General features: G+C 42.4%; 1 protein-coding gene and 1 long non-coding RNA gene across 2 annotated transcripts; both read left to right on the forward strand.

The window, feature by feature from the left end:
- The first annotated feature begins 23118 nt into the window (after nucleotides 1-23118).
- Nucleotides 23119-92356, forward strand: NAT8L (N-acetyltransferase 8 like). Its single transcript, XM_030192577.1, has 3 exons — nucleotides 23119-23484; nucleotides 45339-45503; nucleotides 91834-92356. Exons 1-3 carry the CDS (start codon nucleotides 23160-23162, stop codon nucleotides 92199-92201), a joined length of 858 nt encoding a protein of 285 aa, XP_030048437.1. The 5' UTR covers nucleotides 23119-23159; the 3' UTR covers nucleotides 92202-92356.
- Nucleotides 92357-105362: 13006 nt separating this feature from the next.
- LOC115461360 lies at nucleotides 105363-107659 on the forward strand. Its single transcript, XR_003940698.1, has 2 exons — nucleotides 105363-105561; nucleotides 105642-107659. It is a non-coding gene; the product is annotated as an uncharacterized LOC115461360 (long non-coding RNA).
- The last annotated feature ends 35865 nt before the right edge of the window (nucleotides 107660-143524 follow it).

Below are 143524 nucleotides of genomic sequence, written 5' to 3' on the forward strand. Positions count from 1 at the left end.
CAGTGCAACTAACTGCTCCTCTTACAGCACAACCAAGCGCCTCCATGTCCAGAGGGAAAGGCAGAAAGCTGAACATGTGGAAAAAAACTCCCCCACCTCCACAAATAGACATGGGAGCAGCTCTCTAAAATAGCTGCTCCCTCTGCAAGGGGCATGATTCCAGCATCGGTGCTCTCCAGAGGTGGCCCCCATCATATGCAGGTTTCTCCAAACACCCCTCCCTGATGGCACACCCGAAAGCACAATGACCCCACACACATTCACCAACAAAGGTCTCAGTGTCCATTTTGAGACCCAGTGACAATGAGGCAGGAGCGATTGGGCATCACTCCCACCCACCTAGACACCAGGGATCCCCTGTAAGGCTGGGGACTGTATCAGGGGTGGGGAAAGTGGGTCATTGGGTACTGGGGGCACCATCGGACACTGCAATGTGTAGGGCACATGCTACATGTGGAGGCTTTTCAGGGGCCAATCAGGTGATGTGGGATGGGATTATTGTGCCTGTTGGAGAGGGTTGGTGATATGTGTGTGTGGGGGGGGTCATTGTGCAGTTGGGTGATGACAGGTCATTGTGCTGTCACTAGGTTGTCAGATGTGGGTCATTGTGCTGTTGGGAATGGGAGGTTTGGAAGACTTCCAATGGAGTGAGAATGTGTTTTAGGAGAGGGTGGCCTCACAGGGACTGGTACATCCCTAAGCAGGCACTTAGATGTGCTTCAGAGCAGGTCTAAATCTGAAAGCCCAGGTTTCTCCACGTAGACTCAATGAAGTTACATGGAAATACTTTCAACACAAGTAGGAGGAAATATTTTTCACTCAACAAATAGTTAAGCTCTGGCCTTCATTGCTGGAGGGTGTAGTAACTGCAGTTAGCGATCTGGGTTTAAAAAGGTTTTGGACAAATTCCTGGAGGAAAAATCCATATTGAGACAGACATGGAGAAGCCACTGCTTACCCTGGGATTGGTAAACATGGAATGTTGCTACTTAGGCTTCTGCCAGGCACTTGTGACCTGGATTGGCCACTGTTGGAAGCAGGATACCGGGCTAGATGGACCACTGACCTCACCCCAGTATGGCTATTCTTATGTTCTTAAATAGGGAATGCACGTCTGTATTGTACCATCCAGGCCTCTCCCTTTCCCTGCCCTCCACATGTTCCCTTTCCATTTGAGCTTTTCCAATGTCTGAAATGCGCCTGTTCTGAAATAATATTTAAATGTCTGGACCTCTCCAATATTTAAATGCTGACCTTTAGACTTTGAGTGTCACAGGTCGAGTCCAAAACTGGGAAGAGAGCCTTTGGACCGTCGAGGGGCGTTCAACCTGGAGATCAGAGTTCCCAGATGACAGCAGAAGAGTCAAGCTGGCAGGAACACAGCAGCACAGGAAGAATAGACTAGAACTTCAGGAATAGCTGAGGAGTGGAGCACAGGAGCGGCTGAAGATCGGAACTCAGGAACAGATTGACCTAAAGCAAAGGCGTCCAGGAAGTGCAGAGGGGTTTCCTTACATACCGCAGGGCAGGAAGTCACGCCCCCCCCCCCCCCCCCCCCCCCCCCCCCCAGCAGGAGTTCCTCAGTGTGTTGCTGCCAGGATAAACAATGGTTCTTCAGCGCGTTTGCGCCTAGAAGGAACCCTGGAAGTGTGGATGCTGCCAAAGCAAGAGGGATACACCCATGGCCACCAATCGCCAGCCTGGCACCAAGGGCCCATCAGACCGGGTAAGGGTTATGGTGAAGCCGTGACACATAGTAATTTAGTTACAAATGGCAGATAAAGACCAGCATGGTTCATCTAGCCTGCCCAGCAAGGTGGCTAGAGTTGTACCAGCTGTTCTGTGTAGAACATACAGGTTACTTCCCCTATGCCTTTCTTTGGTAGGATTGTACCTACCTCTCAAAGTAAGTTAAACCCCTCTATGTCATTTGTTTTGCTTTGATTCCATCCTCTTGCTAGATAGGAATCCTATGTTTTATCCCACACCTTTTTGAATTCGGTCACTGTTTCTGTCCCAACCACCTCCAGGTGGAGAGCATTCCAGGCATCCACCATCCTTTTGGTGAAAAAAAATATTTCCCGATGTTGATCTTAAGCGTACCTTCTTGCATTTTCATTTTATGTCCTCTAGTTCTATAGCTTCCCCATCTTTGAAAAAGATTTGTTTGCTCATTAATACCTTTCAAGTATTTAAACATCTGTATTATTTCACCCCCGTCTCTTCTCTCCTCTAGGGTATTCATATTGAGGTCTTCCTCCTATGTCTGCTGGTGCAAACCCCCATGCGCACCTTCCTCCAAATCACTTGAAGTCTTATATCCATAGCAAAAATGCAGCAGCCAAAATTGGTGCAGTACTCCAAGTGAGGCCTCGCCAATAACTTGTACAGGGGCATTATCACTTCCTCCCTTCTACTGGCTATATCCCTCTCTATGCAGCAAGCATCCTTTCGGCTTTGGCCACTGGCATGTCACTTTGTTTTGCCACCTTGAGATCCTCAGACTCTGACCCCAAGGTCCCTCTCCTGGTCAATGCACATCAGCCTCTCTCCTCCCATCATATATAGCACCTTTGGATTTCTACACTCTAAATATATCACTCTGCATTTCTTTACATTAAAGCTTAACTGTCGAGCTTTAGCCCATGCTTCTAATTTTTGTAGGTCACTTCTCATTTTGTCTACTCCCAGGCATGCCAAGTTACACACATTCAGCGTGTGTCACACACAACCAGACCTCTTCTCCAGCTCACATATTTAAGGGTTCTTATTTCACATATTGGTTTCTTCCACCTGCAATCCAGTACCCCTCGTCTTCTCAAGCTCTTCTTGAAGCGAATTGTGCAGTGCTGGCACCGTCAGCAATAGCAGGCAATCCCTGGAACCTTCAGTCAGCTGCGTCCTGGCCTTGTGAAGGGATTGGCTGAAGCAGCCTGCTTTTGCTGACACTGCCAGCACTGCACAGATTGTGGCAAGAAGAACTTAAGAGGAGAGGTACCAACTGCGGGTGGTGGGGGGAGACAAATAATTAAAAAATATTTTTTAAAGTTTTTTTTAGGGTGGGAGGGGGTTAGTGACCACTGGGGGAGTAAGACGAGGTCATCACTGATTCCCTCCTGTGGTCATCTGGTCAGTTCGGGCACCTTTTTGAGGCTTGGTCGTAAGAAAAAAATGGACCAAGTAAAGTCGCCCAAGTGCTCATCAGCGACGCCCTTTTTTTCCATTATTGGTCGAGGACACCCATGTGTTAGGAACACCCCAGTCCCACCTTCGCTTTCGATTATGCCGATTTGGGTGACCCTGTGAGAAAGACGCCCATCTTCCGATTTGTGTCGAAAGATGGGCGCCCTTCTCTTTCAAAAATAAGGCTGTTGGTGCCCACCCACTTCTTGTCTAGGCCCACCCAAAATCTGCTGTCTGGCTACGCCCCTGTTGGAAGCCTGGTGTTATAAAAAAAAAAAGGAATACACTGAATTAAAATTAAACTCTCCTTTCATTGGGGCACATGGAATCACATCTTCACCTCATCTCTTTTGTACAATGGATTATCCTGTTTTGAGCATGTTTCAGGGACAAGTGGTTTTCATAAGTCAAATAATAAATGTTTTTCATGCAGCGCTCTCATTTGTTTAAACATAACTAAATAGGTTATAAAATGCAGTCCATTGGTTTCTTATATTTTTCTTCTTGTGAAGAGTATTAATAGAACTGAAAAATGAACTTGTAGAGCTACTGTTAGTAATATGCAATCTATCCCTAAAATCGAGTGTGGTACCGGAAGACTGGAGGGTAGCCAATGTTACGCCGATTTTTAAAAAAGGTTCCAGAGGAGATCCGGGAAATTATAGACCGGTGAGTCTGACGTCAGTACCGGGCAAAATGGTAGAGGCTGTGATCAAGAATAAAATTACAGAGCACGTACAAAAACATGGGCTGATGAGACAAAGTCTGCACAGATTTAGTGAAGGGAAGTCTTGCCTCACCAATCTACTGCATTTTTTTGAGGGCGTGAACAAACATGTGGACAATGGGGAGCCGGTGGATATTGTGTATATGGATTTTCAAAAGGCGTTTGACAAAGTGCCTCATGAAAGACTCCTGAGGAAACTGGAGAGTCATGGGATTGGCGGTAGGGTATTACTATGGATTAAGAGCTGGTTGAAAGATAGGAAGCAAAGAGTAGGGTTGAATGGTCAGTATTCTCAGTGCAGAAGGGTAGTTAGTGGGGTCCTGCAGGGGTCTGTGTTGGGACCGCTGCTTTTTAACATATTTATAAATGACCTAGAGATGGGAGTAACTAGTGAGGTAATTAAATTCACAGATGACACAAATTATTCAGGGTCGTCAAGTTGCAGGAGGAGTGTGAAAGATTACAGGAGGACCTCGCGAGACTGGGGGATTGGGCATCCAAGTGGCAGATGAAGTTCAATGTTGACAAGTGCAAAGTGATGCACGTGGATAAGAGGAACCAGAATTACAGCTATGTCATGCAAGGTTCCGCGTTAGGAGTTACAGACCTAGAAAGGCATCTGGGAGTCATCGTTGATAAGACGTTAAAAACGTCTGCCCAGTGTGCTGCCGCGGCTAAGAAAGCACACAGTATGTTGAGTATTAGGAAAGGGATGGAAAACAAACATGACGATGTTATAATGCCGTTGTATCGCTCCATGGTGCGACCGCACCTCGAGTATTGTGTCCAATTCTGGTCGCTGCATCTCAAAAAAGATATAAAGGAATTAGAAAAGGTGCAGAGAAGGGCGACGATAATGATAAAGGGAATGGAACGACTTCCCTATGAGGAAAGGCTGAGAAGGTTAGGGCTCTTCAGCTTGGAGAAAAGGCGGCCGAGGGGTGATATGATAGAAGTCTACAAGATAATGAGCGGAGTAAAACGGACAGATGTGAAGTGTTTGTTTACACTTTCAAAACAACACAAAACCAGGGACCAAGATGAAGCTAGAATATGGTAGATTTAAAACAAATAGGAGAAAGTTTCTTTACTCAGCGTGTAGTTAGACTCTGGAACTCGTTGCCAGAGAATGTAGTGACAGCAGTTGGCCTTACGGAATTTAAAGGGGGTTTGGACAGATTCCTGAGGGAAAAGTCCATTGAACATTATTAAATTTTTTTTTTGGGGGGGGGGGGGGGGTTTGCCGGGTTCTTGAAGCCTGGATTGGCCGCTGGAGACAGGATGCTGGGCTTGATGGACCCTTGGTCTTTTCCCAGTATGGCGGTGCTTATGTACTTATGCTTATGACTTATTCTGTCTCACTGCATTTCCAGTTTTGGCACAGTGTAATAGATTTGTTATTCCTTGGTTAATTTTTAAACTAAAAAAAAAAATTAATTCCCCCACCCCCAATGCCTTTTACAACCAGACTTGAAGAAAAAATAAATATGTATCACAGAACTGGAAAATGTTGGCACATTTAGACAGACTCTGGACTTCTGCATGAAGGTATATCTGCCTTCATTATTCAATATCTCTCTTTTCAATAGTATTAACAAACAATATTAAGTGCAATTTTACAATATACCACTGCATTCCACAAAATAAAAAGGTGCAGGTTCCCACAAACCATTTTTCTTTTGATCTAGGCACAGGAAAAAAAAAGATTTTAAATGCTCCTATGTTTCAAACTAATTCATGTTTAATGCGAGATATACAGTATCATAAATAAGTAAATAGATAGCAACTCTGAATGTTGAGTACCTGATTCTCATAATATGATCTGTTTTAGTGGCCCTTTACCAGGAGAAAAAAAATCTCTGCATGAATACAACACGTGCTAGGCTGTCCCTATAACTAGCCCCTTCAAATGACACACTGATTACTATTTATAACAAATTACTACTCTACCTATGAAAAGTTATTCTGTTATTATACTTCCTCTGTGTACATCCATATGCTGCACAAGCTGGCATGTTTGAAAATATAAGTGAGATTAAATAAAAATGCTACCAACATCAATACATGCCATCTCCTGTTCTTAATCTTTCCTTCTTAATTGGCCCCATCTTTCTCGCTCTCTCTCTTTCCAACCCCTCCTGGTCACTCACTGACAGGTCCGCGGAGGCACGGAAGAACTGCAAGCGTAGCTTCGCTTCCCTGTCCCTCACTCACTGGTTCACCCTGCTGCCTTACCGGTGCCTTAGCTGAGAACAAAATGAAGCCATACGCGAGGTAATCATAGCTCTATGTGCGCCGCCCGTTGCTGGTTCCCTTCCTCCTCCGCCATTTCATGATGTAAGTTCCTGTTTCACAGAGGGCAGAGGAGGAGGGAAACGGCAGTGGGCGGCACACATAGAGCTATGATGTCCCCGCGAGCAGCTTCATTTTGTTCTCAGCCAAGGCACCGGGCAGGCAGCAGGGTGAACCAGTCAGTGAGGGACAGGGAAGGGAAGCTAAGTTTGCAGTTCCTTGAGAGGCTGGGAAAGACTAAGCTATGGTGCATACGTGCCATTTTTAACAAAAAAATCTGTTTGGGGGGCGATTGCTCCCCCTGTACCTCTCCTAGCTACGCCTCTGGCAGAGCTACTTTATAACCAGTTAGCAGTGAAATTTTGTTCACTAACCAGCTAAGTGCATAGAGTTAGGACAGCGTAACAATTGTCATAACTTTGGGGCCCTTTTACCAAATGGCAGTAAAAGGTGGCCCGCAGTGGCATGGGTGCATGGGTTTGCCGCATGCTGAGGCAACCTTTTATTGCTGTTGGTAAAAGGGCCCCGAATGGCCATCCTGTAAGCAAAATATTGCCATTCAGCCATTTACAGCTGAAGTCCTTACTGCCTCCTATTTAGGAGGCAATAAGGTCTCCAGCAGATTACCGCTTGACAAACCCCCCAGCGCTACAAAATGAAAATTTTATTTTCTATTGCCGGAAGTGGCTTGCGGCAAAGGTGGGACTACTGCTCAGCTCCTGGGCAAGCTTGGTGGTAGATCCGATTTGCCACACGCCAAGTCCATGCTACCCCTTTTGCCCTTTAATAAAAGGGCCCCTAAATGCACCAAGTTAACCAGGCACTGATCTCAGTATCAGCCTATGACCAGCTAATTTCTGGGTCAGTACACATAACTGGATATTCAATACTGAGAGCCAGGCATGCCCCGGCATTGAATATCCAGGGTTAGTTCAACCCATGGCTGTAAGCGGCTTACAATCTGTGAACCACATCGAACTGAATAGTACCCCCATAACTTTTACGTTTCTATATTAAGATAATTTTCACCTGAATACTTAGGCTTCTAAATCTGACAGAATATAGGGCACAGGAGGTCAGGTATTTTTTTTAATATCAGGCCCAATGATGCTTGACAAAGGAGAACTAGCATATTAAATTGAAAATAACAGTGTTCTCTGATAAAGGCTTTGTATTCAGTATGAGAAGAAAGTACTTTGGTTTTGTAGTACTCCTTTTGGAAAATATGATTGAGCTATTTCAAAAGTGTTTCAGTTTCAATGCATGGAAACATCCTTTCTATTCTAAAGAGCGTGAACACTCATCGGCATGTGGAAGCATGCTGGTATCTTGAAAGTAGGAATTGCTGGCAATAAAACTGTTGACAGTATCAATATGGAATTAATCATAATGGAAAGAAATTACTGGAAAGCTGTTAGGCAGAACAGAATCTGGGTTTGGCAAAACAATCTGGGAACTACAGAAAAGTGATAGGATCCTAACAATAGAAATTTCCTTGGTGAGGTTGAACCGTTAGCAACATTTGACCCTGTAGTGAACACCTGAGATGAATTTTAAAAAGAGAGAATACTGATTAGCTTAGCAGAGATATCTAAAATAAATTGATTATACACTGTAATAAAACTTATACTAAGCTTGATGTCTGCGTAACTGTCAAAACTTGATCAATTTCAAATGAAATTTGGGATATATCATTGAGAATAAATTTACAATATGCCTACACTCATGTCAGCCACCTCACTTAAATGATGTCCCCACCACCTAGCAATTATCATGATATGTATAGATACCATTTTTCTTTAAACCTAAACGATTACCATGGTTTTTAATCAGAAAATCTGATTCTTATTAAAAATTTGTATCTGGAGAAAGGTTACAGGTTCTCATAGACTGGTACAAGAGTTTCCAGAAAAGAGCTCAATAGAAATAAAACAAAATAAAACATGGAAAAGAAAATAAGATGATACCTTTTTTTATTGGACATAACTTAATACATTTCTTGATTAGCTTTCGAAGGTTGCCCTTCTTCGTCAGGTCGGAAATAAGTAAATGTTGGTAGATGACAGTATATATCAGAAAAGAGATGGAAGAGTAAGCGTAGAATGTTTTGAAGAAATTGTAAGAAACGGGCTCAACTGATCACCAGTCAGGAAGTGGCATGGCCCGATCAGTTCACACTGAAGAAAACATCGCAACAATTGAAGAACCAGGTAGTGAAATTACATCATTTAGGTGAGGTGGCCAGCATGAGTGTAGATTTATTGCAAATTTGTTCAGAATTATGTATCTCAAATTTTAATGAAACTGGTCAAGTTTTGACAGAGTTATGCAGAAAACAAGCTTTGTAAAGTTTGTTTGTTTTTTAAGTGAAACGGTGTGTTAGTCTATTTTTAACAATGGATGTAGAATCACTATACAGCAACATTCCCCAAACAAATGGCATAGCTGCATGTGATACATTCCTAAAAACATCCACACTGGACCACCAATATACACCGGAAACCATTACAAAATTAATCAAATTATTCTAACAACTGTTTCTGTTTCAATAATGATATCTATCTGCAAATCTCATGGGAATTACTGTAGGCACCAGGATTGTATCACAAAATGGAAACCTTTTCATGACAGAACTAGAGGAGACATTTTGGACTACATATCAGACTAAACCCCTAAAATACTACAGGTATATTGATGACATTTTAGGATTTGGAATGAGGAAGAAGAGACTCTCCAACAATTTTAATTAATCCTATGTAGTTTAGCTGGGATCCATATAATCCCTCAAATTCTATAAATTTTGCTCAAAACTACACATGCAAATTTGGGCGCATGTGCAATTTGATAGAAAAATAAGCCAATTAGTGCCAGTAATCAGCCACTAACAATCAATTGCTGCCGCTAATTGGCAACAATTTGCATATACACACACATCTCCCTAGTTGGTATTCTATAAAGAAGTGTGCATAAATTTTTAGATGTTGCCATAGGAGGGGCAATTTGTGTTATAGAATATGACAGATCCGTGCTAATTTAGGCACCAGGATTTACACTAGGTTTCAGTTGATGTAAATCCTCATGCCCAAAACTGGGTGCAGATCCTGGCTCTAAGTTGTTCTACTAATGGTGCTCAATTCAGAGCACTGTTTATAGAATAGCACTTCACGCTCATTTTTTTCAGCATCCAAATTTGGGTGCCATTTATTGAATTTAGCCCTATACAACAAGCTAAGAAGAGTGATTTCATTTTTATATGTTATATTGATATATGTTTAAGTATAATTGTAGAGGTTCAGTGGGGCCAGTATGGGTGGGCTGTTAAGTTGATAGGTTTGTATTTTTCTATAGGTAATATTAGGTCAATATTAAGGGGCCATGTAAGTGGTTTTGGGGTTTGTTTGCTTTTTGTAACGCCAGCTGTGGCATTCAAAAAAATATTCAGATATTCAGCACTACTGTCTGGATAGTGGCCAGCACCAAATAACTGGATAAAGCGGTCAGTGCTGCAGCTTATCTAGATAATGGTAATATTCAGGCTGCAAGCCAGATAACTTAGGACAGCAGACTCGATATTGCAATTATCTAGGTAAGTTCTGGCACTGATTGCCTTATCCAGATATTTGGCACCAGCCATTATTGGCTAAGTCCTGGGACCACATAGTGCAGTGGTGCTCTCTACACTTCAACAACGTCCAACTCAGTGTGGGTCAGAAACCAAACCAAAACAAACCATGTCCCGATCAAACAGTTTTCCTTCAAAATCTTTGCTCACAAAAATTTGTAAGAATATTCTTATATGTCCAGGGTGTGGCATCTCAACAGAATCTGCCCTCCTGCCCTCGAGCTACATCTACCAGCAGGCAGAGTTTCAAGACTTTGAAGGATAAGTGTCACCAAAAACAATAGTAGCAGTTCAGTATCTTCTTTCTTCCTCAGCTTCTGGTCCAGCACTCTACCTCTCAGCTTTCCCACAGGAAGACAGAACTCTGTCTCAAGCAGGGTTGCCAGGTGGAAAATTTTTTTCCCACCCAAACGAGCCCAAATCCAGCCCAAAACCCACCCAAAGTCAAACCCCGCCCCTGACAACCCCACCCCCGCGTCATCACCCCGCCCCCGTTGTCATCAACCCCGCCCCTGCCGTCATCAGCCCCGCCCAGAATGTCACTAACCCCGCCCAAAACGTCACTAACCCCGCCCCCTGTGGCCGAAAAAACTGCTTAAAAAACCGCCCAAAAGACCCAAAACAAGCCCAAAAAACCGCAACCCGCCGCGGGCAAAAATTTCCCGTGGCGGGTCGTGGAAAACCGCCCAATTGGGCGGTAAAACCGCCCACCTGGCAACACTGGTCTCAAGTTACTTTCAGTCTCTTATAGTCTAGTAGACTCCTCCTCCAAGCTTCAAGGATTGGGCATAAATTCTAGGCCCCTATTCTGATTGGAGGAACTAAGGGGCTGGCCTTCTGTGTGCAGGTGGTTTCCCTTTTACTGCTCTTACTCCCAGGGGTTGATCTTGTGGTTCACCAGGACCTTATTTTACATCACTTCCTACAGGGGCTGAAGCTAATTCTAGATTTCCAGTCCCCGTTTTCACCTTTTTCCCTGTCCCCGGGATATTCCGCGGTGATGGCACATAGACCCTATCATACCTGCCCAGCAGCATTTAATATTATCTAGATAAGGGTCTTTGTATATTGTTTTTATGTACATCTCTGCAAACAACTGCAGTTGCTTAACAAGTGCAAACAAATTGGTTTCTTACTTTATTTCCTTTCTCATATGTGTCAAAATGGTTTACAGAAAAGCAAGTTAAAGCAAATGAAGGAAAATAAAGGCACCAATAAAGAAGTCCTCCCAGAAACAATGTCATTAATTACTCTCCATAACAAATTCTGTTTCATATTTCCAGTCCCTTTTCCAGCCCCCTGCAATGAGAAAACATGTTTATGTCTCAAAACCTAGGAAAACCTGATACAGCATAGCCAATAGCACTAAATTTAACACACGATTCTGTAATTGCAGATGTGCCTGCAAGGTTAGCAAAATCAGTATTCCAAGTATAGAAGTGTTTTAACAAAGCCACTAAAACCAAAGAAAGTGAATAATAACCATAAGCTCTCAAGTTAATGAAAGACATAAGAAGGAAATTCTATGACTTTGTGCCGATATATAAGTGCCTAGAGGGTGCCTAAGAGGATATTCTATAAAGGAAAGTGGTACCTATTTTCCTATATCGAGCATTAGCATAACTAGGTATATAGACACATATGCAGTTAGGCACTGGCTCTTACACTACCATAGAGCTGGGGTAAGTGCTTGAGCCTAATTGTTGGAGATCTGAGCATAACTCATATTATTATATGTAAGTGAGAATCTCACCCAGACTCTGCCTATGGGTATGCCTACCAGTAAAATATGTATGCGTTTACAGAATAGTGCTTAGCAATAGTGCAGCTACAAGTGGGCATGGGTAGGCATAGGCCCATCCATTCTTGGCTCAGGCCCTCCCTGTCTGGCCCTCAAAACAGTTCAGCGGCAGGCATCTCACTCCCTTCTATCCCTCTCTTCCATCCCTAGGTCTGGTATTTGCACCCACCTCCATCCCCCAAACTCCACCCCTCCCCTGTCTACCTCAATATTTTTGTAGGTGGTAGCAGTAATGCTGGCCCCGCAGGTTTCCTCTGTCATGTCCTGCCCTTACTAACATCAATTTCTTCTCTGGCGGGACATGGAAGAGGGAAGCCTGCGAGGCTGGCTCAGGCAGTGGACATGCTTTGCTGCTGCTGCTTGCAAAGTTGCTGAGGTAGACTGGGTTGGGGGGAGTTGTCGGGCCACAGGCTTATGGAATGGCTAGGTAAAGCCTATATGGTACCCTCCTAAATCCTACCTACTGAATGGGCTGCAATGTCAGAAATGTCAGATTACCTGCCTGCACCATGGGCTGTCCTGTGTACTGGGCACATTTTCTTGCTAAGAAACACCTTGGACCGACAGGTGGCAGAGGGTGGTGGTATTGGATCAGAGGAATGGAAGGTGAGTAGTGGAGTACCTCAGGGGTCAGTGCTGGGGCCAGTTCTGTTTAATATATTTGTGAGAGACATTGCTGAAGGGTTAGAAGGAAAATTTGCCTTTTTACAGATGACACAAAGATAGCCAATAGAGTGGATACTCTGGAGGGAGTAGAAACCATGAGAAGGGATCTCCAAACGTTAAAAGAATGGTCGAGGCCCAGGGTCTGGCAGTTAAAATGCAGTGGAGTTGTGAAACTGGGAATAGGCTGAACAAGAACATTTATTGACACATTGGGATTGCAAGTATATGATTTTTTGTTTTTGGATCCTTCTCCCATGAGCACAGAGTGACAGCAGTTTAGAAGCACCTGTCCTGCAGATATGTCGCCGTGACGTCATCAAGTATGGACGGTTAGAGTTTACTCTCCCGCCGGCTTTTTCTCTAACACCGCAATATAGCAGCTAAATATCTTACTTTACTGTGCAGGGTTCTGCTGTCAACTTATATGAATAAGATGTCTTCTAAATCCAACCAGAACGAAGGTTTACACTCTTTTCATTCACCCACTAAACGTAATAAAATGAACCTCTCTACGACTGACAAGGCCCTGCAGTCACCGTTACCATTATCACATGACAATGCTGAATCTCTTGTGGATGATATAAAGGCTCTACATATCTTAATGCAGCAGAATCTCAGCACTACTTCTGAAATAAAATCAGAATTAGTTGCAATCTCTACACAACTTACTCAATTCAATGCCAGCTCATGATGCACTTCACTTGGAAATGGAATGGAAGCTGACTAAATTTGAATCCATGCAGCTTGACATTGAGGACCTATCTAATAGATTAAGAATAAATAATATGCGCATACTGGGAGTACCTGAGCAAATTGAGGGTACGGATATGTTTCAGTTCTTAAAATTGTTTTTCATAAAGATCACCGACCTGCCTGCTGGCACTCTCATAGATATAGAACGTGCTTACTGTATTGTGCTACGGCCTACTCTGGGGAAAAATTATCCGCGTCCTATAATTGTTAAATTCCTCCGGCATGACCAGCTTATGCTGATACTTAATGCTACTCGTTCAAAATTTCTAATGTATGCCGGAGTTAGAGTTCTTTTGGTACCAGAGTTTTCTAAATCCACTGCAAAAAAAAAGGAAGTTATTTTTAGAAATGCACCCTAAGCTAAAAGCCATAGGTGCTCAATATGGCCTCTTATATCCTGCAACCATGAAGATAACTTTTCAGAATAATACTAAATATTATACTGATCCTGCTGAGCTTCAAAACTTTCTTGATAAAGATTCTCTGACTAGTATGTGATATTTGGATCACTTTAATGTGCTGATGTTCCAATGGATATATACATATTTATTGCTATATACGGTATCATATTTTCGTATGCTGGCTTAAACTTTTTTTTTTGTCTATACTGGGCGCATGTGCCCCATAAGCGATTTTTGTCTCTTTTTCATATGGAGCTTATGTTTTATTCTTGTTAAGATTGTTATTTTCTTCTTGCTCCATTCATTGCCTTTATTTTTTTAGGTTTTTATACCTAATAAATATCTAAAATCTCTCTTCATGTATGTACGTGTTATTTTGATCAACTGGATGCAAATCTTTAATATTGTCAATGACGAAGCTATGAATATTATCCCTTAACATTAAAGGGATCTCTAATCCCATTAAATGGAAAAAAAACTCCTACTTTATCTGAAAAAGAAAAATTCGGATATATGCTTTCTTCAAGAAACTCATTTAAATGCAAAGAAGGTCTCAAACTTCTAAACAATTGGTTTGATCTAAACAATTGTTTGATCAAACAATGGTTTGATCTAAACAATTGGTTTGATCATAAGCCCAACAAATGGTCGAAAAAATTGTGTTATTACTCTCATTAGAAAGTCTTTGCCTTTTCAACTAATGTCCCATATCCATGATAATGAAGGCAGATGGTCTCGGCTACAAGGTTCCTTAGAAGGCAAGCCTCTGACATTAATGAATGTTTATGATCCGAATATAGATGACCCTCATTTCTTTCATAAAATCAACATATCCGGGTCAACTGCTCTCAATCATCACACTATAATTGGAGGAGACTTTAACTTCCCCATTGATCCTTATTTAGATCGTTCTTCAAATTGCAGGCCTGCCAAACTCAAAGCTCGTAACTCACTAGATGTCCTTATGCAGTCCAATGGGTGGTCTGATTTGTGAAGGCTCCTTTATCCTACAGCCAGAGATTACTCTTTTTTTCTGCTCCTCATCAAACTTATTCAAGAATTTACTATTTTTTGGGCACTAATGACCTCATTGCTATGTTGTCTGCTGCACAGATACATGAAATATCAGCTTCTGATCATGCAGCAATTTCCTGTGATTTTAATTGGTCGTCTAATACAATGAAATCTTCTACTTGGAGACTTAATACCTCTCTGCTTTCAGACTCAACATTCGCAACCTGGTACAATCAATGGTACTGAGTCACCTACATTACTGTAATGCACTCTATGTCGGCTGTAAAGAACAAATCATCACGAAACTTCAAACAGCCCAGAACACTGCAGCTAGACTCATATTTGGAAAAACAAAATACAAAAGCGCTAAACCCCTAAGAGAAAAGCTTCACTGGCTTCCACTTAAAGAACGTATTGCGTTCAAGATCTGCACTCTAGTTTATAAAATCATCCACGGAGATGCCCCGGCCTACATGTTAGACCTTATTGACTTGCCACCCAGAAATGCTAAAAGATCAGCCTGCACATTCCTTAATCTACACTTCCCAGCTGCAAAGGACTAAAATACAGACTAACACACGCATCCAGCTTTTCCTACATGAGCACGCAGTTGTGGAATGCATTGCCACGTAACTTAAAAACAATTTACGAACTAATCAACTTTCGTAAATCCCTGAAGACCTATCTCTTCAACAAGACATACCACAATGATCAATAATTGTAATTGTAACACATCACTACTTACCCTACATCTTGACTGGTTCTTTCTATGCCGGTTTACTTAATTCTATTATGTCATCCTATTCTCTATGTAACACCAACTATATCTTTACTCTGGAATGGCAAATGCCATAATGGAACATTGTAAGCCACATTGAGCCTGCAAATAGGTGGGAAAATGTGGGACACAAATCAACAAATAAAATATCTCCCAGAAATCTGCTGAATTTTTTGCTAACAACAAAGACTCTGTGCCATCATATATAACAGTATGGGAAGCGTTCAAGTCTTGATTGAGAGGTGAAATAATTAGTTATGTATCTCATCTTCGCAAAGCTAATAATGCTAAACTTGTTAAACTTGAGAAAGAAATATGCCTGCTTGATATGACTTTATACACATCATCATCTAAGTCTACACTTCAGAATCTCAGATCTCTCAGAATGCAATATAATTCGCTTTTATCAAGCATCTCTAATGTTATCACTTTTAAGCAAAGTGCTACACATTACACGGAATCTAACAAAGCTGGTAAACTACTCGCATCTTATCTCAAAGGTAAAAGAATAAAGCAACGTATAACTGTTATAAAATCACCATCAGGAGCTTCTTTGACTTCTTCGCCTCAAATACTTGAAGCTTTTGAAGCATTTTATACGTCAATGTACTCTTCAGAATGCATCGCTCATGATACTGAAATATCTAACTTTCTTACATCTTTAAATTTTCCTCGCCTCTCTGAACACCAACTACGTCAGCTTAATCAACCCATTTCCCAGGATGAGATAGTCTCTGCAATCAAAAAGCTATCTTCTGCAAAAGCACCAGGTCCGGATGGTCTTCCAGTGGAATTTTATAAATCATTCTCCACCTCAATTTCAACTCACTTGCTGACCTATTATCAAACTTTATTGGGCTCCTCATCTTCAGATCATTTTTTGGATGCAAATATTGTAGTACTGCCAAAACCTAATAGAAACAGTACTCTTGTACAAAATTACAGACCAATCTCATTACTAAATACTGATTATAAAATCTATACAAAGTTATTATGTTGTAGAATGGAAAACATTATTCAAATCACATACACAGAGATCAAGCTGGTTTTGTAAAGCTCAGATATGGTGCTGATAACACTAGATTATTTTGTCATATCATCCACTTTGATCGGTCTAAAGATTGTCCTATATTATCTGTCTCCTTAGATGCTGAAAAAGCCTTTGACCGGGTGGAGTGGAAGTATATGTTTAATGTACTTAGACATTTTGGTTTTCCTGACTATTTCATATATATGCTGCATTTACTGTATTCACTACCATCCGCTCAAATTGCAGCTAATGTTGAACTCTCTGCTCCATTCTTATTGCTTAAAGGAAACAGAAAAGGTTGCCCTATATCTCCTATACTGTTTAATCTGGCTTTAGAACCTCTTTTGGCTGCTATTCGAAGCTCAAATGATATTACTGGAGTCCATATGGGTCAGGATGAGGTTAAGCTTTCAGCATATGCAGATGATATAATGTTATACCCAGTGGCGTTCCTGGGGGGGCTGGCACCCGGGGCAGATCGCCGATGTGCCCCGCCCCCCGGGTGCAGTGCCCCCCCCCGATGCAGCGCGGACCCCCCCGGCGAAAGGACACCCCCGCGAAGGAACCCCCCGCCGGGTGCACGCCGCCGGGGGGGGGGGGTGCCGTGCGCACCTGTCCTCCATTGTTCCATGCTTCTTCTCTGCCCCGGAACAGGAAGTAACCTGTTCCGGGGCAGAGAAGCATGGAACAACAGAGGACAGGCGCGCGCAGCACCCCCCCGGCGGTGTGCACCCGGGGTGGACCGCACCCACCGCCCCCCCCTAGGAACGCCACTGGTTATACCTCACTAAACCGCAGGCATCTATGGAGGCTCTTATTCAGCTAATCTCCCAAATTTCAAGGCTGTCAGGATATAAAATCAACTGGGATAAAACTGAGCTAATGCCTCTAAATGATGCCTATACTCCTTTTATCATTTCTGGTTACCCCCTTAAGTGGGTAGTCTCCTCTATCAAATATCTAGGCATTCTTTTTGATAGAGACCTCCCTACCACTATTAAACTCAACTCTGATAAGATTATAGTTAAAGTTGAAAGTTCCCTCTCTTCAGTTTATCATGGTGGGCTAGGCTTGACACTATTAAGATGATGATAGTACCTAAAATTACATATATTTTAAGCATGATTCCTCTCATCTTTCCTAGCTCTTTTTATAAAAAGCTAGAAAAACTGCTCTCTAATTGCTTATGGGATCTTAGGACACCCAGAATCTCCTTAGGTAAGCTAAAGCTTCCTAAATTGCAGGGTGGGGTAAGGTTTCCTGATCTCTTAACATATCATAAAGCCTTCATTATTCATCAGGGCTTTGAGTGGATTTCTCCTTCCACTACTACCTCTTTACCTAGGTGGTTAATTTTTGAACAATTTATTATAGATCCGCTGGTACACTCTCATTTAATTGGCATGCAGCTTCCCAAAAGCATTGCCTTGAATCCCATCATTAACACTACTGATAAATTAATATCCTCTTTTGATAAGCAGATGGTTGTATCCTGGGACAGCACCACATGTACTACCTATATGGAATAATCCCAAATTTGTAATTAATAAAAAGCAAATCTCTTGGTCACAATGGCAACGCATAGGCAGTGCCGTAGCGAGGGCGGCTGACACCTGGGGCAGGTCGCCACTGCACCCCCCCCCCGGTTGCAGCACGGCACACCCCCCTTCGGCTAGCACCCCCCGCCAGAGCGCATTCGTACTTGCATAGGGAAGCGGCGAGGGGCGATTCGCCCCGAGTGCACGTCGCTGGGAGCTGTGTCGGCTCCGCTGGTTCCCTGCTCTCTCTGTGCTGGAACAGGAAGTAACCTGTTCCGGGGCAGAGGGAGCAGGGAACCAGCGAACCCGAAATCCCCCCAATGGCGTGCACCCGGGGCGGACTGCCCCACCCTTCCTACGCTACTGCGCATAGGTATATGAGATCTCAATGATTTCATTGATGTAAATAATCGCACCTGGAAATCATTCTCAGTTATAAAAGCTGAATTCTCTTTGTTAGATACTCACTTTTATCAATGGTTACAGCTTAACACAATGTTGAGGAAGAGTAAATTACAAATACAAAAGTTGTCCCATACGCCTGAGATTATTAATATTTCCAAGCAATTTCAATTCTCTGGACATGTTGCATCCCATATATACAAATTCATCTTAAACAACTTTCCTACTAAATGTGTGAGCTTAGGCAAATGCTGGGAAGAGGATGTTCAGCAATCTAGCACTGACAAATCTTGGGAGCAGGTATGGAGTTCTTTATTTAAATGCTCCAGATCCTCCTCAATAACACAATCTCTATATTTCTTCACGCATAGATCCTTATGGACACCTCTCAAGTCACATATGATTAACTCTTCTATTGCCAACTTATGTTGGTCTTGTCAATCCCAACAAGGTACTCTTAAGCATATTACATTCAATTGTACATGTACTCAAAAGTTTTGGAAGGACATATGATCCGATTTAGTAGATATATTCCATCTTTCTGGTCCAATAGTATATAAATCTGTGATACTTAAAGATCAATGTTTTAGACCCATTTTAAAGACTAATGAATGTTTGCTTGTTAATACCATGTTGAATCTAGCTTTGAAAGTAGTCTTTACACACTGGAAAGCTTTACAACAAGCTACTTATCAAGAATGGTGGAATTTATTGTTTCAAACCTATAAATATGAAACATATTTTGCTAAAAAAAACATCTCAACATGCTTTGTATAAAGAAAAATGGGCTCCATTGATATCCTATTTTGAAGATGTGAAGTGAGAGGTGTATATTGTACTTTTTCTTTCATGTATATTATTACCAGCTGTGTCACATGCATGAACTTTATACTGCTTACATACTTTAAGGTGTATTTTTTTATTATTTAATTTTATTCAAACTCAATTTAAATATATTGTAGTACAATTGTTGTTATTAATGTTCTCTATTTATTTCAAAATCAATAAAAATATTAAGACTATAAAAAGTTATTTGACAACTTGATATTTGCGAACCTTTCTGAATCAATAGTTAAGTGATTTCAACAATTAGGCAGGCAGGGCGGGACTCAGTGTGATGATGGTTGGAGAAGTGTATTATAGAGGAGATGGATCCTACAGTACATAATGCACTTGGTCTGAGCAATATATATATATATATATACAATAGTTTACTACTTAATGTCATAATGTAAGAGGTTTCTTGATACAAGAAGTGCAGATTGATACACTTAGGGTGCAGAAATACAAAAGAGATGTACTACATAGGAGGGGAGAGAGAGGTAAACTCGGCTTAGGAGAGGGACCTTGGGGTGATGGTGTCTGAAGATCTCAAGGTGATGAAACAGTGCGACAAGACGGTGCCCACAGCCAGAAGGATGATAGGCTGTATAGAGAGGGGTATAACCAGCAGAAGAAAGGAGGTGTTGATGCCCCTGTACAAGTCATTGGTGAGGCCCCACTTGGAGTATTGTGTTCAGTTTTAGAGACCTTATCTCACTGGTAAAAAGCGGTTCAGAGAAAAGTGACTAATCTCCTGAGTTATCGGCATACCCCCCACCCCCCCCCCCCCCGTTATGGTGGTCTAAGATAAGATGCTTTCTCTCTTAATTTTATGTAAGAAATTTTCTTTATAAGTTAATTAATCTGTTTTTCTTGCTCAAGTATAAAAGCTTGTAAAATGTTTAAAAGGATAAATAAAGATTTAAAAAAAAAAGAGAAAAGTGACTAAAATGGTAGAGGTTTTACGTAGCAAGACATACATGGAGAGACTTACTGACCTAAATATGTATATCCTGGAGGAAAGGAGAAAAGGGGATGACATGATGCAGTTGTTCAAATATTTGAAAGGTATTAATCTGCAAACAAACCTTTTCCAGAGACAGGAAGGTGGTAGAACCAGAGGGCATGAATAGAGGTTGAAAGGTGGCTGACTCAGGAATAATGTCAGGAAGTATTTGTTCACTGAGAGGGTGGTAGCTACCTGGAATGTCCTCCCGCGGGAGATGGTACAGATGAAAACAGTAACGGAATTCGAAAATGTGTGGAACAAACACAAAGGAATCCTGTTTAGAAAGATTGGATCCAAAGAAGCTTAGCGGAGATTAAGTAGGAAAGCTGGTGCTGGGCAGACTTCTATGGTCTATGCCCTGATCAAGGCTGAATAGATTTGGATGGGCTGGAGTGGAGCTATTCAGGGGCTTTGACAACAACTTCAGAAATGTTAGAACAAGGCCATTTTTAGGTCTATGCCATAAAAATGGCATGGATAAATCAAGATCAGGTATACATATGATGAATCACTTAATACCATATAGTTTATCTTATTGGGCAGACTGGATGGACTATACAGGTCTTTATCTGCCATCATTTACTATGTTACTCTGTTCCACATTAGGAGTCACCAACCAGGAAGGGATCTAGGTGTCATCGTTGAAGATACTTGGAAACCCTGTGCTCAGTGTGTGGCAGCAGCTAAGAAAACAAATAGAATGTTAGGTATTATTAGGAAAGGAATGGAAAACAAAAATGAAGTCGTTATAATGCCTTTGTATTGCTCCATGGTGTGATCACACCTCAAATACTGTGTGCAATTCTGGTCACTGCATCTCAATAAAGATATAGAGGAATTAGAAAAGCTACAGAGAAGAGCAATGAAAATGATAAAGGGGATAGGATGACTTCCCTATGAGAAAATGCTAAAGTGGCTAGGTCTCTGCAGCTTGGAGATATGAAAGAGGTCTATAAAATAATGAGTAGTGGAACAGGTAGACGTGAATTGCTTGTTTACTCTTTCCAAAAATACTAGGACTAGGGGGCACCTAATGAAGCTACAAAGTAGTAAATTTAAAACAAATCAGAGAAAATATTTCTTCACTGAACATGTAATTAAACGCTGGAATTCGTTGCCTGAGAATGTGGTAAAAGCAGTTAGCTTAGTGAGGTTTAAAAAAGGTTTGGATATCTTCTTGAAAGAAAAGTCCATAAGCCACTATTAAGATGGACTTGGTGAAAATCCACTGCTTATTTAGCAGCATAAAATGCATTGTACTGTTTTGGGATCTTGTCAGGTAGTTGCAACCTGGATTGGAGAAATAGGATGCTGGGCTTGATGGACCTTCGGTCTGTCACAGCATGGCATGATGGCAACACTTATATAGTCATGTAACCTCTATGTTTACCACCTGATGAAGTACAAGCTACCAATTACTCCCTCCCCCCCCCCCCCCCCGATTTGTTGGATAGACTTATTGCCATTAAAAAGTAGAGAAAGACCGAAAGCCGGCTCGGCTGTCATTTGTCTGCTCTCGCTGCAATATGTGTGCAGAGGTAGTAGCTGCACCGAGGCTGCAATGCGCCTGCGCACCAGGACAGGAGCCGACTGCCTCACGCCGCTGGTTTGAACCGGGACGAGCAGGAAGATTTTTTTTTTCAATACTCCATGTTCGGTCGTTTTTTTCCCTTGCAGATGCAAATCTTTTTGTCCCTGGCTGGCACTTTAGCTCCCGGTACGCCAAGTTCCCGCGGCACCAGTTTCTGATCACGCGTTGCAGAATGTCTCGTTCTCCAGGTCAAGGAGCGATCGTTAGATTAAATGTAATATGTTGTCGTGGTGTCGCCCCCCTCGACAACTTTAGTTGCTGATTGATTTGTGCAACATTTGCTTTAAGCAGCATCAATTATTGCCTTACCCTAAACGTATACCAGATGTTTGCACTTTTCCGTAGATGGGGATGGAGAAAGAAAAGTGGACAAATTCGGTCCATCGCTAATGAATGGTCAGAACGAAACCTTCCCTCTTTTGAAGGTCCCGGTGTAATATAAGTCGCGCAAATGAGTTTCAGATATTAAACTTATATATGCATCACAGCGTAGTCCAAAAGAGGACAATTTGCGCAGCGCTTTCCCTCCCTCGTTAAGTCTGAGTAGTCTTCTAACAGACGAGCAGGCAAATAGATAGGTAGAAACGTAGAATCAGTCTCACTGAAACAGTGGAAATGCAACTTCACATAATAACATACTCATCATAAAAGCACTAATTAGCCGGGAATCAGAAAACTGAGGTGGGGCGAAGAAGCATTTCGTATATATTTATAAACGGGAATATGTGTGCGTGCAGACTCGGAGCCATATTTCTCCAACGGTTAATGCCCGCTGCTATACATATATATACACACTATGTCCTATGCAGATTCTCAAGTTAAAAAACGCGGACAAATCTAAATCGAGCATTTATTTGCAAAATAAAAGCCCAATTGTATGCAGATCCGAAGGTAGATGTTTTCAGGAACAGCCCTCTTCCCTCCCCCCCCCCCCAAATGAGTTGATGTTTAAAAATCCCCTTTAAATTAAAGTAGTATTTATATTTGGCACATAGACATCACACACTTTAATTCATAAATGATAATAATTGTTTATGATGTTTTTAAAATTACTAGATAGTTACGCGTTTATTTAGTTCATGCTACATTAAACGCTGGCGGAGCTTTGTTAATTGTTCAGCGTTTTCCCCAATTCATAGTGGAACCCACCTAAAACAATAATTCTTTTTAACAGCTTTGGCCATTGACAGTCCACGGAGCATTTCATAGAGCTCAGCGGGTCCAGATAGTCAAAGCTACACAAAAGAAAAAAAGGAAATGCTGTAGTAATTTGCAATAAAAATGGGCAAGGAGGTGTTTGTCGCACACCTCCTACGATCACATGGTGACCCTTTCTATCCAATCGGGTAGGCGCTAAGGCCCCCAGAGACCCCTGAATCAGAATTGCACCGGCTCTGCTGCCATATAAATGCGTCTCCAAAATGCAGCTCACCTTCTCTCTCATTTTCTAGCCTGTTCTGCTCGTCTTTGGATCCTAATTAATCAAAGCAAAAGTCTCGTTTACTTATTTTCTTTCTTTTCGCCAGTTGCATGCATTATTTGTCTCCCAAAATGGTTTGCGAGGCTAAAATCGTTGCGGATGATCACGAGGCGATTCAAGGAACTAAGAAAGACACGAGGATGATTTCGTCTTCCCAGATGTGGCCCCACTTGTCCAGCGCCGCCTCCTTGTCGCTCCTCAGTACCATGGAAGAGGCTGCAAAGGAGCACGTTTATATCCGAGAATTTCATCCGTCTAACCAAGAGATTGCCTGCCGTATTTTCTATGAAGGTATACTGGAAAGGATTCCTAGCACAGCCTTCAGAGGATTAAAATATCAGCCGCCAATTCAGTTGCTATATATGCTGTTAACAAGTAAGTGCGCGACTATTTTTCATATCGCTTTCATGCTTTCTAAGAAAATATATTCTTTAACTGTAGTGAGAAAGCAAGCCAAAGTAGTTCACTAGTGATTGTTTTCCCACCTTCTTTTACTGCCAGTAGGCTTGTCAATCTCTTGGCTTTTTCCCTTTGCAGAAGAGAGAAAAAAAAGTAGATCATGATCCAAACCCTATATATATATATTTTAATTGGATGTAGCATGCAAAATAACTCCTTGGAGATGAGTGTGAGCTGAATGCGTGGAAGCCGGCTACTTTGTAGTCAGGCTGAAGGATGGTATAAAAGTGAAAGCTTCATATTTTGCATCAGTTAGAAAGGGGGGGAGGGATTATTTCTCGCTAAATCGCATTTTTAGTGACTGATCATAACAAGTTCACTTTTTCTTTAGTGCATGCGTCCGTGGCGCATGTTTCAGCTCGTGGCTTGCTGTTGCATGATTTGCGAATACTCATCGATTGCCGGCCCACGGAACTGGCCCTTCTCACTTTGCGGAGGAGGAGGAGGAAAAGCTTGAATGAAATCGCGCAGCAGCTCGCCGCCAACCGGTCTCCTCCTTTATTACGTGCCCTTCTGGTCTGCCGACAATGCGTGTCTGTGTGTGTGCGCGCGCGGTATCAAATCCAGGCTGCCCATTGCTTGGCCCGCGCGCCGCCCTGGGGTTCGGCGGCCAGTGGGGCCCCGGCGCGTTTGTGGTAAGCGCGCGTGCACAGCTCTACCCGGGACCGAATGATGAGGGGAGCGCGTGGCTCGTTTGGCGCCAGGGCCGTCGCAGCCTATGGACCAGGTGATGAGTCACTGCTGAGGGCACCACTGATAAAGGGCGCCAGAAGCTTTGGTCCACCGTCTAGCATCTCTTCTTTTTCCTCTTTTTTTTTTTTCTGTCCCTCTTCTTGCCTGCAGTTCGGGATCCCCAGGATAGGGGGAAGAGAGATGCCTGCCAAAATGGGAGGAGTGGCCTAGTGGTTAGGGTGGTGGACTTTGGTCCTGAGGAACTGAGTTCAATTCCCACTTCAGGCCAGGGGCGTATCTGAGGTTCGGCGGTAGGGGGGGCAGAGGCTATAGTGAGGGGGCACACTATAGCCCCCCCCCGGCCGCAGCCGCCCCCCCTACCGCCGTCAACCTTCCCTCCCCCGCCTACCGCCGTCACCTACCCCCCAGGTCCGCTTCCTCCTGCTGGCTTTTTAAAATATTGCTTCAGCTGGCGGGGGACCCCAATCCCCCGCCAGCCCAGCCGCGGTCTTCTTTAACTTCTTCATCCTCATCATGCTGAAAGCTGCATGCATCCTTAGTTGGACGGAGTCTGACGTCAACGTACTGCGACGTCAGACTCCGTCCAACTGGAACTAAGGATGCATACAGCTTTCAGCACAACGAGGATGAAGAAGTTAAAGAAGACCGCAGCTGGGCTGGCGGGGGGTTGGGGTCCCCCGCCAGCTGAAGCAATATTTTAAAAAGCTGGCAGGAGGAGGCGGACCTCAGGGGTAGGTGACGGCGGTAGGGGGGTCCGGGGCGAAATCTGCAGGGGCCCAGGCCCCTGTGGCCCCATGCAGATACGCCCCTGCTTCAGGCACAGGCAGCTCCTTGTGACTCTGGCCAAGTCACTTAACCCTCCGTTGCCCCATGTAAGCTGCATTGAGCCTGCCATGAGTGGGAAGGCGCAGGGTACAAATGTAACAAAAAATTAAAAAACAATACATTCTGGCGACCTTATGATATGTGTGTGAGGCAAATTACTCCTCAAACTGGTTCCTGTGGCTGTAGTTGGACCGTTGGTTATTGTGGTGAAAAGATGCTGTGAAATGTAATCTTGATTAAAAGTAGCTGCTTGGCTGTCTCCTGGAGGACAGGTACCCAGTCAGCTTGTTTTCAGGATTACATGCAGGATGTAAAGTTTATTTTCAGTATTGGAGCCAGTTTAACCTGTGGACCAGGTGAGGCTCTGGCCCAGGATGCCAGGGATAAAAGGCTCCAAATGGGTGAGCCCATGATATTGCTGGCCCTATAAGTTAAGCTGGCCCAGAACTTACCTGGCAATGTTGTATGGGCAGAGGAAAAAAAAAAAGAGCCTGCAAATCCCATCCTCTGTCTGCCTCAGGCCACTTTGCCCTGCTCACCTTTTAAAGGGAGTTTCCCCTCCCAAACTCAGTGTTAATCCTTTAGTGTCCAGTGTTGCCGTAATAAGCCGTATGGGAACAGATTGGAGGAGCAGTAGCCTCGTGGTTAGTGCAGTGGACTTTGATCCTGGGGAACTGAGTTCAATTCCCACTGCAGCTCCTTGTGACTCTTGGCAAGTCACTTAACCCTCCATTGCCCCTGATACAAAAAAAAAAAAAAATAAGTACCTGAATATATGTAAACAGCTTTGAATGTAGAATGTAGTTGCAAAAACCTCAGAAAGGCGGTATATCAAGTCCCATTTCCCTTTCCCAATTATGGGAGCATTGGACACTAAAGGGTTAACCTAATCCTACCCGCATCAGCCCCAGCGTCTTCCTTCTGCGGTGCCTGGCCCTCCTTTGACATAACTTCCTGTCTTCACAGGGGTGGGACAGAGGGAACATGCAGGGGCTGATGCGGGCGGGTAGCATTAGGTGAAACACTGTTGGTATTCTGGAGGCAAAAACTGACTTTAAAGGTAGGCCAGGAGGCATGCCTGCAGGGGTGCACAAAACCAAAAGTTGGATCAGGGTGCCACAGTCCCTTGAGCCAGCCTTGTTCAGTATACACTTGTCTTTCTCATGCATATATCCACTGAGGTAAATCTGACTAGGTGTGTCTCCAGGAAGGAGCTGAGAAGCACTGCTATCTGCGCTGCAGCAAACACATGAGCCATGGCATATTTTAAGAGCCCTGTGGCATGGTAAGGAAAGTTAGGACTCCATGCCCTGACAAGGGGAGAAGGTGAGATAGTGGTTCCCAAAATGTGGCCAAGGGGCACCGTGAACCTAGAAGTTTGAGATACTGCTTTAGAAGATGTCTGGAAAGGAAGAGCGATTTTGACTCTTACTAACTAAATGACTCCCTCTCGCTTATTTTATCCATAGGAACAAATGGTTAGCTGGTAACAGGTGTATTAAGTAGAATAAAAATATTCTCTTGAATTTGTTTTACAACTTATTTGTGAAACATGTTCCTGGATGTGTTCAAAGGTCTGTATAGTTGAATTAAAAAAAAAATGATCAAGTTTCTGGATTAGTCCAATATCTATTAACTGAGGAGACTTGAGGATCACTGCCTGTTGCAGAAATGAGTAACGGGGAAGGACCTTACTCCCATTTTCTGCAGTGGCCAGCGGATCTGAATAACTTAAAGGATACCTGTAAATTCACAAACATGCCCGTTCTATAAATGGATAACCACGAGCTGTGTCAACAAACACTTCACAAGCTCTACTAGTGTAACAACTTCCTAATAAACAGAAGAACCTTGCATCTAAGGTGCTTATTCAAAAAATCTTTTTGTGTTTATGGACCTCAGCAGGGCTTTCAGACGGGCCCGCTATTTCCTGGCCACTCTGAACAAAAAATCCCGATCTCATCACTGGTCCAAATGTAACTTTTTTTTTGTTGTTATTTTTTAGATTATGTACAGACTTGTTGCAGTTCCTATATGCATCACTCCAAACGTCTTCGTCTTTAAATACTTTAAATGCCTGTATAGTGCATATACCGTATTTTTCGGACTATAAGACGCACTTTTTCCCCCAAAATTTGGGAGGAAAATGGGGGGTGCGTCTTATAGTCCGAAGGTAGATTTGGCTGGCTGGCTGGCAGGCCGCCCGCCCTCCGAGTTCGGGATCGCCCTCCCCCCGGCCCTGTCACCACTTTTCCCTACTCGCGTCACGCGATCTTCCCTGGTGGTCTAGTGACGTCGGGGCAGGAAAGAGCCCCCTCTTTCCTGCCCAGCACGCTGCTGTCCATCCTCCTGTATGCAGCCTGACGGTCTCGGCGAGATTAAAAATGGCCGCCGAGACTTCAATTCTCGACGGCCATTTTGAATCTTGCCGAGACCGTCAGGCTGCATACAGGAGGATGGAGAGCAGCGCGCTGGGCAGGAAAGAGGGGGCTCTTTCCTGCCCCGATGTCACTAGACCACCAGGGAAGATCGCGTGACGTGAGTAGGGAGAAGTGGTGATAGGGCCGGGGGGAGGGCGATCCCGAACTCGGAGGGAGGGATTCGGACAAGACGCACCGGAGCACCTAGGTTTTAGAGGAGGGAAAAAGAAAAATTTTTTTTTTTCCTATTTCCCTCCTCTAAAACCTAGGTGCGTCTTATGGTCTGGTGCGTCTTATAGTCCGAAAAATACGGTGTGTATATATCAAGCAATACTTAGCTTAAAAGATGTTGGCAATGGAGGGCTATTTAGTCTGACATGAGTCATGTTTCGCTGTCAGGCAACTGTATCAAGGATCAACCCCCCTACAAAACAAAAGAAACATTTTGAAACATGAAAAAGGGTTTTCTTCAAAATATCTGAAGTATAATATTTCTTACCAATTCTAGGGCCAAACCAAACATGCTGACTGTTCTTATTGTCAAGATGGCGGTGGTGTGTTTGTAGCTGTCTTTAATCAGCTGATCTGGAGTGCCACCAATCAGGATCCCTGGTTCAAATTAAAGTAAACCACTCAAGCTCCACATTTAATCCTTTTGAGATGCGGTCAGTAAAGTGTAGATCCCAAACTGTTCTTTGTAATTCAAAAATTTTTCAACATGTCTTCCCTCCTGCCTTACTTTGACATTTTCTGTTATACGCTATCATAAATCTTGCCATAGATGATGAAACTTCTGCCAATGTACAACCAAAGTTGCTTGTAGATTTTTTTAGTCATAATCCGAGATTTGTGTTCATTGAGTCGTAGTTTCATATGGTGACTAGTGCATTCCATGTAAATCAGTTGAAAGGACATTCAATTAGGTAGACAACATGCATACTGTTACAAGAGGTATCATTTTTGGACTTAATCCTAAATTCTGTGATTGGGTTTATCCAGACTGGACCCGGTATGGGTAAATGAGCATCACTGGCATCTTCCACAAGCCTGATGTATTTCACTAATGACAACATTAGCTTGCCTAGATTTACTTAAGGGAGAGAGCATTGCACCGATCGTTCTACCCCCTAAGAACATAAGAGTAGCCATACTGGGTCAGACCAATGGTCCATCTAGCCCAGTATCCTGTTTTCCAAACAGTGGCCAAGCCAGGTCACAAGCACCTGGCAGAAACCCAAATCGTGGCAACATTCCATGTAGAGAGAAAAAATATCCGCCAGAGGGCGGAGAACTCTAGACGCCCCACGGACAACAACAAGAAATGAAATAAAAGTGGGAGGGCGACCAAGGATTCCAAAGACTGAAAGGATATATAATAATAAAGATGTTTATTGAGGTATAAAGACTCGACACAACGTCGTGTTTCGGCCGTTAGGCCTGCATCAGGAGTCTTAATGCCGAATGCTTTTGAGAACTATTTGATGAAGGCAAATCCTCAACAAAGGGAGGTCTTTAGAAAGACCGTTGTGAAGGTGAGCGTGCTTCGTTGTCTCCTCTGACACAACGCTTATATAGAATGCTTATTGCAGCATTCTATATAAGCGTTGTGTCAGAGGAGACAACGAAGCACGCTCACCTTCACAACGGTCTTTCTAAAGACCTCCCTTTGTTGAGGATTTGCCTTCATCAAATAGTTCTCAAAAGCATTCGGCATTAAGACTCCTGATGCAGGCCTAACGGCCGAAACACGACGTTGTGTCGAGTCTTTATACCTCAATAAACATCTTTATTATTATATATCCTTGGTCGCCCTCCCACTTTTATTTCATTTCTAACATTCCATATAGTACAAGATTCTGGAATCCTAAAGTTTGACAAGATTCCATGCAGAATCAGCATTCCATGTAGAACCCCAAAGTAGCAAGACCTATACTTTCCTTTCACTGGAGATTTTAGACACCAGTGTCTTCTCAACACAGACAACATGCCATGCTTAATTTCACATTTGCAGCAATCTAGTAACAACTGCTTGTTTCTGAGGTAGCATAAGAACATAAGAGTAGCCATACTGGGTCAGACCGATGGTCCATCTAGCCCAGTATCCTGTTTTCCAAACAGTGGCCAAGCCAGGTCACAAGTACCTGGCAGAAACCCAAATCGTGAGTGAGTGTGTGTGTGTATGTATGCATGCAAGTTTATATATATATATATGTGTGTGTGTGTGTGTATGTAAGTTTATATCTGTGTGTGTACAAGCTATAACGTATAAGCTATAATGAGAAATTCCTCAAATCCTGGATATAACTGTAATAGATGCCAGTGCGTTCTTAAAGATTCTACTATGTTAACTGCAGTTGAAAATGGTAAACACAAGTTAACCACTCTTGTACTACTGGTCTTTAAGAAAGCGCTGGCACCTATTACAGTTATATCCAGGATTTGAGGAATTTCTCATTATAGCTTATACAAGGGGTAGAATGATCAGTGAAATGCTCTCTCCCTTAAGTAAATCTAGACAATCTAATGTTGTCATTAGTGGAACACATCAGGCTTGTGGAAGATGCTCATTTACCTATACCGGGACCAGTCTGGATAAACCCAATCACAGAATTTAGGATTAAGTCCAAAAATGATACCTCTTGTAACAGTATGCAAGTTATCTACCTAATTGAATGTCCTTTTAAATTGATTTACGTGGAACGCATAGTCGCCCTAAGTAACTACAACTCAATGAACACAAATCTTGGATTTTGACTGAAAATTCTACAAGAATTGTACAAAACATAGTAAAAGGGCCCCAGCTTGCCTATTGGACCTCCTTTTTTTTTTTTTTTTTAATAAACCAGCTCCTAGAATAATAGTAGTGCCCAAATCTTAAAACCTAATCTAAGGCAGGTATAAATCTGTGTCTGTGTTCTATTCGTGTATGTGTACCTTGTAACTCCAACCAAACTGTTCCCAACACTTTCTACAATGCAGATAGTGTAAAACACATGTTCTTGTTGGCATATCTTGTATTCACGTATATGCCTGCACAATCTTACAGTAGCTATTCCCATGTGTGACGTATGCCTTACAACCAGAAAGCACTTTATTAAATTGCTCTCATTTTATTAAAAAGACCATGATAGCAGGCTCAAATGAGACAGACCCTGGAGGAACATAAATATCTTCATAGGTAGGGTGGTGGACATATGGAGAAGTTGTTAATCGAAATCTAGGATAAGCAAAGGATCTTTAGTTGCAAGAAAAAGCATGTGTGGGTATAGTCTGAGACTGGGTTGTTTCTCTGAAGCTGTTGTATCAAAAATGATCAGACAAGATGGGAGACCTTGTCCTTGCCTATTTTTGTAGGTTTAGAAGATTCTAGAAAACATGGACACCAATTCTTGAGCTTCCCTATCCTACTATATTCAAGTACAATATGTATTTCCCTGTCCCTGAAGGGATTTATAGTCTAATTTTTGTATCTGAGGTAATGGACAGTTAAGTAACTTGCCCAAGATCACAAGGAGCAGGATTTGAACCAGTCTTCCCTAGTTGGCAGCCCAGGGCTCTAGCCACTAAGCTACTACACTGGACACATGAGCTGGAGGCTGCCTCTTGCTGGTTAATCGTAAATGAAGCGTGACCCTTCAACTCTTCCATCCCCCTCATTACTACAATTTATGTATATTTAAAAATGCAGATTTAAAAATACACAATAAAAAGCTTTGCAGTACAAAATACTACAATGGATTGGATTAGGGTATAGATACTCTACAGCAGTGGTCTTCACTAATTTTTAAGCTAGGGCCATTTTAGGTCCAAAAGCACTGAATGAGAGCAGATAAATATCTTCCTACTTAGGGCCATGACACCAACTAATGCTTCTCAACTTCATCCCCACAAGAACACCCGGCCTCCGTCACACATTCTTCTGGACTACAAACAAAACCCTAAGATGTCAGACTGCATGCAGTATAACACCAGAGAAATACAAAATATAAAGTCAACAGATGTAAATTCTCAAAACTGACATTTTTTCACATCAGCAGCAGATGAATCTAGGAACTAGTGGGTTGTGTCCATTTACCAGCAGGTGGAGATAGAGATCACTGACTTGAATCCAGTGTCATAGGATGGGTAGCTCCACAGACAGTCAGTATACCTCTATCTTCAGCAGGCGTATGGACGGAATTCTTCTAGCTCCTGGATTCCTCTGTTTGGGGTGCTCCTGGTCTAGACTGCCTAGTCAGTAGTGTAGGGGATGCTGTGGCTGTGGTGCCAGCTTTAGGGGCGTACCTAGTTGCCCTGGGTTTCCCCCTGCCACTGTCCTTAGTATCCTCTGTGTCCTGCCTTACTGCCGCCTTCCATTGAAAAAAAAAAACAGGAGACAGCATTTTTTTTTCTTTTGAGGCAGCTCTTGAGGAACAAGACCCCCCCACCCCCCACAAACTGGTCAGGACTACTACTACTACTACTTATACAGAGGCTGTTGGCCAGTGGAGCTGCTTCTCGAGAGTAGGAGAGATTTCAGGCAGCTGCGGAGCACAGCGCAGTAGCGTTCTCTGCTGTCACGGTACTTTTATTCCCTAGAGTGAAGGCAGCAGAGACCCTGAAATGTTGCTCCTGTAGCAGGCAGCGTCCGGTCTCTGTATTGGGGAGGGGGGGGGGGTGCTGACTTCAACATAGAATCGGCAGTTCAGACAGATTGCCTTACAGTTTCCCGCATGGGAGATTCCTATGTGCGCTGACCCTTCAGACAGGCCAACAAGACCTCTCTCACGGCCATATCGGCACTGCATGGGCTGGTTTCGCAGCAGACTTCGGTGATCTGTTAGATCTTGTTGAGCATGGACCCTCATAATCAGCTAATATGGAGCAGGATTCTCAGGGGCTTCAGGGGAAGAACATTTCTCCCCCAACATTGTCATGCTGCTTCATCAGAATTATCTGATGAAGAGGGCACAGCAGCAGGGTAGTTTTTCTCTGCAGGGCCCTTTTGGAGTGGACACTGTGCAATCCTTGGGCCATGAGCCCCTGGAGAAACAGCGGCACATGGGTGCTGCCTCTGAGGTGGGGTCATTGCCCCCCAGCATCCCCTCCCTTGTTGGAGCCAGTGCTGACCAGCATGTCAGGTCAGTCTCCTCTGGAGCAAGACTTGGAGGAAGGGGAGCTGCAGCCATGGAGCCAGATGACCGCACAGCCGTGCACATCTCTCTATATAAAAAGCAACACCAACGTTCTATGAAGCCTCCAGCCGGAAGTGTGAAGGGGGCGAGATATCCGGTTTCCCTATGAGTGTCTGCCCCGCCCTCTCTGTAACACAGTCCGTGAAGGAAAACAGCAGAGCACGAAATCAAATCGCTGGCTCTGTAACAGTGAAGGACTCAGAGGGGGGAGGGGAGAGAGGGCAGGGACACACACACTCCCACATGCACACAAAAGAAAACATTGCTAGCCCCCGTTTGATTTGCATCAGAAACGGGGCTTTTTTACTAGTTTTTTATAAGGAGGAGTTGCCCTCCTTGATTGTTAAGGCGCTTAACATTTCAGTGGATAAGTCCCTGTCCCCTGCTGCAGCTAACCCCAAAAAATGGATAGCATTAGGAAACCCTCCCGGTCCATGCAGTGATTGAAGAACTGATTTTGGCTCAGTTTGCCACTCCAGAGGCTGGACTAAGACGAGGTCTCACCTGTACCCAGTACCGCAGGATTACTTAGATGATAAGTTTTAAGCTCCCTAAGGTGGACTTGGTGGTGGTAGAGGTCACCAAGAAAACTACCCTGCCGGTTGAGGGGAGTAGAAGCGTTGAATGATGTACAGGACAGGAAGCTGGAGGCTTCTTTGAAACAGGTCTTTGAGGTTTTGGCTCTTTCCCTCCAGACTTCTATTTGCAGTTCTTACATGGCAAGAGCATTCCTTTCTTGGATACAGCAGGTAGCAGAGGGGACATTGGAGATGTCGTTCAACCCTCGGTGGATTTTGCCTTGATGAAATCCAGTTTGACTTATTTGGCAGACTCACTAGCTAGCTCATTTTCGAAAGTGATCGCCGGTGATCTTCCGACACAAATTGGGAGATTGCTGGCGATCTCCTGATCCCGGCCAAATCGGTATTGTTGGAAGCCGATTTTGGCCGGCCCCAACTCTTTTTTTGTTGCGGCGCCGGCCAAACTTCAAGGGGGCGTGTTAGTAGGGTAGTGAAAGCGGGCGGGGGGGGGGAGGGGCGTGGGTACGAGATGGCCGGCTTCGCCTTATAATGGAAAAAAAGTGGCCGGTTCGAACAAGCATTTTGCCGGCTGGACTTGGTCCATTTATTTTTAGGACCAAGTCTCAAGTGCCCCAATTGACCAGATGACCACCGGAGGGAAGCGGGGATCATCTCCCCTTACTCCCCCAGTGGTCACCAATCCCCTCCCACCCCAAAAAAAAACATTTATTTGCCAGCCTGCATGCCAGCCTGAAATGCCATACTCAGCTCCTTGACAGCAGTATGCAGGTCCCTGGAGCAGTACTTAGTGGGTGCAGTGCACTTCAGGCAGGTGGACCCAGGCCCATCCCCCCCCCCCCCCCACCTGTTACAGTTGTGGTGATAAATATTGAGCCCTCCAAAAAACCCCAAAACCCACTGTACCCACATCTAGGTGCCCCCCTTCACCCCTTAGGGCTATGGTAATGGTGTAGAGTTGTGGCAAGTGGGTTTTGGGGGGGAATTGGGGGGCTCAGCACACAAGGTAAGGGAGCTATACTCCTGGCACCTATTTTTTTTTTAATATTTAGAAATGCCCCCTAGGGTGCCCAGTTGGTGTCCTGGCATATCAGGGGGACCAGTGCACTAGAAATGCTGGCTCCTCCCGCTACCAAATGGCTTGCATTTCGCCGGGTTTGAGATGGCTGGGCCCGGTTTCCATTATGGCTGGAAAACGAAGCCGGCCGTCTCATGTAAACCCGGCGATCTTGCTCTAAACCAGGCGATCGATTTAGCCGGCCCCAACCGTATTTCGAAAATATGGTTTGCGCCCCTTTGCGGAGCTGGCCCCGAAGATGGGCGGCCATGGATTTCGCCGGCGCCGTTCGATTATGCCTTTCTGTATGACCTTGTTCACTCTTCCAATAAGCAGATGGTGTTGGCTGTCACGGCCTGCCGGCTGTTGTGACTTCACGATTGGGCAGCGGACGTGATCTCTAATCAGCGCCTTACCTGACTCCCCTTCTGGGATAGACTGCTGTTTGGTGAGGATCTCAAAGTTGTTAAAGATGTGGGGGTCTCCAAGATGCAGCGCTTGCCTTGAGGATAGGCAGAAGCCACTGTTTAGAGCAGTCTCAATGTGTCCTTGGTTTTGAGAGTCCTGGAAATATTGCCTGGGATGGGATCCGACTTTGGTAGCCTTTGAGAGACCCCAATTACAGATGCGGTCGTCCTTTCAGGGTGACAAGTGCACTCCAGGACCCAAGGCCCAGGCTGTGCCTACAGCACAGACTGCCCAATAATGGGGTGCTGGTCTGCTTCTCGGCTCTGTGTATAGGGGGTTGGCTGGCTCTGAGCAGTGGGCCAAAATTTACATCAGACCAGTGGGTTCTTGATATTATTAGAGGTTACAAATTAGAATTTTCCTCTCCCATAGGAGATTTTTTCTTGGACTCCCCATGCAGAATGGTTCCAAGCGCGGGGCAGTTCTTGCCACTGTGCACAATTTATGGGATATCAGCACAGTGGTGCTGGTACCGAGTGTGAAGAAGGGCCAGGGCTTCTATTCAATCTACTTCCTGGTTCCGAACAAAGGGGTTCCTACCGGCCAGTTTTGGACCTCAAGCACGTGAACCGGTTTCTCAAGGTTCAGCATTTCCGCATGGAAATGGTACAGTTCCTCCTAGTGGCGGTACAGCTGGGCGAGGTTTTGATTGCTCTGAATATAAGGAGGCATATTTGCGTATTCCCATTTGGCCTCTGTACCAGCGTTATCTGTTTTGCAGTGTTGGGTCACCCAATTTCAGGCTCAGCCCTTTGGACTGGCCACGGCTTCCCACACATTTTCCAAAGTGATGGTGGTCATGGCAGCCTTCCTTTGTAAGGAGGGATTTGGATGAACCCGTATCTGAATGACTGGTTGATGAAGGTGGCATCGGAGCGAGAGAGCCGGGAGGCCACCAACAGGTCAGTGATTCTTGCAATCTCTCAGCTGGGTGGTCAATCTTCCAAAGAGTCATCTGGTAACTTCTCAGACGCTGGAGTACCTCCACTTCGACACAAGGCAGGGCCAGATCTTCCTACCAGATCAGCAGAGGGGCAAACTGATGGAGTAGATTCGGAGTCTCCTTGGTGCTCAATGCCCGCCAATGTGGGACTACGTGCAGGTTCTGGGATCCATGACGGCGACCATGAATGAAGTTCCCTGGGCCCAGACACATATTCACCTGCTCTAGCACTTGTTCCTGAGTTGCTGGTCCCCAGTGTCACAGGATTATCAAGTGTGACTCCGCTGGACATTGCAGGTCCAGAACAGTATGCGTTGGTGGCTACAGGACATCAGTCTACAGAGGAGGATGCCTTTGGCATCCCCTGCTGTGCATTTTGGTGGGCACTGATGCTAGTTTGGCAGGATGGGGCGCCCACTGCCTGCAGTGCAGTGCACAAGGCTGCTGGACCTTAGCGGAGGCACAGTAGTTTATCAATTGCTTGGAGCTTGGAGCAGTTCTCAGGACTCTGGAGGCATTCAGTGCCCTGATGGAGGGCAAACCAGTGAGGGTGCTCTCAGACAACACAACATTGGTAGCATACATCAACCACCAGGGAAACGCACACAGTGTTGCATGGTGGCAGAGGCTGAAAGTCTCAGCGAGTGGATGGAGGCCTATCTGCAAATACTATCCGCAGCTCACACGTGGAATGTCTCAATGTGCAGGCAGATTTTCTCAGCAGAACCACCGGTGAATCCAGCAAAATAGGAACTGGGTTAAGTCTCTGTGAGTGGGCAGAGGCCCATCTGCAACTACTATCTGCAGCTCACATCGTGCAACGTCTCAATGTACATACAGTTTTTCTCAGTAGAACAGCCATTGGATCCAGCAGAGTGGGAACTGTCTGGGACGGTTTTCCAGCTCATCACGGCATGTTGTGACACGCCAACAATGGACCTGATGGTGACTTGCTCCAATGCCATAGTAATGAGTCTGTGAATAAAGTGGTACTTTGTACAACAGTACCACTTCCCACTTCCCCCTATCCAATGCCATAGTGGCACAGTTTTTTTCAGTTGTAGAAGGGAGCCGGATTCGAGCTGTTGCACATCTTTCCCCCGTGGCCGTTGATAGGGAGGGTCCTGCATCATATCTGTCTACATCTGGGGGTGGTGATTCTGGTGGCTCCCAGATTTGGCTTAGACAGCCATGGTATGCAGATCTGGTTTGGTTGTTGGTGGCAGACCCATTCCTGCTGCTACTCACCTTAGTCCTCCTCCGTCGGGGTTCCATGCTCATGGAGGATCCCTCCTGCTTTGGTCTTACAGCCTGGCTCTTGAGAGGGCAAAATTGAGACGGAAAGGTTATTCGGAGAGGGTTATCATTCTGTTTCAGGCCCGCAAACATTCAAGGTGTGGTTCTCAGCTCAAGGAGCATCGCCTATGGCGGATTCTGGCATTTTTGTAGGAGGGGCTGGAGAAGGGCCTGCCATTCAACTCCCTTTGGGTTCAGGTGGCAGCTCTTGTTTGTTACAGGGGGCGAGTGATGTTCCCGGTGGTGATGGCCTTGGCAAGGAGGGTGTCGAACTGCAAGCATTGTCTTGCTGGGTTCCGTTCCTCCACTTTTTGGAGCCCAGAGTGACCATTCAGACAGTTCCTTCCTTCTTGCTGAAGTTGGTTTCTGCATTTCATCTGAATCCTCAAAAATTTACATCAGGCGTGGATGCTGTTTAAAAATAACCATCCTGGAAGCCCAGGCCAAATATATTCCGTGTATTAAAAAAGTATGGAGGAAGACCAAATGACAGCCAGCATGGTTAAAAAGTGAGGTGAAGGAAGCTATTAGAGCTAAAAAAAAATCTTTCAGTAAATAAACAGTAAGAAGCGGCATAAGGAATGTCAAGTCAAATGGAAACCGCTGATAAGGAAGGCAAAGAGGGACTTTGAAAAAAAGATTGCGTTGGAGGCAAAAACACATAGTAAATTTTTTTAAAGGTATATTAAAAACAAGAAGCAGGCAAAAGAATTGGTTGGAACGCTAGATGACAGAGGGGTAAAAGGGGCAATTGGGGAAGACAAAGCCTTATTGGAGAGATTAAATGAATTCTTTGCTTTGGTCTTCAGCAAGGAAGATTTGGGAGAGATACCTATGCCAGAAATGGTATTCAAAGCTGACGAGTCAGAGAAACTGAATGAAATCTCTATAAACCTAGAGGATGCAATGGGACAATTTGACAAATTGAAGAGTAGCAAATCTCCTGGACCAGATGGTGTTCATTCCAGAGTACTGATAGAATTGAAAAATGAACTTGTGGAACTGTTGTTAGTAATATGTAATTCATCTTTAAAATCAAGTGTGGTGCCAGAAGATTGGAGGGTAGCCCATGTAACGCCAATATTTAAAAAATGTTCCAGAGGGGATCTGGGAAATTATAGACTGGTGAGCCTGACGTCTGTGCTGGGCAAAATGGTAGAGACTATTATAAAGAACAAAATTACAGAGCATATTCAAAAGCATGGATTAATGAGACAAAGCTTTTTAACATATTTATAAATGATCTAGAGATGGGAGTAACTAGTGAGGTAATTAAATTTGCTGACGACACAAAGTTATTCAAAGTTGTTAAATCGCGAGAGGATTGTGAAAAATTGCAGGAGGACCTTACGAGACTGGGAGACTGGGCGTCTAAATGGCAGATGACGTTTAATGTGAGCAAGTGCAAAGTGATGCATGTGGGAAAGAGGAACCTGAACTATAGCTATGTAATGCAAGGTTCCATGGTAGGAGACACCGACTAGGAAATGGATCTCGGCGTTGTTGTTGATGATACATTGAAACCCACTAGTGCTGCTGCAGCTAAAAAAGCAAATAGAATGTTAGGTATTAGGAAAGGAATGGAAAACAAAAGTGAGGACATTATAATGCTTTTGTATTGGTCCATGGTATGACCGCACCTTGAATATTGTGTTCAATTCTGGTCGCTGCATCTCAAAAAAGATATAGTGGAATTAGAAAAGGTACAGAGAAGGGCAACAAAAATGATAATGGGGATGGGACGACTTCCCTATGAGGAAAGGCTGAAGCATCTCGGGCTCTTCAGCTTGGAGTCTATAAAATAATGAATGGAGTGGAACAGGTAGCCGTGAATTGTTTGTTTACTCTTTCCAAAAATACTAGGACCAGGGAGCAGACGATGAAGCTACAAAGTAGTACATTTAAAACGAATCAGAAAAAAAATTTCTTTACTCAACGTGTAATTAAACTCTGGAATTGGTTGCCAGAGAATGTGGTAAAGGTGGTTAGCTTAGCAGGGTTTAAAAAAGGTCTGGACGGCTTCCTAAAGGAAAAGTCCATAGATGATTATTAAATTGACTTTTGGAAGATCCATTGCTCTTTCTGGGATAAGCAGCATAAAATGTATGAACTTTTTCGGGAACTTGCTAGGTATTTGTGACCTGAATTGGCCACTGTTGGAAACAGGATGCTGGGCTTGATGGACCTTTGGTCTGTTCCATTGTGGCAATACTTATGTACTTAGGTTGCCCAGATCTGGGTCCCAACTTAGTTCTTGTTAAGCTCATGAACGTCCCTCACATTAAACTGACAAGATGCTTGGTCCCAGGTGAGCGTATTCTAAAACACAAGTTAATATTTGAAATAATTTGTTTTGAATTCATTTATTCAGCACATCACTGCATGGGAATTTTTGTTTGCAGATTCACTGTTTCCCTTCAGGTAGCAATTTCCTCCTATTACTTAGTGAAACGTCAAGAAGAAAACACTTAAATAGACATTTGTTTCACTCAAGTTGCAGAACAGAGTGAGGGTAAAAAACTGAATACTGTAGATAAGATACATTACATCTTCAAATGGGAGTCATTGAACCACGTCTCCATGATAGCAACAATTTCTAAATCTGCCACTAACTTCAAAGAGCTTGCAAATCATGAACTTTGTTGCTTAGACTGTGAGCATTTCCAGCTATTTTTCAGTGGTAGTCTCATCTTTTGTGTAGTCTCACCTTCTACTGTGTTGCTAAGAAATGAATTACTAAGATTGTTTACATTGCTTTCTTTACTACTGCGGAAGCAGAAGTCAGAAGTCGGCCTCTAATGGGAGGGAGGGAAGAGCAGTGCTGGCATTCTGCTGACAGAATGGTTGGTGGGTCTTGGTTTAGTATGCTTTTATCGCCCTGTAAATAAAATTGTAAAACAGCCATAGTAAAGTGGATCTTTACATGAACTGTAGTAGACTCTGGAAGCGGAACCCCAAAACACATAGGAGCCAGTGTCTGGAGATCTTGCTGAAGATCTTCCTTCCCCACCCCTGTAAAGATGGGGTGGGTTTGACAGCTCTTGATCCCTGGTTCCTTATATTTTGAACTGGCTTTTAGATCCAAAGGTTACCTCTCACAATCCTCTCCCTCCTCCCCAGAGCTCCCCAGTACTGTTCTAAACTAGAGAGTTGCACGGGGACAGAAATGTTACCCATCCCCGCAAGTAATCTCCTTCCCAGCCTGTCTCCTGTACTAAAATAACCTAATTTAACAGTAGGCCATGTTGGTAACTTCCCCTCTCAGTGCGTATTGGGATTTCAATGCTATCAACCATATCCATTAATTTTTAGTGCTATTAAAATTACTAAGCTAGCTTAGAAACACAAGGAAAGGATAGGTAGGCTGGCTGCTTGGCACTACACTTCTGTGGAATTCCCAAGGATCTGGAGGGAGTCCCGTGTACATGGAGGGGATCTCTACAAGATTCCCACTAACCCTGTTCCTGTGCAGCTCTCTATTATAAACCCCTTAATCATCCAGTTGCCCCTCCCCCATGATCATTCTTTTCACAAACCCAACCTAATGTCCTTCTCTTGAAACTGATCATTCTCACAGCTATAGTGACTGAGCCAAAGTTTTTGTAGTCAGAGAATAATTCCTGCTCTTAAGTCAGTATTTGAGTTCTTCTGGGGCTGAAGAATATAACACTTGCTCACTTATCAAGGGACATGTTCTGGCCTAGTTAAATCTTGTGCAGTGTTGGTGACTGGTCTCAATTCATCTATACTTCAAAAATGCTGCTGAAGGCTTTACTTAAGTTGCTGTTCTCTCTGAGGGGAAGAAGGCAGCTGTCTTCACTGTACTGAAAGTGACATCAAAAGCCTGTGGTTAGTTGTTACATTTGTACCCCACATTTTCCCACCTATTTGCAGGCTCAATGTGGCTTACATCCTTTGAGGAGAGAACCTTCCTTTCAAGGAGGTAGTGGGTTCAATGTCATGAGCTGTGTTGGGAGGACAACTGGTTATCTTCATCCCTCATGATGTTGGGCTTCAAAAGCCTGACATAAGGGGAAAGCAGATGATATGTTATAATACAGTAAATGATGGTAGGTACAGATCCGCACAGTCCATTCAATATGCCTGACAAGGTGGTCAGAGCCATACCTGCTGCTCTGTGTGGGCCCCAGTCATCCATGCTTAAAACATTGGTTGTCAAGTCTTCACCATACCAGCCATAAAGGCATCCAAACATGGAGCCTTGGTTATAACTCAACTTGAGGAGTTATGATTTATTGCACTTTACCCAGCTGGGGTTTAGAAGATGTAGTACAGAAACTTTAACCCATTAGTGCCCAGTGTGCCCAACAAATCAATTTGTTCCCATATGGCTTATTATGGGAACATTGGGCACTAATGGGTTAAAGGGGATCCTAATAAGGGAGATAAAGAAATATGAGTATTGGTCAACAGATTATTATATTAGTTTAATATATCAAGCATGTTTGACGTTGTAGATCATCAGGTCTTACTATTTTGAGTTTTATTGGTATTGAGGGAAATGTGTATGACTGGCTGAGGGAATTTCTTGTGAATAGATCTTATAGTGTGAGGATGAAGGAGAAGTTGTAATATATTTGGCCGGCAGTTAGTAGGATTCTTCAGGGGTCACCCCCTTTCGCCAATACTATTTAATGTGTTGATGTCTACATTGTTGTTGTTGTTGTTTTTTTGCCTGGAGGTAGAGGGCATTAACTGCTTTTCATATGATGATATCACAATTTACTCTCCTCTTGATAAGACCAAAGGTGATGTCAGCTTGTTCATTAGTAGTAGTAGTATTGCATTGGTGGAGAGTTGGGTGACCTGTTTACATTTGAAATGAAATGGGGACAAAACAAAGCTTTTAGTTGTAATTGTACCTTACATTGATAGTTCTGGTTTACAATTGAGACTTGATGGCATCCATTTGAAGTTAGAATCGGAATTGAAGGTTCTTGGCATTGTGGTTGACAGGCATTTGTCTCTTGGAAAACTGCTCACAAGCAGTGATTTAAAGTGTAATTGGTGTTTTAAAGACGTTAAGACAAATTCGTCATTGTTTTATTGGGGATAATTTTAGATTGTTGGTGCAATCCTTGGTTTTATCATGGATAGATTACGGTAATGCTTGAATGTTTTCACTTATATACACTGTCAGCTAGCACATTTGCTTATTTCCGATCTGACGAAGAAGGGCAACCTTCGAAAGCTAATCAAGAAATGTATTATGTCCAATAAAAAAGGTATCATCTTATTTTCTTTTCCATGTTTTATTTTGTTTGATTTCTATTGATAACCTTAAGAGTGGATTAACACGGCTACCACACTCCTCTACTTAACACTATTGTACGAAAGACTTCAAATTGTTCAGAATGTAGCAGTCAGGTTGACTTTTTTCCAAACCCAAGTGTGAGAGAGTAATTCCTTCACTTTATGTAGAGTTACACTGATTTCCTGTTGAGGTAAGGGGAATTTATAAATTGTGTACCCTAGTTTTTTTGATATTGTACACGGACTACTTGACTAGACGGATTTTGTTTTCTAATTTTAGGAAGCAAAAGTTGGGGGAAAGTTATTTGAATTTGACATTTTCCTCTCCTAGAAGGTTAGATATAAGGCAATGCATGCAGCTACCTTGCCTTAATTGACAGTGAAATGGTGGAATATAATTCCATTTCAGATATGAAATATTTCTTGTTATAAGATGTTTTGTAAAGCTTTAAAAACATACTTGTTTGAAAGCTATGTATTGGGTAAAATCTGAGGTAGTTATGTATATATTTGTTTGTAATTCCTATTATGTCAAGTACTCTTGTGTGTGAATCGCACTGAACTCTTCTGGATATGTTGCAATTCATATGAAATAAAGTAAAATAAACCATACATCATCCCCAAGATTGCTGACAGTATTCAATTTTCCAGTCAAGGGGTCTTCCCTTCCCCCCAGATTTGCATAGCATCCTCACTCACTGCACATGGCAATAGTGATCTACAACATTGGAAATGCTGAAGCTTCACCTGTCTCTTGCATTTGCGGGACACAGATCATAGCAGTCTGTCCGGCATCGGCCTCAGTTACTCCATTCTGGATTTGACAAATCTTCTTTTACTGTGGTTGACTGCACGTGTGCACCTTACAGGAAACATAGTTCAGTACATGTACCCTTTTATTTGCCAATGTTGTCAGTGACCTACATTACTCATTTAGCTTAATATATAGTGAAATGAATACAGGCAAATTCATGGAAGAGCAGTTATTGTGTTATTTACTACTGCTTCTGTTAGTTATAGTGGGCTCTTTACTGTGGTAATGTATATTTTATAAATAAGCCAGAAAACATGTTTGTATGAGAAATTTTTCAAGTTGGATATAACGTGCCAAAGTGTTTGTATACTATAGATATATACAGTTGTGTGCAAAGGTTATAGGCACCCCTGGTCAGATTGTTATAACGATTCCCTAATGGGCCAATGATCAGAAGCAGGCGCTAGAGGCTGTTAATGCCATACTAGCCCCATGATCAGAGCCCCTGAGTGTGTGAAACAACGCGCTTGCAAGCTCTGAACACAGCTAACATGCAAGTGCATGCAAAACAGGGCTCTTAGCGCAAGTAGCAAAACGTATTCTTTCCCAATGATCAGCGAGCAGCACATCAAACATTGGTGCACTGTCCACAACAAAACCTGTGCCAGCTTGGCGCTGGCTTGAGGGTTTGCAGACCATTGGGGAAGAATGGTGAGCCCTGTCTAGCATGCTAGCAAGCCCCCCATTCCCCCCAGTGCAGCCCCCCCCACAGGACAGGAACTTCAACCCAGACCCCCCTCCAGTGACATGGGGGCTGGAGGTCTGGTGGACCTCCAGTCCCCCTGACACAAGTTCAGGGGGGGCGGGCGATCTGGTGGGTCTCCAGCCCCCCTACCCCCCCCTCAAATGGCCTTGTGGCCCAGTGGACTGCGAGTCAACCCCCCCCCCCTGACTTAGTGGTCTAGCGGTCCTCTTTCCCACCCCCCTACATTCGTTGGAGGAGGGAGGTGTCCGCCTTCCTCTTCCATTGGTGGAAAGAATTAAAAAGCAAGAATAGGCTCTTAAGTAGCTTCATGAAACTGCCAAAGGAGATGCTAAATATTGACTAGAAAGGTGCATTAACTTAAGCACCTTCAGTGTTCACTGTTTTCTTGTTTTGAATCTGCAAAAAAATTGCAAGTCTTATGCATTAAAACTGCAGAAAGATAGAGGTGATGTTGACTTCTGTTTACTGAGGGATTCATTGGATCATAAAATTTGATCAGGGTTTTTTAACTTCTGCATACAACTGAGAGCCATCTTTCAATATTGCATTAATCAGTATAAGGGATCTATGTGCTAAAAAGCCTTTTTCCTCATTAAGGGCCACATGTGCAAAGCATGTTCCCATAGATACAAGCAGGCCGATATTCAAACGAGTTAACTGGGCAGAAACGGCTGCCGACCAGTTAACTCGCTTGGTTGTGGCTATCCTGTCACTTTCAGCGGCACTTAACAAGTCATCCTCGTAGAATGACCAGTTAGCACCAAACTTGAAGTCAGCAATATTGGGGGTGTTCTGGGGACGGAGTCCAGTTAGATCCCGATATTCAGACCTAACCGGGTAGATTTAGTTCAAAAATAGGACCGCATATATAGCTGTCCTATCTATATGCTCTAACCCTTGGCTGGTTAAGTCTGAATATTAACTTTAACAGGCGTAAGCCGGCTTTAAAAAAAAAAAAAAAAAAAAAAAGAAAGAAAGAAAAATAAATTCAGTGCCGAAGCCTGCACAGGGCTCGCATTGAATTTCTGGTTTTAGTGCTGACAGCGGACAAAACAACGCTGTCCACTGCTGACTGAATATTGGCTGGAAAATTATTAGATATTTCTTACTTGTCTTATACACTTTTAGACAAGTAATAATCCAACATGAGTAAAGCTTCTTGTGTTGGGGAGAGGGAGAGATAAGCTAACTACTGAGCTACTACTGAAAAAAAGGTGTGAGCAAAAAAAAATCTAAATAAATATACCTTTAATTAGGTAACTTCGTGTGAAAAGTAAGCCAGCTGTGGTTTTCTCCGTTTCCATAGTTTCATTATAAAACCAAAAAGTGCTAACTGTAACCAGTATTGCATAATCACTTAGTATTACAGGAGATTGGAGTGTATCCTGGTATGTTCTGTATTTGAAAATAATTTGATATTTTTTAAATATTTCAGCTTAACGTAATTTTTTCAACTGAATGTGTTTGTTTTTTCTGTCTGTTTGGGCTTTTGTATTCCGAAATCAACACTAAATTCTCTTTTCTGACAGGTATCGTTTATTTCTCTTCCTTATCTCCATAGTAATGTGCTTTGTTGTGACCAAGTCCTTGCTGCTGACCTGCTGTTTGCCCATCTTGCTAGTGGGCTTGAGGTACTACTACAGTAGAAAAGTTATCCTCAGCTATCTCGAGTATGCGCTACACACGGACATGTCTGATATTGAACAATATTACATGAGACCGCCAGGTGAGTATAACCCCTCCCCCACTGAAGGAAAATACACCAAAAACTCTCCCTCCATCAACACTGGCCGGTAGTTCTTCGTGTCAACACATGAAAAAAATAAAAATAAAAATACATTCAATTTAGGAAACGCGAAAGGGCTGTGTATGCTGAAGCACTATAGGGTTTGGAATCCACACAGTTGTACAGTGGCATCTCTGGTTCAAGAAAAGGCTTTGCGTGTTTGGCATGTTGGAAGAACATGGCATAGGACTGGTAGGTATATATGTATACATATATATATACGTTTTCTTTTGGTTGAGGTAAATGGTTAAATAAGAGATGACTGTCCTTGAAAGGTTGTCATGAGGATCTCAACACATGCATACACGAGGCTTTGTCTGTTGTGTTTTTTTTTTTTACATTTGAATAATGTTTTTCATACTAGTTTAATGCAGTCGCACAACTTTACTCTGCTGAACATACCTCTCAACACATTAAAGAGATTTTAGAACATTTTAAAGTGATTGTTTTGTTGTTGAAATTACAATGTATTTCATTTTAAACAGTTAAAAAAAATCAGTGCTACTACAAAAAAAGGCATTTTAATACCAGTTATATAATGGGGTTCTAGAATAAACAATTTGACGGCATTTCCTGCTGCAGTTTTTCAAACTGGAGTCCAGGTGTGGGTTGTTTTTTTTTTCTTAACATGACTTCCTTTTGCAGGATACCTGTGGATATATGGGAGAACTTGCAATGGAATTTATATATGTTAAGGGAAACAAGAATTATCACTTATGAACATAATTTTGTGCTACAGGACTTGTGTATATAAATTGCATTCTCTGAGGACAAACAGGCCACGTTGATCTCACATATATGTGATATCATTTATAGAGCCCGGTGCGGAAACGCTGACTAGCGTACTTTCACTTTGTTTAAAGCAACACTCCCACCACTTATGTGGCAATGGCCATGATTTAGGTGCTCAGAGAAGGTGTCTGGGGATGAGGTGGGAGAAGGAGTGACAGAAGTGGTCTGATGCTGGTGCATGATGCTAGAACTGGGGAATAGAGAAGGAGAGATCAGAGCTATCAGACTGCGGTTGGGGATGGGGGTGTGAGAAGGGGTCTGAGCCCTGACAAGGAGCAGATAGGGTTTGGGAGCTGATGCAGAGGCTGGAAGATGGAGGAGAAGGGCAGATACTGTGTGGGGGATGGGGAGAAGCAAAGGTCTATACAGGAAAAGGTGGAGGGGCAGAGGGATGGGTGGTGGGGGTTAAGGTAGAGGAAAGATAGAGTAAACATTGGAGAAGGAGGTAGGTGGATGGAGAAAGAAGTATGAGAAGAGGCAGGGGTAAAAGAGACAGAGTTGTGAAAGGGAAGGGGTCATATCTTTGAAGGAGTTGAGAAAAGGTGGAAATAAAGAAAGTTAAAGGGGAAATGGGAGCATAAATAAAGGGATAAGACATAAAGGGACTGAAGTTGAAGAGGGGATGAGTGATAGGGAAGAAACTGGAGGTTGGTGAGGGGTAAGAGGCAGAGAAAATAAGTTGGGGAGGCAATGAATACAGAAAATGGAAATAGGCAACTTGAAAGTGGGTGAAATACTGGAAATAGAAGACAAGAAAGAATAAGACAGGTAGGAATGGGAGAACTAGGGAGGTAAGTGCAAGAAGTAAAAAGCTGGTAAATAGGGGAATGACAGAGACTTAAGATGGGGGGGGGGGGGGGGGGGGGAATACAATTTAGCTACCTGTAAGTAAAAAAAAAAAAAAAAAAGCAGATGAGAGAAATGGAGAAAATAAATGACAAGAATTCAGAGGTAGATATAAGATTAGAGAAGAAGATAGACAGTGCAAAGCAGAAAATGGAAATTAAATCCTGAAAAAGGACTTAAAAGAACACCAACAAGAGGGATGTAGTAAGGACAGACCAGGCCAGACGACAAAGGTAGAAAAAATGTGATTCTCACCATTTAGAGAAATGAGTTGTCGGTTTTGAAAATGTAGATCTCTTTTATTTTGTACAGAAGGAAATGCATTTTTGTTTCTCTTTTCTTAGTTTCCCACTGCTCATAATCTGGTTTCTGGGTTTTCAATTTCATTTTGTCTAGGTATTTTTCTAATCTGTAATCTCTCTCGCTCTTTTTTTTTTATTTTTTTTAGGCGATGATGTATGTTTTCCTTTTGTAATCACAGAGAAGGATTATTTTAACATGATTCTGTTTGGGTGTTCTTTTTCCAATTGGAGGTATTCTGGTGTTATAGAATATTTGCAGTGCAGACTTTCATAGGTGTGGGGTTAGTACAGTTTGAGGGGGTCTTTTACTAAGGCATGCTCTTGTTTTTGGCGCATGCTAAAATTGTAGGCGTACTAAATGTTAGAGACACCAATTCATTCCTATGGGCGTCTAGCGAGCCCAGAATTTTAGCATGCGCTAAAAACGCAAGCACGCCTTAGTAAAAGACTCCCTGAGTGTTTATTTGCAAGGTTTTGTGTTAGTTCTCAGTGTTGGTTGTGGAGGAGTTTGTTTCTTTCATTCATGTGACACCAGAGTTTGAACAAAATGTTTTTGTAATTGTATTTGCTCTGTGCCTGTTGCTGCAAATTTATTGGTTGATTTGGGAATGCTCCATGTAATTACTCTATGGGGACAATTCTATAGCTGGGCACCACAATTTGGGTGTACTAAAGCATCAATTCTATAACATCTGTGCACCAAGATCCTGCTACAGAATACTAGCCTAAGTCTGCATTGATGCAGCTAAATGTAGATGTGTGTAAATTATAGAATAGTGCTTTAGCACATACATACATACATACATACATACATGCACATTATATGTGTGTAAATGTTAGTATTCTATAACATATGTCCACAAATGGTGCCTGACTGTAGCACTCTGTTATAGAATTAAGGTGTATGTGATTTTAAAAAATTGAATAAATTTAAACTGGTGTGGGAACTGAAGGTGAAACTGGGGGCAGAGCTTGGATCCCCCCCAAACAAAAATGCATTCTGCTGCTCAGAGGAGGGGAGAGGGAAGGTGCTAGATGGTGGGGGAGGGTGTTGTTGGTTGGGAGGAGAAAGTAGAGAGAGGAGATGCTGGATGGGTAGGGGGCACCGACTAATAAGTCGCAGGGGAGCACCAGAAACCCAAGCATTGGCTGTGGTCCAGAGGCTCAAAAAGAAATTTTGGAGTCGGATCCAAATTGTCAGCATTGGTATTGACCTCAGCATCTTCACCAGCATCAGAAGCGTCGGTCCCAATGGCTAACAGACCATGAAGGGCATAATCGAACGCCCATCTCCATGGGCGTCTATCTCCGAGAACGGGTACGTGAAGGGGCGGGACGTATTTTCAAAAACAAAAAATGGGCGTCCATCTTTTTTTTTTCGATAATACGGTTTGTGCCCAGCAAATGCATCGGATTTGTGCGGATTTGAGCTGGGCGGTTTAGTTTTTCAGCAATAATGGAAACCGAAGGCGCCCAGCTCAAAAACGAACAAATCCAAGGCATTGGGTTGTGGGAGGGGCCAGGATTCGTAGTGCACTGGTCCCCCTCACATGCCAGGACACCAACCGGGCACCCTAGGGGGCACTTGTAACAATTAAATAAAACATTAAAATACCTCCCCAAGTCCATAGCTCCCTTCCCTTGGATGCTGAGCCCCCCCAAATCCCCCCCAAAACCCACTGCCCACAACTCTACACCATTACCATAGCACTTATGGCTGAAGGAGGGCACCTAGATGTGGGTTTTGGGGGCGGTTTGGAGCACTCCCATTTACCACCACAAGTGTAACAGGTAGGGGGGGTGGGCCTGGGTCCACCTGGGTGAAGTCCACTGCACCCACTAACAACTGCTCCAGGGACCTGCATACTGCTGTGAAGGAGCTGGGTATGGCATTTGAGGCTGGCATACAGGCTGGAAAAAAAAGTTAAAGTTTTTTTTTTTTTTTTTTTTTTTTTGGTGGGAGGGGGTTAGTGACCACTGGGGGAGTCAGGGGTGGTCATCCCCAATTCCCTCCGGTGGTCATTTAGGGCACTTTTTTGGGACTTGTTCGTGGAAAAAAAAGGGTCCAAAAAAAGTGACCCAAATTCTTTTTTTCAATTATCGGCCGGGGACGCCCATCTCTCCTCGGCCGATAAACACGCCCCAGTCTCGCCTCCGACACTCCCTCGTCAACTTTGCCCATTTCCGCGACAGATTGTAGTTGAAGATGCCCACAATCGGCTTTCGATTATACCGATTTGGGCGCCTTTGCGAGATGGGCGCCCATCTCCCGAGTTGGGTCGAAATATGGGCGCCCATCAATTTTGAAAATAAGGCCGCATGTCTGACACTGGGCGTGAGCGTGTATTGAGTGGATCTCCACCTGCCTTGGCACTGGCCAGAGCCCCTGGGACCAGTCAGCATCAGACCCAACACCAAGGAGGCATGTGTATTAGAGGTCATTCTCATTGGGACTGAGGGACAGTGACACTTGGCATCAGATGAAGGCCAAAAACCACAAACATTGGTCTCCCTTGATGCATGGTGCCGGGAGCTCCAGGGTATCAAAGACCTGAGGAGCGTCGGCACTGAGAGGCGTGCTCCCCCTCTATTGAAGAGGTGCCTTAGGTCCAGTGTCCAGGTAGCCAGGACTTAGTCTTCACCACAGCACTGACTACTCTGCAGGCTGTCTCTGAATCAATGTCTCAGCCTTTACCTATGTTGGCCCTCAAACGGATCTGGCATATGCTCCATGAGCACTTGGCAGGGCTTCAAGTGCAGAGTCCATTGGCATCGAGGGCGCTTGCGCCAGCCATGGCTCTACCTCTACTTACCTCGCAGAATTCTCAGCCTGTGGTGCAGTCACTGACACTGGTTCCACATGGGGCGTCAGTGTTGACACCTGCCTATGTGGGTACTCCCTCTTTCATCTGTGGAGGAAGCTTCGCTGGAGTCTAGGAGCAAACCTGCATCTCGGTGCCATTCCAGGCATGGATATGGTTCCACTAGTCTGAGGCAAGCATGGACTCAGCTCTCCCATGCGGATTATTTTGCTGATTCTGATGATCCATGGTACTTCTCAGAGGAGAAGTCCTATGGAATTCCATCAGACCTATCTCCTTCTGAGGAAGCGTAAATCTTCATCTGAGTCTCTCCTTCCTTACTTTTAAGGAGATGGTGGCTGCTCTCCTTATTAAATTAGAAGTAGAAGATGAGCCCAGGGCTGAGGTGTTCAAGGTTCTGGACTACAACTCTCCTCCTAGGGAGGCTGTGAATTGTCTCTCTTCACTTGAACGTCACTCAGGATCCTGTAAAAAATTGGGAGCACCTCGGTCTGTCCTGGTTTTGCCCAAAAAGATTCACACCAGGTATTAGATTCAAAATGCACCTGGATTTGATAAGCCACGGTTGCTTCATCATTCCTTGGTGGTTGAATCTACGCTTAAGTGAGCCAGGGTCTCCAGGGACTTTGCCTTGGCTCCTCCAGGCAGGGAGGCTTGGACATTGAATTTGTTTGGGTGTAAGATGTACCAGGCCTTGATGTACACTCCTCACCCTTCTCAACCTGTTCATCCCCAGCGTGCTCATTCTCATCAACAGCATGCACAAAAGGCCGAACTGGTTTCCCAGTCAAAGCAGGGCAAGCGTTTGGCTGGCTTCAGGAGGACATAGCTGCCATCAAAGTGACCATCTCAGATGACCTTACAGCAGGAGGGGGGAGGGGCTGAGATTTTTTTTTTCCAATAAGAAAGGTGGCCCCTTGTAACTTCCGACTGCTGGGTGCTTCAGATAGTCTCTCGGTTACGCTTTGCATTGGTGAAACACCACCAAATTGCCCACCAAGAGAGACTTAGCTCTCCACACAAGGAGGTAATTTTATAGGAACTCTCCACCCTGAAGGCCCATGAGATCAAACCCATTCCACCAGGGGAAGAAGGGGAAGGGATTCTATTCCAGTTACTTCCTTATGCAAAAAGACGAGGGGGGGGGGGGGCATGGGTCCTAGCCTAGATGTAAGGGCCCTGAACAAATACCTGGTCAAAAATGTTCAGGATGGTTTCCCTAGGCTCCCTTCTCCCCATGGTTCAGGAACATGACTGGCTATGTGCTCTGGACTTAAAGGATTCCTATACTCACACACATCCCAGTACTTCTAGGCCATAGGAAGTATTTTTGATTTCAGGTGGGACACAACACTACCAGTACTGCTGTTTGGCCTCTTGTCAGCGCCCAGGGTGTTCACCAAGTGTCTAGCAGTAGTTGCAGTGTCACTATGCAGACTGGGAGTCCATGTTTTTCCCTACCTGGATAATTGGTTGGTGAAGAGAACATTGAAGGAGGGTATTTAGTCTATGAGGAGAACTATTAGAGTGCTGGAGCTACTAGGGTTCGTTATTAACTACCCCAAGTCCCATCTACCACCAGTTCAACAATTGGAGTTCATAGGGACCCTGCTAGACATGGTTTAAGTGCAAGTCTGTCCCTCCAGCATGGGCGCACACCCTTGTTGCCATTGCCACCCAGGTTCACAGCAGGCAGCAGGTCATGGCTTGGCAGATGTTGAGGTGGTTGGGTCACATGTCCTCTACTATGCATGTCACTCTCATGGCACATCGCCTTATGATATGTGCCCAGTTGACCCTAGCTTCTCTGTGGTCTCAATCCACAGGGAACTTAGCATCATTCAAGTAATGCCAGAGCTGGCTCAATCCCTCCTTCAGTGGACAATTTTGATCCAATTTGACCTTGGGACTACCATTCCAAATTCCTCATCCCCCAGAAGGTGCTGATGGATGCATTCAACCAGGAGTGGGGAATTCATCTAGATGGGTTTCATACTCAAGGTCCATGATCAGCCCAGGAAACAGGTTTACATATCAACCTCCTGGAGCTCAGGGCAATTTGGAATGCTGTAAAGGCTTTCAGAGATCAGTTGCTGAATCAAATTGTCCTCATCCAAACAATCAGGTTGTGATGTATTACGCCAACAAGCAGGAGGGGTACATAAGAACATGAGTAGCCATACTGGGTCAGACCAATGGTCCATCTAGCCTAATATCCTGTTTCCAACAGTGGCCAAGCCAGGTCACAAGTACCTGGCAGAGATCCAAATCAAGGCAACATTCCATGCTACAAATCCCAGGGCAAGCAGTTGCTTCCCCATGTCTGTCTCAATAGCAGACTATGGACTTTTCCTCCAGGGACTTGTCTAAACCTTTTTTTAAACACAGACATGCTAACCGCTGTTACACGTCCTCCGGCAAAGTGTTCCAGAGCTTAACTATTCATTGAGTGAAAAATGTTTGCTCCTATTTGTTTTAAAAGTATTTCTATGTAATTTCCTTGAGTGTCCCCTGGTCTTTGTACTTTTTGAAAATTTGATTCACTTTTACCCATTCTGCACCACTCAGGATTTTGTAGACCTTAAGCATATTTCCTCTCATCCATCTCTTTTCCAAGCTGAAGAGCCCTAACCACTTTAGCCCTTCCTCATATGAGAGGAGTTCCATCCCTTTTATCATTTTGGTCGCTCTTCTTTGACCCTTTTCTAATTCTGCTGCATCTTTTTTGAGATACGGTGACCAGAACTGAATGCAATACTCAAGGTGCGGTCACACCATGGAGCAATACAGAGTCATTATAGTATTTTCAGTCTTATTCACAATCCCTTTCCTAATAGCTCTTAGCATCCTGTTTGTTTTTTTGGCCTCTGCTGCACACTGAGCAGAAGATTTCAGCGTATTATCTACAACGATACCTAGATCTTTTTCTTGAGTGCTGACCCCCAAAGTGGACCCTAGCATCAGGTAACTATGATTCGGTCTTCCTGCAATGTTTCACAGTCTGCATGTGTTTTAACAACTGAATAGTTTTGTGTCATCTGCAAATTTAATAGAATCCTACCCTCGGTGCGAGTGATCTCTCGGCATGAGCGTTGCCCGCAAGAGTTTCTGAGAGTGGGGCACTCCCTTGGTTAATCTCTTTGCCACTTGTTAAAATTCACAAAGTCCCTCATTACTGCTCCAGGCTCAGGTGATATGACGGACATCCAATGCTAGTCTTTCTGTACACATCCTCCCATTCCTCTTGTAGGGAAGACTTTTGCTGAAACTCGAGCAAGACTGGGGAACTATGGTCCTGATCGCCCCATATTGATCCAGGCAGATATCGTTCCCACTTCTTCTGGAGTTATCTTCTGAAGAAGCAAGGAGTTTGGACTGTGTTCTGCCCCTTTTCACACAAAATGACAGATATCTTCTGCATCCCACAAGGTCTCTGGCTGTCATGGCCTGGATGTTGAGAGCGTAGAATTCTCCTGGAGAGTGCCTCTAAGGTTTTGCAGGCTTCAGGAAAGATTCTACAAAGAGGTGTTATAATTTTCGAATGGAGGAGGTTTGCAGTCTGGTGTGAGAGCAGGGCCCTAGATCCTCTTTCTTGCCCTACATAGAACCTGCTAGTATACCTTCTACACCTCAGAGTCTGGTCTCAAGACCAACTCTGTAGGAGTTCACCTTACTGCTATTAGTGCTTATAGTCGTGTAGAGGATAAACCCATCTCTGGACAGCCTCTAGTTCTTCGGTTCATGCGAAGCCCCCAGTCAAACCTCCCCCTGTATCATAGGACCTCAACGTCATCCTCAACCAGCTGATGGAAGCTCCTTTTGAGCCACTGGATTCCTGTCCTCTGAAGTACTTGACCTGGAAGGTCTTGCTTTTGATGGCATGCACTTTAGCTTTCAGGGTCAGTGAGCTTCAGGCCCTAGTAGTGGATCTGCCTTACATAAAATTTCATCATAAGAGTAGTTCTCTGTACCTACCCTGTTCCTTCCTAAGGTGGTGTCGGTGTTCCATCTTAACTAGTCAGTCATTCTGCCAGCCTTCTTCCCCAAACCCCATGCCCATCCTGGCAAAAGCATGCTGCACACCATAACTGCAAGTGAGCCCTGGCCTTTTACCTGGAGTGGACTAGGTCTATAGACAGTCTACTCAGCTTTTTATTTCTTTTGATCCCAAGAGGATGGGGGTAGTTATCAGTAAACACACTCTTTTTCAGATTGGCTGGCAGACTGCAGTTCTTTCACTGGGGTGACTCTGGAGGGTCATGTCAAGGCACAATGTGTTAGAGCTATGGTTGCTTCTGTAGCCCACTTGAGATCAGCCTCCATTGAAGAGATTTGAAAGGCTGCAACGTGGTCTTCAGTCCACACATTCACATCCTACTACTGTCCTTGAGCAGAATACCTAGCGCGATAGTTGGTTTGGTCACAGTCCGGCAGAATTTGTTTGCTAGTTTAGAACCAGCTCCGTCCTCCTAGGCGTATTTTCTTCTGTTCAGATTGCACTCACAACCACTATGTAGATAGTTTCAGGTTAATTGACTTAAAGGCCCCACTGTTGCAAGTCCCTGTTGTCCTTATGTTTTTGGTGAGCCTGGTAGCTAGGGATTCCCACATGTGAGATTAATAGGACCTGCTTTTCCTTGGAGACAGTGAAGTTACTTAGCTCTATCAGGTATTCTGTCAGGACAGCAGGCCAATTATTCTCACATACCCTCCCACCACCCCTTGGCATTGGATCTCTTTTTAGCTATGTTATTATGCTGCTGGTCCCATGTTCACGACTCAGGCGGGAAGTCACTCTGGCATGCTTGGTGGGAGCAGTGCATTAAACTCTTTAAGGGAAAGTTCGCTGGGCCATGTTTCCACACTAGGCTGTGTGGATGACATCACCCACATGTGAGAATTGGCCTTCTGTCCTCTGAGAATACCGACTACAGGTAACTTCACTTTACATGAGTCTCTTACTGTTTTTGTAAATGTTACATTTCTTGTGACTCAAACGGGTTTCACTACTGCCCAAAAAAATCATTTAGTTTTCATAATCAGGCTTAAACGTGAGGATCTTAATCTTATTTACTGAGGGTTTTTTTTTTAATCTGCTTTAGAAAACTGAAGAATCAAACATTGTCTTCAGCTAAATTATACAGTTGGACTACGCAGCAGATCAAAATGAGGGTGGCTATCAGAGGGTTTCTTCTGTCTTCATAATTCAGTTTGAAAACTTTGCGAGTTCGGGAAGTTACAGAATGGTTGTTGTGGGATGTAGCTGTTCCAAATTACAACATCTAATAAATCTCTCCGCATACATTTCAAGCATTACTATGCTTGTTGCCACATAGTATTAGGCTATTGGCAGTCACCCAATAGTTTTGTCTGTTGCCATCATACACAGATGGGCTAACTTTTTAAAATGAGAAATTGTTTTGCTGATTGCCATCTGTCAATCAGCAACTAGGTCCCACACAGTAGTCTGGAAAGCAGGAAACGCTGCATTTATTTTATAGTTACAAAGGACCAGTCTGGAGTTAGCTGCCTTCAGGCTGCACAGTTGAGCAGTTGGGTTTGTAGTGCTTTGGGTGAACAATTTCAGAAGCCATATTGGTCCCGGAGGAAACTGGATTGTATCTTTATCAGAGCACTGTGAGGATTATCCAGTGATACACATAAATGGGAGACAACCCTCCTTGAAAGCCATAGTTCTTCTTAGTCCAGTAAAAGGTGCCAAAATCTGCTCAATCTAGTGTACCATAAATAGGAAAAAAAAATTGTGCTACTTATACTAGTCTGTGTAGGTTAAATTACTTATTAAACTTGCGTGGGCCAAGTAACCCCCTAATTCTAGAACGTTGTGTGCCCAAATGCCTACAAGCGTGGAACTTTGCATAGATTAAGGTCAGTTGCTCACGTAACTTAATAGTTTAAGTAGGTACATTGGCCTTAACCATTTGGCTGGCATAAATACTCGCAAAGTTAGGTGCATAAATACGGACATATGTTAGTATTCTATAATGGCAGTTGCATGCACAACTGAAATTATAGAATCTGCACTTATCATGCATCGTCCTGGTGACTAACTTTAGGCAATCTATTGAGAATTACTTCCAAAGCTCTAAAACACCTGTGCTGTAAAAGACAAGCAAAGCTGTTTGTTGGCATTGAGGCATATTTTCAAAGCACTTAGCCTTCCAAAGTTCCATAGGTTTCTATGGAACTTTGGAAGGCTAAGTGCTTTGAAAATATGCCTCATTGTGTTCCATATAGGTGAGCTTGTGACAAAACTTGACATAGGCAGGAGTGTGAAGTAAAGCTGAACTTGTTGGTGCATATTTATATGGCAGTGTTAGTCAGACCACGTCTGGAATACCCCCTAAACCAGTTTGGGTTTTAGGACAACTCATGTATACCTATAGCCCCGAATTTTATAAAAGTCGATAGAAATTGGGCATGTACCCATTTTGCACGTACAATTTAATCATATGAGCTAATTAGCACTTATAATTGGCTTTAACCAATTATCGGCACAAATTAGATTTAATTGAAATATACGTGTGTAAATTTAGGTGCGAGATCTGTGCCTAAATTTTACGTGCAAGTTCAAAAAGGAGGTGCAGAAATGGGAGGGTCTTGGGCAGAACGGGGGTGTTCTAACATCTACGTGTGTAATTAAATGAGATTAGACAAGTATATTTGCACCACGTTTCAGTTGGTACAAATGGCCACGCCTAAAGTTAGCGGCGATTCCCAGGTGTAAGCGCTATTCTATAAACTGTGCCTAACTTTAAGCGTGGTTTATAAAATAACACATTTTTTAGCACTGATTTTTCTTTTTTTTGCGCCATATATAGAATTCACCCCATAATGGATAACTAGTGCAAACTGGCAATATCAGGGCAATTGCTAAACCTGAAATTCCTGGAAAATCAGTTGATCACACCTTGCCTTATTACCTATCAGCCTTTGCTACTGTTTTTTATATTTGCTGACTCATCCTATATAATAAAACTCACCCTCAACGTTCTGAGGACACTGACGTCACTGTCGGTACTTGCGGGCACTTCCTTCCGGTTCGAAGGGTTCGTGGTGGTGAAGCCACCAAAATCGCTGTGTCTGGGCCCTGCCCTCGCGTTAAACGTGATGACGTCGAGGGCAGAGCAATGGCATCAGTGACTTTACAACCAACAAGGACTCGGGAGATGAAGGTGGTGTGCGTTGACGAGCTCCGGAACAATGGCGGTCAGTGGCTTCACAACGCCGAAGGGGTGGGTAGGGAGGGGGGGGGGGGGTTCAGAAGGAAAACCTTGCTAGCGCCCGTTTCATTTGCTCCAGAAACGGGCATGTTTTACTAGTGTGAAATAAGTTAGACTACTTAAGATAACAACCCGGACATGAACTTAGTATATAAAAGACTCCACCAGATGACCAAAGAGCCCCAAAGTACATTACAGGGTAGAAGTCTTGACAAGGCAATCGCCAGAAACCACTGAACATGTAAATCACAGCAAAGTATCCTGTTAGTTCACTGATAAGTTGTGCAGACAACAAATCTGTACTTCCACCTCTTCCTCCAGTGCCACAAATGCTTTCCATTTCCCAGTGTCCTCTGTATATGCATATTCTAAACATGATGAGATTTAGATTTTTCTTATACTGTGTGCTCTGATGGAACTGAGCCATAGCATATGTGGTTGTTAATTGTACATTTGAATTTGTTATATTTGACTTTTTTTTTCTAATATCTTTATTAAATAGAAATTGTCCAAATATACAATGACAAACAGTATAGAGTAAGAACCATAAAACCACAAAAGACTCAAACCCCTTTCCCCCCACCCCCAAAAAATGGAAGAACAGTCCACACCACATCTACCAGATTGGTCAATGACACCAATCCCTCTGTCTCACACATTAAGCAGATGACTTTGAGTGGTGGGTGCTAAGCGTGTTCCAAAAGGGTTTCCAGGTAGTACAGAACTTTTCCCCCAACCTTGTGTCCAAATCTTTAAATTCTTGATGTTCGAAAGATGCCTGAGTGATAAGTAAAGATTTCCACTGTGTAATCATAAGGGACTCTGGGCAAATCCAGTTGGTGAGGATACATTTAAGGCCATGTTTTGACTTTGGTTAATATTAAATAAACAATAAATTACAAATTTCAAACAGATTACAGCACATCAGGGTGGTGGGATTCTTATTATGGGTGCCTGAAAATTTCCCTGCGCTCAGGTTACATGTGGGGCCCATATTGCCTTGAATTTCTCAAAGTAGCCTCAGCATAATGCTAGGAACTGCATATTCCACAAACTTAATTGGAGCACTAGCAAATCTGGGGCAGATGATTGCTTCTAAACCCTAGTTAAGCTCAACAGGCTTCTGCCACACAGTTGCTTAACTGCAAGTGCTGTTTTCAGTCATTCCAGTATAAGTTACAGTAAAACTACCCTAGCATCTAGAGGGAAAAGTTTGATATCTTTAAGCAATCCACAGCACTTACCCTAGTAACCCTGGATGACAGGACATTCCCACCATACCCCAGATTCTATATAGTGTGACTTGAGTTGCACATGCAATTCAGGTTGTATTCAGTATTGTGTGTGCAACTTAATTATCTTGACAAGCCAGTTAGTGCTGATAATTGCCAATTAAGCAATTATTGACATAAGTATTGCCATACTGGGAAAGACCAAAGGTCCATCGAGCCCAGCATCCTGTTTCCAACAGTGGCCAATCCAGGTCACAAATACCCGGCAAGATCCCAAAAATGTACAAAACATTTTATTCTGCTTATCCCAGAAATAGTGGATTTTCCCCACGTCCATTTAATAACGATCTATGGACTTTTCCTTTAGGAAGCCGTCCAAACCTTTTTTAAACTCCGCTAAGCTAACTGCCTTTACCACATTCTCTGGCAACGAATTCCAGAGTTTAATTACACGTTGAGTGAAGAAACATTTTCTCCGATTCGTTTTAAATTTACTACATTGTAGTTTCATCGCATGCCCCCTAGTCCTAGTATTTTTGGAAAGCGTGAACAGACGCTTCACATCTCCCCATTCAACTCCACCATCATATCCGATGTGTACCCGGAGGTAATCGGGCAGTGCAGCGCGGGAGCCCTTATCGCCACCTCAGTGGGTGGAGGTAAGGGCTTGCGCTGAAATGGCCGCACTTCACGTGCTTTACTTGCCGCATGGCCATTTCCTGCAGAAAAGAAAGACCTACCTTTTACCTGGCTACGGTAAAAGGGGGCCTCAGCGTGCGCCAAAAACATACCAATGCCAGTGCAGGCCCCCCCTTTTGCTGCAGCTTGGTAAAAGGGGCCCTTTGTTACCACATATGGTTGCAGGTTTGTTTGTTTTTTACTCCCTAAGGGGGTCTTTTGCTAAGCTGCAGTAGCATTTTTAGCTTGCGGTAGAAATCAGATGTTGTTAAATGCCGAGACGCCCATTTTATTCCTGTGGGTGTCTCTGAGTTTACTGCCAGCTGATTTCTACTGCGAGCTAAAAATGCTACTGTATCTTAATAAAAGACCCCCTACATGATTTAGTGAAAGCTGATGCAGCTTTTCTCACAATTCTAAATGGGAAGCACATTTTTGGATTAAATTATTTCCTCTTATTTCAGAAGGAAAAAAATTTGTATAAAAATACCATTCAGCAGATTTGCTCCCTGCTGGTTGTCTACTGACCCTGTATCTCCAGCTCAAATGGGTCTGCATGTTGTGGTATCTGATTAGGTATTTTCTTATGAAATTACATGAGCTTCTGCAGCACCATACTTTGCATTTTTAATTGTTTGTTTAGGAAAAGCATGTAAGTTTTCATTATGCTCATGTGTATATATATAAGACTTACTAATCAGGCTAGTAAAAGTAGGTCAGAAGACTATTTACATCAATAAAAACATGGCCTTCAGAACTGGCATTCCTGAGCCTTGACTCTGTGCTTAATGTCCTTCCACTCAAACTGGTCTGGCTTCTAATCTCTCCAGTCAGAGCTGGCAGGGTTTGCACTACTTAGGGGCTTCTGGCTTTCCAGCACCAAAAGAGCAGAATCAGACTTATCCAAAACCTGGTTGTTTACCAAAGAATGGGAAGGGATGTGGAGGGCTGATCCATGTGTACCTTGGTGAGCTTTGCTGATCTGGCTATGCCCTTCCCTGACACAGATCAGATATTAGAAAAATTTATATACCATAGCATCATGGCTTTGAACACTAGCTTGCAGTACTGAGATAATCTGTGGTTAGACAGTGCATGTACTGTGGTGAGCATTCTCCACATGACCTGGTTTAGAAGTGAAATTGCCTCCTTAGAGAACAGCTTAACAGTAGCAGTTTTAACAACTTCAGATATGCCCATAAATAGCACTGCTCCTTTGCAGTACTAATCTTCATAATGCTGTCATAGAATAGTTAACTATAGACACATAAAATACTGATCTACCAGAACAGATCTGGCTCAAACTTAGCAATGGAGAGCTAAGTTCTAGCGGCCATGTTGTGTCCTGAAGAAAACCTTGTTTGGAAAGATTCCTGTGTACATTGTTCTGCAGCTGTGACAATTTGATAGAGGCTGTTAATCCTTCATCAGTCAATTGATTTTTCTCTCTCCCCCCAACATCTGACCACTGTACTGGAGGGCTAGTGTATAAATGGTCATCGATGTTACAATCAAAATAGGTATGTGCTTTGAACACCTTAGAAGTTTGTGTCCTATTTTGGTTATTAAGCAGAACTAAAACTCCTTGCTATGTAAGATCCTCCAGGGGAGGGAATGAACATTAGGAACACAAAAGAGGTCAGCAATGTTAATAGAAAATTTTTCCTGCAGCCCTTTAACTTTACATAATTTAACAAGAGTAACTTTCCCAGGTTCCTTTTTTTTTTTTTTTTTTTTTGCTGCCTTTGAATCTTGAATGGAATTTTTTGCCATCCCTTTTTAAAAATTCTTGCTTTAATCAGGTTTGTTAAAGATTAACAGAATGGGGAAAATTGTGCTGGAAGTTTACTTTGCAGTGCATTGGTGTCCTAGAAATTACTGATTAGTTGGCTATCGGAAAAACTATTTCCTCTTGCCACGGTATTTGAAAGCAGCATAGCTAGGTATTGGAGGCTTATCTATATAAAGGTCTGTTGTACAGTTTGCTACTTTTCAGTCTGCATCTAGAGCCTACTAATCTCACTCGGTAAAAATGATCCTAAAAGGTGACCGGTAAGCTAGGTTATAGCCCTTTTGGACACAAGTATGACAACACTTCAAAGGCAAATTTTAGAAAGAAATTACAATACAGTCGAGATGTCTAGTCCTCGATTTTCTCCAGTAGAGTGCTGCACAACATGAGCACCTGCATATTACCCATGGCCTCCCCAGGAACAGGTTTAAATCCCAAAATTGATCTCAAGAGACATAAAAAAACATGCATTCCCCTTCTGGAAATGGGAAATGCCCATGTATATATTAGTTCCACCCTAGTCTTGCTCAAAACATTCCCAGACTATACCCCCTTGCAATATGCATGCATAGTATTTGTGATTTGAATGTGTATACCCCAATTTTCTAAAATCAGGATTCAGACATGCATGTAATGTGTATCCAAATAGCAAATAGATCTTCTAAAATAACCACCTTAGTCTGAAAGTTGAGTCATGACTGAGCTTAGTACATAAAGCTCCATTTTGATTAGAACATCTAGGTAGGAACTGAGACACCCAGGTTAGGACTGTTCACAGTTGGTTTCCCCTGTATTTTACAAAAGGCTCTGTTGATGACTACAGAGACTTTTGCTGTAAAATACAAGGTTGCTGGCAAATACGTTATGTCACATATAGTGAGGGGCTTCGATTTCACAAGCCTACAAATTCAGAAAAAGAATGGCATCTCTCTGTAGTGTCTACATGTAAGCAATGTTTTTTTTTTTCTCTTTGCTAACTCCATATATAAAAACCAACAATTATACATATCAATGCAGCCAATTCAGGAGCAAAGCCTCAAAATAGAATGTTTGTTTACATTTGAAAGGTTATATTTGAAAGGTGGTAGAAATTACCAGAAGGCAAAGCACAATTGCCCTCTTCCTTGTTTCAAGTACTTGGCATTTGCACCTCTGAGGCATGCATAAATTTCAGCAAATAGGAATTTTATTTTTCAATATACAGTCATTTTTAGGATGCCCAAACCATACCCCTTTTGAATCTGTGTCCTGGGCATCTGCATATGTAAATAACACATTCTGAAATCACCATTTACACATGTATACAATCTATGTGTAGATGCCACACAAGGCTACTAAAATGGCATGGGTTAGTGGCGTGGCACAGACAAGTATTGACCCTTTTCCAGTCTTTTTTTTTTTAAGTACTCAGTTTTGATCATAGGCTGTCTTGCAGAATAGTTACACAAGGACCCTGAAATGTCATGATTCCTGAGCTGTTAGTGTCAGATTTATTTTTTTATTGCTTTCAGAAAATGTTTAGAAGTTTTACACTTGATTTAAAAAAGCACAATTAGCACAAAAATATCCAAAGAATTAAATGTAAGGAAAAATAAAAAGTGCTGCCTAGTCCTGAACAAGAACCAAAGAGAATAAATCCCCAAAGCTAAGAGAAAAACAGGTAATATGCAATCAAAAAGAGCACATAGAAGGGAGATGTATCGAGTTACACAAGCCTTCAGGTTACTTCTCTCTAAGCACAGAAAGCTCTAACCTCTTTGCATCAAACTTTAGGTACTTTGGGCCACAACACACAAACTTGGAAGAGGAAAGAGTTGCAATATGTTGGCAAGGAAAATACAGCAAGAAACTATCATCTATGTATGTAACCCACTGCTTCATAAGAGATTTTTCCCTTCAGTCCTGTGTGACTTTAGTTAAATCCAGGAAATATCCAAATCTTATGTCCTATGCACTGTTACTACTACTACTACTCATCATTTCTATAGTGCTACTAGACGTGCACATCGCTGTACACTAAACATATAAAAGACGGTCCCTGCTCGACAGAGCTTACAATCTAATCAAGACAATGACTTGCCTCCATTTAAGCTGCCCAATGGACTCTGACTTCCCAGTGGTCTCAAGCTTGTTCAACCCCTCCTGTGGTGGACAATTTGACTGTGGGACTAGCATTCCAAATTCCAACTTTTCAAAAGGTGTTTACAATAGTTGCATCCAACTAGGGATGGGGGGCTAATGTGGATGGGCTTCACACCCAAGGAACATGGTCTGCTTAGGAGTCGGATTTCCATATCAACCTCCTGAAGCTAAGTGCTATTTGGAATGCTCTAAAGGCTTTCAGAGATCGGCTACAGAATCAAAATATCTAAACCAACAATCAGGTTGCAATATATTATGTGAAAATGCAGAAGGGTATGGGATCTTAACCCTTGTGGTAGGAGGTGGTATGGATGTGGCAGTGGGCCCTCCTTCATGGAATGGTTCTACAAGGAATATACCTGGCTGGCAGACAACAGCCTGGCAGACAGACTGAGCAGGGTAATGCAGCCTCATGAGTGGTCTTTCAATATGGACATAGCCTGCAGGTTCTTCCGAGAGTGGGGCACCCCCTCGGTGGCTCTTTTGCCACTTATCTCAACAGCAAGGTCCCTCAGTTCTGCTCCAAGCTTGGCTCACACGACAGACTAGCATCAGATACCTTTCTTTCATTTGGGGAGGGGGGAGGGTCTTCTGTATGCGTATCTTCCAGTACCTCTCATAGAGCAGACTTTGCTGAAACTCAGGTAAGATCAAGGTGCAGTGACCAGAGACATTCTAGTTGTCTCTGTCGGTGACAGAAACAGATCTGGTTTCTTCTTCTTCTGGAGTGTCCTCTGAGGATCTGTATCGATTGGAGTATTTTCCAGCCTTTATAACTCAGAACAAGGGGTCCCTTCTACATACCAGCTTCCAGCCCCAGGCCCTCACGGCCTGCATGTTGAGAGCATAAAATTTCAATTCTTGAATCTGCTGGAGGGTGTCTCCAAACTTTTGCTTGCTTCCAGGAAAGATTCCACTAAAAGATGTTATTCTTTTAAATGGAGGTTTGCCATCTATGAGGGCAAGGCCCTGGATCCTTGCTGTACACAAAAACTGGTTGAATATCTCCTGCACCTCATGAGTCTGGTTTACCAGCTCTGTAAGGGTACACCTCAGTGTAATCGGTGCTTACCATTTTCGTGTAGGAAGTAAGGCCATCTCTGTGCAGCCTCTAGTTGTTTGATTCATGAGAGATTTGTTGACAAAGCCCCCAGTCAAACCAACGGCCAGTTTGTCCTCATAGAATGTGAATTTATTCACCTTTAGCTTCAAGGACAGCAGGCTGATTATTCTCACATACCCTCCCACCTCCCCTTGGAGTTGTAGTGCTTCAGCTATGTTATCCTACTGAGGAACCTATGCTTGTGCGTTATGCGGGAAGACACATGCACGGTGGGACACTGCTAGAATTTTCTAATAGCTGTATATGCTAGACAGCGTCTGCATAGGACTCTGTCGGATGTCGCCACCCAGAAGTGAGAATATGTTGCCTGCTGTCCTCAGAACATCTGCTATAGGTGAGTAACTTTGCTTTAGAGAATGACAAGGGGATGGGGACACATGTTAAGTCTGTGGTAAAAGAACATTGTTTTAAAAGAATTACCGTGGTTGTGGAAGCAAAACATTTTTACTACCCCATCTGCCTGCCCACCCCCACCACAGTGCCTCTATCTTATGTTATTGAGCCACCTGACGGGAAGGGGGAGAGGTGCTGGATCCATGAAGGAGTAGGGGCTGGAGGAAAGGAAGAGACGCCAAGGGGACGAAGGAAGAGGGAGTCAAATATTTGAACACACAGCAGAAGGGAGAAAGGGAGGGCAGGTGAGCCAGAGGCTGGGGGGAGGGACAGAGGGAAGAAGGGGGGAGAAACTAGATGGGGTGGAGTCAGGAGAGAGACACATTGGGTGGAAGAGGGGAGAAGCTGGACACAAATGTGTACAGAAACAAAGGGGAGATGCTGCATGGGGATGGTTTATGGACACAGGTGGGCAAGCTGGGCATGGGAGGGGGTATATGGACACAGGGAAGATGCTAGTCATAGGGGAGAACAGGAACACAGAAGGGAGATGCTGGACTTGGGGGGGCATAGTGATACAGAGGAACGATGCTAGACATGGGGAGGGGATAGGGGCATAGAGTGATGATGGATGCGGGGATATGGACACAGGGCAGATGCTGGACAGGGAAGTATAGGGACACAAGGGAGATGCTGAACATGAGGAATGATAGCGAGAAAGATATGGAAGATGGATGGTGAGCATGGAGAGAGAAGAAATGCTAAATGGACAGTAGAACCCGGCAAGTGAGTTAAGAGAAGACAGAGGGAAACAGAAACCAGAGTCTGGAACCAATATGACTTGAAAAATAAGTGACCAGAATAAGTACAAAATAATTTCATTTTCTATTTTGTAATTAGAATATGTCAGATTTGAAATGTGTGTCCTGCCAGACCTGGTGTTAGACATGGCTGGGGCCCAGGACAGAGATTTGGTAAGGGACCCCAAAACCCACTAACAGGCTGTTCTGCCTTTAGCTTCTAACAGGCTTAGGGCTCTCTCAGGCCATAGGGCAGTTGCTCTAGTTGCACTTCCCTAACACCATCCCTACCATATGTGATCCCTTATATTTTGCACAGTATAGGAGAAAATGCATCTTTCTATTTCTTTGGTAGTGTACTACATGCAAGCTATGGCTTCTTGGGATTTTGGTTTAATTTATGTTTATCATTTGTGGTCAGCTGTTCTTTATTTGGCATTTGTATTGTGTGTGTGTGACTGAGGTATTCTGTTAGCATGAATTTTCTATGTAGTATTCTGTAGTATTTGCCTTGTTCAGTTGTCCTGATAGTGGAGGTGATGTTTGTGAGGGGGGAGGAGAGATGGGGGGGGGGGGGTTGTTGATCCTTGTTGTGTATTGTTTGTGATTTATAAATGACAGTTGTACAGAACATTTCTTTTTATACTTTATTAAAAAGAATTAAATATAAAATCATAACTGTTCGAGGCTTGTTCAGATGGGTTTATACTGAGATTGTGGAGATGGGATAGGGACAAACTTTGTCCCTGTGTTATTCTCTACTTTATTTCTCTAGAGCTCTGTCTGACTTGGGCCATTTTGAAACTTGGATGTCTTTTTTCCAATACCAAATTTGATCCTGTTCTTTTAAATTGTCAGAGGGTTGTTTTTTTTTTGAGAGACTAAAATGGTCCAGATTTATCAATGGCACTATTTCAGTATTTTCAATAGGTTCACTGGAACATTTTATTACTGAAGTAGCATTAATTTCCACATTTTGAATTGCCTATACACTTGCCACTTGAGTCATCTTTGAATTGCCTTTTTATTTTCAGTGAAAGCTATTGTATTACTCGTAAGAGCAGATATCTGCTTGCCAAATAAAGTATTTGAATACCCTGTTTCAATTGAGTGCATTGTGCAACTGAAAGTTCATGCAGCAGTAAGCCCCCAAATGGTGGCTGACAAAGCAATAGGCCATTTTGACTTGTGGAACCTGTTTACTCCAACTCTGTCATAGCTTAAATAAATTGGACATCAAAAAAGACTCCATGCCTTTTTTTTCTGTTTGTGATCAGTTAGTGTCAGACTTGATGCTGTTATGTGGTCTTTGAGCTGCCGCTGCTTCTGGATTCACATTTGTACTCTTATGAACAATGATAATGTCTATGAAATCTGTTTATTATATACCTGCATTTTTTTCCATTCTGGTCAGTCTGTTTACTTTGAAGAAAAGTTGGATGGCATACACTAAATTACAACCTGTGTCAAAAAAACTACTGTAGTTAAACATTGAGTGGAGGAGTAGCCTAGTGGTTAGTGCAGTGGACTTTGATCCTGGGGAACTTTGATCCTTGTGACTGTGGGCAAGTCACTTAACCCCCCCATTGCCCCAGTTACAAAATAAGTGCCTGAATATATGTAAACCGCCTTGAATGTAGTTGCAAAAACCTCAGAAAGGTAGTATATCAAGTCCCATTTCCCTTCCCCCTTTCCCATTCTTCTGTATTTAGCTTCATCATTTTTTAAAAGATAAATTTAGCACCCAGAAAGGGTCATTTTATTTATATATATATATATATATATATATATATATATATATATATATATATATATATATATAAAACTAATACAGACCTTCTGCTTGTTTGAGGTGGCCCAGTAGATACGTTAAACCTCTGACATCTGGATGAAATCTGAGCATAAGGAGCAATAGGTGTTGCACTAATTACTATATATCTCCATACTACTCATAGTTCCAGTTCAAAATGACACAAGCTGACAGTTCTGTTGAGGTTATTTTACCATGCATCCTGGGATGCACTGGGAGAGGCTAAGCACCATATAAGGAATTTTTTTTCCTTATATGGTGCTGAGCCCCGGCCAGTGCATCCCAGAAAGCACTGGGTGCCACCATTTTGAGAAGGTGGGCCCAGCGGTGGGAGGAAGAGATGTTCCTGCTCTTATGCCTCCAACATCTTAAGGTATGGGGGGGGGGGGGGGGTGACTAGACTACCAGGGATTTGTTGCATGGGGGGGGGGTGGGTTAGGTCTATGGGGGGGTGGGTTAGGTCTATGGTGAGCTGTCAAAAGCATTTGACAGCTCCAAATCACAAATAGTGACCGATGCAAAAGGGATCTGCATCTCATTTGCATTCAATTCTCTTTGTACATCAGTTGCTGTTTGTAACTCAGTAAGTTTTCCAGAGGCAGCTGTATTTAATGGCTGCCTTTGTGCATTGGCCCCTGAGTCAGAAGCTGGGGGCTTTTACAGTGTGCTTTTGGACAGCTGCGACGTGTGTGTTGTATGGAAATGTTAAGATATACTCTGCAGGTATTTTAACAAACCTCTGTCCCAAATCATGTTAAAATTTTGTATCCCTTGAGCTCAATTACATTTATGAAATATTTGGGGGGTTTTTTTGTAGGTGAGCTGATATGAAGGACTTATGGACTTTAACAGTTCTGTATAAAATATGGTATTCTAAATACCACTAAAACTGTACCAGACCTGGTACCATTAGTATAGGGTATGCCTATCCTCTCATGCTTTGTGCTGCTCTGTTCTTTTAGTTCTTCATACAAGAATAAATGATAGTTTGTTTCTGTGATGCACATTTTCCAGTGTTTGAGGGGTACTTGTATTCTGACTGGAATACAAATTTGGAGCTGCAGAATTGGGTATTGTGCTAGAAATAGCTGATATTGTAGCAGCCTCATTGCTATTCTAGGAGAGGCATGCTTTTGTGTGCTGGCTCATATTAATCTTGCCATTTTCACCACTACTGTACAGGGCTGTTTCTCATCTTTTGAGTAATATAATCACCTATGAATACTCGAATAGTAATCTTGTTTCTAGTTGTCCTTGAAGTGGTTTGTAATGCCATATTAAAGTAGCAGAGAAACAGTGTTCAGCAGCGTTAGTAATAATCTGAATTGAAATAGGGAGCCTGTCTTTTCCTCTAAGCTGTGCACATGCACAGCAAAACTGTGTATAGAAGAAAATATAATATTGTGGCAAATTTTAATTAGGCGTTATGAACAGAAAAACCAAACTATTCACACCTTCCTGATCTTAGCAGCTGAACATAACTAGCCAATTTACAGCACCAACTTATAGCACCAATTTAAGCCGTTTGGGTCCCTTCCATAGTGTGGTGCATTGGATCTTCCTTTTGACAAGCCATGCAGTTAGTGCATTGGTTATAATCTATATAAATAATTCCCACCTCTGAAGCTCATTCCGTGCCAGACTGAAGCCCCTCCCCCATAGTGTTCATACGGTGTCCCGCCTTCAGCCCCGCCCACCCCCGACATAATTCGCAACTCCAACGTTCTGAAGCTCATTCCGTTGCTTCAGTGCAGGGACCAGGGTTCGTGGATTCGCCATGGTGTAGACTTCCGTCTCTGGCCATCTGTCTCTGCCCCGTCCTGGCGTCACAACATCAAAACGTTATTACGTCGAGGGCGGGTAATCACACGACACAACGACACCTCCTCCAACGTTCGGAAGCTGACTGTGGCTTCACTGAACTTCACACGGCATCTTTCAACACTCGGACATTAAAAAAAAAACCTTTCAAAAAAGAACTCCGTTTCAAAGGTCACTTTTGCTGCTACACCACGCTGGCTCTCAGCGCCCGACGAAGGGAGGGAGGGATGCCCTAGAACTGGCAGGGAGAGGAGAAGGGGGAGGAAGGGGGCCCGACCCTGGAACTGGGAGGTACAGAGGGAGGGGGCCGACTCTAGAACTGGGAGGCAGTCCCGTCCTATCGTATCTAATTTATCTAGGAAACTTCACGATATTGACCCTTCATCTCTATCCTCCCATGTTTCAAACCTCCTCTCTACTGTGGCACCATCCACATCTGTCAACGAGGCTGTTTCTTCTTACAACAATACTCTATCCTCTGCCTTAGACACTCTTGCACCTTTGATGACCCGCCCTGTAAGGCGTACAAAACCCCAACCTTGGCTGACTTCTAATATCCGCTACCTACGTTCCTGTACCCACTCCGCCGAACGCCTCTGGCGGAAATCTCGGGCCCTTGCTGATTTCTTACACTTAAGTTCATGCTGACCTCCTTCCAATCTGCTCTTTTACGTGCCAAACAGGATTATTATATCCAACTCACCAACTCTCTTGGCTCTAATCCTCGACTTCTCTTCACCACATTGAACTCTCTCCTCAAGGTGCCCCCACCCCCAACTCCCCCTTCATTATCTCCTCAGACCCTTGCTGAATTCTTTCATAACAAGGTTCAAAAGATAAACCTTGCTTTCTCTACCTCACCACCTCTCCCTCCACTAGTCCGTTCCCCTCATTCCCTTTCCTCCTTTCCTGAAGTTACTATTGAGGAAACTACACTTCTCCTTTCTTCCTCAAAATGTACCACCTGTTCCTCTGATCCCATTCCCACCCACCTTCTTAATGCCATCTCTCCTGCTCTTATTCCTTTTATCTGTCACATTCTCAACCTCTCACTTTCCACTGCGACTGTCCCTGCTGCCTTTAAACGTGCTGTGGTCACACCTCTCCTTAAAAAGCCTTCACTCGACCCTACTTGTCCCTCTAATTACCGACCCATCTCCCTCCTTCCTTTTCTCTCCAAATTACTTGAGCGTGCTGTTCACCGCCGCTGCCTTGATTTTCTTTCCTCACATGCTATTCTTGACCCACTACAATCTGGTTTTCGCCCTCTCCACTCAACCGAAACTGCGCTTACTAAACTCTCCAATGACCTATTACTGGCTAAATCCAGAGGTCAATATTCCATCCTCATTCTTCTTGATCTTTCTGCTGCTTTTGACACTGTCGATCACAGCATACTTCTCGATACCCTGTCCTCACTTGGATTCCAGGGCTCTGTCCTTTCCTGGTTCTCTTCCTACCTCTCCCTCCGCACCTTTATTGTTCACTCTGGTGGATCCTCTTCTACTTCTATCCCTCTGGCTGTCGGCGTACCTCAGGGTTCTGTTCTTGGTCCCCTCCTCTTTTCTATCTACACTTCTTCCCTTGGTTCATTAATCTCATCCCATGGCTTTTCCTACCATCTCTCTGCTGATGACTCCCAAATCTACCTTTCTACCCCTGATATCTCACCTTGCATCCAAACCAAAGTTTCAGTGTGCTTGTCTGACATGGCTGTCTGGATGTCTCAACGCCACCTGAAATTAAATATGACCAAAACCGAGCTTCTCATTTCCCCCCCCCCCCCCCCCAACCCACCTCCCCGCTCCCCCCGTTTTCTATTTCTGTTGATGGCTCTCTCATTCTCCCTGTCTCCTCAGCTCGAACCCTTGGGGTCATCTTTGACTCTTCTCTCTCCTTCTCTGCTCCGCTCCATGGATAAATCCTTCTTATCTGTTCCCTTCTCCACTACTGCCAACTCAAGACTTCGCGCCTTCTGTCTCGCTGCACCCTACGCCTGGAATAAACTTCCTGAGCCCCTACGTCTTGCCCCATCCTTGGCCACCTTTAAATCTAGACTGAAAGCCCACCTCTTTAACATTGCTTTTGACTCGTAATCACTCGCCTCCACCTACCCTCCTCTCTTCCTTCCCATTCACATTAATTGATTTGATTTGCTTACTTTATTTAGTTTTTGTCTATTAGATTGTAAGCTCTTTGAGCAGGGACTGTCTTTCTTCTATGTTTGTGCAGCGCTGCATACGCCTTGTAGCGCTATAGAAATGCTAAATAGTAGTAGTAGTAGTAGTAGTAGTAGGAAGGGGGGCCCACCCTGGAACTGGAAGGGGGGCTATCCTGGAACTGGGGGACAGGGAGGGGGGGGACGGCTAACCTGAAACTGACAGGGGAGGGGGGCCCCTGGAACTGACAGGGGGGGAGGGAGGGGGGGCCCTGGCACACACTCTCATTCTTAAACACACACTCTCTCGCTCACACAGACACACTCGCACCCAGTCTCGTCTGTCACACACTCACACATTCACTCTCTCTATCACACACTCACTCTCGCACACACTCTGTAAAACATACACACTCCGAGGAAAACCTTGCTAGCACCCGTTTCATTTGTGTCTGAAACGGGCCTTTTTTCCTAGTAGCTTTATAGTGAGGATGTTAAAAAAAAAAAAAAAAAAAAAAAAAGTTCATAAAACATCCATCTTTCAGTACCACTGTTTTAGAGGCCTTAAGTACAACTGACTGTCTTCATTTAAATCAGAATGACTGAATGAGGCAGTCCTATCAAAATCTGAGTTTTGCGTGTTCAACTTCATGAAATTTTCACATATGAGGAAAACAGTGGAGTTTGTCTGTGTTTTCAGGATATAGACTTCCATGAAAGGTTTCTACAGGAAAAAATGGGATGGTGTATGGAAGCTAGATTTATCGAAACATCACCTCACTAGTCGGTGTTATACGAATGGTGTAACAAGACTTAGAAACAAAAATCCTTTGTTATGCAGTGCTTAGCTTGCTGCTGGAAAGTCCAGCTGAAAAGCAAAGATGGCAAATTAATCTTGCAACTTAGGAGAAATAGGTGCTTATTGACAGTGATTGACAATTAAAATAAATAGCTCCATGCTTTCTGTTCAGGATATTAATTAGAGCTGTCTGAACAGCATATTTTACTATTTGGCTGAATACAAATAATGAAAAATATTATTTGTCTGAATGTGATTAATGGTCATTGAGCTTTAACATAACTGTCATGAAATGCCTAGCCACCTGCCTGGGGTTACCTTGTGGCCACTTAGAGGGTCTGTCCCTAGCACAGCTCAGGTTTGCCTGCACCTGCTGCTTGTGCTCTACCTTAGCACCCTCCTTCCCCAACTGGGTCCCAACCACCTCTGGGTGAGTATTCTGCTCTCAAATTATTATTAATTTAGATTTTACTCACACCTTTTTTAGTAGTAGTGCAAGGTGAGTTACATTCAGGTACTCTGGATGTTTCTGTACCTGAGGCAATGGAGGGTTAAATGACTTGTCCAAGATCATAAAGAGCAGCAGTGGGATTTGAACTGGCCACCTCTGGATTGTTAGGCTGGTGCTCTAACCACTAGGCCACTCCTCCACTTCCCAGTGATTTCTAGTTACTGGGGCCACACTCCCAGTGGTCCCACAGTTCCCAGAAAGCACTCACAGGTCCAACACACAAATCACCATGATTCTTTCAGTTCAGTCAGGCAGAATGAACAAACGTGTTTATTCTTAGTCTTGGAACAGTGGACAAAAATGTGCAATTAGCAAACAACAACAGGTAACTGAAATATGGATCAATTAGAAAACTAACTAAACATTTGCATACTGTCTAAACAGTACCTGGGAAAATAAGAACATATAATTCACCAAGCCTCACAAAGAGATCATCTGTCTCTCTCTTCTCCCGGGCTAAGACTGAAGCAACAGCCAGCAACAACATCTGGGTAATTTCAAACTCCAGGCCAATCAGAGTCCAGTCAACAAGTTTTAAAAGTATACTTCTCACAGTACTGTAAATTCACTAAAAGAGGGCATTCACTTTTCCATAGCAGCTTTATCCTAAACATGCACCACCTGCTGGCCAAACTAGAGAAATGCATGTCAAGGTTTAATAAAGGCAGTTTTACAGGTTTAAAACATACTGTTCTGTCACAATAACAAATAATAAAAGAAGCAATGTGAAATCAGAGATCAAGTGTTTATTTCAGTATGATTTAGCACAGTAGAGCCCCAGATTATTCGTGTTCAGAATTTAAATTGTTTACATGACTCAGTTCACTCAATGTGACTCAGTGGACACAGAAGTGAAAGATATTTAATCCTTGAGTGAACTGTTTCTGTGCACATTCTGTTGCCTATATACTAGAGAGTTGCACGGGACACCGGAATCTTACCCGTCCCCACCGGAATCTTACCCTTTCCCACCTATTCCCCACAAGAATTTAACCCGCTCCCACCCATCCCCGCAAGAATTTAATGATACATAAAAGAAAATTCCAGTCAGCTCTCTGTCTTTCTCTGGATTTGAGCCACAGCACTGCAGGCAAGGAAGGAATGGAAGCTGAAACTTGGAACACTCTGGTGCGCACATGTAAGATTTGTCTCTGATTCACTGGCACTATGTACTGACAGGTCGCCACATGCACACGCAAGTAGGTCAGGTGACATCTGATGCTCATGCCTGTGTCAGAGCTGAGGTTTGCGCATCAACCCGGGAGCAAAGAGGATTAATAGTAACATAGTAAGTGACGGCAAATAAAGATCTGAACGGTCCATCCAATCTGCCCAATAGTCACACTCATTATCAGTTCATAATTAAATCAACGAGTGTGATATTATGTACTTGATTATGGTCTTTCTTTGGTGTTTCAGGGTCATAAACCATAGAAGTCTATCCGGCCCTATCCTTATGTTCCAACTGCTGAAGTTGCTGTCAAAGCCCAATCCAGTCTATTCGTCGTCTCGTTTGTGGGACACCGACTGTAAAAGTCTGTCCAGCACTGTCCCCATGTTCTAGCCACTGAAGTTGCTGTCTAAGCCCTTTCCAGCCATCCTAAATCAGATTGCCCTATATGAGACACAGATCATATAAGTCTGCCTGGTATCGGCCCTAGTTCATCACAGCCAGAGTCACCATCTAAGCGTCACTCAACACATCCACACACATGCAGCCATTTAAGGTTAAGTTTTTTTTATAACTTTCATTTTCTAATTAGAGATTCTCTGTGTTCATCCCATGCCTTTTTGAATTCCATCATCATTTGTGTCTCTACCACCTCCTTAATGGAAGACTTTCCGCATTTGTGTTAAAGCGAGGAGGAGGAAACAGCACTCAAAGAACTTGGCACTTGGTAGATGAGAGGCTGGCGCAGGTACAGCTTACATTTCCGTGGGAACCCCACAGGAATTGTTTCCATCCCCACGGGAATCCCACAAAAACTGCTTCCGTACCCGCAGGAACCCCACAGAACTGCTTCCATCCCCACGGGAACCCCGCAGAACTTCCATCCCCGCAGGTTCTGTGGGATTCCCACAAACCCCATTCCCGTGTAGGTCTCTATATATACCACATTGTCTCTGATTCAGCCTTGTTGCTAAGGTGTGTAGGGCACCAGTAGATGCTGATCATTTCTCCAGGCAGTGTTCTCCATTGACCCTATTACACTATTTTTTACAAAATCCAAAAGGAGATGGACTCCCTTTCTCTAAGTGAAGGTGTATCCCGTTTGCTAGTGTTCCCTTGTTCTTCAGTTTTCTATTTGATCATTTTGATTTAGCTAGTATCTAGATAATTGGGTTGCCCTGACTAGAACCCCTCCCCTCTACTGGATGGTGTGATTGCGTGTACTGCTTTTCCCCCTATTTCTGGCCTACCTAGTGACACACTAGCTCAGGTCTAGTCAGCAAAGCTTACACTGGTGCACTTCAGACAGAGCTTGAAATTGCCCATCCTTTCAATAGCAATATGTCTCCACATCAGTGTCTAGGAAAAGTACAGTACTACCAGTTTGTTGGAGTTGCAGGATAGGATACAGCTGCTTTATGTTGCAGCAGTCCACAAGTATTCAGAGTATTAATCAGCTCTACTCTGTAAAAGTTTCAAATCTTCCACTTCTAAAAAGGCTTCACCTTCTCAGTTGCACTGGCTGGATAGAATTAAGCCAGCGAGTGTCTTCCAGAGAAAGCACTATAAGGCAGTTTCAGGTTTTCCTTTCAGTAATTCTCCATTCACATCAGTACTAGAGAATGACACAGTGATGGGGATCTCCGTAATAGATCTTTAGAGATCAGAAAGGTCCTACAAGATTGGAGATGAGTAGATGTGGTCCCTTCTTCACAAAAGTGGTTGTAGAAGTGGGAAACTACAGGCCTGTAAGCCTCATGTTAGTGGTAGGAAAAATAATGAGGTCGCTCCTGATGGAAAAGTTATCTTTCTAGATTCCAACAAGTTGCAGGATCTGAGGCAACATGGTCTTACAAAAGGGAAATCTTGCCAAATGAATCTGATTTTCTTTCATTGGGTGACCAAAGAACTGGATAAAGGATATGCACTAGATGTAATCTATTTGGATTTTAGCAAAACCTTTGATGTGGTTCCTCACAGAAGACTCATAAATAAGGTGAGAGGGCTGAACTTAGGATCCAAACTAGTGATCTGGATTGGAAACTGGTTTAAAGACAGATGACAGAGGGTGGTGGTAAATGGAATTCACTCAGAGGAAAGGAAGGTGAGTAGTGGTGTGCCTCAGGGATCTGTACTGGAGCTGATTCTGTTTAATATATTTGCAAGAGACATTGCTAAAGGGTTAGAAAGAAATGTTTGCCTTATTGCAGATGACATGAAGATCAGTAAGAGTGGACACCTCAGAGGGAGTAGAAACCATGAGAAGAGATCTCCTAAAATTAGAAGAATAGACTAAGTCCTGGCAGTTAAAATTTAATGTGACGAAATGCAGAGTGATGCACTTGGGGTGCAGAAGTCCAAAGGAGATGTAAAAGATAGGATGCAAGAGATAAATAAGTACAGCTCAGGAGAGGGACCTTGGGTTGATGGTGTCTGAGGATCTCAAGGTGGCAAAACAAGTGGAGGAGTAGCCTAGTGGTTAGGGTGGTGGACTTTGGTCCTGAGGAACTGAGTTCAATTCCCACTTCAGGCACAGGCAGCTCCTTGTGACTCTGGGCAAGTCACTTAACCCTCCATTGCCCCATGTAAGCCGCATTGAGCCTGTCATGAGTGGGAAAGTGCGGGGTACAATTGTAACAAAAAAAAATGTGACAAGGCAGTGACCACGGTCAGAAAGATGCTAGATTGCATAGAGAGATGCATAACCAGCAGAACAAAGGAAGTGTTGATGCCCCTGTACAAGTCGTTAGTGAGGCTCTATATGGAGTATTATGCTCAGTTTTGGAGGCCATTTCTTGCTAAAGATGTAAAAAGGCTTGAAGAGGTTCAGTGAAAAGTGATGAAATCAGTGTGGGGTTTGCATCACAAGACATGAGAAGAGGCTTGGTGACCTGAATATGTATACCCTAAAGAAAAGGAGAGATAGAGGTGATATGATACGGACATACAAATATTTGAAAAGTATTAATATACAAACAAACCTTTTCCAGAGACAGGAAGGTGGTAGAACTAGAGGACGTGCATTGAGGTTACAGGGGGTCAACTCAGGAATAACATCAGGGAATACTTTTACATGGAGAGGGTGGTAGATACCTTGAATGCCCTCCCACGGAATGTGGTGGAGATGAAAACAGTAGCATAATTCAAAATTGTGTGGGATAAACACAATGGAATCCTGTATGGAACCAAACTTATCCAGACAAACTTAGCAGTGCTTAGATGGCAACTCCAGTGATTGGAAAATAAAACCAGTGCCAGGCAGACTTCTGCAGTCTGAGCCCTGATCATGGCTGGATGGGCTGGAGTGGGGCTTCGATGGCAGCTCCAGTAGTTGGGGAACAAGGCTAGTGCCAGGCAGAATTCTACGGTCTGTGCCCTGAAAATAGCAAGGACAAATCATTCCTAACATTTGGATGTTTTTCAGCCATAATGGAACAAAACAAAACTGTCCAGAACTAAAACTAAGACGTTTTGAGCTAGACCTGTTTTTCTAGTGAATAAAGCACAAAAAGGTACCCTAAATGACCAGCTGACCACTGGAGGGAATCAGGGATGACCTCCCCTTACTTCAGTGGTCACTAAACCCCTCCCACCCCCAAAAATGTTATTAAAAACATTACCAGCCTCTATGCCAGACTCAGATGTTATACCCAGGTCCATTAGAGCAGCATGCAGGTCCCTGGAGTACTCTAGTGGTGGGTGCAGTGCACTGCGGACAGGTGGACCCAGGCCCATACCGCTCCCTATCTATTGCACTTGTGGAGGAAACTGTGAGCCCTCCAAAACTCACCAGAAACCCACTGTACGCACATATAGGTTCCCCCTTCACTTGTAAGGGCTATGGTAGTGATGTATGGTTGGGGGTAGTGGGTTTTGCGGGGCACAGCAGACAAGATAAGGGAGCAGTGGTGAAATGTGTACCCGTCACATTTTATGAAGTCCACTGCAGTGCACCCTAGAGTGCCCTATTGCTCTCCTGGGATTTATGGGGGACCAGCCTACTAAAAATCGCACAAACTATAGATGCCCTCTCCACATTGCACAACACTATTGTAACTCCACCAAAATGTAAATTGTAAGCCACTTTGAACCAAAACTTGTTTTTGGATAATAGTGAAATACAAGAATGCATAAATAAATAAAAATGCTGGCTCCTCTTACATCCTAATGGTTTGATTTTGTGTGTTTTGCACTTAGATGTTTTTTTTTGTTTTTTTTCGAAAATGGACCAAAAAACAAAACGTCCAAATCACAAAACCTTGTTCAAAACAGTATTAAAAAAAAAAAAAAGATAGACGTTTTTCTTTTTGAAAATGTCCTTTTCTATTCAGATTTTGGATGGTTTTTTTTTTGCACAATGTCCAAAGTCGGACTTAGACGTCACATCGAAAATGCCCCTCTGTGTCACTTTGCTTGCCCTCACTTTGGATTCTATATTGTTGCAGGTTTTTGCCCTTAAGTTTGCATTTTATAATCTGTGACAGAAATAGTTGATTTGACTCCTGAAGCAGGTGCATGTAGCGCCTAAACGCAGGACGAGTCATTTTATTGCCGTTCTCTAATAAACCACCTGCTTCGGAACTACATTGGCCTGCCCCCTTTCTTTTTTGCTGCTTAGTTTTATCTTTCCATAACCATTTATGCATCTGGTTTTCATATATGGTTCCTGAAGCAACCTTTTGTATTTCCTACCATATTTCCACATTTGCCACTTGTTTTTCCTTGTTTCATCATGTTTTCTATCCAACAGTTTGTTGCTTGATATCTGATATGTACTGGCAAATTGTCCTTCCTTTGATCTGTTTTTCAGCATACTTGTACTAAGTTTGACACCAATATGGACATATACTTTTGTACTTCAGCACTTTCAGTATGTTTGGATCTGTTCATGCTGTTAAAAATGCTTATGATTGTGACTCTGTATCTGTAATCTATTATTACAAAACTCATTTGTCCTTCAGCTCTCGGAGTGTAGAGATTCTTATAACTTATCTCACAGGGAGTTTTTGTAAATAGTTACATTCAATTTTTTCGAAGTCTGAGGCCAGTCTGCAGTTCCAAAGCTATATGAAAGCTCAGTGATTGCAAGCTGATTGATGCCTTTTATTTTATTTTATTCCATACTGTTCCCGCAAGTTTTCAATATCAGCTTCAGTTTTCTATACTCTTTGCTGATCTTTTCTCACAGTAATTTGTCTAGAATTGTTCTCCTTTCACCATTCCTACATATTTACCTGTAAGGTCTCTTGCATTAACCATGCGGTAATTGCCTACGCGTGTCAAGTCAGAGTTACCGCCCAATTTTTGCCACGCAGCAGAAAATTAAATATATTTTCTGGCACGCGTAAAAAATGAAATTACTGCACAGGCTAAGCGGTAGCCGGGCGGTAACTCCGAATTGGCACGCATAGGCACCTACGCGGCTTAGTAAAAGGGCCCCTGCAGTCCCTTATTTCTAATAAATTTTTGCTATTGTTTTCAATAGTGTTTGATGTTGTTTTTGCTGAGCTAAAATTCTGGCAAGCTCTGCCTACTGGCTTCAGCCCACATAGAGGGCTAGATAGGCTCATGCTGTCTCCCATCTCAATGTAACCCTTTGGCCTTCCCTGGTTCTTAGCCTGCTTAGCGTTGGAAGCAAAAATACATAGTAAAAATTTGTTTAGATACATTAAAAGCAGGAAACCGGCCAAAGAGTCGGTTGGGCCGCTGGACGAAAATGGTGTTAAAGGGGCGATCAAGGAGGACAAAGCCGTAGCGGAGAAATTAAATGAATTCTTTGCTTCGGTCTTCACCGAGGAGGATTTGGGGGGGACACCGGTGCCGGAAAGAATATTTGAAGCGGGGGAGTCGGAGAAACTAAACAAATTCTCTGTAACCTTGGAGGATGTAATGGGTCAGTTCAGCAAGCTGAAGAGTAGTAAATCACCGGGACCTGATGGTATTCATCCCAGAGTATTAATAGAACTAAAAAATGAACTTGCGGAGCTACTGTTAGAAATATGCAATCTGTCCCTAAAATCGAGTGTAGTACCGGAAGACTGGAGGGTAGCCAATGTTACTCCGATTTTTAAGAAGGGTTCCAGAGGAGATCCGGGAAATTATAGACCGGTGAGTCTGACGTCGGTGCCGGGCAAGATGGTGGAGGCTATTATTAAGAATAAAATTGCAGAGCATATACAAAAACATGGACTGATGAGACAAAGTCAGCACGGATTTAGTGAAGGGAAGTCTTGCCTCACCAATCTAATGCATTTTTTTGAGGGGGTAAGCAAACATGTGGACAATGGGGAGCCGGTTGATATTGTATATCTGGATTTTCAGAAGGCGTTTGACAAAGTGCCGCACGAAAGACTCCTGAAGAAATTGCAGAGTCATGGAATCGGAGGTAGGGTATTATTATGGATTAAGAACTGGTTGAAAGATAGGAAGCAGAGAGTAGGATTGCGTGGCCAGTATTCTCAGTGGAGGAGGGTAGTTAGTGGGGTCCCGCAGGGGTCTGTGCTGGGTCCGTTGCTTTTTAATGTATTTATAAATGACCTAGAGATGGGAATAACTAGTGAGGTAATTAAATTCGCCGATGACACAAAATTATTCAGGGTCGTCAAGTCGCAGGAGGAATGTGAACGATTCCAGGAGGACCTTGCGAGACTGGGAGAATGGGCGTGCAAGTGGCAGATGAAGTTCAATGTTGACAAGTGCAAAGTGATGCATGTGGGTAAGAGGAACCCGAATTATAGCTACGTCTTGCAAGGTTCCGCGTTAGGAGTTACGGATCAAGAAAGGGATCTGGGTGTCGTCGTCGATGATACGCTGAAACCTTCTGCTCAGTGTGCTGCTGCGGCTAGGAAAGCGAATAGAATGTTGGGTGTTATTAGGAAGGGTATGGAGTCCAGGTGTGCGGATGTTATAATGCCGTTGTATCGCTCCATGGTGCGACCGCACCTGGAGTATTGTGTTCAGTACTGGTCTCCGTATCTCAAAAAAGATATAGTAGAATTGGAAAAGGTACAGCGAAGGGCGACGAAAATGATAGTGGGGATGGGACGACTTTCCTATGAAGAGAGGCTGAGAAGGCTAGGGCTTTTCAGCTTGGAGAAGAGACGGCTGAGGGGAGATATGATAGAAGTGTATAAAATAATGAGTGGAATGGATCGGGTGGATGTGAAGCGACTGTTCACGCTATCCAAAAATACTAGGACTAGAGGGCATGAGTTGAAGCTACAGTGTGGTAAATTTAAAACGAATCGGAGAAAATTTTTCTTCACCCAACGTGTAATTAGACTCTGGAATTCGTTGCCGGAGAACGTGGTACGGGCGGTTAGCTTGACGGAGTTTAAAAAGGGGTTAGATAGATTCCTAAAGGACAAGTCCATAGACCGCTATTAAATGGACTTGGAAAAATTCCGCATTTTTAGGTATAACTTGTCTGGAATGTTTTTACGTTTGGGGAGCGTGCCAGGTGCCCTTGACCTGGATTGGCCACTGTCGGTGACAGGATGCTGGGCTAGATGGACCTTTGGTCTTTCCCAGTATGGCACTACTTATGTACTTATGTACTTCTGTAACCATTAGGCTGTCTTATTCCAAGTTGTATATCTTCAGGTATGTCACAATGTAGGCAGTTTATTGAAACTTAATCCTACTTTGTCTAAAGGGCAAGGTTCTAGTGAGGTTTTATGTAAGGGGGTAGGTAGAGCCTACTGTTCAGCATATATGAAGGCTGATCTGGATCTGGGTGCAGTTGATTTCCTTATATTGAGGTGGTAGTTCCCCCTCAAACCTGCAGTATAATTGTGGGAATCTGAGAGCTATTTCTGAATGTGCTGTGCTGCAAGACAGCACTTAAGGCATTTTTATAACTGGGTGCATGTAATTACTTGCGCCAGTGAACCGAAAAGTGCCACTTATAAAATATAATGTAGCGCGGTGGCATACAACTGCAAGGAGGTATACATGTGGGTGCAGCATGGGAAGGGTGGGGGAATATCTCCATCTAATGTGCATAACTTATAGAATACTATTTATTACGTGTGTTGCATGGTGTATTGAGGCATGCCCATTTATTGACCTGGAACCTAAATTTAGACAAGCCAGTTTGGGATATGGAATTGGCACTTAGCGCCTCTAGCTGATGGGGCACACTAAGGGGTCCTTTTACCAAACTACGGTAAAGGGGGTCCTGTGGTAGTGGCAGGGGCCCTTTTTTATTTTATTTTATTTGTACCCTGTGCTTTCCTACTCATGGCAGGCTCAATGTGGCTACGTATTGTATACAGGTACTTATTTGTACTTGGGGCAACGGAGGATTAAGTGACTTGCCCAGAGTCACAAGGAGCTGCCTGTGCCTGAAGTGGGAATTGAACCCAGTTCCCCAGGACCAAAGTCCACCACTAGGCCACACTGAGGCTCTTTTTACTGCAGTGAGTAATCTGGAAATATTTCCCTCTCTAGTAAGTCTCCATTGTTGTGACCAATCTATAAATCCTAATCTAAAGATTTGAACTAAATCAGGCATGGGGGCAACTTGCCTGCCTGATACAAAGATGGTGGACCTTGTATGTCATCCAGATAGTATTTTAGACAGTGCCGGGGAAAGCCAGTTCTCCTTTGGTATATGTAGTTCCAACACCAACAATAAAGGCACAGCAGCATACACCCAACAGGGAATCCCTGTTTAGCAATGAGCTGTTTCAGGAGAGAACGCTCTATACTTTGGCTCTAACAACTACCAACATAGGTGTATGCTGTGTTGCCTTTATTGTTGGTGTTGCAACTGAAGATATCTACTGCTGGTTTAAGAGATGGGCAGTGTCTTCATTCTTGGATAAGTACAGTTGAAGTGTGGCACAGTATAGTAATTGCTCTATCTTTTGGGATGTTGAGAGCACTATCACTGCTTGTTTTCTATTTATAATTTTTAAGCGTGTTTGCTTTTCGGGTGGAATTTGTTTTCTGAAAGGCCTGTGATGGTTTTTTACATATGGTTACTTTTTGACCTGCGTTTGGCTAAGGCCTCTTTTTTTTGCTCCAACTCAATGGCTTCAATATTCCCGTTATTTGGCAGGATGCACTGAATGGGGTCAGGTGCCACCATTTCCAAGGTGGCAATACCTGAGGCAGGAGGAGTAGCCTAATGGTTAGTGCAGAGGGCTGAGAACATAGGGAAATGGGTTTGATTCTCATTGCAGCTCCTTGTGTACACAGGTGTGGGAGTGGCATTCTAACTCCAATGAATACCTCTTAGCAACTATTGGATCATTAATACTTAAAGGTATACACGAGTACTCTGCCTGGTTTAGGAGTTGAAGTACTATCAGATAGCCTAATGGTATGAATGTCCATCTCTTACTTGGCAACTTTGTAATAAATGCCTAAAAACTTATGAAAGCTCAGCTTTGTTGTAGAATGAAAGGTTTTAAGAGCAATTTTAATGTGGCATTCTTTGGGTTCACCCATTAGGAGTTTTCTATCTTTTTCTCACATTTCTTGTTTTGAAATCTCATATTTCATTTGTAGCCATATGTAATAATCCTGTTTGACTATTTTCACATCCTGCAGGGATTATATTGTAGTGTCTTTAGGTACTTCTATTCCACCGTTAACAAAATGTTGCAAAGCAGATTACAATAATATCACATTTATACAGTAAGAAGGAATTTACACTCAACACATAATTGATACCATAAGATCTATAAAAAGTACAAGGTTGCAATTTAAAAATTAGAAATTCTGCCTAACAAATATGTTTTCAAGAACTTCCTAAACAAACAATATCAGTCTGTCTGCCACAAAATAACTTTTAAGAAAAATCTGCATAAAGCGGAGAACTCGAACGCCCCACGGGAAAACACAAAGAAACAGGTAAAGGTGGGATGCTTTGACCAAGGAAAACCAAATCCTGGAAACAATGTCTTAAAGACTTCTTTATTGATGAAAAGACTCGACGCAACTGTTGTGTTTCGGCCCACAGGCCTGCATCAGGAGTCTGCCGCTGTGGCGTAACGTGTAAGACTCTCAAATGCCTAAAACACGATGGGTCTGTGTCCGCTACGAACTTACCACAAAAGGTCTTTTTGAAGACCATCTTTGTATGCGTAACCCTAGTAGCTCTTTAGAAATGTTAAGTAGTAGTAGTAGTATACAGCCAATCATATTATGCTTGGTTCACGACACGGACCCATTGTGTTTTAGGCATTTGAGAGTGTTTCACATTCTGTGTAGTGTCATTTAAGGTATTTGAACCTGGCAAAGTATAAATATATCATCTACATAACTCAAAGAAAAAGTGCTCAGTGACTCTAAGGGCCCTGTTTACTAAGCTGTGCTATCATTTTTAGTGTATGCTAAAAATTAGCGCACATTAACGCTAGAGACACCCATAGGAATATATGGATGTCTCTAGCATTAGTGTGTGCTAAGAATGCTAGCACACCTTAGTAAACAGAGCCCTAAGTGTTTCCCAAGAGAGCTCGAAAGAAACATTGAACAAATAAGGAGACAGAGGTGACCCCCACATTTTGATAACCTGCTTGAAGACTGTTGTCCATTCTTAAATACAGTTCTGTATTTTAAAAACCCAGAAAACCAATTGAAAACTGGTCCTACAACACCCACCTCACTCTACCTATATAACATTAATTCTTGGTCTACTATATCAAATTGAAGTATATTTCCTCGCTTCATGTGATCAGCAAAGTCTCTATTATGAAGTGATTGGAACCTGCATTGTGTATGATGCAGATAAAATATCTGAAAACTGTATATTTACAAAAAATTCTTCAAGCTTTGCCATCCATGGGATGCTTGCTAATGGTCTAAAATTATCTGCTATTGTTTCCCCCCCACAACACATACACACTATTTTCTTCATTATAGGTGTTAAGGCAATTCCAGCTAAATTCTTGGGGTGAATTCCTTCTATTAAATGAGTGCTAACAAAATCTGTCAGCCAATCTAGAATATTTCATGGTACATCCCCAAGATAAAATGATGATATCTGACAAACATCCCTTATTCTTCAATTTCTCAAAAAATTTCATTAAAAGAGTAGAGGAAGCTGGAGTAAAGTGATCCCAACTTCTGTCTGTCAATATTTCACTATGAATTAAATCAAATTTTAAATCTACATCAAATTCAAATTTAGCTGAGTACCCTCAGATTGATCTCTGATAGCATTCAGCTCCTTATGAAAGAGCACAGCCAAATTCTGTGGTGACGGCTGTGATGTCTCTGGCGTAGTCTAAACCCTTTTTGAGTTTATTAAATAGCAAAAGATTTTGAATAACACCTGAGAAGAATTTTCTGATTCAAATACTTTTTGATCATAATATTTAACTTTAGCATCTTTGATTGCTAATTTATATTGAGATATTTTAGTTCTCCAGTCAGTATAATAAGCATCAGTTCTTTAAATTTCCTCCACTTCCTCTCTAAGGATATAATCTCGATTCCTCTTTTTCTTTATACAAAAAGATGTTATATTTTCTAAAACTGAGTTAGAAGCAATATTCCATGATTCAATCATGTTAACATCTGATCTTACTGAAATAAATCTTGTTGAAAATTCTTGCTAGAAGGGATCTCGTAGGTGTGTTGGGTGTTTTCCCTGCTGACATGCAAACCCATTTCCAAAGGGATGCACCCTGCAGTTTTTGTTTTGTTTTAATATAGGAACTGGGCATGTCACAGGTACAATACTACCTGTGGACTTTGTCCCATTTACAAAGCAGGTGCAAGTAAAACCTTGTGCAGTCTGAGTTTATTTTGAGATCAAAGCTTGTTGGCATGCTCTCTCTCTTCAGCATAGGCAAATATACCAATACTGTGACAGAGTGCAGATTGTCACCCACAGGGGGTGGGGGGGGGGGGGGGGGATGCTCAAGTAATGATACTTTAAAGTGAATGCCTTATTTGGAAGATACAGGTCCTCAGGGACTGTAACCCAATCAGGTTTTCAGGGTTTTCCAAATAAATATGTTTGAGATCCATTTGCATGCCTCCATTGTATGCTAATAAATCTCATGCATATTCGTTGGGGAAATTCTGAAAATCTGACTGGGTTGCAACCCTCAATCAAGATTGCCCACCCCTGAGTTATAGCCTAAATGTCAAGCCCAAGGGCAGCAACTGATACTATGAAGCTGAAACTTCTTTTAAGGAATGTTTTCATAGTTTTAAAAAGCAGAAGATACAAAATACCAATTGCTTGGTGAGCAAAGGCATTTCTAGGAAATTAACGGACATTACTATTTTGAATAATGCTTAAGTTTTCACTGAAACCAGGCCTTAATTTTCTGTTTATCACAACCCAGATGTCCATACAACTAGTTCTCATGTTGCTGGCTTTCTGCAGAAGATGGTTTAACAGTATTACCTATTTTTATAGATGGTAAAGCAAGTAGAAATTCAAATTTACTACAGGCTAGTCTAAGGCAGTGGCAACATCTGTTTCTAGAAGTTGTCAGCTTCTGCTTCAACTGCTTCCAAGGATGGCAAATAATCTAATTTGGTGGGCAGTTTGAGCTTTTCAGAAGGGAAATTATTGGGCTCATTTTCGAAAGAGAAGGACGTCCGTCTTTTGACATAAATCGGAAGATGGACATCGTTCTCCCAGGGACGTCCAAATCTGTATAATCGAACCCGATTTAGGACGTCTCCGACTGCACTCCGTCGCAAGAATGGGCAAAGTTCAAGGGAGTGTGTCGGAGGCGTAGCGAAGGCGGGACTTGGGCGTGCTTAACACTTGGACGTCCTTGACCCATAATTGAAAAATACAAGGACGTCCCTGGACGAACTCTTGGACGTTTTCACCTGAACCTGTTTTTATTACGACTAAGGCACAAAAAGGTGCACAAAATGACCAGATGACCACCGTAGAGAATCAGGGATGACCTCCCATTACTCCCCCAGTGATCACTAACCCCCTCCCACCCTCAAAAAAACATGTTTAAAAATATGTCGTGCCAGCCTCAGATGTCATACTCAGGTCCATGACAGCGCATGTAGGTCCCGGGAGAAGTTTTAGTGGGTACTGCAGTACACTTCAGACAGGCGGACCCAGGCCCATACCCCCCCTACCTGTTACATTTGTGGAGGAAACAGTGAGCCCTCCAAAACCCACCAGAAACCCACTGTACCCACATCTAGGTGCTATGGTAGTGGTGTACAGTTGTGGGTAGTTGATTTTGGGGGGCTCAGCACACAGTAAGGGAGCTATGTGCCTGGGAGCAATTTATGAAGTCCATTGCAGTGCCCCCTAGGGTGCCCAGTTGGTGTCCTGGCATGTCAGGGGGACCAGTGCACTACAAATGCTGGCTCCTCCCACGCCCAAATGGCTTGCATTAGGACGTTTTTGACATGGACGTCTTTGGTTTCGAAAATCGCCGAAGGTCAGAAATGTCCATGTCTAGGTATGTCCAAATTTAAGGATTTGGATGTCCCTGACGGTATTTTCGAAACGAAAGATGGGTGGCCATCTTGTTTTGAAAATACAGGTTTTCCCGCCCCTGGATTTTGCCGTTTTGCAAGGACATCCAAATCGCAACTTGGACGTCCCTTTCGAAAATGCCCCTCCACGTCAGATAAATCTGATCATTTTTTCAGATAACTAGGAAATTAGACTAAGGGTGGTCTTTGGATATGGCTTACGCTTACTTGAATTTTACCAAAGCCTTGGATGTTGATCTGAAGAACTAGTCTCCACAGTGCTGGACTGGATTAGGAACATAGTGGTAAATGCAGTTCATTGCAGTTAAAGGTAATTTGGCTGACTGGTAGCTTTTTGCTAGTTCTGGCTAAGATACAGTGTTCCAAGTAGTGGAGAAGATGAGATAATTATGCTATTGTACAAGCAGTGAGACCTCACCTGGAGTATTCAGTTCTGGAGGCCTTACATTTGGAAGTAGTTCAGAGAAGGGCCACCAAAATTCTGCAGGGTCTATATCAAAAGCCTTCAAGATTAAGACATTAATGTTTTGATTGTATCCTAGAACAGGAGTTCTGAACTCATTCATCGGGTTTTCAGGATACCCATATGAATATGCATGAAATAGTGTATGCAAATTTCTCATACATATTCTGAAAACCTGACTGGCTTGGTATGTTCCAGGGAATGGTTTAAGAACCCTACCCTAAAGGGAGGCAAGATGGGAATGGGAGATAACTGTTTAAATAACTGAAATGTGGTAATATGCAAACATCTTTCAAGGGATAGGGTATTCTAGATCAAGGAGTTGTGATAGGCTGTGAAAGGGGTAGATGGGGGGGGGGGGGGGGGTCAGGAAATTTTCATGGAAAGAGTGGTGGAAGTGTAGAATGCTGTAATTTGCGATGTATATTTTGGCAAATATTTTTATCAACTTTGATCTATTTAAAAAAAACAACTTTGTTTTAAAAACATTTTGGAAAAGCACTGCAAATCATATTCATGGAGATATATATATATATTGGCTCCTCTGTTAACTTAAAAACAAATTGCTCACTCATAGTGAACATAAAAGTTGGGCTACATTAATACCATCTTGGGGGGGGGGTTAAGGCATTCCTCCCACCATCACTTTATAAACAAACACCATAGACCTCATACCAACACTGATTCCTAAATTGGTCAGGATCCCAAATGGGGTCGTGTCCGTTGATGAGGTCACAGAAACAGGGCTGCTTATCTTCCCTTTGGACCTCCACTATAATCCATGCCCAGTAATGGCAGACAACATGCAAAGATATTACCAAAATGTATACAAGTATAATAACTGAAACTAATTTATATAATAAAATTATACAAAATATTCAAGATATTTAAACAGCGGCACAAAACTGGCAACATACCTGCTTCCAACGCTGAACAGAAGTGGAAAGCACAGATGGGTTGGGAAGGCGGCTTAAATAAAGCAGAACCCCCTTACAGAACCGGCCAATCAGAGCAACATGACATTACAGATACACCCACCCTTCCTCTTCATGATTGAGACCCCAAGCTTCAGATGTATGCCAATTGTAAATCTATTTTTGTTCCCGGCGCCATACATGGTGTGCCTCATCACCACCCCTTGGAAGCACTGGAACTTCCACCACCACAAATCATGGCCAATCCGGTTTGTAAGTGTCTGGCAGGTTCCCCAAAACTAGACGTTAGTTAGTTTCAGTGGCTTTCCCCAGATCTACCTTGATGGTTTATGGATTGTTCTTCTAGAATATATACAATAGTTTAAACCCTGAATGCTGTTTTGCCACATCAGGCAACAAGCTCCAGAGCTTAACTATCCAATGAGTGCAAATTCTCCTATTTGTTTTTGATATTCTTTGTTTTATTTTCTATTCCTTTCCTAATAATTCCTAACATTCAGGTGCACAAGGTATTTCCCTGTTCCCAGAGGGCTTACAATCTAAGTAGGCCTTTTACTGAAGTGTGCTTGAAAAGGCTTTCTTCAGGATGTACTAAAGCACCTTGCTGTAATTTTTCCCTTTTGTACATGCTAACTGCAGTATTTTAAAAAATTTATTTTTGAAGGGGGAATGTCAGAGGTAGAGAATGGGTGTGGAAGCGCTATTCAGGTAGCACGTTCACATTAGCGCTTACGCTAACTGAATAACGCAGCATTAACACAGGAGCCCTTAGTACCACCTACATAGGAGACGGTAAAATGCTCCCATGTTAATAATTTGCAGTTGCCATGCACTAATAACATTAGCACATTACCTGCAAATAAAGAAAAAAAAGTAAAAAATGTGCTACCTGGCCTTCTTATATTATGCCTTATTGTCCTGCAAGATCTGTCCGTTCTGCAACCACCTGTTGGCTGACTCTTGCATCGGTGTCGCGTGCAAGCCTAGAATCAACCCGCCACTCAGCCTTTTTCTTTGTTGCCTTCTTCCTTTGGAATGCTCTGCCTGTCTCACTTCATATTGAATCTATGTACTTGAAGTTGTAATCACAGCTTAAAGCCCATTCTCTTAGGCTTTCGGGGGAACGTAGGGGTGGCTTAAACTCAGTTGACCAGGATTTGTTTTCTCCTTTCCTTTCTTTCCTTTCCTGCCACAGATTGTAGTTCTTTTCTTATTGATTTCACCACAGTTTTGTAAACTGCTTTGCTTGCTTGGTCATAAAGGTGGCATATCAAATGCTGAAATAAACATATTTTATGAATATGCTTGAAATGGGCTTAGCATGTAGGAAGGTCCTACATTAGGACGCGTTAAGCCCATTTCATAGTGCATCTTAGTAAAAGAGCCCTAAGTTTGTAACTGAGGCAATGGAGGGTTAAGTGACTTGCCCAGGAATATAAGGAGCAACAGTGGGCTTTACTGGTTGTCAGCCCAGTGCTCTAACCTCTTCACTCATTCACTTTTAGATCATTTATAAAAATGTTCAGAAGCACTGGTCCTAGTACAGATCTCTGTAATGCTCCATTGTTCACCATCCTCTAAACACAGCAATGGCAGTTGACAGTTACTCCTGGGGGAATTCTATGCAACTGCACCATGCAGAATCTGCACAGAATTCCACACCTGCTCAACATTCTGTACATCCTTTGCAGAATTTTGCACCTAGGCAACTGTAATGCCTCGGCACTGCGACACGATTCCCCTTAGCCTTGCTGCTTCCCTCCTTTTCTGTTGCAATCAAGAGAAGGAGATACACAGCTGCATTTTGTCTCACTTCCTTTTGCCACAGCATTGGGGTGGGGGTGGGGGGGGGGTGGAAGTGATTGAAGGAAGGTGATTATGGTAGATGTGTACCATGGAATGCTGGAGAAAGATGATTGGTGTAGGTGTGTGCCATAGCACAGGAAGAGGCAGGAGAAAGTTGAATTTGTGTGTGTGTGTCATGAGGAGGAGGAGGGACTAAAGAAAGGGGGATAGTGTGTGTGTGCACCATGGGGGGTGGGGAGAGGCTGGGGCTGGAGAAAAGTAAAGTAGGGGTTTGCTGAGGGAGGGTTGAGGAATCGGGTGTCTTGCTGGGAGTTAGGGAGAGAGTATGGGAAGGGCAGTGATGGCTAAGGGGTGTGGAGAGACAATTGTAGAAGGCAGAGACCTGCTAGACTATAGAGAAGACATGAACAGAGAGGGTTAGGGCAGAAGGAGAAAACTGGGAGGTATTCACAGAGAGCAGAGAAAGTTGGGCCCTCAACCTATGAGGAGAGGGGGAGGGATACGAGCTAAGATGTCGAAGATGGAATCTGAAAACTGCTGTGTGGGTAGGAAAGGGTGGGGTCAGCCTTTTTATGGGGAGGGGGAATTCTGCACAAGAAAATGATAAAGTGCAGAATTTTTACTTATTTTGTTTTACAGAATTCCCCCAGGATTGATTGGTGTAGGGATTCCCTAAGTCAGCTGTGCTCAAATCCCACCTCCTATATGGAATCCTAGAAAGGGCAGGACCTGTGAGTATATGCTGGCCCAGTAAATGCCAACAGTACCTGCTGCCACCACTGTGCCTCAGGAGTCATGAGGTCAGATCAAGTTTGTGGAGAAAAATGGAACTAAGCAATGTGGTCCAGTCTGGAAGATGCATGTTGGTGAGGAGGGGGGAGGAAGCAGAAGTCAGTGGGGAGTAGGAGAAAAAAATGCATAAAGAGGTCGGGCATGATGCTGGTCCTCACCCAAAAACTCTGACCTTGGACCCTTCAGTTCAATAAACACTTTTACAAATATTCAGGCATCCTTGTACCATAGTTTTGGAAAGTACATATGCAGTACTAAATGTGATCAGATGTGAAGTTCTACAGGTAGAACGTTTCGTGTAAAAGGAGTGATGTATATATGTGTATGTCCACCTTCCATTATTTTGGTATTGCTTAACTTTTTTCACTTTTTGATCCTGTGCTAGCAGCCTCAAAGCTTGCGTGCAGATTGATAAAATTCCACAGTTTGTCATACTACTTTGTTTTCTGCAGGTTCTTGCTTTTGGGTAGCAGTCCTGGATGGAAACGTGGTGGGAATAGTGGCAGCAAGAGGCAATGAGGAAGATAATGCCGTGGAACTGCGTCGTATGTCGGTGGACTCTAACTACCGTGGTAAAGGTATAGCCAAAGCCCTGGGTCGCAAAGTCCTGGAATTTGCAATGCTCAACAACTACTCTTCTGTTGTTCTTGGCACAACAGCAGTCAAAATGGCAGCTCACAAGCTGTATGAGTCTTTAGGATTCAAGCATGTGGGTATCATTGAAGGCTACACCCTCCCTGGGATGACTCATTCCTTACTGGAGAGAATGTTTTTTCAACTTCGCTATCACCGTTACTGTTTGCAGCTACGTGAAGAATAAACAAATGTTTATCCCTTTTTTTTTAACATTATTTTTCTTATTTTTGATCCTTCATAGAGCTTGATTGTACCAAAAAGGATCCTTTCTGGCATGCTATAAGATTGTGGCCCTGATGCTGGGAGCGCTGTTGCTCTCCAAATGCATACAGTATTAAAGATTTATCTACAGTCTGTTCAACCTTACCCAGGTAACTACGCAAGCACAGGAACTTTAACACCTAAAATTGCAGTAAAAATGGTCTTTTGTAAATAGTACTTCTGTAAAATTGACAGTTCATGAGTTCAGAGAGATTACTTGAATTCCCCAGTATTTCTTGCAACAATAAGTAGATCTTTGCATTATCCTCTTATAAATTAGCATTTTTTCTTTTTCAAAACAAAATGTGAAATGCTTGCTACAGTGCATGAAGAGGAAGTGTTTGCACGCACTCAAATACAGCACTGCCAACAAGGTACTAATTTTGCACTTTCTTGGATGTGCCTCATTCTGCCAAATGTCTGAAAGAACCTTGGTGCATCAAAGTCCCAGGATTTCATTCTTCTTGTAAGCCAGCAAGTACTCGAACCGTTTGAACTCTGAGCCCATTTGTAGTATATTGTAAATAATCCTTTGCTCTGTTTCTCCATACATTGCTTACAGTTCTGGGCCAAACTTGCACATGCACATTGGCATTTCTTCTTGCTAGGTTTTCTCCCCCTCCTGGCTTATGCTGAATGTCACTGAAGTATAATGGCAACTGCAGTTCCTATGGCAACGTATTTGCACACTAATGTGAAATTTCAAGTCTCACCCCCCCCCCCCCCCTTCTGAAAAAAAAGTATGTGACAAATTGTGTGAGTGAGAAAAAAAACATACATTATCTTAACCAGCTGCCTGTTGGATAAATATAGATGGTCTTACTGCTGCCATTCATGAAAGGTAATGAACTGCTTTAATGTTGTACAGTTTTGTGAACTGCACATGCAAAAAAAAAAAAAAAAGCACATTTGGCATGTTTGTACCAACTGTGTGTGCAGTGCCTGCTAAACAGAGTAGAAACAAGAGCACACCTGCTTCTAGCCTGAAATAAAAGTTTTTGTAGGTTCTTAATAGAAACTTTGCATGAATTTTAATCTTTGGAAATGCAGTAGGATTTACTTTAAGAAAAATGTATCAATATATATATATATATAGTTAAAAAAAATCAAACATCTGAATGGAGTGGAATTGGACATTAAGCTTCAGATTCCTTAGGTTAAAGGAATACTGTGTAGCATATTCCATAGCTTAAATCTCTGCAAGATGTTAAGTACTAGGTTTGTGGAAAATTCTTTGCTGATAAGGTTAGTCTTTATTGATTATACTTGGTACTAATACTTGAATAACACCATCGATGTACATGGTGCTATAAAAATTCATGGGGTCCTTTTACTAAGGTGCGCTGAAAAATGGCTTGCTGTAGGGTAGGCGTGGGTTTTGGGCACGCGCCTATCCATTTTTCAGCGCGCCTGTAAAAAAGGCCCTTTTTAAGTTTTAGCCAAAAGTGGACATGTTGCAAAATTAAAATTGCCGCACGTCCATTTTGGGTCTGCGACCTTACTGCCAGCCATTAACCTAGCGGTAAAGTCTCACGTGGTAATCAGGCGGTAATGACCTACGCACGTCAAATGCCACTTGGCGCACGTCTAAAAAGAAAAATGATTTTTCGGCCACATTTATCGAATGCGTGCCAAAATTGAAATTACTGCAAGAGCCATTACGTGGCTTAGTAAAAGGGCCTCCATAAGAGGATTCTAAAATGTTATTCTGAAGAGCAAATGAGCACATAGTGGCTTGCTCACTGAAGCTGTGGGAAAGGCTGCAAACTTGGGCATTCAGAAGCACAGCTCTTTAATTCCAAGGTTAATCTGCTAGCCAAATATGTTACCTTAAAATGAAATTAACAAACATAGTCCATGAAAATGGAGTGAGCTGCAGTAGTACCGTGCTGTAAATTTAGCTAAGTGGTGGCAAATACACTTTTGAGTATGAACAAGTGGGATTAAAGTAGTACAAAAAACAGAAGAAACCAATCTTTGCAAGATAAACAGCCAAAAAAGCAAAACAGCGAAGATGACTAACAAAACAAAAATAATAATAAAAAAAAAAAAAATTAAAAACAAGAAAATATCAAATTTGTATTTAAAAATACAAATACATAAAAAAATAAAAAGGACAACACTTGTTCATAAAATATTAAAACACTTTATTAGCCAAAGGATATCAGGAAGAAATGGACTCGACACAGCTGTGTTTCGGCCATGCAGGCCTGCGTCAGGAGTCTTCTCACCGTGTGTTGATTTTTAACTCTATCCAATTGTATAAGGAATATGTGTGTCTCTTTCTGAACTATAGCCTTAGGTAATCCTTGAAAACAAAGTGAAGAATAAACCGTCAGAGCAGCGTCTCGTCTCTGTAAAGTCCTTTTTATTATTTTAAGTATTTGTATTTTTATTATTTTATTATTTTTGTTTTGTTAGTCATCTTCGCTGTTTTGTATTCAAGTGGGATTAAATTCATCTACAGGATTTTGAATTTAGAATCTAACACAGCTAACCTTTCAGTTAATAATAATATATGGAGTGAATTTGAGATGCACTGGGTATTGAGGCCATCAATTGATTGGCATTCTCAGTCATTAGCATCATATAGTATTTTGCACACTGGAGACCCATATTTTCGATATATTCCCAAGATTCCTACTTGTAGGCCAGAATTTTTGAACCTGTCACTAGGAAATAAGGTAAATCAGAGTGCTTTCTAAGTACTAGCCATTATTATGCTTTAAGAACAAGCATTACAAAGGGGTAAGGAGGGAATAAATTTGTGTGCACACTAATGGACTCAAAATAACCAGGTGCCTGAAAACTCCTGCTCTTTATTTTCATGTAAGGCTGAAGGAGAGGTGTGCACACCATGGTCTTCTCCAGGACATTAGATTACTGAACAAGTAATCTTTCTGATCACTCACAGGCCTTTGCAGGCCATGTAACATTTGCTGCTGGTACTGGCTTGCTCTGCCCAACATTTTTGTGCACCTATTTTATGTCTATTTTATAAAGTTTAAGTATGGGCCTACTTGACTTTATTGGTATAGGCACAAAACCCATGTACATGCAGTTGCCGTTCTAGGGCTTATGTCTAATGCCAATAAGTGCAAAACTTTACTGCACTTTAGTATTCCTTTGGATTCTTGCAAGAAAAGGTTGGCTTGATTCAACATTTTATATAGCACCAAAAGTATATAAAGTATTTACTTGTTTACAAATGATACAAAAACTTACATAGATATCGGGGGGGGGGGGGGGGGGAGAGGATATCTCAAGTATTAATGCACTGTGCAGTAAAACACAGTAAATGTGTATAAAGTAGTAATTTTAATCTAGAAAGTGAGGAGATATCTCCTCACTTTCTAAATTAATATTCAATTGATTAGGGAGATTACCTCTTCGTGATATTTATAAAGTAGTAATTTTACAGAGATCTTTTAAATTCCCTCAAATTAGAGGAACCACCATGATTAGAAGAGAGGCACACTTAATATAACGTATCCAAATTAATTCACCCTGTGTACAGTATTGACATTATTGGTAAGAACCAACAAGATCTGATGTATGATATGTAACTTGTAATTTTTTTTTTCTGAGTCGACTTGCCAAGTTTGTACAGAAATTACAAGGGAGCAGCTTAAGGAATATCAAACAAAATGATGAAACAAAATTGTAATTGATGCTGTATTATATGTATGTTCGAGATGCTGCATAGTATATAAAAGGTTATGATGACTTATTGGATGTCAAATACAAGTCTACATTTCTAGTCTGATCTTGCAAGATTGAATTATTAGGTGAATGTAGAACTGAGGTACATGTTTCCTGATACTGGAGTCTGTAGGTACTTCATAAGGATTTTTGTACAGTGTACAAAAGAGTATAGCATTTTCTTGCTGCTTTCACTTACGGACAATATGATTAGATGAGGGTGATGTAAACAACATGGGAAGATTGTGCCTTTTTAATTATTATTTTTTTTTTATTGCTGTTATCACTGCACTAGGACCTCACCTGAGAATGAAAAATTAGTATCTCTTAGATGAGGATGGCATGAAGCTTGCATTTTGCCATTATCTTTTAGTGGGAATTTGTATTAATGGATGTTGTGTACTAATGTGTTTTAATTCCTGTGCCTTTTTTTTAATCTGCCTCATTCATACTGATGTTTATAAACCAAAATTACTGGAAAGGCCCTCAAATCCCACACACAAGAGAAGAGCCATTTTATGTCAAGTAGCTGAAAACAAAGCACAGCTTGAGAATTGACCAAAGCATCTGAGTTCAGAACAAAATGTTATAAAAACTATAATCTTGTACCCTTAATGCTGTTGTAGTGTACTTAACCTTTTGACTTAAGCAGTAGTTTGGACTTTTAGTAAGGTTCTGGACACCCTAGTGTCTTCAGATTTTCAAAGAACTGAGATGCTTGTTTGTACATTCATTGCTATGCAGAATTGTTCCTCAAACTGTATCTATCTTCTCTTGATTTTTAGCAAATGCAATAAGAAATGATTTACATCAGTGAAACCAGAACCTATATTGACTGTTTTCTGCAGAACGTTACCAATTTCATAGAAGTGAACAAAATTCAGTCCATCATAAATTACTCTTATAAATCCCAAAAATTATTTTATTTATATATATATATATATATATATATATATATACACACACACACACAAGGTCAAAAGATTTTATTCCATATTTGGTTAACCAGTTTTGAAGCTGTAAGGATCTTGATATTATGCCCAGCATTGCCAGCTGTAATCCTTTCAGAATTCACTGTCATATCAAACTTCAGGAAGACCTAACTTGCAGGGATCTCAAAAATACTGTGTGCATAGAATCCATTTTATGCACAAGATAATAGAAAACTAGTTTTTATACCCGGTTATGATACATCAGTCCAGTGAGCCTTTCCTTTCCCTTAAATATTTTGACTATCAATTTGCATACAATCTCAGGAAAGTTTCTCATTGTTTTCAAAATAAGATAATTGTTCTCACTGTACAACTAACAGGATTGCTTGTCCCTTTTTTTTATAGCTTAAAAGTAGCTGTGTGCACATGATCTTGTTCTGTATAGTGTATTCTCTATCAGTAGTTCCTTCCGTTTTCAGAACATGGAGAGCATAGCAAACAGACCTGTGTTTTTAGGCTCCCAGTATTAAACAGCTTCTATGAAGTACTATGTTCAAACACAAGTTTCTGTTACAGTTCTGTTCAGTAACTTGATGGCATGCAGAAATGTTTAACAAAACATGTGAATCAAATATAGCACTGTTGAAGGTTTGATTTGCAGCGAAAGGTGTCTAGCAATGGAAAGACCAGTTTTCAAATCTTTAGGGGGGTGTTTGCAAAGTATCTATAGGTCTGTTTGTTAACTTTGCAGAGTTAGCATTTGAACATCTGTGGTGCCATGGGGTAAGAATTGAAATACTTCTAGTATACTAACTTAGAACTGCTTTTCTTGTGGAGGAAAAGTGTGCCTACTGTGGATCATATGTACTTTGTCACCCTCCCCCCCCCCCTCATTCTCCTCCTCCTCCTCCATAGGTCTTCAAAGGTTTTTCCCATGGAACAAATACCAAGGTACTTGTAATTTGGGAAATTGCTCCAATAGGTTCAGTGAGAACTCTCACTATCTAACTGTTTATCAGAGTATTTAGGATTTGAGGGGCTCAGAATTATGGTATAACTTTTTTTCTTTTTGTAACTTGTTCACTTTCCTGTGTGTACATTTTATTTATTGCTGGTTAGGGAACTTGTTGAGTTTATCAATCCCTTCATGTAAAATAACTGAAGAAGATGGCGCCTACCTAGCTTCGCACTGACTGGGTCCAGTGCTGTATGTCACTGAATATCAAAAAGTGAGTTGGAAGCAGAGCAGGGGGTTATCTGGGAAACCCTTGATATTCAGTGCCAATGCTTGAATAACTATCTATATAACATAAAAGTGGCCCTATACTGGGTCAGACCAATGGTCCATCTAGCCCAGTACCCTGTTTCCCAAACAGTGGCCAAGCCAGGTCACAAGTACCTGGCAGAAACCCAAATCGTGCCAGCACTCCATACTACAAATCCCAGGACCAGCAGCTGCTTCCCATGCCTGTCTCAATAGCACACTATGGACTTTTGCTCCAGAAATTTGTCCAAACTTTTTTTAAACCCAGATATGCTAACTGCTGTTACCACATCCTCCAGCAAACAGTTCCACTGCTTAACTATTTGCGGAGTGAAAAAATATTTCCTCCTATTTGTTTTAAAAGTATTTCCATGTAACTTCCTTAAGTGTTCCCTAGTCTTTGTACTTTTGGAACGAGTAAAAAATCGATATTCTACTCATTCTACACCACTCAGGATTTTGTAGACCTCAAATTAAGCTGGATAGAAGGCTGTTCTAACTTGCCCACTGTGGGATAAATACCAGAGGCACAATTTTATAGGCGACCATCAAAATACTTCTGAGACTTTTTTTCCAGTTAAAACTTTTGCATATGGTTAATTCAGATTATAATTGGCCACTTTTTCTAAAGTAAAAAGCTAGTTTATAGGGTTTGATTCCCATGCCTAGTCTTACCTCCTTAGCATTTCCAGTCAACCTAGGGAAGCAAACATTGGGCATGGAAGGATCCTTAACAATGGTCACACCTACTTACAGGAATAAAGGTGAACACATGGTTTTAGAAAGAATCAAGGTTGTTAATTTCCAGGTACAGAATATCACTGTAGTGGCTAGGACAGAGAAGACTCTAAATACAGTATTCCTGGTGGAACTCTTTGCAAAAATTTAAAAATGCAAAATTTTGTACACACACAGAGAAAAGCTAAAATAAAGTAGAATTCTCCCATTATAAAAGCATGGCTCTTCTGAACCCCTGTTATCAATTTGACCTTATCCCTCCCATGTTCAGTTCATACACAATTTGAGCATGCTTGGGGAGGGCAAGCATTGGTGGCTGGAGGAACTCTACTGACTTCCTTGCTCCTGAGGCAGTATGAGGAGGAAGGGGGTGACTTGGGCAGTGGATTTCTTTGGCTGGTGATGTTTTTTCTACCCTACCAGCCACTGAACAAGTGCTGCAGCTTGGGGGGGGGGGGGGGGGGACTAGCATCTCCCGCCTCCAGGTCCAACTCTCCCTTTCCTCTACCCTCGGGTCCATTATCTGTTCCCTCTTTCCAAAGCCCCCCCCCCCCCTTTGAGTCCAGCAACACTCTCTTTTTTTTTTTCCTTCCCTCCACCCTCTCTAACCCAGGTCAATTATCTCTCCCTCTCTCTTTGCACAACATCTCTCCGTTTCTCATCTCCTCTGCTTCCCTCCATTCTTCTCTCCCTCAATTATTTTCCCCTCCCCCCCCCCCCCAAGTCTTAACACCTCTTTTTCTTCCCTCCACCCTATCCATTCCAGGTCAATTACCTCTCTTCCTTTCTCTAAGCCCAATGTGCCCAATATTCAAAGGAAAATGGCCGCTAAAACAGCAGTTAAGCAGCTATCCTATGATATTCAGTGCCAGATAGCGGCACTGAATATCGCCGCTTAGCTGCTTAAAGATAGCTGAGCAGGTTATATCAGGCAATATAACCGGCTATCTGCCAATTTTTAAAGTGAGAGCGACCAAGTTTACAATAGGTAGAATAACTTTGGACTTTCTCACTTTAAGCAGCCAGTGCTGAATGGCCAGTTAAATCGGACTGGCCAAAGTTAAACCAGATATTCAGTGCTGGTCATTGGAAACAGATTGGCATTGAATATCCGGGTTTAACACCAACCGCGGGAGACAGCCCGGCAATCTCCCGTGGTCTGAATATTGGGGCCAATATCTCTCCCTCGTTTCCCTCCATCCTTCTCTCCTCCTTCCCCTGTGCACAGTCCAGCATCTCTCCCTCTCCTTTTAGCACTGCCTGCAGTTCTCCCTCCCTCTCCCCAGCCACCTGAGGTTCTTTCTCCTGCCACCTGCGATTCTCTTGGATTTCCCACATGCCCAAGGTCCTCCGTCCCCTCCCCCAGACTACCGGTAGTTCCCTCCCCTTCCCATCCAGTTTACCTTCAGCTTTAATCTAACCTCCTTGAGTCTTCGGCCCTGCAGCAACATCAGCAGCCATACAAAAAAGCGGCCTGCACCAGGCCTTCCCTCAGACCTGTCCTGCTCCCTTCTGATGCAACTTCCTATTTGGGACAGATCAGAGAGAAGGCCCGCTGCAGGCAGCTTTTCCATACAGCTGGGGCTTCTGTAGGGCCAAAGACTCAAGGAGGTTAGATTAAAGTTAAACGGGATGGGAAGGGGGAAAGAGCCGCTGGTGGTCTGTGAGATGGAAGGGAGAGATGAGGAAAGTCAAGTATTAATTGTGATTAATAATTATTAATGTGTTAATTGCAATAACTTGCAGACTTAATATATGAATTGTTTGGGTTTTTTTTTATTATTTATTATGTTTTGTCACTTACTCCTGATGCAGGCCATTGAGCCAAAACACAGCCCGTATTGAGTCAGTCATATTGAGAATATTTATTAAAGGTTATCCAGGCACAATTGATTGGTTTGTCATTTGTGATCTCCACTGTCGTTGGGTGCCATAGAACCCCATGGTCCAAACTTTTGGGTTTTTTGGACTGGAGCAGAAGCATCTATTAAGATCACCCTGTCTCATCTGCCTACATCAGGGAGACTGGTTGAAATTTAGTTTGGGGCAATTTGAACAGAAACCTACAATTTTGTCAGAGATTTTACTTGGTCCAGTTCCCCATAGATAATGCTATGAAGTGCAATTACCAGAAACAGATTGTGGGGGAAAATTTGATTCAAAGTGGGATTTAGGCACACACCATGGTGATATGCTGACAAAGCCTGTGATAGAGCTCTCCCTTAGCTCTGAGAAATCTTTGATTTCTGTGAGCCTGTGCAGGGGTTCCTGCACTGCCCCCCTACACCCCCCCCCCCCAGTCTCAGTTTGTGTCAAGGCCAGGGGTTGTAACAAAATCTGCTTCTGCAGTAAATCTTTGTACTGCATTTGTGTAAAGTCTCCTTGGCAGCAGTCAGTTCAGGGGCAGCACAACCCCCTCCGAAATAGGATCATTGCCCCCTCCCCCAACTCAGAGAGATACTTCTGTTGCTCAGTAACATGCCTCTATTATCCCCAGGAACTGCTATATAGCCTTCAGCAATATTCTGGTCAACTGAGGGACTGTGCAACTATTTTACAAGAATCTGACCCACCTTTCACAATCTCTCCCTCAAGCACTGTCTTGTCACCAGTGCATCCACTGTTCAGTGGTGATCAGTACAATCTCAGGCCAGCTGGATCCTAGACTCCTACCAATCACCCCATTCAGAAGATAATAGCCACTCACTTCATAGCTTGTCTTGTGCCCACATGGTGCTAGTGGGATCAGTCTCCTCCAGCCCTGAGCACTACCTGCCATCCTCAGATCGGCCTCTTGCAGAAGCACATATGGAAGTATGCTCATACCCTAAAAGTACTTTTTCTAGGTTCCATCCAGATTCCAGGGAATAAAGACTCATTCAATCTTGCAGTACCCCAAAACATAGGGATACCAATTCACTAGATCCTTCTCATATGGAAAACTCCTTGCTATCCCTCCGATGTTGAGATGTCTTATGCCCAGGGTTCTCTCAACACTGGGGCACAACCGCTAGCAGCTCCCCCACCAGTCAATGGTGTCTGAGGCAGCCTGGTTCAAACAGCAGCAACAGCTAAAACTGTAAAAGGATAATCGATCTGCAAACTCAAGATGGAAAACAGACAAAGCAGATACATATATGAAAAATAATATTTAATGAATTAAAATCAAAATTAAATTAACAAGTCCGACACAGGCCGTGTTTCGCCCAACTGGGCTGCATCAGGGGCTAATATATATCTCTCTGTATGATCATATAATTTCCACTTAAATATCTGTTCGTTGAGTTCAATATTGCTCAGTAGTAAAGCACACCTTAACAGATGTCACTTTAAAAAGAAAAACCTTTCAAAAACCCGTCAGTCGACATATACCTGCCTTCTTCAGTTCTGTCCACACTGCATCTCTAGTTAGATTCAATGACTTTATAAATCTTTGATCTGTAATCCCTTTGTCAGGTTAGCTTGGGATAACTATAAGTTCAGCTCTACCCTAGTGACTCATGCTTTTCTTTTTGCTGCCTCCAGCTCCTCCATCTCACTTTTTTGGGTCCATATAATTAATTCATGGCTAGTCCTCTGAATCTTCTCAACGTCCAGTAGTTTTGAACTTGTAACTGCTTTTTTGCATCATTGATAGAAAAGCTAGTGTATGGATACAAATCGTGTGCCAGAAGTACTTTTTAAAAAATGTTTTAAAAGAAATACAGGAAGGGATTGATATGCCATAACAATCACATATATCGCCGTGGCCACCAGTGTCTCCCTTGCCTTTCTTTTTACTTGTTTCAAAGGCAACTAGGAATCCAGTGTGTCTCTGCGTCATCTGATTAAATAGTGGCATGTTCATATAGTCCAGAAGAATCAGCTAACGTATTTGAAATTTCAACATAGGTTCTATGTATGTATAGTTATGAGGATTAGTTTTCTGAGACAAAAGTATAGTTTAAATAGAGCCATTAAGATTTGTGTACATTTTTAACATCGGTCACTTCCTAGAGGGATGTATGTAGTAAATATAAAAGCTATAAAACACAAAAAAAATCTCTTGTATAGACTGCAAGGTACTTAGTACACTATAATATTCCTGTGGAGTGCAAAATATGAGAAAGGGAAAAAGCCTCTGTGCCCTAACCTTCACCGTACATATGTTAATCGGGTAAAGAGGAAATAGAAGGGTCCAACTTTCTTCATCGGCATAAAAACCCCCGACTCCACAGGAGGTACTAATTATAAATGGATCAGTCCCAAAAACATAAAGAAAACACTTAGCTTCTGGGTTGGTGATAGATGCAAAAATGTGCAAAGTCAGTGTACTAGTGTATAGTGTACTAAGTACTTTACAGTCTATACAAGAGAGGTTGTTTTTGTGTTTTATATATTATATACTCTCTTATCCTTTTAGGGCTAAATCATTTTTAAATATAAAAGCTGGCATGGTGATCTTTTCAGTCTCTACAAATGATTTGTTTTTCTCATTTTACAGCTCCGAAGCTTACTAAGCACTAACAAGGCAATTCTGTAAATGGGCACCTAGAAGTATGTGCTACTTGTGCACATCATTGTCGCCAATCACCAGTGCTGATGCTCATAGGTGCTACAAAATAGCACTTACACGTTGTTTGGCGACACCCCTTTGCAGTTAGCGCACATAAGTGCTATCGCACTTATCCGTTCCATGCATTGATTGGTGCACCTAGGCATGCCCACTTACAACAGCCGTTGACCTGGCATAAGTGATCATGGCTAACTTTTGGCATACCTAAGCGGGTTTTTAGTCATCTATAATGGCTGGCACACCTAAGTGCCATTATAGAACTGGTACTAAGCACATCCCATTGTGACACTACTTCTTGGTACCAAATTAGCTTATTCAAAGCAATAAAATATTAGAAGATAACAAAAGTGCTATGCAGTTGTGATTTTTGAAAGGTCTAATTTTTAAATGTTATAGTGGGATCACTAATTTAACTGAATGCTATATAAAAAAAAATAAGATGCAGGTTGATGTAGCCTTTAATCTACTAGAATGTTACCAGTTTGAGTTCAAAGAAGTAAATTCTGAGCCTTATCAGAGAATTGTGCCTATTCATATGAACTGGAGAACCATTTTCTGAAAAGGATGCTTAGGAAGGGAGGGGGGTGTAGATATTTGGGTTGATATTTAAAAACATGCTAAGTGTCAGTTTGCACTAAATTTGTTTCATTAAATCCATGGCACTTGAGTAGATCATTTTACACATGGTGTGAGCAAAATCCAAATTAAAAAAACAAAAACATAGGGGTCCTTTTACTAAGGCACACTGAAAAATGGCTTGCGGTAGTGTAGGCGTGGGGCTTGGGCATTCACCGATCCATTTTTAGGGCGCCTGTAAAAGCCTTTTTTTTTCCGAAAATGGACGTGCGGCAAAATCAAAATTGCCGCGCGTCCATTTTGGGTCTGAGACCTTACCATCAGCCATTGACCTAGCGGTAAAGACTCGCGCAGTAACCAGGCAGTAATGATCTATGCCTGCCAAATGCCACTTGGTGCGCGTCTGTTACACGTGCCCAAAAATAAAGATGCACTTATCGAACGCACGCCAAAAATTGAAATTACCACAAGAGCCACACGGTAACTCTATTTGGCGTGCGCTGGGCGCGCATAGACACGTGGCTTAATAAAAGGGCCCCATGAATTGTTATACATCCAAAGTTGTGCCAAAAGAAGAGCAGGATTTGGGACATTCAGAGGGTGGCACCAGGGGATAGCTGTATAACTGATATGTTTAGGGGGGCATTTTCGATGTAAGTCTGATCAAGTGGCGAACATAGCCATTTTTTAACCTGAAAAAGTCTTTTTTTGGGGGGGGGGGGGGGTTGAAAATCGCCTTTTTCTACACGTTTTTTGCTTGGTGCAGTTTTCTTTTGGGACCATTTTGGCAAACAAAACACCCCAAAACCAGCCATTCTTAGTAGACTGGCCACTCAGACATCCCAACTGAGTAGTGGGGTAGTCTAAGGGGCATTGCAGTGGACTTCACCTAAAAGGTCCCAGGTACACATCACATCATAACTTCCTTATATTGTTTGCCCTCCAGGAACAGAGAAAAGCCTACTGTACCTCCTTGTACACCACTACAATAGCCTGCACGCTTGCTGGTGTAAACTATATGTAGGTATTTAGTGGGTTTTGGAGAACTCGCATATTCCACCAAAAGTGTACCAATTAGAGTTGGGATATGGACCTGGGTTCCCTTCTCTACAGTCCACTGCACCGACCACTAGGCTACTCCTGGGACCTGCCTGCTGCTCTAACAAGAATGGCCATCATATATGAAGCTGTCATAGAGCCTGGTTTGTCCTGTCACTGTCATGTCTTTGGGGGGGGGGGGGTGGAAAGGGGTCTGTGACCACCGGGGGAGTAAGGGGGGCTATGCCTTAATTGCTCCAGTGGTCATTTAGGCCACCTTTTGGTCACTTGTTTTCATTTTTGGCCATTATTGCAGAAAAACGTCTATGTTTTGGTGCCTGGCCCTGTCCCATCCAAAATATGCCCTGATATAAGGCTTTGTAAGATTTGTATACATTGATAGGAATGTTAATAGCCAGTTATATATAAGCTGTTCTGAAACATCAGTAATTCTTTTATCTTTTTTTTTAAATTTCAGGTTTTTTTATTTAGCCAGCGTCATACAAAGCAACATGAAAACAGTCAGCACATATAGTCCATTGAAACTGGTAATTTCAGTTTTAACACATTAAATTATTTGCATGACAATACTGCATGTTTAGGCCCAAGCAGTTGGTTCTGCACCTACACAGTATTTCGTTGCATTCATTTATTTTGCAGATGCTGCAGTTTAAGGGCAGCAACTGTTTGTAGCTTTTCTACATATTTATAGAAAAACAAAGCTTGGCTTATGCATAGCTTACGTTAAATCAAGGTTAGTTTTAAAGAGGGCTGTGATTATCAGAACACTGACATCCAGATTCTTTGTAAACCTACAGTCTGTCTCTATTCCTTCTTTTTTTTTTTTTTAATGTTTCAACAATTTTTATTGATAAACCAGCATGTTAAATATTTCCAATCCATCAACCTTACAAAATGTGGGATATCCAAACATGCTGCTTATAAACGACATAATATTATTCCAGATCCAAACTGTTTTACATTTTCCCCCCTCCTTCCCCCTCCCAAGTAATGCATTCACCACTTTAAACATTACATAATAAGAACACTATATCCCAACCTGAATTGGTCAAATATCACTATGCACATTCTCTTAGACTTTGATAGACTGTATTTACTTTCTTAGATATTTTAAAATAGCAATAACAGCTACCTTTTAATGAGCTAGGAGAATGTTTTGGTTAGAAGTGAAGTGAAGCAGGAAACTTTCCTAAGGGGGGAGAGCTGTAAAGAAACTTGACAACAGAACACTGTCATAAATAACTAGGGGGTTGTTTGAATTTAGTGGTTGGACTTCACCTCTGGGATTTTCATTCTTTTGCACTTGGAGAGTTCTCAGATAGAAGCTCTTTTGTATGTAAGCTTCTTTTTAATATTCTGTAAACTAGAGCTTTTTCTAGCTATTGAGCCAGTTTGAAGTTGTGGTAAAAAAAAAAAAATTTGTATAATCCTTCAAGTCCGTTTTACACATTTCAAAGAGCACAGATTTTGCTCAAGGATTCATTTCTTACATATTTCAAAGGGGGAGACCACAGATATTCTGCCAGCAAACGGGTTGTGCTTTGGTCTTCAGTCTTGGTACTCGAGGGCCACCAATGGGTCAAGCTTTCAGGATACCCCTAACAAATATACATGAAATTTGCATGCCTATAACCTTCTGCTTTATAAAAATCTCTTGCATATGCATTAGGGATACAGTGCAAGTAGAGTAGACCAAATACACCAAGAAGTGAAAGCAGTAGACAATTTATTAAAAACAGAGATAAAACAGTGCCCAGCGTGCCTATGAGCCACCTATGAATGAGCTGTGTGGAGCGTTGCTGTGACTGCTTTGACTATTTGCCATTTTTTGTTAGCTCTAGAGGGAAATGTCTTATTGGTTCCATGTAGTTATAAGCCCCTGAGGCAGTCTATACATAGGCGAAACGTGGCCACGTCAGGTACTGTTTGTCTCTTCTGTTTTTAATAAATTGTCTACTACTTGGTGTATTTGGTCTGCACTGCATCAGCACTTGCAGATCAATTCCTCTCATCATTCTGCTACGCTTTAGGGATATCCTGAAAGCCTGACCTGGTGGTGGCCCTTGGACTGGAGTAAAGACTAACAGTATAATGCCATTCTTAAGTTTATACTTAGACACAAACCCACAATGCATTTTGTTATTTTTGCTGAAAGAATGGTTTTAGTTTTCTCTGAATTTTCCATTTCAGAAGTTGCAGAAAACTAACGTCGTTATGGAGAAGAGATACTTTTTCATAATGGTCCAGCAAACGGACTTCAACTTCTGTTTGCATATTTTTGTATCAAATTGAGGGGCCCTTTCACTCAACCGCGCTAAGCACTACTGCGGGGAAAAAAGGCTTACCGCAAAATGCATTAAAGCTTTTAGCAATAATTTGCCTTTCAACATGTGCTAATTGCACATTGTTTATTTTTTCAGGAGGGGGCATATCGGGCAGGGAATGGGCGTAGAATCGTTATCCAGCTAGTGTGTTCCCATTAGCGTGCACTAACTGGATAACGTGATGCTTCTGAAGTAACAGTATCATGCTAATGCAAACGGCATGCAACTGGAGAAAATATATATATTTAAAATGCCTTTAATTATGCTGCAAAGAATCTGGGCTTAGCACGGTTGCTACCGCCTTCTAGTAAAAGAACCCTTAATTGTGGCTCATAATTTTTCAGCTAGAATTTGAGTATAGTACAACCACAGTTCATCTTTGAAACCATTGTCTTTCAGCTGCTAAGGATGATGTTATGACTGATTCAAAAAACTTACTTAGGGACATATTGGACAGCTCTGTGGTCTCATTGAATGAATGCTAAATGGCCTTATTCAAAAACTGCCCACTAATATAGGAGTTTCATGAGCCAGTAGACTCATTGTAGCTTTTCCAGCTTGTAAAATCCCTCTTTCTGAACAGTTTGAAGGTAATTCTATAAAGAGGTACCTGTGTGACGCCTATTATATAAAGAAGGAAGTTGCCTACTTTCCTTTATAGAATACTAGAGTAGCGGGGCAAATATGTGTGTGTATTTTAGTCGTGACCACTTCTGTCAGTCATAGAGCTGGTGTAAACTCTTGCACCTAGATTGGGAAAAAAATGTGCGTGAATTGTAGTAGTCTATAACTTATATGTGTAAACTGTGCACCCTGCCTGTGTACCTGTCAGAGTCCACATGTGTGTATCTACCTTCAAACTGTCATCACATTTATGTGCCATTATATAGAAGAGTGCATAGGCGGAATATTAGCATTTACACGTGTACGCACAGACGCTTCTGGCCATTTATGCACATTCTTGGCACCTAGATACTGGTACCCTCTTCACAGAATTGCTCCCTTTCCCCCAGATTCTGTATAGTGCCACTTGAGTTGCGCACACAATTCAGGTCATATTCTGCACTGCGCACACAACTTAATAATCTTAAGCCTATCAGTGATGATAAGTGCCAATTCACAGGCAGTTATTGACACTAATTGGCTTTAATTAGAATTTACGCGCACGACTTGCTAAGCGTGTTCTATAAAGTGATGCGTGTAAAACCTAATGCGTGCTGCCAAAAAGGGGGTGTGGAATGGGAGGATCGTGGGTGTTACTAAAAATTATGAGGGTCTTTTACTAAAGATTAGCTCCAGTTATCTGCAGCAGGGCCCATAGGAATAAAATGGGCCGCTGCTGCAGATAACTCGAGCTAATCTTTAGTTAAAGACCCCCTATGTGTGCTGTTAGTATACACCCGCTCCACGCCTTAATTGCTGCCATTTACACCATGTTTTACTTGGCGTAAATTCCCAACTAGATTTCCGCCTTTGTTTTCTAAGTGGTGCTATGGACGCGTTAGCATTTTTAACGCACGTAAATGGTTTATGCATGTTAAACACTAACGCACCCATAGAAATGTATAGGCGCATTAGTGTTTAATGCACCTTAAATTTACAGGCGCGTTAAAAACACTAATGCGCCTTAATAAACATAGCCCTTAGTCGCATGGACGGGTCCTAGGCGTATTCTATAAACTGCGCCTAAAGTTAGGTGTATTTTTTTTTGTGCCAATTTTTACAGTGCCATATATAGAATCTAGCCCTTTGTGCCCAAATGAAAGGCTTAAATTTTGGTCTGTACAGATTTTCTCATGGGCACAAGATTTAAATCATTTGGCAAATAAAATTAATTCCTCTTTAAAGGCACAAACTTCAAGAAGACTACACAAAGCAAATGGGAACAATAGTTGTATATACAAATGATCAAGTGCTGTTCAGGATTTTCTATCTATTGTACATATAGAAAGATTGTGAATGTAACAGTTACCTGTATTAGTTAACTGTTAAATATGCACATTATACCTCATTTAAGTGAACAAATTACTGCATATTAGAAGTCAGTCCCACCAGTGAAATGGTACTTTGACATGGTGATTTCTTTACATGGAATTCTTCTTTGACCCAATACCTGGGGAAGAGAGGAGTGGTTTTGCATACTTAAAATTCTGTTCCTGATGGCCGCTGTAACTGTGACTATTACTGACCTGCTGTGATTTGGTAAATTTATTTTAGTTGAATTTTCTTTTTTAATAAACTTAAATCATTGTAACATCAAAGCTACTGTTGTAAATAATGTATGAATAAAGAAAAATGAAAGCTGAAGCTGCTGGGTTTTTTTTTTTCATAAACTGTATTTGAATTACTTACACTGTATTTGGATCACAGCACTTTTTAAAGAGGATCCTAGGAACTTTTATCTTTCATTTACTGCATATTTTACACCTACTTCAGAGGTACGGCTTGACATCATACAAAAGAGTAAATATATCTTTTCTGATGCCAAGTTTTTGAACCACTTTTGCATAGATTTGCAAATAGTACTGCCATTATTTTCTCCTAATTGCATCCCCATTTCTTTAGTGGGTAACAAAGAGGGTTGGAAAAAGGCCGATTTGTCTTACTCCCATTGCTGAACTTAGTAGTTTATAAACCGCAAAAATATCTGCCAAATGTTAACTCTTCTAGGTTTCATAAATATGTCCCTGTGACTTTTTGCCTCATTTTCATTTAACATTCATGAGCAATTGTGATAAACACATTTTGTGTGGTTTATGTTCACTGATAAGAGAGTGTGCTCTTTCCCAAGGGTTTGCACATGTGTGATAGTGTGCACCTGCACAATCAGGAAATCTTTGGAAAGAATGTGCCCTATTTACAAAATATATCCTGGACTAAAACTTTCTGGAAGAAAAATGAACAAAATAAATATATCCATAAATGAAAATGTTGTGGCTGCCTATCCCTAAAAGTTACTGAGTCAGACATCCTAGTGGGACTTGAAGAGTCAGAGGATGGGACTACTGAAAGTCTTAACTACAGATGAGTTTTGAGAAGCAGGTTTGTAGCATGATATCCAATCAACATTCTTGGGCACAAAGCATAGCAATAGAAGTAATAACTATGTTTTGGCCCCTACACCCTGGCAAGAGCAGATTAAGATGCTCCTGTTTTTTTTTAACGTTTCATCTAGTCCCAGCAGTAGCCAAGGAGCCATAGAAGAAGGTCTCAAAAGGTGCGCTATAGAGGTATATTTATGCTAAAGAAGATCAGCTTTTGCTTGGTGCCTTCACTGTTGGAAGGCCATTGGTAAAGGAAAGAGAAGGGGGACTTCTTTCAAATAGTGTTATGTTGTATTTGTGAAAAGAACATATGTATTGCCATACTAGGAGAGACCAAAGGTCCATCAAGCCCATCATCCTGTTTCCAACAGTGCCCAATTCAGGTCACAAATACCTGGCAAGATCCCAAAAAAAGTACAAAACATTTTAGGCTGCTTATCCCAGAAATATTTTCCCCAAGTCCAATTTAATGATGGTCTATGGACTTTTCCTTTAGAAAGCCGCCCAAAACGTTTTAAAACTCTGCTAAGCTAACCGCCTTTACCACATTTTCTGGCAACGAGTTCCAGAGTTGAATTACACGTTGAGTGAAGAAAGATTTTCTCCAATTTGTTTTAAATTTACTACATTGTAGCTTCATCGCATGCCCCCTAGTCCTAGTATTTTTGGAAAGCATAAACAGACGCTTCACATCTACCCGTTCCACTCCACTCATTATTTTATAGACCTCTATCATATCTCCCCTCAGCCGTCTTTTCTCCAAGCTGAAGAGCCCCAGCCGCTTTAGCCTTTCCTCATAGGGAAGTCATCCCATCCCCTTGATCATTTTCGTCGCCCTTCTCTGCACCTTTTCTAATTCCACTATATCTTTTTTGAGACGTGGCAACCAGAATTGAACACAATATTTGAGGTGCGGTTGCACCATGGAGCGATACAAAAGCATTATAACGTCCTCATTTTTGTTTTCCATTCCTTTCCTAATAATACCTAACATTTTCCTAATAATACCTAACATTCTATTTCCTTTCTTAGCCGCAGCAGCAGCACATTGAGCAAAAGGTTTCAACATATCATCAATGACAGCACCTAGATCCCTTTCTTAGTCGGTGACTCCTAATGTGGATCCTTGCATGACGTGGCTATAATTCGGGTCCTCTTTCCCACATGTGTCACTTTGCACTTGCTCACATTAAACGTCATTTGCCATTTAGACGCCCAGTCTCCCAGCCTCGTAATTTTCCACAATCCTCCTGCAATTTAACTACTTTGAATAACTTTGTGTCATCAGCAAATTTAATTACCTCACTAGTTACCCCCATCTCTAGGTCATTTATAAATATGTTAAAAAGCAGCGGTCCCAGCATAGACCCCTGGGGAACCCCACTAACTACCCTTCTCCATTGAGAATACTGACCATTTAACCCTATGGAATGGAGGAGTAGCTTAGTGGTTAGTGCAGCGGACTTTGATCCTGGGGAACTGGGTTCAATTCCCACTGCAGCTCCTTGTGACTGTGGGCAAGTCACTTAACCCTCCATTGCCCCAGGTACAAAATAAGTACCTGTATATATGTAAACCACTTTGAATATAGTTGCAAAATACCACAGAAAGGCAGTATATCAAGTCCCATTTCCCTTCCCTACTCTCTGTTTTCTATCTTTTAACCAGTTTTTAATCCACAATAGGACACAACCTCCTATCCATGACTCTCCAGTTTCCTCTGGAGTCTTTCATGAGGTACTTTGTCAAACGCCTTCTGAAAATGCAGATACACAGTATCAACTGGCCCACGTTTATCCACATGTTTGTTCACCCCTTCAAAGAAATGTAATAGATTGGTGAGGCAAGATTTCCCTTCATTAAATTCGTGTTGGCCTTGTCATTAATCCATGCTCTGTAATTTTGTTCTTTATAATAGTCTCTACCATTTTGCTCGGCACAGACGTAAGACTCACCGGTCTATAATTTCACGGATCTCCTCTGGAACCTTTTTAAAAAATCGGCGTTACATTGGCTACCCTCCAATCTTCCGGTACCACGCTCGATTTTAATGATAAATTACATATTACTAACAATAGTTTTGCCAGTTCATTTTTCAGTTCTGTCAGTACTCTGTGATGAATACCATCCGGTCCAGGAGATTTGCTACTCTTCAATTTACAATGTTGTCTCATTACATCCTCTAGGTCTATAGAGATTTCATTCAGTTTCCCCGACTCGTCAGCTTTGAATACCATTTCTGGCACCGGTATCTCTCCCAAATCCTCAGTGAAGACTGAAGCAAAGAATTCAGTTAATCTCTCCACTATGGCTTTGTCTTCCCTGATTGCTCCTTTTACTCCTCGGTCATCTAGCAGTCCAACCGATTCTTTTGCTGGCTTCCTGCTTTTAATATACCTAAAAAAAATTTTACTATGTGTGTTTGCCTCCAACGCAATCTTTTTTTCGAAGTCCCTCTTTGGCTTCCTTATCAGCGCTTTGCATTTGACTTGACATTTTCTTATTTTCAGTCGGTTCCTTCTTCCATTTTTTGAAGGGGTGGCTAGTCCTATCTGGGATCCCTTTGCTCTACATAAAGCAGTAGCAGCAAGAAAGTCTATCACCCAATCTAACCCTTCCAGGTTGAGTCCTAGTGAAGTGACACAGCAGTAGTGCCCCCCACCACTAACCTTATGTCATTGGAAATCCAAACTGAAATAATTCCAATACAATATTAAGTAGGCTAGACACATCAAAAAATCAGTGGAAAATGAGATCACTTCAGTTATTTAAAGTCTCCTGGACAATACCCAAAAGCTGCCTCTTGAGGGATGTGCATAGAGAACACTTCCAAAAGCAGGATCACCAATAAGTCTGACTCAGCTAAAGGCCCAATATGTTGTTAACTGCAGTAAAAAAAAAAAAAAAAAGAAAAAAATAAATCTGGATTGACAATCAACATGGTTTAAAAAAAAACAGGTCCACAAATTGGGATAAAGGTTCAAGAAAGGACATTATAGGGTGTCCTAGAGAAAGTGAAACCTATTTGTAAATCTTGGGTATCACATTTAAAAAAAAGTGTTGGATGCAAGTTCCTCAAAACTTCCTCTCAGCTTTTGTAACAATTTCTTGATCTAAGGCTTGCTTGTTATTAAGGGCCTCTTTTATCAAGCAGCACTAGCGGCTCCCAGTGCAGTAATTCCAACAAAGCCCATATACTTTGAATAGGCTCTGTTGGCATTGTTGTGTGGCTTGCTAAAAGAGCCCCAAAGTTTGGAGAGAGAATTCATTTGTTTTTATAGTAATATTGTATTATTTTATGATAATACACAATTTTAGAGAGATTCTTTATTGGTTGGTAGTTAGCCAAGAATTACAAAGCACTCGATAATTTTGTTCAAAACTATCTGGAGAATCAGAAGTGGAGACATGAGTATTTGAGACCAGAGGAGGTCTGGAGAAACTGGGTGGGGGGTGGGGGGGGGGCGAGGATTAACCAATAATGGTACACTGTGGCAATCTAATCAATAGCACAGTTAAGAGTCAAAATATTTAACTAAGTAAGAGCAACATAGACTGCATTATTGCAGTAGAAGCATCTTGTAAGTCTCCAGCACAAATGCATGGAGATATCAGGTTGTTTTTTTGGCCTATAGTTCTCAAAAGCAAGGAATTGCCATTGTGGTAAATGTGGAAATACTTCTTATAGAATACAACTCAGATTGTAAGACATGGGATAGAGTGGTATGGATGGTTGATCAGGTGGAACAAGAAGAGATGGAACTTGTATCCAATTATGGGGTAATTCTAAACATTTACATATGTAAATGTTTAGAATTAGGGCTGCATTTTGATTAAAATGTTTAATTGTGATTAATTGCACAATTAAATGTATTATTTATTTATTTCTTCATTATTTTGTACTGTAGCTCCTTATTACTAGACAAGTCACTTAACACTCCATTGCCCCCAGTACAAAATAACTACCAGATCATCATGAACATACCTAAATCTTCACCACCCTAGCTGCAAAGGACTCAAGTACAAATCAATTTATGGATCCAACTTCTCCTATATAAGCACGCAACTCTGGAATGCACTACCAAAAACCGTAAAAATAATGTACGATCACCTCAACTTCCAGAAATCACTGAAGACCAACCTGTTCAAAAAGGCATACCCTACTGACCCAACTTAAATGCCTGAACCCAGCAACACAAAGAAACCAAAACTTGTAATGAACACTATGAACAATATACAACTCCTCTTCTCTACGCTTCCCTAATATGTCTGTAACACATTTATCTCATTGACAATAACATCACTCTGTATTTGTTTCATCACCGGAGGTGGCTAACGCCTCACGGTACTATGTAAGTCATATTGAGCCTGCAAATAGGTGGGAAAATGTGGGGTACAAATGTAACAAATAAATAAATGCAATCTGGTTTGGTTCAGGGGTGTAGCCAGACTTTGGCGGGAGGGGGGTCCAGAGCTCGAGGTGAGGGGGCACATTTTAGTCCCCCCCCCCCGGCGCTGCCGACCCCCACCATTGCCGACCCCCCGCCGCCGCCACCACCAACTGACCCCCCCTGCTGATGCCCCTTGACCCCCCTCCAGCCGCCAACCCTCCCCCCCGCCACCGTGGGCTACCTTTGCTGGTGGGGGACCCCAACCCCCGCCAGCCGAGGTCTTCTTCTTCCGGTGCAAGGCTTCGTTCTGTTTCTGAGTCTGACATCCTGCACGTTGTACATGCAGGACGTCAGACTCACAGAAATAGAACGAAGCCTTGCGCCGGAAGAAGAGGACCTCGGCTGGAGGGGGTTGGGGTCCCCCACCAGCAAAGGTAGCCCACGGTGATGGCGGTGGGGGGGAGGGTTGGCAGCGGGAGGGGGTCGAGAAGGTCGTTGGCAGGGGCTCCAGGGCCAAATCTATGGGGGACCAGGCCCCCATGGCCCCACGTAGCTACGCCACTGCTTTGGTTGTAATCATAAAAAGGCGGTATATCAAATTCAATTCCCTTTTCCTTCCCTAATCTCCCTCCTAGCCCCAGTTTTGGCACAGTATAAGCCATCACAAGAAAAAAATATATAAGAAAACCAATGGATTGCATTAGGGGCTCATAAGTTTAAACAAATGAGAGATCTGCATGAAACAAAATATTTTTATTATTGACTTATAAAAACACATGTCCCTAAAACATGCTCAAAACAGAGTAATCCATTTATGTATCTAAAATGTAAACTTCTACAAAACAGATGCAGATGTGATTCCATGTGCCCAAATGAAAAGAAAGTTTAATTTTACTTCCATTTAATTTCAATATATTCCATCTTAATAAGACCAGGCTTCCCAAGGCAGATTACAGCAACAGTTAAGATGATGGCTGTGTATTACTGTTTTGCATAGAACAGTGTAGATAAAGGAGCACAAATTATTATTGAACCCAGCTCAATTACCTATCCAGCATGGAGAGTTAAGTTTTGACTAGTTACCTTGGATTCACAGAATCTTAGCAGAGATTGGGTGGCAACACCAGTAATTGGAAAGCAAAACCAGTGCTGGGCAGACTTCTAAGGTCCGTGCCCTGATCGTGACTAAATAGATAATGGATGGACGAGTGTAAATTTTAAGAGGCTTCGACGTTAGCTTCTGAACTTTTAGTACAAGAACAGTGCTGGGCAGACTTCTACAGCAAGGACAAATCAAACTCGGGTATATATATACATATAAAGTATAGCATACCATGTAAAATGAGTTTATCTTGTTGGGCAGACTGGATGGACCATACTGGTCTTTATCTGCCATCATTTACAATGTCACCTGCAGGACATTTCAAATGTGATAAACTGGGCTGCATTATCCCAAACAAACTTGGGTTTGATGTGGCTTACATTTGAAAATACAGTGAGACAGAATAATAGAACTCAGTTATATCATGGGAGCAAGTACATGAATATGTCTGAAACATTACAAAGATGAGATTACCATATATACCCAGCTGGGCATTTAAAAGTCTGTCCTTTAATGATGCCGCATGTTCAGAAATCATAGCCATAAGTATAGACAGTTATTCAAATATTATCACATGCATACACCAGAACAGGCATCCATACATACATTGCAAATGTAAACAACCACTTCTACAGAGTACATCCAAAATTTAACTTTTATTCTCATTTCCATCTTCCAAAATTCCAGACAGCAGATGTACAGATCAGCAGGACCTAAAGCACTCCTAAACAATTAAAAAAAAAAACCAATGACCAACACAGTTTATACCTAATTGTTCAACCACCCTTAGCTTTCACCTTTGGGTTTAAAAAGCAAAACCATGTGCATGTAAGGACTGGATAAATGAATTAAAACTAAGTTTACAGCAAATGCTCTTAATATGTAATACTTGGTATCAGTAATGAAACAGTGATGGAATATTCACATAGCAAGCAACATGAACCAATAGATTTATTTTCCATTGAACATTATTTATTTATTTATTGCATTTATACCCCACATTTTCCAACCTAGTGGTAAGTTCAATGTGGCTTACAATTAACTTTATAGAAAATGGTTACATATAGAAGGAATGTGGTGCGGTCAGCATAGCTCGATCAGTGTAGTCCTGGTAGGATTGGTTCAAGATCATGGATAGGAGTGGTGACCACTTTCCTTTTCTGTATGTTTTTGGATTTCATGGGGGCTATTTCATTTAGGGGTCCTTTAACTAAGATGTGCTGAAAAGTGGCCTGTGCTGGTGTAGACGCGTATATTGAATGCGCGCAGGTCCATTTTTCAGCACACCTGCAAAAAAGGGCCTTTTTTTGCCTTAAATGGACGTGCAGCAAAATAAAAATTGGCGTGCAGCCATTATGGTCTGAGACCTTAGCGCTATCCATTGACTTAGTGGTAAGGTCTCACACATTAACCAGGTGGTAATCGTCAGTACATGTACAATGCCGATTACCATCCGGCGCACGTAGTGGACACATGTAAAAAAAATGAAATTACCTCCTGGGCCACGTGGTAGCTGAATGGTAGTTCTAAATTGGCACGCGTTGGGCGCGCATAGGCACCTAAGCGGCTTAGTAAAAGGGCCCCTTAGTATTGTGGTACATCTTTTGTCCCATGAAGTCATGGAATCAGTTTGAGGTGACCAGTGCTTGTTATAGATGGCGGACCAGAATTTACGTCAACCTTTTCTCGTGTTTTATGAATGGTTTGTGATTGTGTTGGGGTGGCGCCTTGTTCTTTCCAATATAATTTTATGTTTAGTTTGAAATGGTCGAACCAGGATTTTCACTAGTTGATGCCTATTAGGGTTTTGGGTTTGGTTTTGTGGGGTATATCTCTTCTTTTGTTTGTGGGATTGTGGATTTTCGTCTGTTAGTATGACGTCTACCTTGATGGAAGGTAGTGTTACTAATAGGGCGGTTCAAGGTACAGAGTATTGATAGTATATTGTTGTCACCCTGTGTAAGGGTTACTGTGGTGGATAGTAGCGTAATGATAAATATACTTAGTAGGAATTTTGTGATGTGCATTTTCTCCCTGTCTGTGCTGAGATGGAGCTGGAGTTTAATTTGGTTCTAGGGTGGAAGGGAGGTGGTGTGGACAAAAGTGTTGTTCTGTGGGTCTTTTTTTTTTAATTTTTAATCGTGTGAGTGTGGGGGCTGCTTCTGGGTTTTTTGCCTCAGTAGGTGTTATCCAGGTGGAAACTCAAGGTGGGTTGAGTAGTCTCGGGTGACCTAGTAGAGTGGAAGTTATATGTCAGTGGATTAGGTCTGTCCAGCCAAATGACTATGTGAATGTCAGAATGATAACTCCCTTTGTCCTTTCAAGTGGGCAGTTTTTCTCAATATTTCCTCCCTGCACTCGATAGGATCCTGTCCGTTGGGTGGGTGGTGTCCACTGATGCCTTCCCGGTGTGGTTCAGCAGAAGACAGGAGAAGTAGCATAGTTAAATCGCTCCCTGTTGATGTAAGGTTATCTTTCTCCCGGTGTGGGGCAATCAAGGGCCGTGGGGGAACAATGGAGTGACTTGCTTCTTGCTGATGCAAGGCTCAGGGGCAGAGGCACTGAGGCTTCCGTAATATGGAGCATGTTGAGTTGGTTTCTCGATTCCTCTCTCTCTCCATATGCATAGCACCTTCCAGACTTGGCGTGGATATCGCAGATCTAACCGTCTCCACTTGACTCCAACCGGTCTTACCGTTGTCCTGCAGTCAATCTCACTATCCTACATTGGCTGTTGATCGGCTAGCCCTCAGTCTCACTCCAGGTATGGGTATGAGAGCTACTCAGGCAGCAAGCAAACCTCAGAACCCAAGGTCATGTGTGTTGTTCTGGTTCCCACACCACTGCGGTTGTACCAGTGGCGACCAACTCTTTCGCCAAGATAGGCTCAGTCTCCGGGTGGTATATGGTGAGCCCTGGGACATCCATGGGAGCTGCGGAAATCAGAATCAACAGATCAATAGCGGATTTGGGTGGTATGTGGTGAGCCTCATGGCAGCCATGAATGGCAACAGCAAGCAGAGTCAGTAGTGCTTTAGTGGCTTTGTGGGCAGGGCTTACCAGGCATTGGTTTGTGCGCTAGTCTCCAAGGGGTGGAAAGCAGTGTTTGCCAAGTGCCCGGCTCTCCCAGCTCACATCCAAGGTGTCCTCTTTCCGCTGAAGAAGAGGGATTGTTTTGGTTATCCCACTGGGGTTTTATCATTCCCACTTTTCTGTTACGGTCAGGCTGAAGTGGTAAGCAATTGGGGATGCCTCCGCTGGTGTTCCCGCCACCGGGTAGCCAAGTGCCATTCACCGGTGTTATCAGGGAGGAAGCCTCTTCTGTGGTGTGGCCAGTGTATTTCTTGGGTCTCTCTTATTTTCCTGGGTGCTCTTCATACTGCCCCAATGTGTTTATTTCCGATGGCCACACTGTCCTGCTCTTCCTAATTGATCTCCTCTTTCAGGTTCTGGTAGTGTGCTAAATTCGGCAATTGCTCTGTTCGTTCTGGAGGTCTTCACAGTGGTGATCCAAGGGCACCCGGCAGAGGTTCGCCTCATTCCACTGTAGGGTTGGGTGATGTTGGTGGGGACAGCAGGAGTGCATTACTGTGCCTCCAGTTCAACGGCCATCAGCCATGCTGTTCCTGCCTGATTTCCTTTTGAAGGGTTGGGATGTTGCAGTACCTTCAGTGATCGCTCCACTGGTTCAGTTGGGCTCCCGCAGTGATGATCCTTGGAAGACCCGATGAAATGTTCGCCGCGATTCATAAGAATCGGTATAATTTGGTGTGGATGGCAGGTATATATTACTAGTATATTACTGTTCCTCCTGTCCAGGAGCCATCTTACACACATTTTAAAACTGTGGGCCCTCCAGGGACAGAAACATGCCTACTGTACCTAAAGGTGTAAGAAATTTGAAAGCCTGAAGACTATTGAAGTGGTGTACATTCAAGTACAGTAGCTATGTTTCTGTCCCTGGAGTGCTCATAATTAAAAAAAAACAAACTACCACAAAGAGCTGTAGTGGGTCCCCTGGTTCTCAGCATCCCTCCTCCCCCCAACTCTAAATTGTAGCCTACTTCTCTGCTCCACATGGATGTCTTTGTGCCTATTTTATAACATGATGTCCATCTCCCTTGTTTGGTTCTGTTCATAATTTGCATGTTTCAGTTTGTGAAATGGATGTTCATGCTGAAAGGACATGAATGTCTATTTCTCATGTTTTGTAGAACCAGTTGTATGCCCGCAGATCCTGTTCTAAAATACATGAGAAATGGACATCCATATGTAATGTATCAACTTGGATGTCCTTTGTAAAATGCTATTCTAAATTCATAGTTGTGGTAGATGTTGTATAAATAATGCTATACATTTAACATTAGAAACTTGAAAATATATATTTGCTCTATTTCTTAGGTATTGGTATAGCACCTGAGACAAATATTACTTAATTTTTAACAATTAGCCTCATAAGCCCAGAGTACCTTTTACTAGGACACCAGCTGAAATGGCTCTCATCATTGGCTCCACCACCAGCCAAAAAAACCACAGAGAAAAACTCTCATAAAACAGGAGAGAAAAGTCTGTAATAAAAAAAAGGTTGGTAGGGTTTTTAAATAATCAAATGTCAACAGCTTTGACTCAGATAATTTAACAACATCTAACTGTACCAGCTGAAACTCTGAAGCTGGTACGATACAATAAGAAGTCAAAACTGAGTACTACAAAAAAATAGAACACGGGAAATAAATCGATGATACTTAGCTTGACCCGACTGGTAACCACCACCTCATCATGATCAATAATATCTATCTTGATTATATATTGCCCAACGGTTCCAAGATGCAATATCTTCAGTCGGAATCAATTTCCACTCCAACTAGGATAATTCAGCATCCCAATCCTATGTTTCTCATTCTCGACAGTTATAGGACTCCCACTGTTTCGCTACTTCATCAGGAGGAAAAACAAGAAAGAAAGTAACCAACTTTCCTTCTACCAATGTGAACCAATGGCTACAAAATGGCGACTGTTTATATAGGACGCCTTCAGTTCTAACTCCTCCCTCTGATGATGTCATTTTCAATTTTTTAAGCGTGGTAACTAGAGACCCCAATCAATAGAATGCTTCCCATTCTAATGGCCCGTTCAACCCCTTGGGACATACTGTTTGCAAACGATATATCCATCTTTGTTCTTTTTGATGTAAGACTCTTGAAACATCACCTCACCTCCCATTATCTACTAGTTGTTCAATTACTAAGCAATGTAGTTGGTTAAATTTATGACCCTTATTGACATGTTTTACTAGAGACATATAGAGTTTTTCTGCTTGTATTCCATGTTTGTGCTCGATTAAACGTGTTTTCAACATTCGTTTAGTTTGCCTTATGTATCTAAGACCACATGGGCATGTAATCATATAAATCACAGCTTTCAAGGTACAATCCGTAAAGCAGTTTATATAGATCCATTTGTTGTTAATTGAGTCCCAGAATCTGTTGTTTTCTTCCATGATGTCACACATAATGCACCTCTTACATTTACCATGTCCAGTTTGAAGTAATGTTCTATTTGTCCCTATATCTGAATGGCATAATACATCTGCTAAATTTGCACGTCTAGAGTATGAAACCATACACTTTTGATCAGCCAAAAGTATCATAAGCTATTAGAATGTTCTAATGTTTATAACTGATTTTCGCAATTTTAGGCGATAAAGAAGTACAGTGGTGGAAATAAGTATTTGATCCCTTGCTGATTTTGTAAGTTTGCCCACTGACAAAGACATGAGCAGCCCATAATTGAAGGGTAGGTTATTGGTAACAGTGAGAGATAGCACATCACAAATTAAAATCCGGAAAATCACATTGTGAAAGTATATGAATTTATTTGCATTCTGCAGAGGGAAATAAGTATTTGATCCCCCCACCAACCAGTAAGAGATCTGGCCCCTACAGACCAGGTAGATGCTACCAAATCAACTCGTTACCTGCATGACAGACAGCTGTCGGCAATGGTCACCTGTATGAAAGACACCTGTCCACAGACTCAGTGAATCGTCAGACTCTAACCTCTACAAAATGGCCAAGAGCAAGGAGCTGTCTAAGGATGTCAGGGACAAGATCATACACCTGCACAAGGCTGGAATGGGCTACAAAACCATCAGTAAGACGCTGGGCGAGAAGGAGACAACTGTTGGTGCCATAGTAAGAAAATGGAAGAAGTACAAAATGACTGTCAATCGACAAAGATCTGGGGCTCCACGCAAAATCTCACCTCGTGGGGTATCCTTGATCATGAGGAAGGTTAGAAATCAGCCTACAACTACAAGGGGGGAACTTGTCAATGATCTCAAGGCAGCTGGGACCACTGTCACCACGAAAACCATTGGTAACACATTACGACATAACGGATTGCAATCCTGCAGTGCCCGCAAGGTCCCCCTGCTCCGGAAGGCACATGTGACGGCCCGTCTGAAGTTTGCCAGTGAACACCTGGATGATGCCGAGAGTGATTGGGAGAAGGTGTTGTGTCAGATGAGACAAAAATTGAGCTCTTTGGCATGAACTCAACTCGCCGTGTTTGGAGGAAGAGAAATGCTTGCCTATGACCCAAAGAAACACCGTCCCCACTGTCAATGCATGGAGGTGGAAATGTTATGTTTTGGGGGTGTTTCTCTGCTAAGGGCACAGGACTACTTCACCGCATCAATGGGAGAATGGATGGGGCCATGTACCGTACAATTCTGAGTGACAACCTCCTTCCCTCCGCCAGGGCCTTAAATGGAGGGAGCTGAAGCTGCGAGTTGCCAAGCGACATCCCAGAACTCTTAATGATTTAGAGATGATCTGCAAAGAGGAGTGGACCAAAATTCCTCCTGACATGTGTGCAAACCTCATCCTCAAACTACAGAAGAACGTCCTGACCGCTGTGCTTGCCAACAAGGGTTTTGCCACCAAGTATTAGATCTTGTTTGCCACGAGGGATTAAATACTTATTTCCTCTGCAGAATGCAAATAAATTCATATACTTTCCACAATGTGATTTTCCGGATTATAATTTGTGATGTGCTATCTCTCCACTGTTACCAATAACCTACCCTTCCAATTATGGGCTGCTCATGTCTTTGTCATGTGGCAAACTTACAAAATCAGCAAGGGATCAAATACTTATTTCCACCACTGTATATTGCATGCATACATGGAGTGTTCTGTTTAGTTACTTTCTGTGTTTAGACTCCAGTAAGAATTCTCTATGAATAATATGCCCTCTTGTAAGCATGTTTAACATTTTTTTCAGATATCCCCTTTCCTGCAATTTTTTCTTTTAATTGTAGAGCTGATTTTTCATATTTATCGTGAAGAGTCTCATATGCGTCTATATCATAAAAATTGTGCAAAGGGAAGATTATTCTGAATGTGAATCGGATACCTGCTGTCATATGGAGCAATGATTCCAATCTCCATTTACATTAGTAATTTTCACATCCAAAAAATTAATTTCAGACGTATGAGCTAAATGTTGAAATCTAATGGTAGGATGACCTAAATTCAGTTCTTGAATAAATTTTTCTAACGTTCTTTCATCAGATTCCCAGATCATGAAAATGTCATCTATAAAGCACCACCAACAAGATGCATATTGGAATAATGGCAATTTATATATATATTGTTCTTCTAAATTGTCCATAAACAAATTAGCTACTGCTGGAGCAAATGCAGCTCCCATTGCTGGATAGCAGTGCCACCCTACAGGTCAATATTGCTTCTACATTATGAATAATTACACTTAAAATTTTAACTAGCCCTAGAGGTACCTTATGACAAGCTCAACATTTTTTTTCTAAGCCTATATGTTGGATGATTGTTGATTGTGGCTTAGTTTGTCCTTTTTAACCTTAAATGTTTCTAGACTAACTCACCAGTTAAGCAAACCAAGCTTTTAAAGTTATCTTAAGATAGAGAAGGTAAATGTTGCCTTCTTACAGGAGACACATATGAGTGCAGAACACAACAAACTTAAACAGGACTGGGTAGGGAAGTAGCAGCGTACTTCTCCTTGTGACTCTGGGCAAGGTCATTAACCCTCCATTGCCCCAGGTACAAAATAAGTACCTGAATATATGTAAACCACTTTGAATTTAGTGCAAAACCTCAGAAGGCGGTATATCAAGTCCCATTGCCCTTCCTACAATTCTAAGCAGAGGGGAGTGGCTATCTTGATTCACAAAGAGGTGGCTTTTATTCCTCACAAGTCCATTCAAGATCCCCAAGGCCGACGTATTAACTTTGTAAGGGAATTACAAGTTTCAATACATAGGCTCCAAATGCACCAAAATTTTTGGAAGTGTTGACCTAGCTTGCTGCCCTCCCTAGATATCTGCTGTTGGTGGCGAGAGACTTTAATGTCCCCAGCATCCCGGCAAAAGACTGTAAACCTTCAAGAATGGCCTGAACGGATAATGACTGTACAGATGTGAATTTTCTAAGGGAACTGGGCCTCTTACATGTGTGGTGACTTGCCATCCAATGAAGATGGAGTTCACCTTTTATTTTAGGGTCCACAACAGCTTCTTATGCATTGATTATGTACTGGTGCCCGAGGGATCCATAAGCCATGTCACACACTCTAACATTCTAGATGTGGCATTTATGAATCACTTGGCAGTATCGGTGTGCATGAGGTGGCAGGAGGAACAGCAGGACTATGTGTGGAAGATGAATCCAACTCTGTACCTGGAAGAGGTGTTTAAGCCTATTTGTTAGAGATCTGGCAGGAATATAATGCACATAACTCCACTGGAGAGGTGTCAGATACTGGGAGTCAGCAAAAGCATTCCTACGAGAGAAAATTATTGCTTACACAATACATAAAAAACAGAATGCAGAGCTAGTTGCTCTCACTAAATGACTACACCTTAGGCGCAGTCACTCTCCATGTCAGATCCACAAAATGAGGAATACCTACAGGTGTGAAAACTTAGACACTATTCTAACACAAGAGCAATGACATACAGACATGTTTATAAATAGGTATAAACTTCACTATTCGGGGGAAACAAGGCCGGAAACTCCTAGCAAAGCTGGTTAGACTGCCAAGAAGGTATCTAAGTCACATGCATTAAGGAGAGGACCCTTCGTACTATACCAAAGAAACTGATATAATGAAGCCGTTTGTAATTTCTACAGGGAGCTACATTATATAGTAAGACTCCTATGATACTACACAGTGGGATGAGTTTTCTAAAAACTTCAACACTACCACAAGTATCAAGAGAACACTGAAATTGTTGAATGACCCTATCACAGTAAAGGAAATTCAGCAGGCCACAGGTAGGCTTAAACTAGCCAACGCTAGTTCACCTTGCTAGGACACAGCTTCATCGGGAGCCCACTACGGTTGGAGGTGGTGCTCGTCAATCTGTTGGCCTACACTGTCACCCCAGGATCAGCAATGGTCATCTTAGCAGCAACTCCTGAGGGTCTGTCCTCCATTCTTGATAATCAGGCCAGCACCCCCCGTCCATTTTTGAATTTAACCCTAAATCTCTCTCCAAAATTGCTGTGCTACTGGGCATTGCCACCAAAGACAATTAAAGGACCCAACATGACCACAGTTCCTCCACCAAAGACTAGAGGTCCCTGGGGCCACTCAGCTGTCCCGCACTGGTGTCCAGTAGGTTCTATGCACAATCTGGAATTGAAGTTGATTATACTGAGTTATTCTAGAGCAATTGCGGATGTATGTGTAAGCTTTCTCCCATTCTCCAGGTTCTACAGGGGCCCCCAGCCATGTCTCACAGTGCCCTCCACTATGCTTGGTGTTACTGGTGACAAGGATGACAATTCCTTATACAAATGGGAGAGTAATTTACCCCTCAAACCAGATTTGAAGAGCACCACCTCAACCGTAGTGGGCTCCCGATGAAGCTGTGTCCTAGCAAGTGGACTGACAAGGAAGTCCCCACCTTGAAAATATTGGTAGAAGGAGATTTTAGGGCCTATGAGATCTTGTAATTGACTCTAAGACAGCAAAGTCCCCTGTATGTACAAGTATGCACAAACCCTACCCCTGCCCCCTATTTGGGCTCTCAATTCCCCAAAATAGCCTGTGGACCAGGGTAAGTAATGTTTGAGACTTAAAGGGGACATCCGGCTGTCCGCCTGATAACATGCACATACAACTCACCACACCACCCGAAGAGGGGTCAGAAACATGTGAGGATGGAATATATCCCCTGGCATACCCCTCTGCTTGCTTCCTGTCCCCTGCACTTCAAATATTGAATAGGGGTACATATGTAATTTCTCTAAGGAGACCCACTGAACTTGTGGGTCCTCTTCATAGTGCTCCCGAAGGGCTTTCAGGACCACTGCCTGGTAACATTTTAGATTCGGAACCCCAACTCCTCCATTCCTCCTATACCGCATTAAAGTTTTCCACCCCACTCTGGCTCTCCCAGACCCCCAGATAAACTTGTACCACATTCACTCTCATACTTTGAAGTACTTATTTGGTATATTAATAGGCAGCTGGGCAAACAAAAACTTTGGTAAGATCATCATGTGGAGGGCCACCACTCTTCCCCACCAGGTCGGCCAGAGCCCTTTCCAATTATCCAAGTCTGATTGCACTTTCTTAGTGAGTTTCCTATAATTTAGATCAAAGAAGTCTGCCATTTGGTTAGAGTTGACAATGCCCAAGTACCGAAAGCCCTTGGTCACAACCTTAAATGGAAATTCTACAAAATCGTCCATGTCTACATTAAATAGCAAAGTCTCAGTTTTCTCAGTGTTAGTTTTGAATCCTGATAGTTCACCAAACTGGGACAGTTCTTTCAAGCGGGGCAGCAGAGACTGTTGAGGGTGCACCATAAACAACAATGTGTCGTTCGCATACAACAGTATCTTATGCTGGACCCCTCTAACCTCTATGGCAGCAATGGAAGACTGAAGCCGTATACTAGCCACAAAAGGTTCAATAGGTATGACAAAGAGCAGTGGGGACAGTGAGCATCCCTGCTTAATGCCTCTCCCCAGCGGAAATTCCTCCGATCTAGCCCCATTTACTAAAATAGCACTCTTAGGTCCCGCATAAAGCGACTGAACCACTTCCCGTAGCTACCTCCTAAGCCCATCTGTTCCATAACCATAAACAAATACTCCCACACCACCCTGTCAAATGCTTTCTCCGTGTCTATAGCCACACAGATTGCAGGAGTCTGACTATGCTCAAGAACATCAATAATATTTATGGCTTATCTCACATTATCACCCAGTTTGCGACCCTACACAAACCCTGTCTAGTCTGGGTGAATGAATTTTGGGAGAATGGGATTCAACCTATTAGCCAGAATCTTAGCAAAGATTTTCATATCACAATTTAACAAGGCTATGGGTCTATAACTGGCACATTTTGATGGATCTTTTCCTAGTTTAGATAATACCACCACATTAGCCTTGTACATGGACCCTGGCAATGCGGAGCCTTCCACTACCTCTTCATACAGTCTGGCCAAGACCGGAGATACACTTTGGACAAGTATTTTGTAATATTCTGCAGAGAAGCCATCTTCCCCCAGAGACTTTGCCTTAGGTAAATTAGCTATCACAGTATGGACTTTGTCCACTGTGATCTCTGCACTCAGTTGTGCTATATCTTGAGCCTCCACTAGCGGTAAGTGCAACCCCTGCAAGTATTGGGCAATGTCATCTCTCGTACATTTAAGTTCTGATGCATATAGTTTCTTGTAAAAAAGTTGGAACTGGTGGGCTCTCTCTTCATGGGAGACTTTGACCTCCCCTAAACCTGGTCACCCACCGGTCACTCTGTTGCTTTTTTAAGTTGTCATGCTAACTTTTTGCATCCTATTCCCCCCTTCCATATAGTCCCTCTTAACCCTCCTCAGAGCATATTCAATCTCCCCAGTATCATACTCTGCAAACTGTGCCTTTAACTTCCTAAGATGTTCACTAAGTAATATTGAAGGGTATTTTTCATGTTGTTTTTGCAAAAAGGTCAAACATTCCACTAACGCTTGCTGATTGCATGTTTGGACCCTCTTCACTCTGGCTGCCTCCTGTATCAATATCCCCCTCATTAATGCCTTACCCGCATCCCATAGAGTGCCCATGCTGATGTCCCTTGTATCATTCAGTTGCATATATTCCTCCCACTTGTGTTGCAACACCTCTCGAGTTTTGTAGCAGGTCAAAAAGTTCATATTAGCCCTCCATTGCCGACCAGTAGGGGTGGTGTGAGTAAACACCACCCTACCAGTTACAGGGGCATGATCAGAAATGCATATAGGGTGAATTATTATGTCCCTCCACCTACTCACTTGAGTTCTATCCATCCACCAATAGTCGAGTCTAGAGTATGACTTGTGCCTCCCCGAGTAGCATGTACACCCTCCACACATCCTCCAGTGCATTATTATGCAGTGTACTCTGAAGCACGCTGCTGTCTCTTATCTCTTCCCTGCTATGTTTGGACATCCTATCTGATTTCCCCGCTGCAATATTGATATCTCCCTCTAAAATCAGGTCCCCCTTAACTAAAGGCCGCATTTTGTTGATCAGGGTATTAAAAAATATCCCCTTTGGCCCGATTGGGGCATATACATTTAGTAAAGTAAATTTCCACTGATTTATCCTGTCTGATACCTGCACATATCTCCCCTGATCATCTCCCCCTGAGGCATATCAATAAATGGTACCAATTTTTGCACTAATACCACCACCTCCCTAGATTTAGACCCACCAGAAAAAAAGAATACTGCACTGCCCACTTTTAGTTTCATCATTTCTTTAGAATCCAACTTCACCTCCTGCAATTGCACTATATCCACCTATAAGTTTCTCAGCTGTTTCAAAATGCACTTATGTTTGATCAGGTGGTTCATTCCCCCCATATTCCAGGTTGCAAATTTAATTCCCTCCTCCATCAGCAATAATGTCCATTTCCCACCCCAATGCCCCCTCTCTTCTGAAGCCTGTGTCCGAAAGCCCACCTGGCTACAATATAGTCCCCTTCTTCCCACTAACCCATTACACCTGCTCAGGGATTTTTTTTGAGGGGGTACTTGGGGAGTACTGAGTACCGGCACCTTTTCCATTTTCTGCTAAATTGACCCATTGTCCCCAAGTTGCAATGAAAGAGCTCAGGCTCTACACACCAATTCTGCCTTGACATAGATTCTGTGACTGGTTGCAGGAGGCCTGGCTATTATGGGGTGGGTCCCTCAGTGATCATGCCAGCCCTGAGGGGTGGCCTGGCATTTGAGTACCGGCACCTTTTTTGTGGAAATAATGCATGCACTGCACCTGTTTCCGAAAGCTCACCCAGATGCCATGTAGTGCTAGCCTTCCCCCCGTACCCTCCCCTCCACAACCCACCCACTTCCCCCTTCCCCAGTCAAAACAGTCCCCTCTGCTATCCAGCCCGATTCCCTACCACCCACTTTCCCCCTACCACCCGCTTCCTCCCCCCACCCCGTCCCCAACCTTACAAAATTCTCAATAATGGAATCTCAGAAACTCTGCACTGCTGCTACATAGCAATACACACGTGAACTGCCCCATAAGTGGACAGCTTTAAACAGTCATCAGACATCAAAGACCCCAACCAGGGCCACCATTTTATTTGCATGCTCGATCTTTTTAGTTGCCTCCAGGTTCTGGATTGTCCACTGCTCCTCCCTGAGGGGCTTCCTCCATCAGGTTTCTCACGCTTTCAACAGATTTACCTCCACTCTGAGACCCCTTAGCATCAGAACCCTCCAAAATCATGTCTGTCACTTGGCTCACAGCCGGATCTCTAAGCTTTGCCAGCTGACATGCCAAGTCTGAAAATTTAGCTTTTTGCAATAGCTGAGTAGATTAATTTTAAATGATAGTGAATACTTACACCCTGTTGGTGTAGCCCTGGGAGATGGTGCCCCTCTCTGTTTTTTATTGCCCAGGGGTGATTTGGACACTCACTTTTCTGCTCCTGCGTGTAGTCCAGCGTTTTAATAAAGCTGTCTATATCCTTTGTAGAATCAAAAAAGTGCTTCTTAACCTCCTGAAAAATCACCAACTTTGCCAGGTACCAGATTCCCACCTGAAACAACTAGTGCTTGTTTATAGTTCCAAAGCTTTCTCCTTTTCCTCATTGTGTCCGCACTCAAATCTGGAAAAATTCTTACTTGCCAGTTCTCATAGACACTTTTTTTCTGCTGCCTTGCCATTTGTAGGATGTATTCCACCTCCTGATATCACAGAAGTTTAATTATAAAAGCTCTTGGAGAAAGATTTGGGTCTCGGCAAGGACAAAGCTCCCGATGGGCACGGTCTATTTCAAATGCCAGCTGAGCAGGGGATTCTGAAAAACATGCTACTAAGATTTTCCAAATAAACTCCAACTGACTCTGTCCTTCTATTCCTTCAGGGATGCCATAAAAATGCAGGTTAGACCTGCGTTGCCTATTTTCCAGATCTTCAATTTTCATTGTTAGATAATGCACCTGTTTGGTGGCTAATGCCGCCATGTCCGCACTCTTCTCCTGCTCTACTTCAACATTGTGGAGGCGCCTCCTCCACTTGATCCACCCTACCCGAGAGCACCACAAGCCTGTCCTCCAACTTCAAAACTACCAGCTCAGCGATCTCTAATTTGGCAGTCTTCAGCTCACAAAGGACTAAAGTAAATGCATCATCAGGGCCAAGCACCTGTGGCCTGGGAGACTCCTTGGTATCCCCCATGGGTTCACTTCCTGCTGGTTGCACCACTCCACCAGCCCCTTGCTTAGAGGCCTTCTGGAAGTACAAGTCTTTAATTGATGGGGTGGGCTTCCCTTTAAGCAAACGTGGCATGTCAGGGTCCTTATCATGGGGATTAGGGCAAAGGAGCACAGAGCACCGTTACATGTGTCCGCTCAGCATGGTGGCTCCACTGGAAGTCCCCATAGTCCCATTCTTGTCTATGTATTAAAACTATCTGTCCTTTTATTATCACTAATTCTAAGCTGTTTATAGTAATTGAAGGTTTAAGTCTATGTCTATATGATGTCACTAGGATTACAGGATGTGATTTTAATTATTCCAGACCAATGATACAGTATGTTTCCACACTCAAATCTTCACTGTTCATTGGAAGATAACTCCAGAAAAAGAGGGAACCAGATCTGTTGGGGTCAGTAAGGAGTGATCAGGATCATGGTCCCGCAGTCTTGATCGAGTTTCAGCAAAGTCTTCCTCATGAGAGGTACGGGAGGATACGCATACAGCATCCGACAGTAGTCTGTCATGGGCCTGAAGCCTGGAACAGAACTGAGGGACTTTGCGATTGATCTGAGTGGCAAAGAGATCCACCAAGGGGATGCCCCATGTTTGGCGATCTCCCGGGCAGTGCCCATGTTGAGAGACCATTCATGCAGTTGCATGATCCTGCTCAGTCTGTCAGCTGGGTCTTTGTTTTTACCCACAAGATAAGTGGTGCAAAGGAGCATACCATGCTGGACAGCTCAACACCACATCCAAAAGGCCTCCTGACACAGAGGGCATGATCTGGTGACCCCCAGCTTGTTGGTATAATACACCACAACCTGATTGTCTGTTTAATGAGTACAATTTGGTGAGACAGCTAATCTCTGAAAGCCTTTAGAGCATTCCAAATATCCTGAAGCTCAAGGAGATTCATCTGGAGATCTGCTTCCTAGACCAACATAGCACCTTGAATGTGAAGCCCATCTACTTGAGCTCCCCACCCCAGGTGATATGCATCCATCATCAGCACTTTTTGCGGCAGAGGAATTTGGAATGGAAGCACTCAGATGACATCCTCTAGATCCCTTGTGGCTTGGTACCACTGAGTAGCTAGGTTTTGTTGGGCAGTTCTCATGTGAAGATGTGTCATGGGCATCACATAAACTGTGGACGTCATGTGGCCCAATAACCTCAACATCTGCCGAGTCATGACCTGCTAAGAGGTTCGAACCTAAGAAGCCAGTGTGACTAGAGCATCTGCTCTCGGCTCCAGGAGGAAGGCTTGAACTTTTTGCATATTGAGCAAGGCTCCAATGAATTCCAATTGCTGGACAGGGTGCAGATGGGAATGGGGCTTGGGGTAGTTTAAAATGAACCCTAGTAGCTCAAGCACCCAAATAGTCCATCCCATGAACTCCTTCGATGTATTCTTCACCAACCAATCCTCCAAATAAGGGAACACATGGACTCCCAGTCTGCACAATGATGCTGCAACTACCACTAGGCACTTGATAAAAACCCTTGGAGATGACGCAAGGCCAACAGGCAACACATGGTACTAGAAGTGCTGTGTTCCCAACCGAAATCTCAGATACTTCCTGTGAGCTAGAAGTATCAGAATGTGTGTGTAAGTATCCTTCAAGTCCAGCAAGCATAGTCAATCATTTTCCTGAAACATGGGGAGAAGGGTGCCTAGGAAAGCCATCCTGAACCTTCATTTGACCAAGAATTTGTTCAGGGCCCTTAGGTCTAGGATGGGATGCATTCCCCCTGACTTCTTTTGCACAAAGAAGTACCTGGAATAGAATCCCCCCCTCCTCCCGGTGGAATGGGCTCAATCACATGGGCCTTCAGAAGAGCTGAAAGTTCCTCTACAAGTACTTGCTTGTGCTGAGAGCTGAAGTGATGAGCTCTTGATGGGTAATTTGGTGGTCTCCGATGCCAATTTAGGTGTAACTGAGATGGACTCTTTGAAGAACCTACTGGTCGGAGGTTACAAGGGGCCACCTTTCATGGAAAAACTTCAGCCTCCCCCCAACTAGCAAGTTGTCTGGTCTGGTCACTGTTAATGTGGCTATGTTCTGCTGGAGCCAGTCAAAAACTTGCCCCTTGCTTTGACTGGAGAGCTACTAGGGCCTTAGGCGCATGCTGTTGACATGAACAGTTTGTCAGATGGCTAAGTGGAATTAAATTAAGTACTATTGATTACACTGCACAAATATTTTATAGCATAGACTTTCAGAGACTTATGTTGAACTGTTCCTGCTTTGTGTATGCACATACTTTGTCAGCCATAGGTAAACTGAGACAATTTTAAAAATATGGTAAGTGGAGTTTTTTTTTCTTATCTACAATGGTGTTAACTGTGCTCTGCTTTGATATTTGGAGCCTTAAAAAGCAGTCTGAGATTTTTTTTTTTACCACTGTTTGTAATTTTGTATTTAGAAACCTTTTATTAAGGCACGGTAGGCTCTACACGCGTACAGCATGTGCCAAAATGAGACTACCGCCAGGCTAGCGCACCCCTTGGTGGTAATTTTGGATTTGGCACGTGAACATATCGCCGGGACAAATTATTTTTATTTCCTACTGTGTGTAGCATTTCCGGTGTTAATCGGCAGTTGGTGCACGCTGACCGGTCACCGGACATGTAGCACATGGACCCTTACCGCTAGATCAATGGGTGGATTCAAGGGCTCAGACTGTAAATAGGCGCCCACTGGTTTCAATTTTACTGCAGGCCCTTTTCCCAGCCCATTAAAAAAAAAGCCCTTTTTCTCAGACACGGTAAAAACTGGCCCGGCGCACACCAAAAACACGTGCCCACACTACCGCAGGCCACTTTTTGCTGCAGCTTTGTAAAAAGACCTTTTAGTGATTTGGTTAAGTTACTATTCACTGGTTTTGCATTCCTCTATAGAAACATTTTTTGTTTATGATTTTCAGATATTAGTGTCTCTTACAATGAGATTTGTTTACACATGTAATTTATGAAAAACATCTAAGAATAATTGTTTTTCCATATGAACAGTAATAAAAAATTAATCTTGTCATCAATAAATATATAAAGCATAAAAACAAGTCCCCTGCTTAAAACATAACAACTTTCACATTATGGACTGTTCGATTTTCTTTAAAAACCTAGAGTCGCTTTTATTTTTAATCGTATTTTAACTGTTTTAAAGAATGCCCTTTAAAAAGGGTTGTGAGAAATGAGGAGGTATATGCTAAATCAATTAATACAATATAAACTACATGGTTTTGTCAATAGTGCTACTGTTTCAAATAATACGCTATATAGAAGCTATAGCTACAGGCAGTATGTAAACAAATATTTTTAAGAATGTATGTGAATGAGTTACTGTAGATGTTATATTCCCTAAGAGTTAATGTGGTCTTGCTTCATTTGGCAATTTAGCTTGGAACAAAGGCAGTTCCCTGCTGGTTACCTTGGCCAAAGAGAACACAGTAATCTGGAATAAACCAGTCTTATCCTACTGCCGTTGCCTAGGGCTACAGATAAAATGAAGTAAAATCATTCACAGCCAGGGTATTAGGTGCTGATGAGAGTTCCAACAGAGCTGTTGCCTAGTGATACAGTAAAAAAAAATGAGTAGACCAAGGAGGTGTCTGTGTTTTGAATAATATCCCTGATGGGAGCTGTTTTGTGTTTACTGTAGATTTACCATGGAGCCCCACGATGTTCCGATGCTGAGAGTCACCTTCAATGGAACCTATGAAGAAAAGGATTCATGAAATAAGTGACTATATAATTATTTTATAAGATACTAATATATTCTAAGGGATTGGTTTAGTCAAATTCAGGAGTTAGAAACATTTGCAATAGAAATTTCGCATTGGTTTTGGCAAATAAAGGGGCCCTTTTACTAAAGTGTGCTGAAAAATGGCCTGTTGTAGTGTAGACACGTGTTTTGGGTGCATGCAGAATTATTTTTCAGTGCACCTGGAAAAAATGCCTTTTTAAAATTTTTGCCGAAAATGGACGTGTGGCAAAATGAAAATTGCCGCGTGTCCATTTTGGATCTGAGACCTTACCACCAGCCATTCACCTAGAGGTAATGTCTCACGCAGTAACCGGGTGGTAATGGTCTACGTGCATAAAATGCTGATTATCACCCAAGCACCAGAAAGTAAAATTACCACAAGGGCCATGCAGTAGCCAAGCGGTAACTCAAAATTGATGTGTGTTGGGCATAGGCACCTATATATATATTAAATATGTGGCTTAGTAAAAGAACCCCAAAAAAGAATTATGACTTGGAGGTTTTATATTCTTTCAGATAACAGAATAGACCTCCTTTATATGGGATTTTAGATCTGCTTCTGCTTGGAATTGCACAAAACATTAACTTCTTCATAATATGCATGATCCTCCTCCCATACCAGTCATTCTCTTTAGTGTGGGTGGAGGAAGCATACTGAGCATGTTCGTGCTCAAACTAAGCGTAAGAAACAAAAAATTTGCCCCTGCGCCAATCACCACACTACCTTATTTAAGTATGCTCTAAGACAGCAATTTTTATAAGGGGGTGCCTAGTGAAAGCCTATTTTCAGGTGCTTATTTTAAGTAAGTTTTAAAAAAGCAATAGATACCTACTTGAATTCATAAAATACTAGCAAAACTAGCAGAGATTGTGCCTACGATGCAGGCACAGATAATAATTACCCGGTGGCTCGTAGGTCTAGGGCAGGGGTTCTCAACCCAGTCCTCAGTATATACCCAACTAGTCAGGTTTCCAAGATATCCACAATGAATATGCATGAGATAGATTTGCCTATAATAGAGGTAGTGCATGCAAATGTGTCTCATGCATATTCATTATAGATATCCTGAAAACCTGACTGGCTGGATGAGTCACAAGGAATAGGTTGAGAACCCATGGACTAGGGGTACGATTCTCACTTGGTGGTGGGGGGGCTATTCTTTGCATTTTTTTCTTTGTACTGCGATTGCAAGTAATGCAAGTTATGATCTTGGACAATCTTTTATAGACATGGACGGTGTCAGTTAGCTTGCAGGAGAATTGGATTCTTGCAGATTACCATGTTATGAACATTTTTACAGACACTTGGTCTCAACATTCATTTTTAATTTTTTACTAATAGCATTCCATTTTATAAATCTGTTGCTGGTTATCTATTCTGCATACATTTTTCTTTTATTAATATTAAATGCCATTCAATTCATTTTTATGTATACATTATTTTAAGTACCACCTGATTCATTTACAAGTTCATTATATAATTTCTGTATCTGTGATTTTATTCATAGTATCATTTATATATTCATCTATCAATTTGATTTTATTGTCATTTATATACGTATTAATATATGCAGTACCATTCAATTCATTTGTATATTCATGATATAATTTTCTGTGATCTGTTCAATTTGATTCACTGTGCCATTTTGATATCTATTTTAAGTGTAGTTCTATCTATACATGCCATATCTTCTTTCACATTTTAAGCATTATTCAATTCATTTGTATATGTTCATTATATTTCTGTATCTGTTTGATTTATTCCACATGGCCTTTCATATATCTTCTTATTTCTCCATTTTGCAATATCTTCTTTAACATTATTTCAAGTACCATTCAATTCATTTCTATATCCATTTGGCTTGATTCACGGTACTATTCACATATTTTCTTTTTATTTATTTATTAGGATTTATTTACTGCCTTTTTGAAGGAATTCACTCAAGGCATTGTACTGTAAGAATAGATCAAACATGAGAAATAGGCAAATACAGCAGTAAAAATATTCAAACAATACAAAGTATGGCATAGTATACTACTTATAATGTCAACACAATATGTAATAGAACATTATAATTGATAGTGAAGGGTAAAGCAAAGATGGAACATATAGATAGGTAAGAGAGTAAGAAGAGTTAGAAAGTAAGGTGACTGAGTTAAAGAAAGTTGCATATGAGGTCAACGAGATGGTTAAATATTATCTCAGTTAGGGTAGGAGTGGGTAAACATGTCTTGCTGCAGTATGTGCAGCCGGAGTAACTCCTTGTGTGTGTGGGTGAGGCCAACACGTTAGTTACTTCTTCAATGAAAGATCTGGTTGAACAGCCAAGCTTCCAGCTGCTTCCTGAAGTAGAGATAGTCTTGTGTTAAGCAGAGCCTTTCAGGCAGTGCATTCCAGAGTGTGGGGGCTACTCAGGAGAAGGCTCGCTTGCGGGTATTACATCGTGTAATGTCTTTTCGAGAGGGTGTGGTTAGTGACAGTCCTTGAGAGGACCTTAGTGTCCTTGGCGGTGTGTGGAGGATCATCCTATTCTTCAGGTACTCAGGGTAATTTCCTTTGAGAGCCTTGAAGGTGAGACAGAGTTTTAAATTTAGCCCTTTATTGTACTGGTAGACAATGAAGTTTTTGCAAATATGGTGTGATGTGGTCACGTCGCTTGCAACCTTCTATGAGTCTTGCTGCTGCATTCTGAATTAACTGGAGCTGGTGCAGGCCCTTTGTAGTTCAACCATTGTATAGTGCATTGCATTAATCCAGTCTTGATGTTATCATGGCATGCACAACTGGGATAAGATTTCCCTTCTCGATGTAAGGAGAGAGGCAGCGTAGCTGTTGCAAATAGTAGAAGCAGCTCTTGAAGGTTGCTTGGATTTGGGGAGTCAGAGTTTATCAATAGAAATCAAACAAAATAAAACATGGAAAAGAAAATAAGATGATACCTTTTTTATTGGACATAACTTAATACATTTCTTGATTAGCTTTTGAAGGTTGCCCTTCGAAAGAGTAAATGTTGAGTCTAATTGTATTCCAAGGTTCCTGACTTGTGATTTGAGGGGGAGTTCATACTTCCCAAAAGGGATTTTGATGTCAGGTTTATACCCACTTGTGTTAGGTACCCAGAGAAGCTCGGTTTTACTTGGGTTGAGGCAAAGTTTGTTGTGTTTAGCCCATTTTTGAATTGATGTTAGACAGGTAATCAGTTTATTCAAGGATGTAGGTAAGTCAGGTTCAATGGGTATGAGTAGCTGCACATCATCTGCATAGATATAGGTCCATTGACCGGATCAGCTCAGCAAGTGGCTTGAGGTAGATATTGAACTGGTAACAGTATCGATCCTTCTGGTACCCTGCAGGTCAGTGTACATGGTGGTGATGAGTTGTTGCCAAACATTATGGATTGTTGCCTGTCTGATAGATAGGATCTGAACCAGGCAAGTACTGTTCCATTGATACCTGTTTCTGTCAGTCGTGCTAGCATATCATGATCCACAATGCCAAAAGCTGCTGAGAAGTCTAGCAGTACAAACATTGAGGCAAATCCCTTGTCTCGGTTTCTGTGAAGATCGTCTAGTAGGGATATGAGGACAGTTTCTGTTCTATAACCGGGTTTGAATCCAGACTGACATGGATCTAGCCAGTTTCTCTCGTCTAGCCAATCTTTAAGTTAAACAGACTGTTTGTTCTATGAGTTTCCTAGAAATAGGATGTTGCATACTGGCCTGTAACTTTCAAGTTTGTCCTGGTCAAGGTTGTTTTTCTTTAGCAAAAGGCGAACCACTGCCCTTTTTCATGCTGTTGGTAGTTGCTCATTAGAAAGAGAGGTGTTCACAGTTTTTGTGGCGCCTTCTATAAGGCCCCTACTTGCCTGCTGCACTATCTTTGATGGGCAGGGGTCTCTTAGGATTTTGTCAAGGCTCTCCTCTGTCATCAGGTTAAAAGTGCTTCATCTGTCGGGAGGTGGGGAGTTTGTGCACTCCTGGCTGACTGGTTGGGGACTGGGTAGGATTGCCTGTAAATCCTGGCAGAGAGTTTTAATTTTGTTGGCAAAGTACGCAGCAAAATCATTGCAGTTCAGTTTAGACTGGGCAGGCTGATTCTGTTGTGGGGGTTGCAGTATTTTTTGGAAAGCGTGAACAGACGCTTCACATCCACCTGTTCCACTCCACTCATTATTTTATATACCTCTATCATGTCTCCCCTCAGCCGTCTCTTCTCCAAACTGAAAAGCCCTAGCCTCCTTAGTCTTTCTTCATAGGGAAGTCGTCCCATCCCCGCTATCATTTTCGTCGCCCTTCGCTGCACAGCTAACATGTCTCAAGAACATTCTGTTGGATAATTGTTTTGAAACATTCGCACTGCTTTTTTTCCCTTTAAGATGTGCTGCACTGTTTTTTCATTCTATGTGCCGTAAGAGTGCAACATTCGCACTGCTTGTCTTCACCTTTTTTCCTTCAAGATGTGTTGTACTGTTTTTCCATTGAGTATGCCATAAGTTTAATCCTTTGCTCAGCAATGTCAGCATTGCTCTCTTCACTTCAATACCTTTTGTTGACGTGATCCAGAGATGTTTTTCCTACTATTCACTGTGTTTTATCATATCAGCAATGTTTTGTTTTGTTTTAACGCAGCTTCATACCCATTGAAGGTTTATCACTGATGCTCCCTTTCCTTTTAGATGTTTAGCAATGTTTATGTACTTAGCCTCACATTCAATGAAGGACATTATTGATGCTTCATTTAGCCTACTTTTAATGCACCAAGCTTCATATTCATTGAAGAACAGTATTGAGGCTTGCTTTTAGGTGTCCTTTCCCTGGGATGTGTCTCACTTTTTTCTAATCAAGTATGTTTCTGATACACTGAGCTATGGCTTTAACGCTATCTCTCCCCTTCGATAGATGGCACTGTTTCTTTATTAAATATACTGTACGGGTTTACTTTTTTGCTCTGCAGTGTCAGCACTGCTCTCTTCAATTTGATGTGGTTCCCCTTTTTCGATGTAGTTCAGAGATACCAATTATCCTACTCTTTCCTTATAGTGTTTTCACATATTAAAAGCCGTCATATTCATTGGACAATACTGATGCTTAATGGAAGAAATAACTAACTTCTTTGTCTCACAAACACACAAAAGGAGTGACACAGGCTGCACATACTGCAGCAGGACATGCTTATCCACTCCAAACCCTAGCTGAGATAACATTTAATCATCTCTCTGACTTCATATGCAACTTTCTTTAGTCACCTTATTTTCTAACTCCTTTTACTCTCTTACGTATATGTTCCATCTTTCCTTATACACTATTAAAATGTTCTATTACATATTGTCCACCAACAGAAAACGAATCCACAATATCAATGTCTCTGGTAACATTCAATAACTTGTACACACAAACCAGGACTTATAGCCACCAACTTCAAGAGAGTGCTGTAAAACAGTTTACACCAGTATAATATTATAGAAATATTTTTTATGTGTATAGAGTACCCTCAGATATTCACCACTATAACTGCAGTCAATAATGCTGCTACAAAGTGGCATAGCATTTCTTTCATCAGGTAACTCTAACAAATTTTTTGGGGAGAGCAACATATGCTCATTTTATATGCTTCCCAATCACCTCAGTGCTATAAAATCACTTATTACTTTTAAAATTGTATATACTAGGTGAAAACTGTGCACTTATCTCTTAAGTTCTTGCCTTCCAGGCAGAACTATCTTGCCTTGCTGAAACATTCGTCAGTTGCCTTCCCCTGAAACCGCCCGACTCCGCGGGGTTTCAATCACTTTCCTCAGGGACAAGGGTTAAGGCTGCATAAATCTTTTCTTCCTCCTTGTTTTCTTCTCTCAAGCAATCCACAAGACAAAGCAAGACCTGCTTATCCCCTGTGGCTTATAAAGCATCCGCATCCATGTAAGGTCGGAAATGACGTCATGATCACAACTAACTTTATGCTAACTACTCAAAAACAGACAGAAAGACGAGTTGCAGGCATCTCTACAAGCCACTCCAGATCAAATTATAGTGTTCCATTCCACATTTTCATTGAACCCCTGAGGGTTCATTGTCTGTAAAGTAAAGATCCACCACTGCTCACGTCTAGCTAATGCAGTGGCCCGATCCATGCTATTCATCCGAACAGGGACATGATCAATGATAAACCACCGTAAATCTGCAAATGTATGTTTAAATTGCTCACAATGGGCAACCATAGGAGCTGTCATAGTTTTTGTAGATAATCTGCTTTTATGTTCTATTAACCTCACCCTCATATGTCTTATGGTGCGCCCTACATAATACAAATGGCAAGGGCATTCAATAATGTAGACCACAAAAGATGTAGTGCACATCGTGTTATATCTTACATGGATACATACATGGAGGAGGTCCATCGGCAACTTTTTGACACCAGATATTATCAACGATTATCAGAAGACCCAGGTCCTACATTACACATAGAAATTGCTGACATAGTTGATCGAGCCACAGAAAGCGGCTTCCTAACAAAAGCCGAATCACGTTTCTTGAAAGTCATCAATCCTAGGAATCCAGTGTTTTACACGGTCCCTAAGATTCATAAAGACCTTTTGAAACCTCCTGGACGCCCCATTGTGTCCTTATGTGGCACTATTTTGGAACCTTTGTCCAAGCTTTTGGATTATTTTTTACAGCCTTATGTCATTCTGGCTAGATCTTATATACGAGATACTGCCCATTTTTTGCGCCAGTTGGCTGAGATAAAGGAAGTTCCTGAGGGAGCATTTTTAGTCACTCTGGATATTGTATCTTTGTATTCAAATATCCCTCAGGATCTTGCTCTCAATATTGTGGAGAATACGATGTCTAAGCGTCCTGTCACCGAACGCATACCATCTACTTTTTTACAGGCCCTGGCAAAACTTGTTTTAAAATCGAATTATTTTGAATTCGAGTCAACATTTTTTTTGCAAATTACTGGAGTGGCCATGGGCACAGCAGCAGCCCCCAGCATTGCTAACTTATATGTCAGTGATTTCGAGGAAATGAACTTATACAATTCTCAGTGGATTACCCACATTAAATATTGGGGTAGATTTATAGATGACATTTTTTTCATTTGGTCATCTACTGAAAATCATTTATATCAGTTTTTTGATTGGTTGAACAGCAGAGATGTCCATTTAAAATTCACCATGAATAAACATAGACAACATGCTATATTTCTAGATACGGAAGTTTTCAAAAGTAATGGCAGTTTATACACCACAGTCCACCATAAGCCCACGGACAGAAACACTTTATTGCAGTTCAATAGTCACCATCCTCATAGGCTAAAGTGGTCATTACCGGTGGGCCAGTTTTTAAGATTACGGAGAATTTGTACTACTGATATATCTTTCAAACAACAAGCTGCCTTATTAATGGACAAATTACGGATTCGTGGGTACCCAGAGAATTGCATTCGACAAGCGTACAAACAAGCATGGTTCGCGCAGAGATCGTTATTACTGGCAGATAAGCCCAAGGAATCATTAAACAGGATGGTATGCGTGTTAGGTTTTTCTACCATGGCCCCTCAAATTGCCCAAATTATTAACAGTCATTGGTAGGTTTTAACTTTCCATACTATTTTTTCAGAACAGCCATGCATTGCATATACGCGGGGGCAGAATCTTAGGGACCGATTGGTGCACACTTCCACTGGATATAATAACCAAAGTAGAGAAGATGGTATACATCAACCTTGCGGTACTTGCCAATTTTGCAGTCAAACTTACAGCATGACACAGTGGACTCATCAACAAACGTCACGAACATTCAAACTAAGATATAACACGATGTGCACTACATCTTTTGTGGTCTACATTATTGAATGCCCTTGCCATTTGTATTATGTAGGGCGCACCATAAGACATATGAGGGTGAGGTTAATAGAACATAAAAGCAGATTATCTACAAAAACTATGACAGCTCCTATGGTTGCCCATTGTGAGCAATTTAAACATACATTTGCAGATTTACGGTGGTTTATCATTGATCATGTCCCTGTTCGGATGAATAGCATGGATCGGGCCACTGCATTAGCTAGACGTGAGCAGTGGTGGATCTTTACTTTACAGACAATGAACCCTCAGGGGCTCAATGAAAATGTGGAATGGAACACTATAATTTGATCTGGAGTGGCTTGTAGAGATGCCTGCAACTCGTCTTTCTGTCTGTTTTTGAGTAGTTAGCATAAAGTTAGTTGTGATCATGACGTCATTTCCGACCTTACATGGATGCGGATGCTTTATAAGCCACAGGGGATAAGCAGGTCTTGCTTTGTCTTGTGGATTGCTTGAGAGAAGAAAACAAGGAGGAAGAAAAGATTTATGCAGCCTTAACCCTTGTCCCTGAGGAAAGTGATTGAAACCCCGCGGAGTCGGGCGGTTTCAGGGGAAGGCAACTGACGAATGTTTCAGCAAGGCAAGATAGTTCTGCCTGGAAGGCAAGAACTTAAGAGATAAGTGCACAGTTTTCACCTAGTATATACAATTTTAAAAGTAATAAGTGATTTTATAGCACTGAGGTGATTGGGAAGCATATAAAATGAGCATATGTTGCTCTCCCCAAAAAATTTGTTAGAGTTACCTGATGAAAGAAATGCTATGCCACTTTGTAGCAGCATTATTGACTGCAGTTATAGTGGTGAATATCTGAGGGTACTCTATACACATAAAAAATATTTCTATAATATTATACTGGTGTAAACTGTTTTATAGCACTCTCTTGAAGTTGGTGGCTATAAGTCCTGGTTTGTGTGTACAAGCTATTACATATTGTGACATATGGCCTTTATCTGCAGTCATGTTTCTACGTATGTTTCTGAGTAATATACTATGTCATACTTTATTATTTGAATACTTTTACTGCTGTAATTGTCTATTGCTTGTTTGATTTATTCTTACTGTACACCGCCTTGAGTGAATTCTTTCAAAAAGGCAGTAAATAAATCCTAATCAATAAATAAATGGTGTTTTCCATGCTATAGTGAGCTCTGAAGCAGGATTGACAAGG

Source organism: Microcaecilia unicolor, chromosome 2 (assembly GCF_901765095.1).
Source record: "Microcaecilia unicolor chromosome 2, aMicUni1.1, whole genome shotgun sequence".
Classification (NCBI taxonomy): domain Eukaryota; kingdom Metazoa; phylum Chordata; class Amphibia; order Gymnophiona; family Siphonopidae; genus Microcaecilia; species Microcaecilia unicolor.

Excerpts from the sequence above, each read along its gene's own strand:
- NAT8L (XM_030192577.1), top strand. The coding sequence starts at position 23,160 with ATGCATTATTTGTCTCCCAAAATGGTTTGCGAGGCTAAAATCGTTGCG. Across the intron at positions 23,485-45,338 it reads GCTATATATGCTGTTAACAA|TAATGTGCTTTGTTGTGACC; the intron begins GTAAGTGCGCGA and ends TTATCTCCATAG. Across the intron at positions 45,504-91,833 it reads ATATTACATGAGACCGCCAG|GTTCTTGCTTTTGGGTAGCA; the intron begins GTGAGTATAACC and ends TGTTTTCTGCAG.